Here is a 131168-nt window from a genome sequence, read left to right as displayed (position 1 = left end):
CAGTTATCGTTCCCAGGTGGCGCTTTGTAACTGGATTAGGTACAAAATAATACTGCTTGGGGGGGGGGGGGCTGTCACATATGCAGCTACATGGGCCCCCTCATAATATCAGCTACATGGGCCCCGTTAAATGGGTAGCTACACGGGCCCCGTCATAATATCAACTACATGGGCCCATCACATAGATAGCTAGGTCTCGCTGTATGAGGGAGCTACTAGGGCCCCGCTATAAAGTTCACTACATGGGCCCCGTCACATGGGTAGCTACATGGGCCCCGCCACATGGGTAGCTACATGGGCCCCGCCACATGGGTAGCTACATGGGCCCCGCCACATGGGTAGCTACATGGGCCCCGCCACATGGGTAGCTACATGGGCCCCGCCACATGGGTAGCTACATGGGCCCCGCCACATGGGTAGCTACAGGGGCCCCGTCACATGGGTAGCTACATGGGCCCCGCCACATGGGTAGCTACATGGGCCCCGTCATAATATCAGCTACATGGGCCCCGGCATAATATCAGCTACATGGGCCCCGTCAGAAAACATGCTACTGAGGCTCATCTATTCTATCATCTCTGTATACCAGCTGACTGTTTATTTCAGTCACGTGCTCTCATATTCCACGCGCCTCTGGGACCGGAAGTATTGTTTCTGACAGCGCACACCGGATGTTTACATCTGTCTGGATAGCCCTACCAAAGGCTTGCGCCGATAAAACACGAGACTTGAGCGTGGTCTCGCGAGATTTGGTTTGGTAAACCAACACAATCACAACACGCTTATATCCAAATGTAACTTGTAAGCACAACCAACTTACATCCACAACCAACAATCACTAAATCAACATTTATCAACTACAACCATCACGTATAAACTTACTGCGTTATTTACGTAACTTGCTCATTAGTCTTGCAGTCATTAATTAGCGGCACTCATTACTTAGACTCCACTCGACCGGCAATCCACAGCGTGGAAGAGTGGAACAAAGCAAGCACTTGCTGCCCTCTTGGGTGTATGGGTTTGTCCCCGTGTGACCTGTGTGTACTACGTACACGGTCTGTGTGGCACACAATGTGATGACGTCAGAAATCATCTTCTGTGACGAATGTCGTGGGAACAATGATCGTAAGAAAAAACTGGCCGTCCATTAATATTTTATTACAAATGTAGGGAGGTGGCCGTCCACCGATTTTTATAGCAGATGGAATGAATTGGCCGTCCACTTTAGCATATGGAATGAATTGGCCGTCCACTTATATTATAGCACATGAAATGAATTGGCCGTCCACCGATATTTATAGCATATGGAATGAATTGGCCGTCCACTTATATTTATAGCATATGGAATGAATTGGCCGTTGACAGATATTTATAGCAAAACGAAGGAAGGGGCCGTCCACCGATAAAAACAAGTATATTAATGTTAAACTTCTAGCATATAAAAGGTTTAACTTTAGCATATCTAGTGTAAAACTACCAGCAAATCTAAGGTTTAAACTACCAACAAATCTAAGGTTTAAACTACCAACAAATCTAAGGTTTAAACTACCAACAAATCTAAGGTTTAAACTACCAACAAATCTAAGGTTTAAACGACCAACAAAACTAAGGTTGAAACTACCAACAAATCTAAGGTTTAAACTACCAACAAATCTAAGGTTTAAACTACCAACAAATCTAAGGTTCAAACTACCAACAAATCTAAGGTTTAAACTACCAACAAACAAATCTAAGGTTTAAACTACCAACAAAACTAAGGTTTAAACTACCAACAAATCTAAGGTTTAAACTACCAACGAATCTAAGGTTTAAACTACCAACAAATCTAAGGTTTAAACTACCAACAAAACTAAGATTTAAACTACCAACATATCTAAGGTTAGAACTACCAACAAATCTAAGGTTTAAACTACCAACATATCTAAGGTTAGAACTACCAACAAATCTAAGGTTTACACTACCAGCGTATCTTATGCTTTAACAACCAGCATATCTCAGGTCAAGCTGACCTACAACAATGGTGCTATTTTTGTAATGACGACCAGACCATATTAGTTTACAGACTGCTGACGTCATGAGCAGAGATCCAGTTACTTCCAGCTCGACATTTGCTTTGATTATAATTAAGAACGCACTAATTGACCTGCACATTGGTTTATATTTACCCTTTCTGGTTGGCGTGGTAGTAATTAAATTACAAACAAAATGCATCGTGCTAAGTTTTGGTTCTGTTGCTACGGGTGTAGGATGTCGTATGTTTGAATACAAGTGGTCATTTAACGTTAAGGTACGGGTGAGGGGGGGGGGGCATGCATCATTGCAGGTGTCATAATTAGTACGGGTTGGGGAGGGGGGCATGCATCATTGCAGGTGTCATAATTAGTGGGGGGGGGGGCATGCATCATTGCAGGTGTCATAATTAGTGCAGCACACCTGTGGCGTGTGTTTACGTGCTCCACCGGTGTGAGTACACAAATGTTTAATTAGTGGCTCGTGAGTCCGCTAATTACACGCTCGATTTAGATAATCCACTGCCAAATGCTCACCTATTATCTGCCCAATGCCCACATGTTATCTGCCCATTTCCTAGTGTCAAATGTCCAATGGCAGTTTGTCTGCTGCCCAGTCGAGCACTGGGCATCAGCCACCTACGTCATCAGCTATTGATTTAACACCTTCCGTGTCCTAATGAGGAATGCTCTAATTACGTGGTGTACAAAAGATAATGAGTGACATTTAGACTTTGTAGCTGGCGTCTCCATGGCAACCACATTTGTTCGGTGTGTTGGCAGTTTAAGCGAACATGCTCTACACACGACCAAGTGAGTCACTGTGTGCTGGGTGTGTACCTGCTGATGTGTATGCTAAGTGTGTACCTGCTGATGTGTGTACTAAGTGTGTACCTGCTGACGTCTGTACTAAGTGTGTACCTGCTGATGTGTGTGCTAAGTGTGTAGTTGCTGATGTGTGTGCTAAGTGTGTACCTGCTGATGTGTGTGCTAAGTGTGTACATGCTGATGTGTGTACTGGGTGTGTACCTGCTGATGTGTGTGTTAAGTGTGTACCTGCTGATGTGTGTGCTAAGTGTGTACCTGCTGATGTGTGTACTAAGTGTGTACCTGCTGACGTCTGTACTAAGTGTGTACCTGCTGATGTGTGTGCTAAGTGTGTACCTGCTGATGTGTGTGCTAAGTGTGTACCTGCTGATGTGTGTACTGGGTGTGTACCTGCTGATGTGTGTGCTAAGTGTGTACCTGCTGATGTGTGTGCTCGGTGTGTATCACTAACGTGTGTGCTAGGTGTGTACCCATTGACGTATGTGCTAGTGTGTAGCTGCTGATGTTTGTGCTAAGTGTGTAGGTATTGATGTGTGTGCTAAGTGTGTACCTGCTGATGTGTGTGCTTGGTGTGTACCTGTTGATGTGTGTGCTAAGTGTGTAGCTGTTGATGTGTGTGCTAAGTGTGTAGCTGCTGATGTGTGTACTAAAAGTGTACCTGCTGATGTGTGTACTAAGTGTGTACCTGCTGATGTGTGTGCTAGTGTGTAGTTGCTGAAGTCTGTGCTAAGTGTGTAGCTATTGATGTGTGTGTTGAAAGTGTTCCTACCAAAGACGTTTACCTGCACATTTAATGGCACAGTTTATTGATTGTGTATAGACTGTGTATTGACTGTGTATTGACTGTGTATTGATTGTTTTGCTATTGGTGTAGCTGAAAATATTTATATTTAGCGTCAAGAGATCAGCATTGAAGTGGTGTAATATGTGTGGGGCAGTGTCCAGGGTGTGGGCCCAGTGTGTGGGGAGTGTACAGTGTGGGGGCAGTGTGTGGGCAGTGTGTGGGACAGTGTCCAGGGTGTGGGTCCAGTTTGAGGGGCAGTGTGTGGGGCAGTGTCCAGTGTGTGGGGAAGTGTGTGGGGCAGTGTCCAGTGTGTGGGGCAGTATGTGGGATAGTGTCCAGTGTGAGGGGTAAGTATGACCTCTGACACACGACACCTGTACCTAGTCCCCCACCTGTGCACTCAAGATGTTTACTTGTCACAAAATTCACAAAACGAAGTCGATGGTGTTGACTTTGTCTATTGGCTGGTGAATCAGTTGGGCCATTGGCTATGTACAACAGGCGTCATACTGGGGGCCCATGTGTTTAACTGGGGTCAAATGAGATATACAGGGGTCCAATTCATTAGAGTGGGGTCCTTTGTTTTAAACTGGGGCCCCGTGGGTTGGACGTGGGTGCTGGTAGTTGCCAGGTAAATGTGAATGGTTCACCATGACGTCATCAGGCCGATATGCCAGCCTGCACATGTGAATGAGTACCTTTACCTGCAACTCTTCCCCCTTTGACGTCAGCGGCCAGATAAAAATTCCCCCTAACGATCAAGAGCAGGTAATTCTGATCACTCCAAGCAGCTAAATCGGCCCGGGTTCTCGTCCTTGATTCCAAAACCAGTTGTTTTTCTGGAACCGTGGGAAAATGATATGGTCTTTTACCTGCGTTCTACCTGTGTGGAGGTGGGTTGTTGCATGCACGTGAACAGGTGTGTTCAGACAGGTAGGTGGGGATGATGTGTCAGTCAGGGGCGACACCCAGGGTACCCATCGTTTGTTGAGACACGACACCCAGGGTACCTGTCGTTTGTTGAGACACGACACCCAGGGTACCTGTCGTTTGTTGAGACACCCAGGGTACCTGTCGTTTGTTGAGACACCCAGGGTACCTGTCGTTTGATGAGACACGACACCCAGGGTACCTGTCGTTTGTTGAGACACCCAGGGTACCTGTCGTTTGTTGAGACACCCAGGGTACCTGTCGTTTGATGAGACACGACACCCAGGGTACCTGTCGTTTGTTGAGACACCCAGGGTACCTGTCGTTTGTTGAGACACCCAGGGTACCTGTCGTTTGTTGAGACACCCAGGGTACCTGTCGTTTGATGAGACACGACACCCAGGGTACCTGTCGTTTGTTGAGACACCCAGGGTACCTGTCGTTTGTTGAGACACGACACCCAGGGTACCTGTCGTTTGTTGAGACACGACACCCAGGGTACCTGTCGTTTGATGAGACACGACACCCAGGGTACCTGTCGTTTGTTGAGACACCCAGGGTACCTGTCGTTTGTTGAGACACCCAGGGTACCTGTCGTTTGATGAGACACGACACCCAGGGTACCTGTCGTTTGATGAGACACGACACCCAGGGTACCTGTCGTTTGTTGAGACACCCAGGGTACCTGTCGTTTGTTGAGACACGACACCCAGGGTACCTGTCGTTTGATGAGACACGACACCCAGGGTACCTGTCGTTTGATGAGACACGACACCCAGGGTACCTGTCGTTTGTTGAGACACCCAGGGTACCTGTCGTTTGATGAGACACGACACCCAGGGTACCTGTCGTTTGTTGAGACACCCAGGGTACCTGTCGTTTGTTGAGACACGACACCCTGGGTACCTGTCGTTTGATGAGACACGACACCCAGGGTACCTGTCGTTTGATGAGACACGACACCCAGGGTACCTGTCGTTTGATGAGACACGACACCCAGGGTACCTGTCGTTTGTTGAGACACCCAGGGTACCTGTCGTTTGTTGAGACACGACACCCAGGGTACCTGTCGTTTGATGAGACACGACACCCAGGGTACCTGTCGTTTGATGAGACACGACACCCAGGGTACCTGTCGTTTGTTGAGACACGACACCCAGGGTACCTGTCGTTTGTTGAGACACCCAGGGTACCTGTCGTTTGTTGAGACACGACACCCAGGGTACCCATCGTTTGTTGAGACACGACACCCGGGGTACCCATTGTTTGTTGAGACACCCAGGGTACCTGTCGTTTGATGAGACACGACACCCAGGGTACCTGTCGTTTGTTGAGACACCCAGGGTACCTGTCGTTTGTTGAGACACGACACCCGGGGTACCCATCGTTTGTTGAGACACCCAGGGTACCTGTCGTTTGTTGAGACACGACACCCGGGGTACCCATCGTTTGATGAGACACCCAGGGTACCCATAGTTTGTTGAGACACGACACCCAGGGTACCCATTGTTTGTCGAGACACCCAGGGTGCCCAACATTTATAATATTGGTGTAAACATAATGCTAGCTTTACAAACAACAAAAGTAAATATGAATGTGAATTAAGGAAATTACCTTGCAGTAAACATAACGGAGACATAATGGCCTCGGCCTAAAAAGGCCTCTACCCTAACACTTTACAGCCGGTACAAGAGACGGGAGAACTTAAACAAAATTTACATAAACAAAAACTCACACATACAATAAAATATATGTGTTTACATTTATAGTGTTTAATAAATAAGTTGTTAAAATATAATTAAAATATAATAATATATTATATCTTAGCATGAGTTTTAACATTGAAATGTGAATATTAAATTGCTATTGTTACCTCCCATTTAAAGGATTATTTATCAACTACGTTTGAGTGTATTCAAACAGCACAAGTATAGAAGGACTGCACTTAGTCTACCTACACACCTGTACGCCTACACACACCTCTACACAAACAAAGCACCTGCACTTAAACACAGAACATGTACACACATGTGCATAAACAAAGCACCAATAAACCCAATACATGTATATACACCAGCACTTAAGCACCACACATACACAAGCGCTGCACCTTTGCGGTGCGTACCTCGCAGTTTCTCATCTTTGATAAATGATAAGTTTTATTTTCATCTTTTGATAACTGACAAGTTTATTTTCAAATTTTGATAACTGACAAGTTTATTTTCATCTTTTGATAACTGACAAGTTTATTTTCAAATTTTGATAACTGACAAGTTTATTTTCAAATTTTGATAACTCACAAGTTTATTTTCAAATTTTGATAACTGACAAGTTTAGTTTCATCTTTTGATAACTGGCAAGTTTATTTTCAAATTTTGATAACTGACAAGTTTATTTTCAAATTTTGATAACTCACAAGTTTATTTTCAAATTTTGATAACTGACAAGTTTATTTTCATCTTTTGATAACTGACAAGTTTAGTTTCATCTTTTGATAACTGGCAAGTTTATTTTGCTCGAGGTTTGAGCTGCTCTTGTCTAATGCAAAGAAAAAACTTTTTCACTTTGGCACCTCATTAAATTTACATCGTGCTTACAAAAATGTAATATTACACATACCTTACAAGTACGCCTACAATTTAGATCATCAACCAACTTAATACACCTCCCGTCTTGATAAACGCCCTCCCACACATATTTGACACACCTCTCATCTTGACACACCTCTCATCTTGACACACCTCTCATCTTGACACACCTCCCATCTTGACACACCTCTCATCTTGACACACCTCCCATCTTGACACACCTCTCATCTTGACACACCTCCCATCTTGACACACCTCTCATCTTGACACACCTCTCATCTTGACACACCTCCCATCTTGACACACCTCTCATCTTGACACACCTCCCATCTTGACACACCTCTCATCTTGACACACCTCTCATCTTGACACACCTCTCATCTTGACACACCTCCCATCTTGACACACCTCTCATCTTGACACACCTCCCATCTTGACACACCTCTCATCTTGACACACCTCCCATCTTGACACACCTCCCATCTTGACACACCTCCCATCTGACACACCTCCCATCTTGACACACCTCTCATCTTGACACACCTCTCATCTTGACACACCTCCCATCTTGACACACCTCTCATCTTGACACACCTCCCATCTTGACACGCCTCCCATCTTGACACACCTCCCATCTTGACACACCTCCCATCTGACACACCTCCCATCTTGACACACCTCCCATCTTGACACACCTCTCATCTTGACACACCTCCCATCTTGACACACCTCCCATCTTGACACACCTCCCATCTTGACACACCTCCCATCTGACACACTTCCCATCTTGACACACCTCCCATCTTGACACACCTCCCATCTTGACACACCTCCCATCTTGACACACCTCCCATCTTGACACACCTCTCATCACAGCCCATCTGTCTGTGATAGGAAGGAAATCTCTCAAGCATCAACTATCAAATCAACTCCACCAGATATCAACATCTACAGATTGCGTGTGTATCAACTCCACCACATATCAACATCTACAGATTGCGTGTGTATCAACTCCACCAGATATCAACATCTACAGATTGCGTGTGTATCAACTCCACCAGATATCAACATCTACTGATTGCGTGTGTATCGACTCCACCAGATATCAACATCTACTGATTGCGTGTGTATCAACTCCACAACATCTACAGATTGCGTGTGTATCAACTCCACCAGATATCAACATCTACAGATTGCGTGTGTATCAACTCCAAGGATATCAACATCTACTGATTGCGTGTGTATCAACTCCAAGGATATCAACATCTACTGATTGCGTGTGTATCAACTCCAAGGATATCAACATCTACTGATTGCGTGTGTATCAACTCTAATAGATATCAACATCTACTGATTGCGTGTGTATCAACCACACCAGATATCAACATCTACTGATTGCGTGTGTATCGACTCCACCAGATATCAACATCTACTGTTTGCGTGTGTATCAACTCCACAATATATCAACACCTACAGATTGCGTGTGTATCAACTCCACAATATATCAACATCTACAGATTGCGTGTGTATCAACTCCACCAGATATCAACATCTACTGTTTGCGTGTGTATCAACTCCACAACATCTACTGATTGCCTGTGTATCAACTCCACCAGATATCAACATCTACTGATTGCGTGTGTATCAACCCAAACAGATATCAACATCTACTGATTGCGTGTGTATCAACTCCACAATATATCAACATCTACTGATTGCGTGTGTATCAACTCCACCAGATATCAACATCTACTGATTGCGTGTGTATCAACTCTACCAGATATCAACATCTACTGATTGCGTGTGTATCAACTCTACCAGATATCAACATCTACTGATTGCGTGTGTATCAACTCTACCAGATATCAACATCTACTGATTGCGTGTGTATCAACTCCACAATATATCAACATCTACTGATTGCGTGTGTATCAACTCCACCAGATATCAACATCTACTGATTGCGTGTGTATCAACTCTACCAGATATCAACATCTACTGATTGCGTGTGTATCAACTCTACCAGATATCAACATCTACTGATTGCGTGTGTATCAACTCCACAATATATCAACATCTACTGATTGCGTGTGTATCAACTCCACCAGATATCAACATCTACTGATTGCGTGTGTATCAACTCTACCAGATATCAACATCTACTGATTGCGTGTGTATCAACTCCACCAGATATCAACATCTACTGATTGCGTGTGTATCAACTCTACCAGATATCAACATCTACTGATTGCGTGTGTATCAACTCTACCAGATATCAACATCTACTGATTGCGTGTGTATCAACTCTACCAGATATCAACATCTACTGATTGCGTGTGTATCAACTCCACAACATCTACTGATTGCGTGTGTATCAACTCCACCACATATCAACACCTACAGATTGCGTGTACCACTTGCATGCCACACAACAACACCGGCAGTATATTGACCGTGCCTCTGACATAACCCCTCTTCTAAAAGTACTTTAGCCTAGTCATTAAACTGTGCATAGGTCTTGGTGCTTAACTATTGATCAAATGTCTGGAAATTGAAGCAGGCTATCCTTCAGGTAGAGACTTAAAGACCAAGGTCACAGATCGCGTCAAGGTCACAGATCCCGTCTTACAGGTGGAACTCTGCACGTGCATCGGGCTGTTCCAGAAACACGTGACGTCATTAGCCACCTGTGGTAAAGGTGGACTTCAGTTTTAGTGACACACCTTTAGTGTGTAGCCAGTGACACACGTTTTTTTAATTAAACACTAGCGAATACATATTTATATATGGCATACAACATACAACTCCCGTGAATAAAAGGACAGAAAGTGTCTAGGTAAACAAGAGACGCCACTGACTCCATCACAGACGCCACTGACGCAAGTGAAAGCGTCATCAATGGATGCCATCGCTAACGGAGAAGTTTTGTTCAGTCCGTAGAAAACCTGCTGGAACACTTTGGTCACTTTTGTACAGCCAGAACACTCCCCACCACCCTCACACAATACCCTTTCATTAACCCACCCCACAATCCCTTTCATTAACCCATCCCATAATCTCTTTCATTAACCCATCCCACAATCCCTTTCATTAACCCACCCCACAATCCCTTTCATTAACCCATCCCACAATCCCTTTCATTAACCCATACCACAATCTCTTTCATTAACCCATCACAAATCCCTTTCATTAATCCATTCCACAATCCCTTTCATTAACCCATCCCACAATCCCTTTCATTAACCCATCCCACAATCCCTTTCATTAACCCATACCACAATCTCTTTCATTAACCCATCCCACAATCCCTTTCATTAACCCACCCCCAAAATCCCTTTCATTAACCTATCCCACAATCACTTTCATTAACCCACCCCACAATCCCTTTCATTAACCCATCCCACAATCCCTTTCATTAACCCATCCCACAATCCCTTTCCTTAACCCATCAAACAATCCCTTTTATTAACCCATAACAAAATCCCCTTTATTAAGACCTGCTCCCTAGCCTTGCATTAATTAAGACCAGCCCCATAAACACCTACCCCCCCCCCCTCCACCAAGATGAGGGCAACCCATGTCTTGACACCTCCCAAGAGGATTGACGGAAAATCCCGTTCCTATTGTTAGCCTGGCACAAACGGGTTTCCCCGATCTTTTGTGCGCCTTGGTTTGCTGGCTATTGATTGTTTGGGTACAAGTCCTGCTTGTTCTCATACAATAGTCTTTTATAGGACGTGATCTTAGTCATATATATGACGTGATCTTAGTCATCTCTAGGACGTGATCTTAGTCATCTATAGGACGGGATCTTAGTCATCTATAGGACGTGATCTTAGTCATCTATAGGACGAGATCTTAGTCATCTATAGGACGTGATCTTAGTCATCTATAGGACGTGATCTTAGTCATCTATAGGACGTGATCTTAGTCATCTATAGGACGTGATCTTAGTCATCTATAGGACGTGATCTTAGTCATCTATAGGACGTGATCTTAGTCATCTGTAGGACGTGATCTTAGTCATCTGTAGGACGTGATCTTAGTCATCTATAGGACGTGATCTTAGTCATCTATAGGACGTGATCTTAGTCATCTATAGGACGTGATCTTAGTCATCTATAGGACGTGATCTTAGTCATCTATAGTATGTGATCTTAGTCATCTATAGGACGTGATCTTAGTCATCTATAGGACGTGATCTTAGTCATCTATAGGTCGTGCTCTTAGTCATCTATAGGTCGTGTTCTTAGTCAGCTATAGGACGTGATCTTAGTTATCTATAGGACGTGATCTTAGTCAGCTATAGGACGTGATCATAGTTATCTATAGCACGTGATCTTAGTCAGCTATAGGACGTGATCTTAGTCATCTGCAGGACGTGATCTTAGTCATCTATAGGACGTGATCTTAGTCATCTATAGGACGTGATCTTAGTCAGCTATAGGACGTGATCTTAGTCATCTATAGGACGTGATCTTAGTCATCTATAGGACGTGATCTTAGTCATCTATATGACGTGATCTTAGTCATCTATAGGACGTGATCTTAGTCATCTATAGGACGTGATCTTAGTCATCTATAGGACGTGATCTTATTCATCTATAGGAGGTGATCTTAGTCATCTATAGGAAGTGTTCTTGGTTATTTATGCGACGTCCCACAATCCTTCCCCCCCCCCCCAAACCTGATGTGTGCCTAGATCCCTGACCTCCAGGCTAAAGTGTGCCTAGATCCATGACCCCCAGACCGGAAATGTGCCTAAATCCCTGACCCCCAGACCTGAAGTGTGCCTAGATCCCTGACCCCAGTACTGAAATGTGCCTAAATCCCTGACCTCGCTAACTGACCCGGCACTTCACGGTAGACTGACGAATCAATACCCCGACCCTCCAGCCTTGGGCCTCCCTGGGGACAGGTTTAGAACTCACGGATCGATGGATGGGGGGGGGGTATTGTTCTCAGCTGATTTATGGTCCGTGACGGATTTATTGACGTTCAGAACTAGACAGGATTCGTTTTCCTCAAGGACAGACACGTATCAACATAGTATCAACACAACGTCCAGAAAGTATCAACATAATGTCCAGAAAGTATCAACATATAGTATAGTCCAGAAAGTATCAACATAACGTCCAGAAAGTATCAACATAACGTCCAGAAAGTATCAACATAACGTCCAGAAAGTATCAACATAACACCTGACCAATGACCAATGTCAATATAAGCTTGGGAACAACGTTGGAGGGTGGTGATCGGGCGCTGCCCATCGAAGGGTGTCAAACAGGATAATAAGAAAATTATAAGCACACTCTGAGCTGCATTACTGAATAATACACGGTCGGAATGGGTTACTACGCCTCTGAACTCTGACAAGTATCAACATTCGCGACAAGCATCAAAATTCCTGACAAGTATCAACATTCTTCACATATATCAACATATCTTACAAGTAACAATCCTGACAATTATCAACATTCTTAACACATATCAACATTCCTGACATATTAAAATTCCTGATATATCAACATTCCTGACAAGTAATAACACAGCTGTAACATTCAGACCACCAACAACACAATTTCGTAAAACGTGTAATTTTATTTCTGAGGATTTTGTAATCACCGTGTCATGAATTAACGTAGTTATATTGTAGAAATCTACCCTGTGTGTCGTAGTTGTGTAATGAAATCCTACACGCCCTCTGAAATCATTGACGCAAAGCCCATTAAAACGAAACAAAAAGTATATCCTTGTTAATTTGAACACGCTATCGGGAAAACCCACCGTGACGACGGGAATTCCCACACAGCTAACACTGACTCAGATGTTACAAATCTTTGTCTTGTGACTTAGAGGATCCCTGTGATGGCCTGTCCACCCGGGGTTGTCCACCTTACCCTAACCTCGGTACGATCGCCCACCCCAACACAAACTGGTTTCCATCGGCCTATGTTTCACACGGCCCTGATTTCATCAACATGATTTACCTACATTGCTTTTACTTCATGATTTTATTGTCATGCCCAACGAAACAGCTGCTTATATTACAAAATCGAACACTGAAGGCCATTGATCCAAGGAGTCTCACGTTCCCCCCCCCCCCCCCCCCCCCACCCCTCCTCTACCCTTCTACCTGATGCTAGTTAAGCTAGTTGAGCTCATTTAGCTAATAACTTAAAGAAACACTTTGGTCTAATCCTTGTGACTATAGCCAACAGCTTGAACATTTTATGGACGCTTTTGTTTACATTTTGCATATATTTTCGATAGAAAACTTGACGACCAGTTTTATACCGTCGTGTAGGGATGGAGGTCGACGGCTGTTAAAACGCTGTAGGGAAACACAACAAGACGGCTATACTAAATCAGTGAATCAGTGCCAGGCTCTACTATAGGGTGGGTGGGGTGGGGTGGGGGTGGAGTGGAGTGGAGTGGAGGTGGAGGGGGGCGGGGGCCTCCCTGTGGAGTCTGGCAGAATGGAAGCAGCTGAGAGCATTTAGCCTGACTCGTATTGATTGATTAATTATCAGCTTTTGATGAGTTGGCAGGCGCGGGGACGGAACCACGCTCCACCATGGGGGGGGGGGGGGGGGGGGGGAACCACGCTCCACCATGGGGGGGGGAGGGGAACCACGCTCCACGGAGTAGCACCACGGAGTAGGGGATTGATTTCTGGGGTGGGGATTAAGGCAAAAGTGACGACACAATACTGCCGTCCACACTACTGCCGTCCACACTACTGCCGTCCACACTACTGCCGTCCACACTACTGCCGTCCACACTACTGCCGTCCACACTACTGCCGTCCACACTACTGCCGTCCACCACACTACTGCCGTCCACACTACTGCCGTCCACCACACTACTGCCGTCCACCACACTACTGCCGTCCACACTACTGCCGTCCACACTACTGCCGTCCACCACACTACTGCCGTCCACCACACTACTGCCGTCCACCACACTACTGCCGTCCACACTACTGCCGTCCACCACACTACTGCCGTCCACCACACTACTGCCGTCCACACTACTGCCGTCCACACTACTGCCGTCCACACTACTGCCGTCCACACTACTGCCGTCCACACTACTGCCGTCCACCACACTACTGCCGTCCACACTACTGCCGTCCACCACACTACTGCCGTCCACCACACTACTGCCGTCCACACTACTGCCGTCCACACTACTGCCGTCCACCACACTACTGCCGTCCACCACACTACTGCCGTCCACACTACTGCCGTCCACTACTGCCGTCCACCACACTACTGCCGTCCACACTACTGCCGTCCACACTACTGCCGTCCACCACACTACTGCCGTCCACCACACTACTGCCGTCCACCACACTACTGCCGTCCACACTACTGCCGTCCACACTACTGCCGTCCACACTACTGCCGTCCACACTACTGCCGTCCACACTACTGCCGTCCACCACACTACTGCCGTCCACCACACTACTGCCGTCCACACTACTGCCGTCCACTACTGCCGTCCACCACACTACTGCCGTCCACACTACTGCCGTCCACACTACTGCCGTCCACCACACTACTGCCGTCCACCACACTACTGCCGTCCACCACACTACTGCCGTCCACACTACTGCCGTCCACACTACTGCCGTCCACCACACTACTGCCGTCCACACTACTGCCGTCCACACTACTGCCGTCCACCACACTACTGCCGTCCACCACACTACTGCCGTCCACACTACTGCCGTCCACACTACTGCCGTCCACACTACTGCCGTCCACACTACTGCCGTCCACACTACTGCCGTCCACCACACTACTGCCGTCCACACTACTGCCGTCCACCACACTACTGCCGTCCACCACACTACTGCCGTCCACACTACTGCCGTCCACACTACTGCCGTCCACCACACTACTGCCGTCCACCACACTACTGCCGTCCACACTACTGCCGTCCACCACACTACTGCCGTCCACCACACTACTGCCGTCCACACTACTGCCGTCCACACTACTGCCGTCCACCACACTACTGCCGTCCACCACACTACTGCCGTCCACACTACTGCCGTCCACACTACTGCCGTCCACCACACTACTGCCGTCCACACTACTGCCGTCCACACTACTGCCGTCCACCACACTACTGCCGTCCACCACACTACTGCCGTCCACCACACTATTGCCGTCCACACTACTGCCGTCCATACTATTGCCGTCCACACTATTGCCGTCCACAATATTGCCGTCCACAATATTGACTACTGCCGTCCACACTACTGCCGTCCACACTACTGCCGTCCACCACACTACTGCCGTCCACCACACTACTGCCGTCCACACTACTGCCGTCCACAATACTGCCGTCCACAATATTGACTATTGCCGTCCACACTACTGCCGTCCACAATATTGCCGTCCACAATATTGCCGTCCACAATATTGCCGTCCACAATATTGCCGTCCACAATATTGCCGTCCACAATATTGACTATTGCCGTCCACACTACTGCCGTCCACAATATTGCCGTCCACAATATTGCCGTCCACAATATTGCCGTCCACAATATTGCCGTCCACAATATTGACTATTGCCGTCCACACTACTGCCGTCCACAATATTGCCGTCCACAATATTGCCGTCCACAATATTGCCGTCCACAATATTGCCGTCCACAATATTGCCGTCCACAATATTGACTATTGCCGTCCACACTACTGCTGTCCACAACACTCAGCTCATGTTAAGACACACGTGACCATCGTGTTTTAGATCATGGAGGAGGGGAGGGGGAGGGTGTTCAGTAGCTAAATTAAATTTGGAAGGTTCGTTTAGGGAGGGTTCATCAATTGTGTTGATAATAATGTTCGCTCGTCTCTGCTAATGTACCACTGTTTGGTTGACTCCAACGCGAGTAGCTAAAATCACAAAAGTGTGTTCACACAGACATGTACATATATAAATATAAAACTGTGATTTAAATAGGCTTTTTGTATCCGTATTGTCTACTGTATTGCTCATCCACAACAGCATAGAAACGAATGGTGATACGTGCTAAATGGTGACACACGCTAAGTGGTGATACACGCTAAATGTTGACATACGCTAAGTGGTGAAACACGCTAAATGGTGACTTGTGAAGTACGCAGAAACCAGTGATTCATATCATGACCTACATGACATGACATTGTCATAAAAGTTGACCTCAGGACCTACATGTCATCAGGACCTACATGTCATGGCAGTGTCATTACAGTTGACATCATGACCTACATGTCATCAGGACCTACATGTCATTACAGTGTATTACAGTTGACCTTTTCTTTGACGAGCAGTTTCTATTTATAGTAACCACAACCAGCCTCCCCTGGGAATTAATGACATCGTGTTTCTCAGCTCCACCGTTACACTGCCGGTGTGCGATTAAAGAGCTGACGCTTTTTGCGCGCGTTACAACTTATCGCGGGCGCGAGGAGCCGGTGCTACAGTTGACATTTACGGAGTTTTAAAAAGATCACAGAGCTAAAAACATCCAGTGCTAAAAGACATTGAGTACTTAAACACATGCTAATTCTAAAAGTCAACCTAATGCCAAAAGTCATCTTAATGCTAAAATATATAGGCCTAATTCTAAATGACATCGTAATCCTAAAAGTCATCTTTAAGCCAAAAACATATGCTAAATATGCTAAATATATAATAATAAATGACAGTATGGTCCTAAATGACATCAAATGCCATTGCAGCATAATTGTACTGGCACCTTCCATGGGGGTGCTACATACATTTGGGGTGCTACATACATTAGAGGTGCTACATACATTTGGGGTGCTACATACATTTGGGGTGCTACATACATTTGGGGTGCTACATACATTTGGGGTGCTACATACATTTGAAGTGTTACATACATTTGGGGTGCTACATACATTTGGGGTGCTACATACATTTGGGGTGCTACATACATTTGGGGTGCTACATACATTTGGGGTGCTACATAAATTTGGGGTGCTATATACATTAGAGGTGCTACATACATTTGGAGTGCTACATACATTTGGGGTGCTACATACATTTGGGGTGCTACATACATTTGGGGTGCTACATACATTTGGGGTGCTACATACATTTGGGGTGCTATATACATTAGAGGTGCTACATACATTTGGGGTGCTACATATATTTGGGGTGCTACATACATTTGGGGTGCTACATACATTTGGGGTGCTACATATATTTGGGGTGCTACATACATTTGGGGTGCTACATACATTTGGGGTGCTACATACATTTGGGGTGCTACATACATTTGGGGTGCTACATACATTTGGGGTGCTACATACATTTGGGGTGCTACATACATTTGGGGTGCTACATATATTTGGGGTGCTACATACATTTGGGGTGCTACATACATTTGGGGTGCTACATACATTTGGGGTGCTACATACATTTGGAGTGCTACATACATTTGGGGTGCTACATACATTTGGAGTGCTACATACATTTGGGGTGCTACATACATTTGGGGTGCTACATACATTAGGCTTCTAACTGTGAATGAAAATTTACGTTTGAATTTGTCCAAATCACTCCCGTACCAACTTTAATCAGCACGCATGAGTGAGGGCAATTAGGAGCATTGCAAAACTCGGAATACGTTGCGCAACTTCACCAAGGTGAAGGTGACACGGCTGGTGGCCGCTATTTATAGCTTTTCTTAGAATCCGGGCCATCGTACTTGAAACGACAGTGAGAAACTGTAGGATACCTGGGGCATTCACAAGTCCGGGTTCTAGAGGTCGGGTTTTAAAAAGTCCGGATTTGAGACGTCCGGATCCAGAAATCAAAGACCGGTTGTAAAAAAAAATTAACCATTTATCAGAGCGACGAGGATCTGCTGGTGAGTGAAGTTGATCAGTGAGGTTCATCTGTTAGGCTCATTAGTGAGGTTCATCAACACCGGCATGTATAGAGAGTAGCAAAACTGGCCAGAAGTAGGGTGGGTGTCTATATGAAGACCCCCAACCCCCACCAAGTGGGTCTATATGAAGACGCCCCCACCCCCGCCAACTGGGCCTATATGAAGACCCCCCCCACCCCCGCCAACTGGGTCTATATGAAGACACCCCCACCCCCGCCAAGTGGGTCTATATGAAGACCTCCCCACCTCCAACCCTACCTGACGATGCCTGTAAAATGTCATATCTGTTTTGAAATTGTTGTTTTAATTGATCGCGTGAGCTGCTGTGGTGGGGTGTGGTGGTGCGGGGGATGGAGATGGTAATGATGGTGGTGGTGGTGGTGGTGGAGTCTACAGCCCCTGGACCAACGCGAGAAATTAAAAATCGTTATTTACTTCAGCCTCAAACAAAAGCCAATGGCAACAGGGACTAGCTTGTAGCTGCAGGATCTAGCAGGTAGCTGTAGGGTCTAGCAGGTAGCTGCAGTGTCTAGCAGGTAGCTGCAGGGCCTAGCAGGTAGCTGTAGGGTCTAGCAGGTAGCTGCAGGGTCTAGCAGGTAGCTGCAGGGTCTAGCAGGTAGCTGCAGGGTCTAGCAGGTAGCTGCAGGGTCTAGCAGGTAGCTGCAGGGTCTAGCAGGTAGCTGCAGGGTCTAGCAGGTAACTGTAGGGTCTAGCAGGTAGCTGCAGGGTCTAGCAGGTAGCTGCAGGGTCTAGTAGGTAGCTGCAGGGTCTAGCAGGTAGCTGCAGGGTCTAGCAGGTAGCTGTAGGGTCTAGCAGGTAGCTGCAGGGTCTAGTAGGTAGCTGTAGGGTCTAGCAGGTAGCTGCAGGGTCTAGCAGGTAGCTGCAGGGTCTAGCAGGTAGCTGCAGGATCTAGCAGGTAGCTGCAGGGTCTAGCAGGTAGCTGCAGGGTCTAGCAGGTAGCTGCAGGGTCTAGCAGGTAGCTGCAGGGTCTAGCAGATAGCTGCAGGGTCTAGCAGGTAGCTGCAGGGTCTAGCAGGTAGCTGAAGGGTCTGGTGCCAACGTCATAGGTTATATAAAAACCTGTCGTAAATTATATTTTTTTAAAAAGCTTTTTAAAGTCGCTGATGATTATTAAGAAAGCTATCAGTGTTATTGATTATATAACTTCGTAGGTTCTATAAAAAAAAACACATCTAGTTATACGCTCCCCATTTGACATTTCGCACAATTTGTATTTCTTCACGTACAAAAGCCAAGTGCTCTCTTCCCCTCCCTCTCTCTCTCTCTCATAATTGCTATGGTATCTGATTTTACCTCACACAAATCTTGTATGCTATTTGCTGTTACCTCAGTTGTCTCAGTTTAGCCTTAAGGCTAACCACATTGAACTATGTTACTTACATTTGCTAGTTCTGTCACATTGTGACAATACGTCCCATTGTTAATTCCGTGCTACGTGACAATTGTTCACGTAGATTAATCCCCTAGACCAACCGAAACTTTCCTGTCCTACCCCATATTCCTGGCTTCTAAACAAAGTCTTTGATATTTATTCCAATCAAAGTTCGCCTTGTTGGATAATAACAATACGCTCGAGCAAATCTTGTCGTAAAATGGTTTAAAAATTTAAGTCGAGCAACCAGTGAACAAGTTTTCAAGTGTGGTCTAGCTGACTGGGTACACCCCGGCTTTCCTCGACAATAAATCTTTCAGCTACACACAATTCTTCTTTCAAGGGGGGATATTTTGTTCGGGGAGATCTGATCAGTCCGTGGTAATTAGTGTATAGCTCGCAGGTTTATGGGTGTGGGGGGGGGGGGGGGGGGAGAGAAACTTTGAACTGACAGTGGGTGGTACTGTTTATGTGTGTTTGTGTGTGACACATTGTGTGTATTGGTGTGTGTCGCGATATGTGTGTGTCACGGTATGTGTGTATTGGTTTGTGTTCGTGTGTTACTTAAAGATTTTACAAGCATTCACTACACACATAATTCATTGATTAGAATGTGAGGCTGTTTGATCACATAATTCATTGATTAGAATGTGAGGCTGTTTGATCACATAATCCATTGATTAGAATGTGAGGCTGTTCGATCACATAATTCATTGATTAGAATGTGAGGCTGTTTGATCACATAATTCACTGATTAGAATGTGAGGCTGTTTGATCACATAATCCATTGATTAGAATGTGAGGCTGTTCGATCACATAATTCATTGATTAGAATGTGAGGCTGTTTGATCACATAATTCATTGATTAGAATGTGAGGCTGTTCGATCACATAATTCATTGATTAGAATGTGAGGCTGTTCGTTCACATAATCCATTGATTAGAATGTGAGGCTGTTCGATCACATAATTCATTGATTAGAATGTGAGGCTGTTTGATCACATAATTCATTGATTAGAATGTGGGGCTGTTCGATCACATAATCCATTGATTAGAATGTTAGGCTGTTTGATCACATAATTCATTGATTAGAATGTGAGGCTGTTCGATCACATAATTCATTGATTAGTATGTGGGGCTGTTCGATCACATAATTCATTGATTAGAATGTGAGGCTGTTCCTTCATATAATTCATTGATTAGAATGTGGGGCTGTTCGATCACATAATCCATTGATTAGAATGTGAGGCTGTTCGATAACATAATTCATTGATTAGAATGTGAGGCTGTTTGATCACATAATCCATTGATTAGAATGTGAGGCTGTTCGATCACATAATCCATTGATTAGAATGTGAGGCTGTTCGATCACATAATCCATTGATTAGAATGTGAGGCTGTTCGATCACATAATTCATTGATTAGAATGTGAGGCTGTTTGATCACATAATTCATTGATTAGAATGTGAGGCTGTTTGATCACATAATTCATTGATTAGAATGTGAGGCTGTTTGATCACATAATCCATTGATTAGAATGTGAGGCTGTTCGATCACATAATTCATTGATTAGAATGTGAGGCTGTTTGATCACATAATTCATTGATTAGAATGTGGGGCTGTTCGATCACATAATCCATTGATTAGAATGTGAGGCTGTTTGATCACATAATTCATTGATTAGAATGTGAGGCTGTTTGATCACATAATTCATTGATTAGAATGTGGGGCTGTTCGATCACATAATCCATTGATTAGAATGTGAGACTGTTTGATCACATAATTCATTGATTAGAATGTGAGGCTGTTGGATCACATAATTCATTGATAAGAATGTGGGGCTGTTCGATCACATAATTCATTGATTAGAATGTGGGGCTGTTCGATCACATAATTCATTGATTAGAATGTGGGGTTGTTCGATCACATAATTCATTGATTAGAATGTGAGGCTGTTCGATCACATAATTCATTGATTAGAATGTGGGGCTGTTCGATCACATAATTCATTGATTAGAATGTGGGGCTGTTTGATCACATAATTCATTGATTAGAATGTGAGGCTGTTTGATCACATAATTCATTGATTAGAATGTGAGGCTGTTTGATCACATAATTCATTGATTAGAATGTGGGGCTGTTCGATCACATAATTCATTGATTAGAATGTGGGGCTGTTTGATCACATAATTCATTGATTAGAATGTGAGGCTGTTTGATCACATAATTCATTGATTAGAATGTGAGGCTGTTTGATCACATAATTCATTGATTAGAATGTGAGGCTGTTTGATCACATAATGCATTGATTAGAATGTGGGGTTGTTCGATCACATAATTCATTGATTAGAATGTGGGGCTGTTCGATCACATAATTCATTGATTAGAATGTGGGGCTGTTTGATCACATAATTCATTGATTAGAATGTGAGGCTGTTTGATCACATAATTCATTGATTAGAATGTGAGGCTGTTTGATCACATAATTCATTGATTAGAATGTGAGGCTGTTTGATCACATAATGCATTGATTAGAATGTGGGGTTGTTCGATCACATAATTCATTGATAAGAATGTGGGGCTGTTCGATCACATAATTCATTGATTAGAATGTGGGGTTGTTCGATCACATAATTCATTGATTAGAATGTGAGGCTGTTCGATCACATAATTCATTGATTAGAATGTGGGGCTGTTCGATCACATAATTCATTGATTAGAATGTGGGGCTGTTTGATCACATAATTCATTGATTAGAATGTGAGGCTGTTTGATCACATAATTCATTGATTAGAATGTGAGGCTGTTTGATCACATAATTCATTGATTAGAATGTGGGGCTGTTCGATCACATAATTCATTGATTAGAATGTGGGGCTGTTTGATCACATAATTCATTGATTAGAATGTGAGGCTGTTTGATCACATAATTCATTGATTAGAATGTGAGGCTGTTTGATCACATAATTCATTGATTAGAATGTGAGGCTGTTTGATCACATAATTCATTGATTAGAATGTGAGGCTGTTTGATCACATAATGCATTGATTAGAATGTGAGGCTGTTCGATCACATAATTCATTGATTAGAATGTGGGGATGTTCGATTACATAATTCATTGATTAGAATGTGGGGCTGTTCGATCACACAATTCATTGATTAGTATGTGGGGCTTTTCGATCACATAATTAATTGATTAGAATGTGAGGCTGTTCGATCACATAATTAATTGATTAGAATGTGAGGCTGTTCGATTTTCATTTCAAAATTGATGAGGTGATTGGCTAATCGATAATCAAGTTCATCGATGTGTAGCTAGGAAGGGAGACAGGGAGACAGGTAGGGAAGAGGGAGGGAGAAGGGAATGGGGTAAGTAGGGAGGCATGTAGGGAGAAGTAGGGAAAGTGGGTAGGGGTGAGACGGGTAAAGAAAAGTGTAGGGATTTTTACAGAGGACCTTAAGATATGATTGGTGTCTAAGACAATCGTGTGATTGGTATCTGACAATCATGTGATTGGTGTCTGACAATCATGTGATTGGTGCACATGCCACCTGCTAAAACAAAGAGCTAAAACATGACCGAGGCGGAGTTAAACCTGACTTGACCACCCAGTAGATCACGTGCTCCAGCCACGTGACATTAAACAGACTATAAAGTCACAAGGACAAACCCAGAACAAACTAGAACTTTCTTTAGCACCAGGGTGTTGTATGGTGTCCTGTGGGTGGGGTGGGTTAAATCCTGGGGTCGGAGAACCGTTGGGCAATATCGTCACGCTCTGATTGACTTGGTTAAGTCACGTGCCCTCCAGCGGTCGCGCGGCCGTTTGGAGCAAACTAGGTCAACTTCAAAGGTCAAAGGTCAGCGGTGTAGTTTTTAGGTCACATTTAAGAGAAGAATCAGGGCAACATTTACACAGTCTGACTTATGGGCTGTCTGACACAAGTAGATGACAATAGTAATACATTTTTTTTTTCGGCCAGTGAGTTATTGGGTGCCCAGTTAGTAATTTACTATAAACTAAATACAGTTCGAATTGTTTACATTTCCTGACCTAAGTGGACATGTACGGCTTCCACAATTAATCTGAATCTCAATGAGGAACGAAAATACTGGCTAAATATAGAAACCTGACAAATAGTTGTCCAGTGAACTGGTGAAAGCTCTACGAAGACACGAGCGTGTGACGAAATAGGCGGATCTTAACGCCACAAACAATGTTAGTATGACAGACCAAAGCTATGCTGTCTCCATGACAACCAAAAGCTATGCTGTCTCCATGGCAACCAAAAGATGTGTTGTCTCCATGACAACCAAGAGTGTATGTATTTGTCTCCATGACAACCAAAAGTTATATTGTCTCCATGACAACCAAAATATGTATTTGTCTCCATGACAACCAAAAGTTATGTTTTCTCCATGGCAACCAAGAGTGTATGTATTTGTCTCCATGACAACATCGTGTGTGTGTGTGTTGCTATCTCTAAATCCAACACGTCTTTCTGTCAACAGCACAAGTCAACTCTACAGCTGCGGATATTCGTGACAATCACTGGATGATCTATGGACTATCTCTAGTCGATATCCACGGCAATATCCACTTCATATGTCCAGGCCAATATCCACGTCAATATCCATGACAGACCACAGGCGCCGAATATCTGCACATCATCTATTATGATCCATTGTCTGCACATACGTCTGTTTAAATAGTTTTGAATCTCTATACAACTAAAGCCTCTCTGTATCACGTGATAGTTCACCAAAACCTTCCACTTCTTACAAAACCTGCTCAAAGTCTCACTACGTGCCTGGTTAATGTGGCTCACATCTCACTAACTAGTCTCACTATAAACCTGGTTAATGCAGGCACATACCTCACTAGCTAGTCTTACTAACTGGTCTCAATAACTGGTCTCAATAACTGGTCTCAATAACTTCACTCTAACTAGTCTCTCTAACCAGTCTCACTAACTGTGTCTCACTAACTAGTCTCACTATAAAGCTGGTTAATGCAGGCTCACATCTCACTAGCTAGTCTCACTAACTAGTCTCACTAACTGATCTCAATAACTGGTCTCACTAACTAGTCTCACTATAAACCTGTTTAATGCAAGCACATACCTCACTAACGAGTCTCACTAACAGAGAACTCACGCCGTATGCTAATGTGTGGTAAATCGCCGTTAAACCGACTACGCTGTTGGATCGATTACTCTGATTTAATGAAGGGCGATCAATTATCGATCTCATGACGTCACTGATACGACTTAACCTTATGGATTTAGATCGTCTGATTAGAGATTTTCTTTTCTTTGTAATTGTAATTAATTAATTAATGTCGTGGTGTTTTGTTTAACACTGTCAACAACAGCTGATGTCATGTCACCGACGCATCACACTGTCTTGTCACATGACTGTCGCATGTCACCAAGTCACATCACTGCGTCACGTTATCCCATCACTCATGTCACGTGATGACAACACTGTATGTTATTTTGTACATCTGCTACATGTCGTTGCTACCACATCATTGACGACACAGCCAGTCTGTCGTATTACCTAGACCCCATGCATAGACCCTATCCCCACCACACGCATAGCCCTCTCTCCAAATTTGGGCTACAAATAAACATAGCTGACACATTATATAGCAGTATAACACATGTATAGAGTATACACTATACAGAGGTCAGCTGTATCGGATGACATTTACACATGTCTCAGGTGACATCTAACTAAAGGTCTATGACACCTGACTAATTAGTCACTGGCGAGACTGGACAAGTAATTAACATAATGATATCTATCTGATGTTCGAGTGACCGACATCATGGGGCTGTTGTTTAACGCCGCTGTGTTCTATAAACCCACTTCAAATGGCCGATTATAAAACGTTTATAAAACGATTACGTTTAGGTCTTTCATCGAGTCTACTGCACTGTCATTCAACTATCCAACTCTAGCCTTTGGTCACTTAACTATCCTAGTTTAGCCTTTGATCACTGAACTATCCAACTCTAGCCTTTAGTTACTCAATTATCCGACTAACAAAAGACAATTCCTAAACAGCCCGCAGTAATCCTTCACCCCCCCCCACCACCACCACCACCACCCCCACCACCACCCCCACCACCACCCCCCACCCCCACCCCCACCACCACCCCCACCCCCACCCCCACCACCACCCCCACCCCCACCCCCACCACCACCCCCACCCCCACCACCACCAATCTTGAACTAAACGTGTAACCCAACCAATCTTGAGCTCAACATAGATCACGTGCCATTTTCGCGTGCTGTCATGTAGTGTCAGCATGAAGCTCGTGACAGACATTGAACTGTCATGACATTTGAGATTGATATCAGTCAATCGATTTCAAGCTGCTAGCAACTGCTGCACATGAGTCATAATTTGGTCATAAATTTGTTATAATTTAGTTATAATTTAGTTATAATTTAGTTATAATTTAGTCATAATTTAGTCATAATTAAGTCTACGTGTCTTGTTTTTTTTATTAGGGCGGAAACGTCAAGGTTTTATGACAAGGCATATGGTGTGACAAGTGGCCAGTTAGTTTTTGACAAGTTGGCCATTTAATTATTTGGCCATTCACTGTTGTGGCCATTAACGAGTTGGCCATTCGCTACTGTGACAAGTTGGCCATTCATCAATTTGGCCACCAACTGTGTTAGAAATATGTCGAGCCACTACTGTGACAAGTTGGGCATCGCTGTTAAAAGAATTGGACTGGGCCATCAACCAATGTGAACAGCTGGCCAACGACTGATTGGTTGGCCATCTCCGTGTCAAAGATTGGGCCACCATCTACTGACGACAAGAATCGTGTCGTAAAGAGCTGCCGCGCTAAATTTACCTGGAATTTCACCTGGAGTTGCCATCGATTTTTCCTCCAAGATGAGTCGCTCGCGTGAAGGTCAGATTAACTTTGACGACCTTGACCTGTGTCACATGTGTAAACCAGGGATTGAATCTGCAAAAATGACGTGTTTGTTTAGACAACACCTTGTATTATATGACTTAAGGGGGCGTACTGTATGAAAGGGCTGTATCAGTCTAGCACATGACTTGGGGTATATCAGTATAACATATGACTTGGGCTATATTAGTCTAACATACGACTTGATGTGTATCAGTCTAGGATATAAAACGTTGAGCTATCTCGAATCAATCAGATTTTATCTCTTTTGATTCGAATAGCAAAAACTCCAATTTCTAACAAAGATAAGGACGAGATATTTATAGTAGCCGCTAAATATTAACTAGTGATTTAAATTAACCGCTAAACCAGTTTAACTAACCAGTTTAGGTTTTTAACAAAAACAACCTTTAACCTTTACCCGTTGAACTTGAGCTCAGCAAGGCCGGTCACCTTGACCTTTGTTATCGCATCACGTCATCATTTAACTACACGACAAGATAATAACGATGGCAGATACTAGACGTCCATGTATGTTTTTTTATCTCATTTTGTTTGCTTTGTTTTTATTCACCACAAAAACACGTGTCATTCTGTAGTTGTCATGGCAACAGTGATGTCCCATTTCGTAATATGCAATGTTGCATATTTTTTTTAAATATCGATAGTAAACATACAAAGTAGGTCAAACCGTTAAACAAGGTTAAACATGGACACAGGTGATGGTTTAATTTGGGTGACAGACAGCTAAGGGGATCAGCTGTTACCGAGTTCATTCAAGCGTGGCCACTTTTATTAACATCACGTGACTGACGCATCACGTCAGTGAAATTGGCTTGTTTACGTTCACGTTTGACCCAGTTATCATTTTAGTTCGTGGATGTATCCGGCCATACACCCCAACCCCCACCCCCCCCCCCACACACACACACACACCGCACATCGTTAACATCGCTCACTCACAAAGCTGTTTGTAAACAAACTCAACCCTCTTCATCACGTGGCAGCACACGAGAGTTCGGGGAAGTAAATTAAAATCTCGAACCAACCAAACGAAACATTTCAGCATCAGGGTGTGTTGTGTGTCGATACTCAAACATGGCGGTATCGATAATATCCGAGCACGCATAGATTAAACTATTTATAGATGTACTTTAATAAATTATGTGGTTGTAGGAAATATTGCAAACATCAGCGTTTTTTATTACTTTCTCGTATATACGTAGTATAGAGAAAGTATTGTAATCGTGCAAAAAAAAAAAAAATCGAGATTTTTACAAATCTCAACGTTTTACACCTCACTGATACGGAAAAACATAATTTTGCAATCTTGTCCTTATGTCTGTGTGTGTGTGTCTGTGTGTCTGTGTGTGTGTTCGTGTTTAAACACGATAACTTTAGTACCGTTACAGCTAGGTTGATGAAATTTCATATATAAGTATTATATCAAAATCGTAGATCCGTATCAACTTTTGAGCGATTTCCGACAACCGGAAGTGGTACTTTTTCTACTTTGAATTTTTTAAAAGCCTATAACTTGAGTACTATTTCAGATAGATAAATGAAATTTCACAAGTAAGTAAAAGATCTAATTCTCTACCTTCTGTTAAATTTTGAGTAATTTCCGTTGACCGGAAGTAGTAATTTACGCTACTTCCGATTTCTCAAAAAACTAATGTAAATTTTAAAAGTACTAATAATATTGCGCACTATTATGCGCTTTTTTATTTCGCGTTCACTTGGTGTGCAATTAATTTGTCTACGAGATTTTATTCTATTTTTAAAACTTTAAGTATTTAAAATGGATTAAAAATCATGTCTATAGCCCGAGTTCCCATCCCCTGTTATTTTATATAAAAATATTCGAGAAAGTTTAGGGGAGATCACTCCCGGTTTATTTATACACTTATAGTCCACAACAACAACAGATAGCCAGTCTTAAAGCTATTGAGGCTTGGTATTAATAATTTTAAATGTAAATTAACGTACATACGAATGAATACTAAATAACAATTAAAATAATGAATACGCATCGGATCTCTAATCTGAAGGGCTCTTGACTGCCGCTCTGCAGGCTGCTAATACCCGCACTACTTGTATCAATCACATCATAATCGATACTACCTCAACATTGATCTCTGGAAGGAATCGATACTCCGCGGTATCGGCTAAGGCGTAACCAGTATAGACAGTATCGTACAAGACCCTGGTACGACTGTAACACGTCATCCGCACGTGACGACATCAGTAGTGACGTTTACTGTTGTCGTAGGCCGTTGATCCATGGACCAACAACCTGCCCCCACCCCAAATCTCCCCCACCCCCACCCAGTGGATGGTGTGGTGACAGCTCCAAGAACGACCTTGCACGGTTCTAGTCCATGACCTTGCCCAGACAAGGTAGTTTAAAATAAATGTGTTTAATAGATTGTATCATGTGTTGTTACCAAAAATAGAATGTGTGTTTTGGTTTTACGATCAGATATACAGAACTGGAGGAAAATTATTGCTTGTTGTGTTTGATCTGTAGTAAATTGTATGTTAAGTAAAGTATGTGCCTAGAATTATTCTACTTTTCTATTGTTTCATATTTTGTATGTACAAGTTTCTAACAAAACAGACAATTATTAGATTAATAACGAAAGATCAAATATCAAAGAGTTCACCGACAATTAGATAATCAAAGGTGAAAGTCATGTGGTTCTAATGACAAGAATGAAAACTAAGTGATAATGCCAAATGCCATGCTATCTAAATGACAGACTAATGACAAATGTCACGCACCATCAAAAAGTCATAGTGGCGAGGCACATTTTGGCAGAATTTGTTGGAAAGTTGGCCAGGCTTTGTCTTCCTGTTGGACCGGCAGAAAATGCCTGGCCGGCAGAAAATAATGCCTGACCGGCAGAAAATGTCTGACCGACAGAAAATGTCTGACCGACAGAAAATACCTGACCGACAGAAAAAAGTGTCTGGCCGGCAAAAAATGGTGTGTGACCACTCTTCTGAGTGCTTTACCGGATGTCATTTAAACATAATGGAGGAGATCACGTGACTTAATGCTCTCGCTGGAACAGGCTGACATTGTGTCCTGCTGTCACAGATCGATGTGACTTCTGGAATTAGCAGACATGAAGTTCTGTCCTAGCAGACATGAAGTTCTGTCCTAGCAGACATGAAGTTCTGTCCTAGCAGACGTGAAGTTCTGTCCTAGCAGACATGAAGTTCTGTCCTAGCAGACGAGAAGTTCTGTCCTAGCAGACATGAAGTTCTGTCCTAGCCTAGCAGGCATGAAGTTCTGTTCTAGCAGACGTGAAGTTCTGTCCTAGCAGACGTGAAGTTCTGTCCTAGCAGACGTGAAGTTCTGTCCTAGCAGACATGAAGTTCTGTCCTAGCAGACGAGAAGTTCTGTCCTAGCAGACATGAAGTTCTGTCCTAGCCTAGCAGGCATGAAGTTCTGTTCTAGCAGACGTGAAGTTCTGTCCTAGCAGACGTGAAGTTCTGTCCTAGCAGACGTGAAGTTCTGCTCTAGCAGACGTGAAGTTCTGTCCTAGCAGACGTGAAGTTCTGTCCTAGCAGACGTGAAGTTCTGTCCTAGCAGACGTGAAGTTCTGTCCTAGCAGACGTGAAGTTCTGTCCTAGCAGACGTGAAGTTCTGTCCTAGCAGACGTGAAGTTCTGTTCTAGCAGACGTGAAGTTCTGTCCTAGCAGACGTGAAGTTCTGTCCTAGCAGACGTGAAGTTCTGTCCTAGCAGACGTGAAGTTCTGTCCTAGCAGACGTGAAGTTCTGTCCTAGCAGACGTGAAGTTCTGTCCTAGCAGACGTGAAGTTCTGTCCTAGCAGACGTGAAGTTCTGTCCTAGCCTAGCAGACGTGAAGTTCTGTCCTAGCAGACGTGAAGTTCTGTCCTAGCAGACGTGAAGTTCTGTCCTAGCAGACGTGAGTGTCCGTGTTTCTGGGTCTGATTAAATCTATGTCTGCGACTGATCGGTAGCCATGTTGTCCTTCTAGTTATTGGGTCCTTGTCCTTCTAGTTATTGGGTCCTTGTCCTTCTAGTTATTGGGTTATTGAGTCCTTGTCCTTCTAGTTGTTGGGTCCTTGACCTCCTTGCCTGGTCCTACGATCTCGTGAGTACTTACAGCCGCCTCAACAATCAGAAAGTCCTTGGTAGGATGAGTACAAGACCAGGAGTTGGTTAGCAAATATTAGATCTCACCCCCCCCCCCCCTCCACTGGCCTGGTTAATGAATGGTCATGTTTGACCACTGACCACTCAATGTTTGTGGCCTACTTCTGCTAGTCTATCCACCACACGGTCATGTGACCCGCTCACGTGACACCCATAAAGTTACATCTATTTTTAGAACAAGACTAATGATTCTGTTTTGTCAAATCCAGATTTTTTTTTTTTTGCTTGGCTTTTAAAATAGCAAACAAAACAAAATTGCCAAGCTGGCAAATCTGTCGGACGTGCTGACGTCCAAAGGGGCGGTGACTCTGTCTTTGAAACAATGGCCAGTCATGAACTTGGTGTCAGGGGCGGTAACACAGCTGGGCAAACAATGCGATTCTCCCCCTTTACAATCGGCTTGCTCGTGATTTGTCTTCGAGCAAGATTTTAATATCCTTTAATATCTTCTTTCTAAACAAATTTTTTTTAAACTTGTAACACGAACTTGTATAAGTCTTCACAAACCGATGCTGAGAACTAGTGCACTAAAGCGAGGTGGGGGGGGGGGGGGGGCAGCTAAAACATGTATTTGTACACAATAACATGTCTGTGTACAAAATAACACGCATGTGTACACACAAATGAACAGTGTTAAGATATGAGTGAAACAATTTACCACTAACTCATGATTTGACACTACCTTACTGCTAACAGAGTGTGATGATGTGGATTGCTAACGCACTAACTCATGATTTTGACACTACCTTACTGCTAACAGAGTGTGATGATGTGGATTGCTAACGACTAATTAATCATGTACAGATAATTAATCAAGAACTGATAATTAATCGCTAAGACATGCATCGTTACTGTGTCGTATGAACAAGGTTAATGCCAGGTGACGAGCGATGAATTAGTTTGCTAAATGTCCTGGATACAAGGTTTGGCTTTTAACACGTGTGACGAGTGCTGGCTTGTTGGATTAGTGCTGACAATCGAATGGTCTCACAGTAACATCACACAGTAGCAAATGGTCTCACAGTAACATCTCACAGTAACAATAACAAATGGTCTCACAGTAACATGAGACAGTAACAAATAGTCTCACAGTAAGATCACACAGCAACTAATGGTCCCACAAATGTTAATATTTCATTCAACTCAAATATTCGATTACAAATGTTAATATTTCATTCAACTCAAATATTCGATTACAAATGTTAATATTTCATTCAACTCAAATATTCGATTACAAATGTTAATATTTCATTCAACTCAAATATTCGATTACAAATGTTAATATTTCATTCAACTCAAATATTCGATTACAAATGTTAATATTTCATTCAACTCAAATATTCGATTACAAATGTTAATATTTCATTCAACTCAAATATTCGATTACAAATGTTAATATTTCATTCAACTCAAATATTCGATTACAAATGTTAATATTTCATTCAACTCAAATATTCGATTACAAATGTTAATATTTCATTCAACTCAAATATTCGATTACAAATGTTAATATTTCATTCAACTCAAATATTCGATTACAAATGTTAATATTTCATTCAACTCAAATATTCGATTACAAATGTTAATATTTCATTCAACTCAAATATTCGATTACAAATGTTAATATTTCATTCAACTCAAAAGTCCCCTAACATATGTGACCCAGTGCTATAAACGACAGATCAAAAAAAAAATATTTGAATCCTGATGTTATTAAGTCCACTACCAAAACATCGTTCTATTTTTAAACGTTTCAATATTGTTTTCAATTCAAACAACACTCTCATGACCTTAATTTTTCCGGTATGGTTTCAAATGTCACAAGATGACATGCGATGTCAAGGTCATCCGGTTAATTTGGTTGGGCGCTGGTGTCACGTGACTGGGGTGGCAGTTGGTGAGTACATCAACATTTTATCTTGTTGACATTCAGCCCAGCCTAGCTCCCATGACGTCACATAGAGTACCTGTACCTACAGGATTTACCGCATCGGATATCAGGGGGGGGGGGGGTGAGATTTCTTCTTGACTAGAACAAGATGCTCAACATAGTGCTACATACAATGTAGTGGTGGGGGGAGGGGTGGGAGGGGTATTTCAGTCAAAGACTTTTGTTACATTAACAGATTCGTATATATGTGTGCCTAGATCACGTGTAAAAAGCTAAAAGAATGGACCAAATGTGTTGGCCAGATATTGGAAGCTATCTCTTCATCTTCCCCTCTTACATGGCCTAGGTGGGTCATGGCTGCGGCTCTACTATCGTTCTTTTCTGTCTCCTCTCGACGCCATCCCCAGTGTCTCTCCCAGTGTCTCTCCCAGTGTCTCTCCCAGTGCCTCTCCCAGTGCCTGTCCCAGCGCCTCTCCCAGCGCCTCTCCCAGTGCCTGTCCTAGCGCCTCTCCCAGCGCCTCTCCCAGTGCCTCTCCCAGTGCCTCTCCCAGTGTCTCTCCCAGTGCCTCTCCCAGTGCCTGTCCCAGCGCCTCTCCCAGCGCCTCTCCCAGTGCCTGTCCTAGCGCCTCTCCCAGCGCCTCTCCCAGCGCCTCTCCCAGTGTCTCTCCCAGTGCCTCTCCCAGTTCCTCTCCCAGTGCCTCTCCCAGTGCCTCTCCCAGTGTCTCTCCCACTAGCTCTGTGACCATCTTGTGACACGTCTGTGTATGTATTCTATGTAGAAGTGCATTCTGTTTTGTTTTAGCATCGTCTAAGCCTTGTAAGTCCGCTACGGTCTTCACAAAACATCCGGAAGATCAGGATCTTTTACCCGAGAGAATTCCGGCCGGAATTTATTTCAAGTTTTCCCCAATGTTTATTTCCTGTTTCAGCTGTTGATGTCAAACGTGAGACCGATGCCATTGTCAGTCATCTAGAGAGTTTTTTTCACAAAGATGTGCATGTCATTTGTAGATGACATCTAGTCGTATTTTACCGGGCTCGCGAGATTTTTCCGTTCCACCCAAAACATCTGCATCATCACCAAAACGCAAGTTTGTGAAAACCATGTCTATATTAGCAACTCTCTAATTTAGGAGTTTTGGAATGCTCTAAAAATAAAGGTTGAATGTTTTGAAATCTGGCCAAGTATTATGAAATATGAAAATAAAAGTTTGCCTCTTTTTTTTCTATTGCCACAGATTCAACATAGTTGTTTGTTGTTACTATGTCCCATCAATAAACGAAATTTAAAAATAATGCTAAATGAGTCAGGTTTTTCATTTTTAATTGATAGAGGCTTTCTGAAAAACAAAATCCTTCAACATATTTTTAATATTCCATGCATGGCCAAGTGTTGGCCTCTCAAGGGTTAAGTTGCTCTAAGCTGATTGGTCCAAGCAATCACGTGACCCAAGTGATCATCAAACAATAGCAGGCGAGTGTTCAATACCACGTGACCCGGTCATTAGTTGCACGTGGGTTGGTGCTAAGTGGTCAAAAAACTAACGTGGGTCGGGGTTTGAGTGGGGCTAACAGAACACAACAGGCAATATCGTGAGCGCTAATCATCTCACCAGGAGAGATTCAATCATTAATATCAGCTAATTAGTTTTGTTTATCTGTAGATGCACCTGTTCAATGTAACCAACGCACACGTCAACAAGACGGCCGTGTGGTCTGTCTGTCTGTAGGCTAGAGCTTTCTATGTCTGTCTGTAGGCTAGAGGTTTCTACGTGTTAAAAATAGGACGTAGATGTACACTGTTATGGGATAAATAAAATATTTATTTTGCAGACGTTTTGTGTTGAAAAAAAAGAAATAGAAAATACAATCTTTCTGGGTCTGTAAAGAGTCGTGGGGTCTGTATACAGGGTCAGTCTGAGGGGGGGGGGTTGCATACAGGGTCAGTCTGAGGGGGGGGGGTTGCATACAGGGTCAGTCTGAGGGGGGGGGTTGCATACAGGGTCAGTTTGAGATTGGGGGGGGGGTTGCATACAGGGTCAGTCTGAGGGGGGGGGTTGCATACAGGGTCAGTCTGAGGGGGGGTTGCATACAGGGTCAGTCTGAGGGGGGGGGGTTGCATACAGGGTCAGTTTGAGATTGGGGGGGTTGCATACAGGGTCAGTCTGAGGGGGGGGGGGGTTGCAAACAGGGTCAGTCTGAGATGGGGGGGGGGGGTCTGTATACAGGGTCAGTCTGAGATTGATGGGGGGGGGGGGGTCTGTATACAGGGTCAGTCTGAGATTGGGGGGGGGGGGTTGCATACAGGGTCAGTCTGAGATTGGGGGGGGGTTGCATACAGGGTCAGTCTGAGATTGGGGGGGGGGGGTCTGTATACAGGGTCAGTCTGAGCTTGATGTCCGCCTAGAAAACATGACTTGCCAAAAAAAAAATGTAAACATGAACGCTTGCTCAGTGAGGTTTGGCTCGGGTCAGTGAGGTTTGGTTGGGGTCAGTGAGGTTTGGTTGGGGTCAGTGAAGTTTGGCTGGGGTCAGTGAGGTTTGGTTGGGGTCAGTGAGGTTTGGATGGGGTCAGTGAGGTTTGGTTGGGGTCAGTGAGGTTTGGATGGGGTCAGTGAGGTTTGGATGGGGTCAGTGAGGTTTGGATGGGGTCAGTGAGGTTTGGTTGGGGTCAGTGAGGTTTGGTTGGGGTCAGTGAGGTTTGGTTGGGGTCAGTGAGGTTTGGTTGGGGTCAGTGAGGTTTGGATGGGGTCAGTGAGGTTTGGGTCAGTGAGGTTTGGTTGGGGTCAGTGAGGTTTGGATGGGGTCAGTGAGGTTTGGGTCAGTGAGGTTTGGCTCGGGTCTGTGAGGTTTGGCTCGGGTCAGTGAGGTTTGGATGGGGTCAGTGAGGTTTGGCTCGGGTCAGTGAGGTTTGGTTGGGGTCAGTGAGGTTTGGATGGGGTCAGTGAGGTTTGGATGGGGTCAGTGAGGTTTGGCTGGGGTCAGTGAGGTTTGGTTGGGGTCAGTGAGGTTTGGTTGGGGTCAGTGAGGTTTGGATGGGGTCAGTGAGGTTTGGATGGGGTCAGTGAGGATTGGCTGGGGTCAGTGAGGTTTGGTTGGGGTCAGTGAGGTTTGGTTGGGGTCAGTGAGGTTTGGATGGGGTCAGTGAGGTTTGGATGGGGTCAGTGAGGTTTGGTTGGGGTCAGTGAGGTTTGGATGGGGTCAGTGAGGTTTGGATGGGGTCAGTGAGGTTTGGATGGGGTCAGTGAGGTTTGGCTGGGGTCAGTGAGGTTTGGATGGGGTCAGTGAGGTTTGGGTCAGTGAGGTTTGGCTCGGGTCTGTGAGGTTTGGCTCGGGTCAGTGAGGTTTGGATGGGGTCAGTGAGGTTTGGTTGGGGTCAGTGAGGTTTGGATGGGGTCAGTGAGGTTTGGATGGGGTCAGTGAGGTTTGGCTGGGGTCAGTGAGGTTTGGTTGGGGTCAGTGAGGTTTGGTTGGGGTCAGTGAGGTTTGGATGGGGTCAGTGAGGTTTGGATGGGGTCAGTGAGGATTGGCTGGGGTCAGTGAGGTTTGGTTGGGGTCAGTGAGGTTTGGTTGGGGTCAGTGAGGTTTGGATGGGGTCAGTGAGGTTTGGATGGGGTCAGTGAGGTTTGGTTGGGGTCAGTGAGGTTTGGATGGGGTCAGTGAGGTTAGGATGGGGTCAGTGAGGTTTGGATGGGGTCAGTGAGGTTTGGCTCGGGTCAGTGAGGTTTGGATGGGGTCAGTGAGGTTTGGTTGGGGTCAGTGAGGTTTGGTTGGGGTCAGTGAGGTTTGGTTGGGGTCAGTGAGGTTTGGTTGGGGTCAGTGAGGTTTGGTTGGGGTCAGTGAGGTTTGGTTGGGGTCAGTGAGGTTTGGTTGGGGTCAGTGAGGTTTGGTTGGGGTCAGTGAGGTTTGGATGGGGTCAGTGAGGTTTGGATGGGGTCAGTGAGGTTTGGTTGGGGTCAGTGAGGTTTGGATGGGGTCAGTGAGGTTTGGATGGGGTCAGTGAGGTTTGGATGGGGTCAGTGAGGTTTGGTTGGGGTCAGTGAGGTTTGGTTGGGGTCAGTGAGGTTTGGTTGGGGTCAGTGAGGTTTGGTTGGGGTCAGTGAGGTTTGGATGGGGTCAGTGAGGTTTGGGTCAGTGAGGTTTGGTTGGGGTCAGTGAGGTTTGGATGGGGTCAGTGAGGTTTGGGTCAGTGAGGTTTGGCTCGGGTCTGTGAGGTTTGGCTCGGGTCAGTGAGGTTTGGATGGGGTCAGTGAGGTTTGGCTCGGGTCAGTGAGGTTTGGTTGGGGTCAGTGAGGTTTGGATGGGGTCAGTGAGGTTTGGATGGGGTCAGTGAGGTTTGGCTGGGGTCAGTGAGGTTTGGTTGGGGTCAGTGAGGTTTGGTTGGGGTCAGTGAGGTTTGGATGGGGTCAGTGAGGTTTGGATGGGGTCAGTGAGGATTGGCTGGGGTCAGTGAGGTTTGGTTGGGGTCAGTGAGGTTTGGTTGGGGTCAGTGAGGTTTGGATGGGGTCAGTGAGGTTTGGATGGGGTCAGTGAGGTTTGGTTGGGGTCAGTGAGGTTTGGATGGGGTCAGTGAGGTTTGGATGGGGTCAGTGAGGTTTGGATGGGGTCAGTGAGGTTTGGCTGGGGTCAGTGAGGTTTGGATGGGGTCAGTGAGGTTTGGGTCAGTGAGGTTTGGCTCGGGTCTGTGAGGTTTGGCTCGGGTCAGTGAGGTTGGATGGGGTCAGTGAGGTTTGGTTGGGGTCAGTGAGGTTTGGATGGGGTCAGTGAGGTTTGGATGGGGTCAGTGAGGTTTGGCTGGGGTCAGTGAGGTTTGGTTGGGGTCAGTGAGGTTTGGTTGGGGTCAGTGAGGTTTGGATGGGGTCAGTGAGGTTTGGATGGGGTCAGTGAGGATTGGCTGGGGTCAGTGAGGTTTGGTTGGGGTCAGTGAGGTTTGGTTGGGGTCAGTGAGGTTTGGATGGGGTCAGTGAGGTTTGGATGGGGTCAGTGAGGTTTGGTTGGGGTCAGTGAGGTTTGGATGGGGTCAGTGAGGTTTGGATGGGGTCAGTGAGGTTTGGATGGGGTCAGTGAGGTTTGGCTCGGGTCAGTGAGGTTTGGATGGGGTCAGTGAGGTTTGGTTGGGGTCAGTGAGGTTCGGTTGGGGTCAGTGAGGTTTGGTTGGGGTCAGTGAGGTTTGGTTGGGGTCAGTGAGGTTTGGTTGGGGTCAGTGAGGTTTGGTTGGGGTCAGTGAGGTTTGGATGGGGTCAGTGAGGTTTGGATGGGGTCAGTGAGGTTTGGTTGGGGTCAGTGAGGTTTGGTTGGGGTCAGTGAGGTTTGGCTGGGGTCAGTGAGGTTTGGTTGGGGTCAGTGAGGTTTGGTTGGGGTCAGTGAGGTTTGGTTGGGGTCAGTGAGGTTTGGTTTGGGTCAGTGAGGTTTGGATGGGGTCAGTGAGGTTTGGATGGGGTCAGTGAGGTTTGGTTAGGGTCAGTGAGGTTTGGTTGGGGTCAGTGAGGTTTGGATGGGGTCAGTGAGGTTTGGATGGGGTCAGTGAGGTTTGGTTGGGGTCAGTGAGGTTTGGTTGGGGTCAGTGAGGTTTGGATGGGGTCAGTGAGGTTTGGATGGGGTCAGTGAGGTTTGGATGGGGTCAGTGAGGTTTGGTTGGGGTCAGTGAGGTTTGGTTGGGGTCAGTGAGGTTTGGTTGGGGTCAGTGAGGTTTGGATGGGGTCAGTGAGGTTTGGTTGGGGTCAGTGAGGTTTGGTTGGGGTCAGTGAGGTTTGGCTGGGGTCAGTGAGGTTTGGTTGGGGTCAGTGAGGTTTGGTTGGGGTCAGTGAGGTTTGGTTGGGGTCAGTGAGGTTTGGTTGGGGTCAGTGAGGTTTTGTTGGGGTCAGTGAGGTTTGGTTGGGGTCAGTGAGGTTTGGATGGGGTCAGTGAGGTTTGGTTGGGGTCAGTGAGGTTTGGTTGGGGTCAGTGAGGTTTGGTTGGGGTCAGAGAGGTTTGGATGGGGTCAGTGAGGTTTGGTTGGGGTCAGTGAGGTTTGGTTGGGGTCAGTGAGGTTTGGATGGGGTCAGTGAGGTTTGGTTGGGGTCAGTGAGGTTTGGATGGGGTCAGTGAGGTTTGGATGGGGTCAGTGAGGTTTGGATGGGGTCAGTGAGGTTTGGTTGGGGTCAGTGAGGTTTGGATGGGGTCAGTGAGGTTTGGATGGGGTCAGTGAGGTTTGGATGGGGTCAGTGAGGTTTGGTTGGGGTCAGTGAGGTTTGGTTGGGGTCAGTGAGGTTTGGTTGGGGTCAGTGAGGTTTGGCTGGGGTCAGTGAGGTTTGTCCCATGTGATGACCTTTATGAAAAGTGTCATAGTGATCTCCCGTGTAAGCGTATATAAACTATAAATTGTTTAAAGTTCAAGCTGACATGCTTCATGTATGTGTGATGTCAGACATACATAAAACACTTCACTTTCATTGTACACACTGACGACACACTGACGACACACTGACGACACACTGACGATACACTGACGACACACTGACGATACACTGACGACACACTGACGATACACTAGATCACCGTGTAGACTGTGGTCACACACACACACATACACACACACCAAGTAAAACTGAAATCACAGATCAGGGGCGGGGCTGTATGGGCAGTGGACAAGCTATCGTCGTGTACGGGGGGGGAGGGGGGGCAGGTAGAATCTACCGTAGATAGGGGCTGAGACGGTTTGTTTGTATTATATGCGTGGCTGTTTCACGTGCCGGCTAACTAGCGCTTCACATGCCGGCTAACTAGAGCTTCATATGCCTGCTAACTAAAGCTTCACGTGCCGGCTAACTAAAGCTTCTGCCGGCTAACTTTACTTTAAAGCCGGTGTTCCAACAGGTGTGAGCAGACGACTGGCAGTGGACTAGGGGTGGGGCTGACCGGGGTTGGGGCGGACTGGGAGTGGGGTGGACTGGGGGTGGGGCGGACCGGATGACTAGACCGAGGGACGGTGCCGTACTGAGGGGATAATGACTTCTACTTCAGGACTATCATTCTACGAGCGTGAGTTACAAGGTGGAGGGGGCGGTGTGGGTGGGGGTAGCGACGTCTTCATTTGTACTCTGTCGGTACTAGACTCTATAGTACTCTAATGGTACTTTATTGTGTGGGTATTCTAAGTGTACTTAAATGTGTGGGCACTCAAATGGTACTTTAAATGGTAAAATACTCTGTCAATATTCAGACACTGCTAAACCATAAGTAATGACGTGGATGTCATGACGTCATATGTGCCTTAAAGACGACTATGGAGGGGGGGTGACCTTTGACCTTCTCTAAACTGACCTGAATGTAGTGCTGCCAGATTTGGACGTGACCTACTTTATTTAAAGGATGACACTGACACTCTGGTTCATTGTAGGTCACGTGATGTCACAGGATGACATTTGTCACATGACGTTTGTCACAGCCTTGATATAATACATTAAATACTTGCAGTCATACTTTCAATACTCGCTGTCATACTTTCCATACTTGCTGTCATACTTTCAATACTTGCGGTCATACTTTCAATGCTTGCTGTCATACTTTCCATACTTACTGTTATACTTTCGATACTTGCTGTTATACTTTCCATACTTGCCATCATACTTTCAATACTTGCTGTCATACTTTCCATACTTTCTTGCATACTTTAAATACTTGCAGTCATACTTTCAATACTTGCTGTCATACTTTCAATACTTGCTGTCATACTTTCAATACTTGCTGTCATACTTTCAATACTTGCTATCATACTTTCAATACTTGCCGTCATACTTTCAATACTTGCTTGCATACTTTCAATACTTGCCGTCATACTTTCCATACTTTCTTGCATACTTTCAATACTTGCCGTCATACTTTCAATACTTGCTTGCATACTTTCAATACTTGCCATCATACTTTAAATACTTGCTATCAATACTAGCAACACCAGCTGTTGATCGTTAAATTTATTTCCTCGACTTTTCTGAACATAAAAAGTGAAATAATTTTAGCCCCTCGCCGAGGTATTGATTAGACTAATGAACAACGAACAATCAACCAATACTGTGTGGTGGGGGGGGGGGGGGGGCACATAAAATACCACCTCAAATTTGAGTTCTAAAAATAGACCTGCTACCTGTCACAGCCGTGTTCAAGAAATCAAACGAATTTTTTTGTTATTTAATGGGAGGGGAGGATTTGGGTGGGGGGTATTTAGAGGTGGTAGGAATGGAAGGAGAAATTGTTTATTGTTCAGGGGGAGGGAATTCGATGTTTCAGGATATTAAAAAAAAACTTTAAAATTTCTTTTGGCTTAAAAACTTGTCATTAAATTCTAGCAGCCGACTTGCACATCTCATTTTCTAGTATCTAATAAACTAGCCCCTCCCATTTTCCAGTATCTAATATACAAGCACCTCCGATTCTTAAGTATTTAATATACCATCACCCCCTTATCCTCCAGTATCTCACCCACAAAAATAATGTGTACAACGCCGAATGTTCTGGATCTGACGCCAGTCTCTGTGATGTGTACTAAATCCCCCATCAAATCGGTGTTGACCCAGCACCACAACCAAACAGCCCCACCATCAAACAGTTGTTTTCTCGTACGTCCGCCCGTCATCAACCACAACAATCTCCACCAGTCGTGGTAGTCTGAATCACAACACAAAAGATGGCGGCTTATCAACACCTTTGTGTCTACTTCATCAAAGTTTCCCCGCGATCAAAGCAGGTTAAGTGCTTATTTTTAGTCTAAGCTTCTTTGTAGTGTACTAGGCTGTGTATTATGTATGCTGTCGTATGCTGGCGTATGCTGGCGGATGTTGTCGTTAAACTCAGTTAAATATCAACGTATGTCGATCGCGTTTTGTGGGTTGTGGATATGTGTACTGTAGTATCCACATTGAACGTTTGGGGCATGATGGAGAAATTGGGATGGTGTTCTATATGGGGCATGACGGGGAGGGGAAAGTGGGATGGTGTTCTATATGGGGCATGATGGGGAAAGTGGGATGGTGTTCTATATGGGGCATGATGGGGATAGTGGGATGGTGTTCTATATGGGGTATGATGGGGAAAGTGGGATGTTGTTCTATATGGGGCATGATGGGGAAAGTGGGATGGTGTTCTATATGGGGTATGATGGGGAAATTGGGATGGTGTTCTATATGGGGCATGATGGGGATAGTGGGATGGTGTTCTATATGGGGCATGATGGGGAAAGTGGGATGGTGTTCTATATGGGACATGATGGGGAAAGTGGGATGGTGTTCTATATGGGGCATGACGGGGAGGGGAATTGGGATGGTGTTCTATATGGGGCATGATGGGGAAAGTGGGATGGTGTTCTATATGGGGCATGATGGGGAAAGTGGGATGGTGTTCTATATGGGGCATGATGGGGAAATTGGGATGGTGTTCTATATGGGGCATGATGGGGAAAGTGGGATGGTGTTCTATATGGGGCATGATGGGGAAATTGGGATGGTGTTCTATATGGGGCATGATGGGGAGGGGAAAGTGGGATGGTGTTCTATATGGGGCATGATGGGGAAAGTGGGATGGTGTTCTATATGGGGCATGGTGGGGAAATTGGGATGGTGTTCTATATGGGGCATGATGGGGATAGTGGGATGGTGTTCTATATGGGGCATGACGGGGAAAGTGGGATGGTGTTCTATATGGGGCATGATGGGGAGGGGAAAGTGGGATGGTGTTCTATATGGGGCATGATGGGGAAAGTGGGATGGTGTTCTATATGGGGCATGATGGGGAGGGGAAAGTGGGATGGTGTTCTATATGGGGCATGATGGGGAGGGGAAAGTGGGATGGTGTTCTATATGGGGCATGATGGGGAAAGTGGGATGGTGTTCTATATGGGGCATGATGGGGAGGGGAAAGTGGGATGGTGTTCTATATGGGGCATGATGGGGAAAGTGGGATGGTGTTCTATATGGGGCATGGTGGGGAAATTGGGATGGTGTTCTATATGGGGCATGATGGGGATAGTGGGATGGTGTTCTATATGGGGCATGACGGGGAAAGTGGGATGGTGTTCTATATGGGGCATGATGGGGAGGGGAAGTGGGATGGTGTTCTATATGGGGCATGATGGGGAGGGGAAAGTGGGATGGTGTTCTATATGGGGCATGATGGGGAAAGTGGGATGGTGTTCTATATGGGGCATGATGGGGAAAGTGGGATGGTGTTCTATATGGGGCATGATGGGGATAGTGGGATGGTGTTCTATATGGGGCATGATGGGGAAAGTGGGATGGTGTTCTATATGGGGCATGATGGGGATAGTGGGATGGTGTTCTATATGGGGCATGATGGGGAAAGTGGGATGGTGTTCTATATGGGGCATGATGGGGAGCGGAAAGTGGGATGGTGTTCTGTATGGGACATGATGGGGATAGTGGGATGGTGTTCTGTATGGGACATGATGGGGAAAGTAGGACGACTATAATTAGAACATCGTGACGTGGATAACGGTCATGTTGTCGAGCGGGTAAACTGCCCGTGCTCCCCCCGCCCCACCAAGGGATCAGCCAAAGCTTTGTTATCGCAGCTAAATCCTCCCACAAAGGCTGTTGGGATTAGTAGAGTGGGATTATTGCCACTAATCTGACGTATCCAATGGCCAGGTAATCCACAAGCCCAACACCAAGCAAACAGAGCCTGCTACCACTGGGTAGAGGAGTGTTAGAAGAGTGGATGTTTCAATAGGCGTTTAGCGGATGGTGGTTTTTTTTTATTTCAAATAAATCGTCACATTTGCAGGTTACTTTGTTACAGAAGTGTCAAGGTCTAGGTCACTGACGGACAAAAGTTGAATGGAATCAAAGGTGAGCAGACGATGGTGACGTCATTGTTGCCGTCGGTGTTCGCAGCGGCAACACATCTTGCCGATTAGATGTTGGCAAACAGAGGCTCATGAGCCACACCTGTTCTTAGAGCCGCTTCTAAAACTGTAGTCGCTATGAGGACAAAAACATGAATAATGACTGAAGTTTGTATAGTTGACATGAACAATGTACATGTTTGACTGATGTTTGTATAGTTTCAAGTAACAAGACTCTAGAACCGCAATAAGAAATAAAATTTTAGCTACAATCTCGCCATAGTTTGGATCTAGCTTTAGCTGAAACTTTATACACAAGTTGTCTATCTGAAAGCACACACTACAGATGAGCAATCTTGTAACCATTTCATTCCCAGGTACGTTACGGGAGGTGGCTGAATGTATTTAGATTACGTCTACAAATAATTTCTCTTTTACGCTCAAGGTTTTTCTAGAAACTTTCGAGAAACGGAAGTTTGATGTCAGGAGCGACATTGGCGGCTTTCTTGGAGAACAAAAGCTGCCGGCGCTTGAGTCAAGTCAGATTTGGGTTTGCAAACAGCGGCCATGTTTCACTGAAATACGTTAGTGCTGCCTGCAAGATTTGAACTTCCGGTTTGTTGGCTGACGTCATCACGCCGTACACGTTTAGATAACGAACGATCCGGCGGTAAATCAGGTCAGATTAAAATATCGATCATGTACGAGGAGAAATCAGGTCATGATTGATTATCGATCTATTATGCGAAAAGAAAAATAGCTAAAATTGAATGCTTGCTACTGTAGACTTCAGTGCTGATCCAAGAACTTTCATTGGCTGGGCACTCCCACGTGACTAAAGATATACAAGTTTCACACTGGATCTTCTTAAAGTTCAAAAAACAGTTTGATATTTTAACGCGTTCAGATGACCCTTCCCCAACCGCCCCACCCCTCTTTAAATCAGATCCTTATCCCATCCAATCCTTCACTCTGCACCTTGTCCCCCCCCCCCCCCTGTGTACACCCCCACCCACCAAGCAATATTTCAACCCATGCAGGCGACGATTGGGTCGGGTAATTTGAGCGCCCCCCCCCCTCCCCCACATGACCCACAGCTCTGATAGAATAGCCTGGGGTTGTGCTGGAATTTGGGGGAGTTGTTGCCCTTAATACAAGGGGGTTTTAATTACTGCATTCCCTCATCGCTTCTTGTCCCAATTGTCCCTAGTGGCTAGTGGATGTTGTTGCTGTTGTCTCTAGTGGTTGGTGAATGTTTCTGCTGTTGTCTCCAGTGTCTGGTGGATGTTGTTCTGTTGTCTCTAGTGGCTGGTGGATGTTGCTGCTGTTGTCTCTAGTGGCTGGTGGATGTTGCTGCTGTTGTCTCTAGTGGCTGGTGAAATTTGCTGCTGTTGTCTCTAGTGGCTGGTGGATGTTGCTGCTGTTGTCCCTAGTGGCTGGTGGGTGTTGCTGCTGTTGTCCTTAGAGCCGTCTGCCACCTACTACTGTCTGCACGTGCTGGTACTGTTTCACCTGTCTCACTGTCTCACATGTCTCACTTGTCTCACCTGTCTCACATGTCTATACCGCACGTCCGCAGGTGACCTGGTCTCTCATGACGAAAACAGGTCATATGACGTCTTCGAGGTCAGTTAATCAGATCGTTACGTCATACGGTCACGTGTTTGTTTATCAGTGGATCAATTGGTGGCTGAAGGTAATCACATAACGTACTGAGTTTCATTGGGTTGGTTGGTTAGTCTGCTGATTGGGTTGGTTGGTTGATTGGGTTGGTTGATTGGGTTGGGCTGCTGATTAAGCAGGTGGTTGGAGGCGTGAGTGGATGGATGGATGGGCTAGTCAACTCAGTGTATTGAACCACTTGATATAGTTGGATAATCCCCAGAAATCCCAAGAAATCCAACCACACCAGCAGTGCCAGCTATCTAATGGCATAACATTAATGTTTCCAGTCAAGGCTTGCAATTGCCACTTTGTAATCAACTTAGTGAAGCAATGTATGACATCATATCCCTGCCGATTATGACGTCACAGCCCAGTTTAGATAATGACGTCAGAACTGTGCAGATCGTGACATTATTACCTGAATTACTGTGACGTCATGCTGGTTGTGACGTCACGGTCGTGCTGATTGTGACGTCACACTCAGACAGATCAAGGTATTATTGAAGGCCAGATGTTTGACCTTGAACTGCAGGAAATAAAAATTCCTGGCCTGTGTATAAGTCTGTGACGTGGTGTTGGTTGCCTTGGCAACCATTCCTACAGGTAGTTGTTTGAAGGAAAAGTAATTGAATTATTTGGTTGACCAGCTGTGTCGTCTCGTGCTTCAGTTAAACAAATCCTGGACAAACAAGACTTATCTTTACATCAATAGACACGACTTATCTTTACATCAATGATAGACTAGACACGACTAATCTTTACATCATTCTTATGATAGACTAGACAAGACTTATCTTTACATCAATGATAGACTAGACACGACTAATCTTTACATCATTCTTATGATAGACTAGACAAGACTTATCTTTACATCAATGACAGACTAGACACGACTTATCTTTACATCAATCGTATGATAGACTAGACAAGACTTATCTTTACATCAATCGTATGATAGACTAGACAAGACTTATCTTTACATCAATCGTATGATAGACTAGACACGACTTATCTTTACATCAATCGTATGATAGACTAGACACGACTTATCTTTACATCAATCTTATGATAGTTAGACATGACTTATCTTTATATCAATTTTATGACAGACTAGACAAGACTTATCTTTACATTAATTTTATGGTAGACTAGACTAGACTTATCTTTACATCAATGATAGACTAGACAAGACTTATCTTTACATGATAGACTAGACAAGACTTATCTTTACATCAATAGACACGACTTATCTTTACATCAATAATAGACTAGGCACGACTTATCTTTACATGAATGATAGACTAGACACGACTAATCTTTACATCAATCTTATGATAGACTAGACAAGACTTATCTTTACATTAATCTTATGGTAGACTAGACAAGTTTCAACCCTAGATAAATCCTATGATAAACTAGACAAGATTTATCCCTAAATATATCCTATGAAAAACTAGAATAAGATTTATCCTAAATAGGCCCTATATCCTATGCCAGATTCAAAAAGATAAAATGGATGGCTTCACCATCAAATAAACGACGTTGAAAAAATTGCCCACTCATATAGATAATCTTTACTGGTGTTAGATAATAGATAACAATCGTTGATCTGTGTAGATAGCAGATAACAGATAGTTGATGGGCGATACCGTAGACTAAAAGCTAACGGGAAAAAATTATCTGTTGGTTTCTGTCTTATACGAGTTTTGTTGATGTCACTTGAGTTCAGATGTGTTGAGTTTGGTTCAGTTGAGTTCAGATGTGTTGAGTTTGGTTCAGTTGAGTTCAGATGTGTTGAATTTGGATCAGTTATGTTCAGATGTGTTAAGTTTGGTTCAGTTGAGTTCAGATGTGTTGAGTTTGGTTCAGTTGAATTCAGATGTGTTGAGTTTGGTTCAGTTGAGTTCAGATGTGTTGAGTTTGGTTCAGTTGAGTTCAGATGTGTTGAGCTTAGTTCAGTTGAGTTCAGATGTGTTGAGCTTAGTTTAGTTATGTTGTGCTTCATATTACTTGTATTGTTATATATCTGTTTAATATATCTATCCCTAGTAAGATTTAATATACTTGACAAATCTGTTTCTTTCTTACATCAAGCGCGACATTACAAAATCTATCTGTTATTCCCCGACAAACATGTCGACGTTGGTTGAATCCATCTATATTTGTCCAACAAATATGTCGACGTTGGTTGAATCCATCTATATTTGTCCAACAAATATGTCGACGTTGGTTGAATCCATCTATATTTGTCCAACAAAAATGTCGACGTTGGTTGAATCCATCTATATTTGTCGGACCGACTCAACAGAACCTCTGCCTGCTGTACCGGCGCCGCTTTGATGCTGCTGTATTATCTTATCGCTGGCTGGCGGTGAAGTAGAGTGCCGGTGGAGGCACCCAAACCTCTTGTAGCAGCGCGAGATTTCATGGTCGGTGGATCAGTGGCGGCACTATTGAAAAAAGACTCCCGCGCAGAAAAAAAATTAAAATTGGGCCCCTCATATATATATATATATATATATATATATATATATATATATATATATATATATATATATATATATATATACATTAGTAGCCTGCTTAAATAAATTTTAAATAATCTATTTCCTAAGTAATTCAAACTACTTCCCTGCAATGTATAGCTTAAGACAGGGGTCGGCAACCGCGGCTCGTGAGCCGCATGCGGCTCTTTTGATTTTGAGATGCGGCTCTTCAGCTCCATGCACAAATATTAATAACGAGCCGACCCGCGGCGTATCATACGTCGCTATTTAGTTGTTTTATTTTCTACTTTTCAGTAATTCATAATTTGTGAATTCGACAGTACCAATGCTGCCACTGAAAATATTTGCTTTAAAACACTAACACCCCCCCCCCCCCTTTCCCCTAACCCCGACCCTACACCCCCCCCCCCCCGTGAAAGCAGCCTCCTCTTAGTTACCTCCTGTAAGTTAAAAATCGTTTCAAACTAAATTATCTGCCCCTAATAGCCGTCACTAAACGCGGCTCTACGATTTGTAAACATTTAGCGAGACCACAGCTCACCAGACCATGTTGGGGTGGGGTAGGGGTGGTTGTGATAGTGATAGTGATAGAGAGAAAGAGAGGGGACTGCAAGGAGGCGCTTGCAGCTTGTTTTCTAACGTCTCCCAGAAAAATATTAATGCCCTCCCCCCCCCCCCTCCCCCCGTAGAAAAAACTCAGGAAGAAACACTGGTTACTAAGAACAATCACTGCTATAGTAGACCTGTTTGATTTTTACAAAACGTCTATCAGGGTGCACGAAAAAAAACCAACATTACTTATGAAAAGAAAATGTATTGTTTTTTTAGTCGGAATTGGGCCCCCTAAACGTCCTGTCCCCCCCCCCCCCCCCTCCCAAATTGCGGGGTCAGGCGTCATGGTAGTTCCGCCCCTGCGGTGGATATCTTTTAAGAACTGTTCTAGGTCAAGCCAAAACTGTTGAATGTCTAGTAGGAGCTGTTATAGGTCAAGCCAAAACTGTTGAATGTCTAGTAGGAGCTGTTATAGGTCAAGCCAAAACTGTTGAATGTCTAGTAGGAGCTGTTATAGGTCAAGCCAAAACTGTTGAATGTCTAGTAGGAGCTGTTATAGGTCAAGCCAAAACTGTTGAATGTCTAGTAGGAGCTGTTATAGGTCAAGCCAAAACTGTTGAATGTCTAGTAGGAGCTGTTTGAGGTCAAGCCAAAACTGTTGAATGTCTAGTAGGAGCTGTTTGAGGTCAAGCCAAAACTGTTGAATGTCTAGTAGGAGCTGTTTGAGGTCAAGCCAAAACTGTTGAATGTCTAGTAGGAGCTGTTTGAGGTCAAGCCAAAACTGTTGAATGTCTAGTAGGAGCTGCTATAGGTCAAGCCAAAACTGTTGAATGTCTAGTAGGAGCTGTTGGAGGTCAAGGCCAACAACGTAACTGTGCTCACCTTTTGATGATAAGAAGTTTAAAGTTGGCAACAGTGCAGAGGTGAGGGGTGTGAGGGTGTGGGGGCGCTGAAAGATGGGGGTAGGGAGGTGTGAGGGCCCTGATAGATGGGGGTAGGGGAGGTGTGAGGGCCCTGATAGATGGTGGTAGGGGAGGTGTGGGTGGTGTTATTAATGATAAAAAAATGTGTTTATACCAGGGGTTCGTGGTATATGAGTGTGTTGGTTGATTATGAATGCGTTGGTGGTGTTTGAGTGGTTAGTGATATTTGAGTGGTTAGTGGTATTTGAGTGGTTAGTGGTATTTGAGTGGTTAGTGGTATTTGAGTGGTTAGTGGTATTTGAGTGGTTAATGGTATTTGAGTGGTTAGTGGTATTTGAGTGGTTAGTGGTATTTGAGTGGTTAGTGGTATTTGAGTGGTTAGTGGTATTTGAGTGGTTAGTGGTATTTGAGTGGTTAGTGGTATTTGAGTGTTTAGTGGTATTCTGTTCTCACTGAGCTGAGAGAGGTAGGATGTCTGAGAGTACAAGTGTACTTTTGGTCTTAGAGCTCTATCACCATTATCAGAGCACACGAGGAACGTCGTTAGACCAATTAACCCTCTAATTAACCCTCAACCTCTACCAGCTAATAATTAACCCTGTACCATCTACTTGTAATTCTCCTCGAAGTTTACTGCTAACGATCATCGTTAATAACTAACCTCTAACTTCGCTAGCACTATCTTAGCCTGGAAAGCTTGACAACTCAAAGCTTTGACTAACTAATTATTTTGTTAATTACGGTAGACTAGAACAAGTCGGTCATTAAAATAATTAACATTGCTGTTTTAAAAAATTGTGTATACGATCGCCTCTTTTAGAAATCCGCCCCTCCCCCTTCCCTATTCAACCCCATCCCCAGGCTAAATACTCACGAAGCTCTTCTCCACCCCCACCCCCTACCCCCCTCCTCATCGCCCCATAACTCTCCTCCCGTCCCCCACCCCTCCATCCCCTATTTGACCTTATAAAATATAATGAATTTGACCTCATTTCGAATCCAGCATACAAAACTAGGTCATGCTCGCTGTTAAGTTTTGATGTTTCAAATCTGATGAGGTGCACTCAGCGTTACACTCCACACCCCGGCTGTCACTCACTCCACGCTACACTCTACACCCCACTCACAGATAGCCCACAAGCCTCCCCTGTGGCTGACGTTACTACCAGCAACAGTTTGAAAAAAATGAATGCAACATTTTTTTGTTTTAAATAAAGCCAGGGCCTTGAATGAAAGCGGGATATCTCTGGGTCGATACTCGCTGTAAGGTGGGGGAGGTTGACAGGGGTGGGGATTTGTGAGAACAATCTGGAAAATAATTAATTTTTAATTAAAATCAGGCAGATTCCAGAGCAGGAGGAAGATGCTGGGTCATCCTAGGGTAAGACATTGTCAGGTTTCTATCCCAGTCCTATCCCAATACAATGTCAGGTTTCTATCCCAGTCCTATCCCAATACAATGTCAGGCTTCTATCCCAGTCCTATCCCAATACAATGTCAGGCTTCTATCCCAGTCCTATCCCAATACAATGTCAGGCTTCTATCCCAGTCCTATCCCAATACATTGTCAGGTTTCTATCCCAGTCCTATCCCAATACAATGTCAGGTTTCTATCCCAGTCCTATCCCAATACAATGTCAGGTTTCTATCCCAGTCCTATCCCAATACAATGTCAGGTTTCTATCCGAGTCCTATCCCAATACAATGTCAGGTTTCTATCCCAGTCCTATCCCAATACAATGTCAGGTTTCTATCCCAGTCCTATCCCAATACAATGTCAGGTTTCTATCCCAGTCCTATCCCAATACAATGTCAGGTTTCTATCCCAGTCCTATCCCAATACAATGTCAGGCTACTATCCCAGTCCTATCCCAATACAATGTCAGGTTTCTATCCCAGTCCTATCTCAATATAATGTCAGGTTTCTATCCCAGTCCTATCCCAATACAATGTCAGGTTTCTATCCCAGTCCTATCCCAATATAATGTCAGGTTTCTATCCCAGTCCTATCCCAATACAATGTCAGGTTTCTATCCCAGTCCTATCCCAATACAATGTCAGGTTTCTATCCCAGTCCTATCCCAATACAATGTCAGGTTTCTATCCCAGTCCTATCCCAATACAATGTCAGGTTTCTATCCCAGTCCTATCCCAATACAATGTCAGGTTTCTATCCCATTCCTATCCCAATACAATGTCAGGTTTCTATCCCAGTCCTACCCAGTTACAGTCCATGTGTTGCCTCACTTGTCAGTGTGTGTGTGTGTGTGTTTGTGTGCGTGCGTGTGTGTGTGTTCACGTGCGTGAGTATATGTGTAAGGAAATGAGTATAATGTGAGCGAGAAGGAAGTAAATGTGACCATGGTGGAAAGTCTTGGAACAACTGGAAACACAACTAACCTGATGCTAACCCTGGCCCTAGTCCTGACACTAACCCTAACCCTAACACCCCTAACCTGATGCTAACCCTGACCCTAATCCTGACCCTAGTCCTGACTCTAACCCTGGCCCTACCCCTGACTCTAACACAACCCCTAACCTGACCCTAAACCTAACCCTAACACCCCTAACCTGATGCTAACCCTGACCCTAATCCTGACCATAACACAACCCCTAACCTGAGTTTAACCCTATCCCTTACCCAAAACCAACAATACAGTCTGTGTAAGTTGATCAGCATTAAATATTAAAGTTTGTCAATATTTTATTGTGAACTTCGATTTTTCAAAGTAATCAATAAAATCATTTGCATTTTTTTTTCTCGTAAGGGAATTGAGCAACAGGCCAAAATGGCAACCGTCCAGCTTTCGTTGGCCAGCTAGTAGATTCTACTTGATTCACATATGAACACACCGAATGCTGAGTTAAATTGAAATTCTCTGAAAGTCTTTTGTAAAAAAAAACGGGGTAAATGAAAAAATATATCTTTTTCATAAAGAGACATTCACGTTTTCACATTAATGTCCTGTGACGTCACAAAGCTTTTGTTTAGAAGACTTAACAAGATGCCAGTCCTGTTGTCCTGTTGTCCTGTTGTCCTGTTGTCCTGTTGCCCCAGTCATGTTGACCTGTTGTCCTGTTGTCCCAGTCCTGTTGTCCCAGTCCTGTTGCCTTGTTGTCCCAGTCCTGTTGTCCCAGTCCTGTTGTCCTGTTGTCCCAGTCCTACTGTCCTGTTGTCCCAGTCCTGTTGTCCTGTTGTCCCAGTCATGTTGTCCCAGTCCTGTTGTCCCAGTCCTGTTGTCCCAGTCCTGTTGTCCTGTTGTCCCAGTCCTGTTGTCCTGTTGTCCCAGTCCTGTTGTCTTGTTGTCCCAGTCATGTTATCCCAGTCCTGTTGTCCTGTTGTCCCAGTCCTACTGTCCTGTTGTCCCAGTCCTGTTGTCCTGTTGTCCCAGTCCTGTTGCCCCAGTCCTGTCGTCCTGTTGCCCCAGTCCTGTTGTCCCAGTCCTGTTGTCCCAGTCCTGTTGCCCCAGTCCTGTTGTCCCAGTCCTGTTGTCCCAGTCCTGTTGCCCCAGTCCTGTTGCCCCAGTCCTATTGTCCCAGTCCTGTTGTACCAGTCCTGTTGTCCTGTTGTCCTGTTGTCCCAGTCCTGTTGTCCCAGTCCTGTTGTCCTGTTGTCCCAGTCCTGTTGTCCTGTTGTCCCAGTCCTGTTGTCCCAGCCCTGTTGTCCCAGTCATGTTGTCCTGTTGTCCCAGCCCTGTTGTCCCAGTCATGTTGTCCCAGTCCTGTTGTCCTGTTGTCCCAGTCCTGTTGTCCTGTTGTTCTGTTGTCCTGTTGTCCCAGTCCTGTTGTCCCAGTCCTGTTGTCCCAGTCCTGTTGTCCTGTTGTCCCAGTCCTGTTGTCCTGTTGTCCTGTTGTCCTGTTGTCCCAGTCCTGTTGTCCCAGTCCTGTTGTCATGTTGTCCCAGTCCTGTTGTCCTGTTGTCCCAGTCCTGTTGTCCCAGTCCTGTTGTCCCAGTCATGTTGTCCTAGTCATGTTGTCCCAGTTCTGTTGTCCTGTTGTCCCAGTCCTGTTGTCCTGTTGTCCCAGTCCTGTTTTCCCAGTCCTGTTGTCCTGTTGTCCCAGTCCTGTTGTCCCAGTCCTGTTGTCCCAGTCCTGTTGTCCCAGTCCTGTTGCCCCAGTCCTGTTTTCCCAGTCCTGTTGTCCTGTTGTCCCAGTCCTGTTGTCCTGTTGCCCCAGTCCTGTTGTCCCAGTCCTGTTGTCCCAGTCCTGTTGTCCCAGTCCTGTTGTCCTGTTGCCCCAGTCCTGTTGTCCCAGTCCTGTTGTCCTGTTGTCCCAGTCCTGTTGTCCCAGTCCTGTTGTCCCAGTCCTGTTGTCCCAGTCCTGTTGCCCCAGTCCTGTTTTCCCAGTCCTGTTGTCCTGTTTTCCCAGTCCTGTTGTCCTGTTGTCCCAGTCCTGTTGTCCCAGTCCTGTTGTCCCAGTCCTGTTGTCCCAGTCCTGTTGCCCCAGTCCTGTTGCCCCAGTCCTGTTGTCCTGTTATCCTGTTGCCCCAGTCCTGTTGTCCCAGTCCTGTTGTCCCAGTCCTGTTGCCCCAGTCCTGTTGTCCCAGTCCTGTTGTCCCAGTCCTGTTGTCATGTTGTCCCAGTCCTGTTGTCCTGTTGCCCCAGTCCTGTTGCCCCAGTCCTGTTGTCCCAGTCCTGTTGTCCTGTTGTCCCAGTCCTGTTGTCCTGTTGCCCCAGTCCTGTTGTCCTGTTGTCCCAGTCCTGTTGTCCCAGTCCTGTTGTCCCAGTCCTGTTGTCCCAGTCCTGTTGTCCTGTTGTCCCAGTCCTGTTGTCCCAGTCCTGTTGTCCTGTTGCCCCAGTCCTGTTGTCCCAGTCCTGTTGTCCTGTTGCCCCAGTCCTGTTGCCCCAGTCCTGTTGCCCCAGTCCTGTTGTCCTGTTGTCCCAGTCCTGTTGTCCCAGTCCTGTTGTCCCAGTCCTGTTGTCCTGTTGCCCCAGTCCTGTTGTCCCAGTCCTGTTGTCCTGTTGTCCCAGTCCTGTTGCCCCAGTCCTGTTGCCCCAGTCCTGTTGTCCTGTTGTCCCAGTCCTGTTGTCCCAGTCCTGTTGTCCCAGTCCTGTTGCCCCAGTCCTGTTGCCCCAGTCCTGTTGTCCTGTTGTCCCAGTCCTGTTGTCCCAGTCCTGTTGTCCCAGTCCTGTTGCCCCAGTCCTGTTGTCTCAGTCCTGTTGTCCCAGTCCTGTTGTCCTGTTGTCCCAGTCCTGTTGTCCCAGTCCTGTTGTCCCAGTCCTGTTGTCCCAGTCCTGTTGTCCTGTTGTCCCAGTTCTGCTGTCCTGTTATCCCAGTCCTGTTGTCCCAGTCCTGTTGTCCTGTTGTCATGTTGTCCCAGTCCTGTTGTCCTGTTGTCCTGTTGCCCCAGTCCTGTTGTCCTGTTGTCCCAGTCCTGTTGTCCTGTTGTCCTGTTGTCCCAGTCCTGTTGTCCCAGTCCTGTTGTCCCAGTCCTGTTGTCCTGTTGTCCTGTTGTCCCAGTCCTGTTGTCCTGTTGTCCCAGTCCTGTTGTCCCAGTCTTGTTGTCCCAGTCCTGTTGTCCCAGTCCTGTTGTCCCAGTCCTGTTGTCCTGTTGTCCTGTTGTCCTGTTGTCCTGTTTTCCCAGTCCTGTTGTCCTGTTGTCCCAGTCCTGTTGTCCCAGTCCTGTTGTCCCAGTTCTGTTGACCTGTTGTCCCAGTCCTGTTGCCCCAGTCCTGTTGTCCCAGTCCTGTTGTCCTGTTGTCCCAGTCCTGTTGTCCTGTTGCCCCAGTCCTGTTGTCCCAGTCCTGTTGTCCTGTTGCCCCAGTCCTGTTGTCCCAGTCCTGTTGTCCCAGTCCTGTTGTCCCAGTCCTGTTGTCCTGTTGCCCCAGTCCTGTTGTCCCAGTCCTGTTGTCCTGTTGTCCCAGTCCTACTGTCCTGTTGTCCCAGTCCTGTTGTCCTGTTGTCCCAGTCATGTTGCCCCAGTCCTGTTGTCCTGTTATCCCAGTCCTGTTGCCCCAGTCCTGTTGTCCCAGTCCTGTTGTCCCAGTCCTGTTGTCCCAGTCCTGTTGTCCTGTTGTCCCAGTCCTGTTGTCCCAGTCCTGTTGTCCTGTTGTCCCAGTCCTGTTGTCCTGTTGTCCCAGTCCTGTTGTCTTGTTGTCCCAGTCATGTTATCCCAGTCCTGTTGTCCTGTTGTCCCAGTCCTACTGTCCTGTTGTCCCAGTCCTGTTGTCCTGTTGTCCCAGTCCTGTTGCCCCAGTCCTGTCGTCCTGTTGCCCCAGTCCTGTTGTCCCAGTCCTGTTGTCCCAGTCCTGTTGCCCCAGTCCTGTTGTCCCAGTCCTGTTGTCCCAGTCCTGTTGTACCAGTCCTGTTGTCCTGTTGTCCTGTTGTCCCAGTCCTGTTGTCCCAGTCCTGTTGTCCTGTTGTCCCAGTCCTGTTGTCCTGTTGTCCCAGTCCTGTTGTCCCAGCCCTGTTGTCCCAGTCATGTTGTCCTGTTGTCCCAGCCCTGTTGTCCCAGTCATGTTGTCCCAGTCCTGTTGTCCTGTTGTCCCAGTCCTGTTGTCCTGTTGTTCTGTTGTCCTGTTGTCCCAGTCCTGTTGTCCCAGTCCTGTTGTCCCAGTCCTGTTGTCCTGTTGTCCCAGTCCTGTTGTCCTGTTGTCCTGTTGTCCCAGTCCTGTTGTCCCAGTCCGGTTGTCATGTTGTCCCAGTCCTGTTGTCCTGTTGTCCCAGTCCTGTTGTCCCAGTCCTGTTGTCCCAGTCCTGTTGTCCTAGTCATGTTGTCCCAGTTCTGTTGTCCTGTTGTCCCAGTCCTGTTGTCCTGTTGTCCCAGTCCTGTTTTCCCAGTCCTGTTGTCCTGTTGTCCCAGTCCTGTTGTCCCAGTCCTGTTGTCCCAGTCCTGTTGTCCCAGTCCTGTTGCCCCAGTCCTGTTGTCCCAGTCCTGTTGTCCTGTTGTCCCAGTCCTGTTGTCCTGTTGCCCCAGTCCTGTTGTCCCAGTCCTGTTGTCCCAGTCCTGTTGTCCCAGTCCTGTTGTCCTGTTGCCCCAGTCCTGTTGTCCCAGTCCTGTTGTCCTGTTGTCCCAGTCCTGTTGCCCCAGTCCTGTTGCCCCAGTCCTGTTGCCCTGTTGTCCCAGTCCTGTTGTCCCAGTCCTGTTGTCCCAGTCCTGTTGCCCCAGTCCTGTTGCCCCAGTCCTGTTGTCCTGTTGTCCCAGTCCTGTTGTCCCAGTCCTGTTGTCCCAGTCCTGTTGTCCTGTTGCCCCAGTCCTGTTGTCCCAGTCCTGTTGTCCTGTTGCCCCAGTCCTGTTGCCCCAGTCCTGTTGTCCCAGTCCTGTTGTCCTGTTGTCCCAGTCCTGTTGCCCCAGTCCTGTTGCCCCAGTCCTGTTGCCCTGTTGTCCCAGTCCTGTTGTCCCAGTCCTGTTGTCCTGTTGTCCCAGTCCTGTTGTCCCAGTCCTGTTGCCCCAGTCCTGTTGTCCCAGTCCTATTGTCCCAGTCCTGTTGTACCAGTCCTGTTGTCCTGTTGTCCCAGTCCTGTTGTCCCAGTCCTGTTGCCCCAGTCCTGTTGCCCCAGTCCTGTTGTCCTGTTGTCCCAGTCCTGTTGTCCCAGTCCTGTTGTCCCAGTCCTGTTGCCCCAGTCCTGTTGTCTCAGTCCTGTTGTCCCAGTCCTGTTGTCCTGTTGTCCCAGTCCTGTTGTCCCAGTCCTGTTGTCCCAGTCCTGTTGTCCCAGTCCTGTTGTCCTGTTGTCCCAGTTCTGCTGTCCTGTTATCCCAGTCCTGTTGTCCCAGTCCTGTTGTCCTGTTGTCATGTTGTCCCAGTCCTGTTGTCCTGTTGTCCTGTTGCCCCAGTCCTGTTGTCCTGTTGTCCCAGTCCTGTTGTCCTGTTGTCCCAGTCCTGTTGTCCCAGTCCTGTTGTCCCAGTCCTGTTGTCCCAGTCCTGTTGTCCTGTTGTCCTGTTGTCCCAGTCCTGTTGTCCTGTTGTCCCAGTCCTGTTGTCCCAGTCTTGTTGTCCCAGTCCTGTTGTCCCAGTCCTGTTGTCCCAGTCCTGTTGTCCTGTTGTCCTGTTGTCCTGTTGTCCTGTTTTCCCAGTCCTGTTGTCCTGTTGTCCCAGTCCTGTTGTCCCAGTCCTGTTGTCCCAGTTCTGTTGACCTGTTGTCCCAGTCCTGTTGCCCCAGTCCTGTTGTCCCAGTCCTGTTGTCCTGTTGTCCCAGTCCTGTTGTCCTGTTGCCCCAGTCCTGTTGTCCCAGTCCTGTTGTCCCAGTCCTGTTGTCCCAGTCCTGTTGTCCTGTTGCCCCAGTCCTGTTGTCCCAGTCCTGTTGTCCTGTTGTCCCAGTCCTGTTGCCCCAGTCCTGTTGTCCTGTTGTCCTGTTGTCCTGTTTTCCCAGTCCTGTTGTCCTGTTGTCCCAGTCCTGTTGCCCCAGTCCTGTTGTCCCAGTCCTGTTGTCCTGTTGTCCCAGTCCTGTTGTCCTGTTGCCCCAGTCCTGTTGTCCCAGTCCTGTTGTCCTGTTGTCCCAGTCCTGTTGTCCTGTTGCCCCAGTCCTGTTGTCCTGTTGCCCCAGTCCTGTTGTCCCAGTCCTGTTGCCCCAGTCCTGTTGTCCCAGTCCTGTTGTCCTGTTGTCCCAGTCCTGTTGCCCCAGTCCTGTTGCCCCAGTCCTGTTGTCCTGTTGTCCCAGTCCTGTTGTCCCAGTCCTGTTGTCCTGTTGTCCCAGTCCTGTTGTCCCAGTCCTGTTGTCCCAGTCCTGTTGCCCCAGTCCTGTTGTCTCAGTCCTGTTGTCCCAGTCCTGTTGTCCTGTTGTCCCAGTCCTGTTGTCCCAGTCCTGTTGCCCCAGTCCTGTTGTCCCAGTCCTGTTGTCCCAGTCCTGTTGTCCTGTTGTCCCAGTTCTGCTGTCCTGTTATCCCAGTCCTGTTGTCCCAGTCCTGTTGTCCTGTTGTCATGTTGTCCCAGTCCTGTTGTCCTGTTGTCCTGTTGCCCCAGTCCTGTTGTCCTGTTGTCCCAGTCCTGTTGTCCTGTTGTCCTGTTGTCCCAGTCCTGTTGTCCCAGTCCTGTTGTCCTGTTGTCCTGTTGTCCCAGTCCTGTTGTCCCAGTCCTGTTGTCCTGTTGTCCCAGTCCTGTTGTCCTGTTGTCCTGTTGTCCTGTTGTCCTGTTGTCCCAGTCCTGTTGTCCTGTTGTCCTGTTGTCCCAGTCCTGTTGTCCCAGTCCTGTTGTCCCAGTCCTGTTGTCCTGTTGTCCCAGTCCTGTTGTCCCAGTCTTGTTGTCCCAGTCCTGTTGTCCCAGTCCTGTTGTCCCAGTCCTGTTGTCCCAGTCCTGTTGTCCTGTTGTCCTGTTGTCCCAGTCCTGTTGTCCCAGTCCTGTTGTCCCAGTCCTGTTGTCCTGTTGTCCTGTTGTCCTGTTGTCCCAGTCCTGTTGTCCTGTTGTCCTGTTGTCCCAGTCCTGTTGTCCTGTTGTCCCAGTCCTGTTGTCCTGTTGTCCTATTGTCCTGTTGTCCTGTTGTCCTGTTGTCCTGTTGTCCCAGTCCTGTTGTCTTGTTGTCCCAGTCCTGTTGTCCTGTTGTCCCAGTCCTGTTGTCCTGTTGTCCCAGTCCTGTTGTCCTGTTGTCCCAGTCCTGTTGTCCTGTTGTCCCAGTCCTGTTGTCCTGTTGTCCCAGTCATGTTGTCCTGTTGTCCTATTGTCCTGTTGTCCTGTTGTCCTGTTGTCCTGTTGTTCCAGTACTGTTGTCCTGTTGTCCCAGTCCTGTTGTCCTGTTGTCCTAGTCCTGTTGTCCCAGTCCTGTAGTTATAGCCGTAGTTTCCACCTCAAATGTCCTCTGCCAGGACTCCCCCCTCCCCCCCCCCCCTGCTTTTCTCATTTCCTGAAACATTGGTGGCCTCCCTTGTCGACTTCCGGTGCCAATCAATGACGTCAGACCCGCTGGAGCCGGTGGGGGAGGGGAGGGAAAATACAATTCATAAGTGGAGGTGTAATGTGCAGGTGCTGGTGCTTTAGTTTTATGTGGGGGTAGCGACCCCCCCCCCCGAAAGAAAGTCTACCGCACCCGCCCCCCCCCCCCCCCGAACAAGATGGAATTTATATAGAAAACATATACCTTTTACCAGTGTTCGCCCCCCCCCCCTACTCCCCAAAAATGTAGACTGTGGTTAAGTAACCATCATGTAGCATCCTGAAGTAGCCATCATGTAGCATCCTGAAGTAGCCATCCTTAGCATCCTGAAGTAGCCATCATGTAGCATCCTGAAGTAGACATCATGTAGCATCCTGAAGTAGCCATCATGTAGCATCCTGAAGTAGCCATCATGTAGCCACGATGTAGCATGCAATGGCAGCCTTGCCACAAGTGCTGAATGCAAATTGATCTGACACTAGGCATGACTTTATTGCACAATTCAATTTGACCCCGGAGGGTGAGGGGGATGGGAGGGGTATTGTATGGATACAACACAGTCAATGAGAGATCATTTAACTCCACCCCCTCCCCCCACCCCCTCGGGCCTAGGTGAGATGGCAGTTACCACTTGTCTGATAGTCTCTGGTGCCCCGATCTAAGGTGAATATTTGTCCGTCTGCCAATCAGAAATGTGTAAGTATGTGTGTCGTGTGTACGTCTTGATGTGCATCATGCGTGCTGTAGTTTTTCAACTGCTTATACTGTCTATAACATGTATTATGTACTCACAGGCAGTACACAACATATTGTGTGATTATAATACATATATATATATATATATATATATATATATATATATATATATATATATATATATATATATATATATATATATAGCTTTTAAAATCGATTGCAGTCCAGTGTATATAAAAAAAATTCACGCCGAGTCAAAAACGTGTCGCCCTCCACCACCCCAACCCCACCCCTTCCCAATTGTGACATCAAACATATCTGATAACCCTCTGTGTTATCTCCATCGCACTGTAAACATTTTAAAAATTGATCGCGTCATTCTTCAACCTTTTTTTTTTATTAGCTGAAAAATATTCCTGACAACTTAATCGCGATTTATATGGGGATAAAGGGAAGTAAAAAGCTGTAATCAAGGGGAGTTAAACGTGGCTTCTTTCTTTTTGTCATAGTTTGTCAAGAAAGTTGGAATAATAGAGGAAAAGGGGAGGCAGGGTGGAACTTCTTTGTTGTTTTTTTAGCAGCAACGCAGAAAATCAACGGTCGACGGGAAAAATAAAAATGTTGCGTTGTTTGATTAGATAGTGGCACAGCGATTATTTCGTGTTTTGTAATTTGTTTTTTGTGTGATTATAATACACAGCGTTTTTTTTTGTAACTTATTTTTGTGTGATTATAATACACAGCATGTTGTGTAGCATGTGTGAGTGACGTTAAAATACATAGCGAGTTGAGTTTATAATACAAAGGAGTTTTTTTAACTTTTGTGGCTGAAGAGGTCTTTTATAATTGGTTTTGTGAGTTTATAATACATAGATGTGTATTGTAACTGGTGAGATTATAATACATAGATGTGTATTGTTTGTGTGTGATTATAATACATAGATGTGTATTGTCTTTGTGTGATTCTAATACATAGATGTGTATTGTAACTAGTGACATAATAATACATAGATGTGTATTGTTTTTGTGTGATTATTATACATAGATGTGTATTGTTTTTGTGTGATTATAATACATAGATGTGTATTTTGTAATGATGATGGGGAGAGGGTAACCAAAGCGTTAGATCAAAGCCAGCCCGTGATTGATCTTTGTAAGATCGATATTTGGGCCTGACAGCGTCGTAAATTTGCCAGAGTTTGGGGAGGGGGGGGGGGGAACAGATCGCCAGCGCTGGGGTTTATTACAGCAACGTGCGTTAGTCAGAGTATATTTGGTGGGACTAGCCAGAGTTTGCTTTTCGGAGTGAAGGGGCTAATCATAGGCTACTAGATATTGTGGAGTTGGTCTAATCAGAGATAACTTGGTGATGTGAAGCTGTGCTAATCAGAGGCAACTTGAAGATGTGGAGTTGAGGGGCTAATCAGAGTCAACTTAGTTATGTGGAACAGAAGCTAGTCAGAGACAACTTGGTGGTATGTAGCTAGTCAGAGTCAACTTGATGATGTGGAGTTGAGCTAATCAGAGACAACCTTGTGGTGTGGAACTCAGACGCTAGTCGGAGACTGTATGATGTTGTGGAACTGGGAAGCTAGTCGGAGACTGTATGATGGTGTAGAACTCAGATGCTAGGCAGAGACTGTATGATGGCGCTGAGTTTAATAAGGCTTTTATTGAGTATTGATTGTCCCCGGTAGAGCGGGGGTGGATGGCAGCACGCTGATGACACATGACATCCACTACACGCTGATGACACATGACATCCACCAGCGAATCACGACCGAAACAAATGCGTTTTATGTGTAGTTGTTCCAATGACATCCAGCAACAAACGTTGAATGACATGAGTTGACATGGGTTGACATGGGTTGACATGGGTTGACATGAATTGTGGCTGGAAGATATAACAGATGAATTGTGTAACCACATATTTGGACTGGCTATATTTTCATGTGCGTGTTATTCTCTTATGCCGTGTTCAGATGTCATGTGATGGTGATGTGTTCGGATATGCCGTATATAGCTTGTATGTATAAATGTTATTTGATGGTACTCTCTACATATGTCATCGAGTCAAATGTCATTTAGTGGTGTCAAATATTATCTAGTGGTATTATCTAACAATGTCATCAAGTGGTACCATGTCAAGTGTCATCTAATGGTACCATGTACACATTTAATATAGTGGTACAGTAAAATGTACTGTGTACATACGGCATCTAGTGGTGTACGGTAGTGTAGTGCGGTGTTGTGTACTGACGTGTACACAAGCTATGTACAAGCTCACACCAGCCGCTGATGCTGAACAAAATCAAACATGTCTTATCTCTAAGTGATTTTTTTTTCATGTTCGCCAGCCCCCCCCCCCCCCCCATATTCCCCCCACCCCCACGTTTATGAACGTACTTTATAGTGCTGGAAGGTAAACTTGGAGCGGAGGTTGTGTTTTTATTAAAGTTTGAGGAATTTGGTGGAGGCTGCGGAGGCCTTAGATAAGCAGCGCTGGTACCTGGAGAGTTCTTATGTCAGATGGCCAGGTGTTCTTATCTACTGGGTCGGATGGCCAAATACTTTAGTTGATGAGTGAAATGGCCAGATAGTGTAGTTATGTATGAGATGCCTAAAGATATATGTGTATAATGGCCCAATACTTTAGTTGATGAGTGAATTGCCAGATAATGTAGTTATGGTTGAGATCTGTGTTGGATGGCCAAATACTTTAGTTGATGAGTGAAATGGCCAGATAGTGTAGTTATGTATGAGATGCCTAAAACTATATGTGTATAATGACCCAATACTTTAGTTGATATTGTTTGGCATTTATTCTTTTCAGTGCGTTAAGTGGGCTGGGTGCTATATCTCAGCTGGGTGCTAAAGACCAAATAGGCTGGGTGCTATATGTCAGGTGGGCTGGGTGCTATACAGCTGGGTGCTAAAGACCAAATAGGCTGGGTGCTAGAGGTTAGGTGGGCTGGGTGCTGGAGAATAAGCACTCAAGAATTAGCCGACCATCAGAACGGCGTGGCACACGTAAAAGTAGCGGCGCCAAGCGATACAGTACCTGGGGCGCCGGGAGGGGGCGGTGAGGCAGTACATGTACCTGTGGTCAGGGATAAAAGGTTTTGATAGGGTCTGTAGTTGGTTGCGGTCTGGTACCTGGTGAGAGTTGTGGTGGTGTGAAGTGGTGCAAAATGTGATCTAGGTTGTGGTCTGTGTTGTGGTCTATGTTGTGGTCTATGTTGTGGTCTATGTTGTGGTCTGGGTTGTGGTCTGTGTTGTGGTCTATGTTGTGGTCTGGGTTGTGGTCTGTGTTGTGGTCTGGGTTGAGTTTTGGGTGGTGGCCTGTGTTGTGGTCTGTGCTGTGGTTTGGGTGGTGGTCTGTGTTGTGGTCTGTGTTGTGGTCTGTGTTGTGGTCTGTGGTCTGTGTTGTGGACTGTGTTGTGGTCTAGGTTGTGGTCTGTGTTGTGGTCTGTGTTGTGGTCTGTGTTGTGGTCTGTGTTGTGGTCTGGGCTGTGGTTTGGGTTGAGGTCTGTGGTCTGTGTTGTGGTCTGTGTTGTGGTCTAGGTTGTGGTCTGTGTTGTGGTCTGTGTTGTGGTCTGTGTTGTGGTCTAGGTTGTGGTCTGTGTTGTGGTCTGTGTTGTGGTCTGTGTTGTGGTCTGTGTTGTGGTCTGTGGTCTGTGTTGTGGTCTGTGTTGTGGTCTAGGTTGTGGTCTGTGTTGTGGTCTGTGTTGTGGTCTGTGTTGTGGTCTGTGTTGTGGTCTGGGCTGTGGTTTGGGTTGAGGTCTATGTTGTGGTTTGGGTGGTGGTCTGTGTTGTGGTTTGGGTGGTGGTCTGTGTTGTGGTTTGGGTGGTGGTCTGTGTTGTGGTCTGTGTTGTGGTTTGTGTTGTGGTCTGTGCTGTGGTCTGTGTTGTGGTTTGGGTGGTGGTCTGTGTTGTGGTTTGGGTGGTGGTCTGTGTTGTGGTCTGTGTTGTGGTTTGTGTTGTGGTCTGTGCTGTGGTTTGGGTGGTGGTCTGTGTTGTGGTCTGTGTTGTGGTTTGGGTGGTGGTCTGTGTTGTGGTCTGTGTTGTGGTTTGTGTTGTGGTCTGGGCTGTGGTTTGGGTTGAGGTCTATGTTGTGGTTTGGGTGGTGGTCTGTGTTGTGGTTTGGGTGGTGGTCTGTGTTGTGGTTTGGGTGGTGGTCTGTGTTGTGGTCTGTGTTGTGGTTTGTGTTGTGGTCTGTGCTGTGGTTTGGGTGGTGGTCTGTGTTGTGGTTTGGGTGGTGGTCTGTGTTGTGGTCTGTGTTGTGGTCTGTGTTGTGGTCTGTGGTCTGTGTTGTGGTCTGTGTTGTGGTCTAGGTTGTGGTCTGTGTTGTGGTCTGTGGTCTGTGTTGTGGTCTGTGTTGTGGTCTAGGTTGTGGTCTGTGTTGTGGTCTGTGTTGTGGTCTGGGCTGTGGTTTGGGTGGTGGTCTGTGTTGTGGTTTGGGTGGTGGTCTGTGTTGTGGTCTATGTTGTGGTCTGGGTTGTGGTCTGTGTTGTGGTCTGTGTTGTGGTCTATGTTGTGGTCTGGGTTGTGGTCTGTGTTGTGGTCTGGGCTGTGGTTTGGGTTGAGGTCTATGTTGGTCTGTGTTGTGGTTTGGGTGGTGGTCTGTGTTGTGGTCTGTGTTGTGGTTTGGGTGGTGGTCTGTGTTGTGGTCTGTGTTGTGGTCTGTGTTGTGGTCTGTGTTGTGAGCAGCATTTCACGTGTGTCATGTCTACATTGTATTCCTTACAATTCCCACACGTGTACCCTAAAAGCCTGATCCCCATCCTATACAAAACCCCTCACACCTAGACTGAGCGCAGGCCAATGCTGTAGTTAAGGCCATGTGCAGGTGACGTTCTAGGTCAAGAGCCTTGACTTGTCAGATTCAAAGTTGATTTTAATTTTTCATCACCTGAGCAACGGCCAGGTGCGCGCAGATCTGCTGACATGGAAGAAAATTCGCCTGTTTTTTGTGTCTTTGTGTTTTCTGGCGCGGGTGGTTGCGGCCCTTCTAGGCGCCGCGGTAGTTACGGCCCTTTATTGGTAGCTCTCCGTCTCTTTCATTCAGACGAGAATTTTTTTCACAAGGGACGCTACTCGTGGCTGTAAACAACTGTTCTAATTTTAGAACATCCGCCCCTCCCCCTCGCTTATCTATTAGGGAAGGCGCGAGCAAGGCACGCGACACGCATTTTTAAATGTAAACCAGAGCGCACGGCGCTAAAATAGGACCAGCTGCTAAAGCGACAATGCAAAGGCGACACCGTTTGGAAAAACTCTTTCATGCAAATAAACGGAAGACGCCTTTGTTTTGGCGCCATGAAAATGTATGTCCCTGAGTTCTCTCCCTTTACCGAACTAGAATGAATTTCCGCTCAAATATTTCCAATGGTTATTTCTTTATGCTGGTGAAAGAAGGGCGGATAACTCTCCGTGTAAACTAGTTAATGCCCTTTACATGTACGCGTCGCTAACGACGTGAGCGGTGAGTTAGCAAGGGAGGCAATTGAGAATTCTTGAGGGGGACAATTAAAAACTATAAAAAGATGAAAGATGAATCGTTGTGGTCGTGGATTAGTTTAGGGGCGAACCAGCCCACCCCCTCCCTCACACAAGTGACATTCTAAAGACAGGCAAGTACATTTGTGTTAACTTGCTACAGCAGCAATATTTAATTCTGAATACTGGGGACTTCTGCTGTAGTGGTCGTCAGCACATCACAAAGGCTCCAGGTGGGGTAGAGTTCATGTACACAGACAACTAAACGTTGCCAACAGAAGTCCAAAGAACTAGTATTAAATCGTGTATTAGGAATGCAAGCAGCACATAAAGGCTCACATTGTAAAATGGATTGTCAGAGCTGTGGGCAGGGGGGGGGGTCTCCTCAGCCACCTGGTCACGTGATTATTCGGTGCTGAAGTGGCACAGGAAAGAGTATTGGCCTGTACCTACATTTCAAGTGGATACATCCCCCCCCCCTTCTATACACCAGTCCACATTGAGATTGTTCTTCCTGAGTCGGTCTTTAAATATTACACATGGGGTTATGGGCCCTCTAGCTACACTTCATATCTCGATATGGACCCCTGCCTACACTTCATGTATTCGTTATGGGCCCCCTGTCTACACTTCATGTGCCATTATGTGCCCCCTGTCTACGTCATATGTCGTTATGGGCCCTGCCCACGCCATATGTCGTTATGGGCCCCTGCCTACACTTTATGTGCCATTATGGGCCCCCTGTCTACGTCATATGTCGTTATGGGCCCTGCCCACGTCATATGTCGTTATGGGCCCCCTGCCTACACTTCATGTGTCGTATGGTCCACCTGCCTAGTGTAAGCGTAACCGTATGGAGTGTCTACGCTACTTATTTTTTGATATGTGAAACTAATTAAAAATTTGATAGGTCGTCGTTTGCGTTTTGTTCTCGAACTGCATAAATTAACATAAATAATGCGATTGTCTCCGATCAGGCACACAGCGAACGGCCAGCTGCTCAATAACTAGATCGATCGGCCGGGATCATGCTGGGTCCAATCGCTGATATCGATCTCCCTCCTCCGTTATTTAACAGTGCCAAGTATGGCCTCTGAGTATTGAATTCTCACTGATCAAATGTTTGTCTAAAAATAACAGGAGCTGAAGGCTAGGAAATAACAACTGTTGTTTCAGGAAGAACAGGCATGGGAAAAACAAAAGGCTGGGATTAAATTTTGTAATTAAAAATGTTTTTATAACTCTACTCTCAGTCCGCACAGGGGACACTAAACCTACACCAGGAGTCACACTACTACAGCTACCGTCAGGTAAAGAGTCAGCACATCAGCTGAGTTAAAGAGTCAGTACATAAGCTGAGTTAAAGAGTCAGTACATAAGCTGAGTTAAAGATTCAGTACATAAGCTGAGTTAAAGAGTCAGTACATAAGCTGAGTTAAAGAGTCAGTACATAAGCTGAGTTAAAGAGTCAGTACATAAGCTGAGTTAAAGAGTCAGTACATAAGCTGAGTTAAAGAGTCAGTACATAAGCTGAGTTAAAGATTCAGTACATAAGCTGAGTTAAAGAGTCAGTACATAAGCTGAGTTAAAGAGTCAGTACATAAGCTGAGTTAAAGAGTCAGTACATAAGCTGAGTTAAAGAGTCAGTACATAAGCTGAGTTAAAGAGTCAGTACATAAGCTGAGTTAAAGAGTCAGTACATAAGCTGAGTTAAAGAGTCAGTACATAAGCTGAGTTAAAGAGTCAGTACATAAGCTGAGTTAAAGAGTCAGTACATAAGCTGAGTTAAAGAGTCAGTACATGAGCTGAGTTAAAGAGTCAGTACATAAGCTGAGTTAAAGAGTCAGTACATAAGCTGAGTTAAAGAGTCAGTACATAAGCTATGTTGAGATAACGAGTCACCACATCAGTCACAGGGTAGAAATAATTAACATTTTGAGCTGTATTACACAGTCATGGTTAAGAAAAGTTCAATGGCTCTACGGACTTATATCAACTGTTTTCCACATCAATTTTTGACACCAAAATAAACACTATTACATGGACAGTGACGAATAAAAGCGTTACCGACCACTCCAAATTGTGTGTGTATGGGTGGGGGGGGGGGGGCTTTTACGTATTGATAGTTAGCCCCGGGCGCCGGAATGGATCACTACGGCTCTGCAGGTTTGTTGAGTAACAGAATCAGTACCTCAGGTAGGTAGGGTTGGTCGGCATCGAAAAAAGTATTAGGTCTAACTCTTACGTTCAACATGTTGAATCCAGTACAATACAACTGACTCTTCATATCAGTACAGTACCGGTACTTCAACTGCCTCCTGATAAAAGTGGAACCCACAACACCGCCCATGATTGTATTCTATTAGCTAAACGTTATTTGAAGAGTATTTCTTTCTTACGTCTATGTATTATATAAGCTTTGGTCTTGCTTAGGTCTGACTATCTAGTGGCGGGGAAGGGATGAGGTGTTGGGGGGGGGGCACCCAACTCCCCCGGGCACAGATGTGAACGCCATTGAATTATCAACTTCCCCCGTCGTTAGCGCTAACACTATCAAGTTTATCAGTAGGGGCAACGAGAAAAATTCTATCACAATATGCAAATGTGATACCAACCACGCCATCTCACACCCCCCACCCCCACACCCTAGGGAAATACGCCGCTACATATGCAGATAACCCGCCGTGGAGAATGTGGATAAAATTGTAAGTGTATTTGTACATTGATTGCTTGGTTCATAACGACGTTATGCATCTTCTTGAGAGGGCCTGTGATTGGTGGCATTTTGCTGAGCTAGTTTAGCTTGTAAACATTGTTTGGGTGATGGATGGATGGATGGATCACTAGCATCAGACGTAAGGGTACATCACAGACTGTATATCAATCATCCCAGACTTAACATCAAACATCCCAGACTTAACATCAATCATCCCAGACTTAACATCAAACAACTCAAACATCCCAGCTTTAACATCAAACATCCCAGCTTTAACATCAAACATCCCAGACTTAACATCAAACATCCCAGACTTAACATCAAACATCCCAGACTTAACATCAAACATCCCAGCTTTAACATCAAACATCCCAGACTTAACATCAAACATCCCAGACTTAATATCAAACATCCCAGACTTAACATCAAACATCCCAGCTTTAACATCAAACATCCCAGACTTTACATCAAACATCCCAGACTTAATATCAAACATCACAGACTTGACATCAAACATCCCAAACTTGATATCAAACATCCCAGACTTTACATCAAACATCCCAGACTTAACATCAAACATAACAGACTTAACATCAAACATCCCAGACTTAACATCAAACATCCCAGACTTAACATCAAACATAACAGACTTAACATCAAACATCCCAGACTTAACATCAAACATCCCAGACTTAAAATCAAACATTTCAAACATCCCAGACTTAACATCAAGCATCCAAGACTTAACATCAAACATCCCAGACTTAACATCAAACATAACAGACTTAACATCAAACATCCCAGACTTAACATCAAACATAACAGACTTAACATCAAACATCCCAGACTTAATATCAAACAACTCAAACATCCCAGACTTAACATCAAACATCCCAGACTTAACATCAAACATCCCAGACTTAACATCAAACATCCCAGACTTAACATCCCAGACTTAACATCAAACATCCCAGACAACATCAAACATCCCAGACTTAACATCAAACATCCCAGACTTAACATCAAACATCCCAGACTTAAGATCAAACATCCCAGACTTAACATCAAACATGACAGACTTAATATCAAACAGAACAGACTGAACATCAAACATCTCAGACTTAACATCAAACATCCCAGACAACATCAAACATCCCAGACTTAACATCAAACATCCCAGACTTAACATCAAACATCCCAGACTTAACATCAAACATCCCAGACTTAACATCAAACATCCCAGACTTAACATCAAACAACTCAAACACCCCAGACTTAACATCAAACATAACAGACTTAACATCAAACATCCCAGACTTAACATCAAACAACTCAAACACCCCAGACTTAACATCAAACATAACAGACTTAACATCAAACATCCCAGACTTAACATCAAACATCACAGACTTAACATCAAACATCCCAGACTTAACATCAAACAACTCAAACACCCCAGACTTAACATCAAACATAACAGACTTAACATCAAACATCCCAGACTTAACATCAAACAACTCAAACACCCCAGACTTAACATCAAACATAACAGACTTAACATCAAACATCCCAGACTTAACATCAAACATCACAGACTTAACATCAAACATCCCAGACTTAACATCAAACAACTCAAACACCCCAGACTTAACATCAAACATAACAGACTTAACATCAAACATCCCAGACTTAACATCAAACAACTCAAACACCCCAGACTTAACATCAAACATAACAGACTTAACATCAAACATAACAGACTTAACATCAAACATCCCAGACTTAACATCAAACATCCCAGACTTAACATCAAACAACTCAAACACCCCAGACTTAACATCAAACATAACAGACTTAACATCAAACATAACAGACTTAACATCAAACATCCCAGACTTAACATCAAACATCCCAGACTTAACATCAAACAACTCAAACACCCCAGACTTAACATCAAACATAACAGACTTAACATCAAACATAACAGACTTAACATCAAACATCCCAGACTTAACATCAAACATCCCAGACTTAACATCAAACATAACAGACTTAACATCAAACATCCCAGACTTAACATCAAACATCACAGACTTAACATCAAACATCCCAGACTTAACATCAAACAACTCAAACACCCCAGACTTAACATCAAACATAACAGACTTAACATCAAACATCCCAGACTTAACATCAAACATCACAGACTTAACATCAAACATCCCAGACTTAACATCAAACATAACAGACTTAACATCAAACATCCCAGACTTAACATCAAACATCCCAGACTTAACATCAAACATCCCAGACTTAACATCAAACATCCCAGACTTAACATCAAACATCCCAGACTTAACATCAAACATCCCAGACTTAACATCAAACATCCCAGACTTAACATCAAACATCCCAGACTTAACATCAAACATCCCAGACTTAACATCAAACATCCCAGACTTAACATCAAACATCCCAGACTTAACATCAAACATCCCAGACTTAACATCAAACATCCCAGACTTAACATCAAACATCCCAGACTTAACATCAATCATCCCAGACTTAACATCAAACATCCCAGACATCAACATAAGAGACTTAACATCAAACATCCCAGACTTAACATCAAACATCCCAGACTTAACATCAAACATCCCAGACTTAACATCAAACATCCCAGACTTAACATCAAACATCCCAGACTTAACATCAAACATCCCAGACTTAACATCAAACATCCCAGACTTAACATCAAACATCCCAGACTTAACATCAAACATCCCAGACTTAACATCAAACATCCCAGACTTAACATCAAACATCCCAGACTTAACATCAAACATCCCAGACTTAACATCAAACATCCCAGACTTAACATCAAACATCCCAGACTTAACGTCAAACATCCCAGACTTAACGTCAAACATCCCAGACTTAACATCAAACAACTCAAACACCCCAGACCTGCAACGCCATACAATCACTACGAATAAGTTTGACAGGTTTTTGCCCTAACTTACCCAACCATCAACAACAACTAAATCAAACTGGTTCTATAATTGCATCTAATTTTGCAGTAGGTAGACTACTTTGGGCGCTTTTCCTGAAAACTTTATTTTTTTTAAAAAAAGAGAACATTAATCTGTTTATTATGAAAATTAGTTTAGAAAGCATAGAGTATTGGGTTACGGGATGCTTCAAAACAAGTTGGTCTACAGCAGACCTGCATTACGTTTGACATAGGTGATTATAGGCGAAACCTTGCAGCTGTTGGAGCCGCTAGGAGCTGTAGAAACCGCTTGCAGCTGTACAGCGCACGTGTAGCAGTAATATACGGAGCTGTGGGAGCTGGTTAAAGCTATAACAGGAGTTACTGCATAGAGCCACTACATTGTAAAACTGCTACATTTAAAGCCATTACATTGTGACCTACAGTAAAATGTTAGGTTTAAAGCCAAAGCTACAAGAATAATGCTAATTTGTTAAGGTCTGTAAGACTAATTAAACCCACAAATCGTCAAACGAACATTTTATTATATAATACACACCCAAAAATAAATAGTAAATTCAGCATTTCTGCTAGAATGTTTTAGAAAACTATGGTGCCGTTACTCTGTGTGGCCCTTCACATTTTATTTTTGAAGATTCCCCAAAATCCTCACCACCCCCCCCCCCCCCCACCCCCGGGCCAGGATGTCTAACCCTCAAGTGGAACACCTTTGGTCAGAACCTCCCGGTTCCCACGCTAAAAACTCAGGTGCTCATTTAAAAAAACGATAATTACCCCAAACTTCAGCCATGTTTTCCTACCCTAATGCTCTACCTGCAGAACGTCTTTGAGCGCGTGCAGCTAATAGCCGGCATAGAAATAGTAGGGCACGCCACCTAGATGTGAGCGCTCTCTAAACATACTTCACGTGTAATCTACGTGCTTTTTACCACGCCAAATTTGCTTGTCTACACCCCACTGGTATAATCTACAAACATTTGAACACTGCAGCTAAGCTTCCCTTATTTCCCATTATTATAATGTACGTACATTAAAACATTCCATGTTTTCGCTACACCCCACTACCACAATCTACCAACAAATGTTTAGGCTGGCTACATCCAGTACCTGTGTTAGAAGATCTTGACCATGCACACGAAACATGCATCGATCCAGGTAAAATACCTGCAGAGTTTAGCCTAGGACGATGGGGAGATGAAATCAATATTTTAAAACGTAATGGAACTTATAAATTATTCGTTCCGGTGTGTTGGTTGTGTATGCATCCAGTGAAATATTCCCCCTGTGAAATATTGTAAAGTACGTTATCTTAATCAGTCCTACCTAACTGTGGAACCTGGAGCTGGGCCTTGGCAAGACTTTAAAAATGTGCTTCCTGTTAGACTTAATTCAATTCAAACGTCCATATTCAGGTGTAGCCTAGAAAAACATTCTAATATTTTTATGAATCAGATCACGAGAACTAAAATCACGTTTCCTGGTAACGAAATGATTTGGCCAGGTGTGTTGTTGGTTCAGGGGAGGCCCTGGTCGCAACAAATATTGGCCCAGGTTCAGTGTGGTGCTGGCCATCACAAGAGTTGGCCCAGGTTCAGTGTGGTGCTGGCCATCACAAGAGTTGGCCCAGGTTCAATGTGGCGCTGGCCATCCCAAGAGTTGGCCCAGGTTCAGGCGCGGCCAGGGCCATTACAGTGAAGCTTGTATCGCCATATGAACTAGCCTGTACAGGAGACGCTTCCAACGGTTTGGAAGACAACACATTCTTTAAAAATTGTTACTGTCGAGAAAATTGATGTGAAATACAAGAGCGATTACTATTGCTATCATAACTTTTCCCTACAAACATCAAGAGCGATTTCTTTTGCTATCCTAATCTTTCCCTACAAACATCGAAACGCCCATTTTACAAGTTATTTTAAAACTCACGTCACATGCCATAGTCGTTCCGTGAATTTATTTCCTGAGTGGGTGTTGTAAGTCTAGTGAGTTAACAACTGTTGGGGTAGTTGTAGTGAGTAGGTTGACATGGGATGGTGTGGACTGGAGTGTGTCAACAAGTTAGCACTCAGACAACTTGGAAAAACGGGATAGGTTATGGGATTTTTGGACGGCTGGTGAACTGGGGGTAAAGGTCACAGACACCAAAATTGGAACTCCCGTGACAAAAATAAAACAGTGACGCCGAGCCTTGTACGGGCTACATGCTGTACTGCAGCAGTGGTGGCGGCCGGGGTAAATAGTACAGCCTACACCCACAATCTAAACATATCCCTGCCACACCAATAATCCACTAACCAATCCCCACCCCACCCACAATCCACCAACCAATCCCCACCCCACCCACAATCCACCAACCAATCCCCCACCCCACCCTCAATCCACCAACCAATCCCCCACCCCACCCACAATCCACCAACCAATCCCCACCCCACCAACAATCCATCAACCAATCCCCCACCCCACCCACAATCCACCAACCAATCCCCCCACCCACACCCCACCAACCAATTCCCCATCACACCAACAATCCACTAACCAATCCCCCACCCCACCCACACTCCACTAGCCAATCCCCCACCCCATCAACAATCCACCAACCAATCCCCCACACCACCCACAATCCACCAACCAATCCCCACCCCACCCACAATCCACCAACCAATCACCTACCCCACCCAAACTCCACTAACCAATCCCCAACCCCACCAACAATCCACCAACATAACCCACAATCCACCAATCCCCCACCAAACCCACAATCCACCAACACATCCCCACTCGACTCACAATTGGGAGTCACAATCAACCAACCACTCCCACACCCCACAAAAAATCCACCAACCAATCCCCCACCCTACCAACAATCCACCAACCAATCCCCCATCACACCCACAATCCACCATAAAATACCACCCCATCCCCACCCTCCAGCTAGATTTATACCGCTGTTTAAAAACCAACAACTTTTCCAACTAAACCAAATTTTATTCTATATTTCCTTACAGTTGATGTGACAGATTGCAACTGACCATTGTCCCTTGACAACTGACCATTAAGGTGACACATACCAACTAATAAGTGACCAATAGACATGTTTAGATCCTGACACTACCCAGGTGTAATTCAACCTCTTAATTAAATTAACGGCACGAGTGATTTGTATCGATTTGCACCTGTATCACTATGAGATATGGATCGAAATCTCCAAAGTCTGCCAAAGTGCACGTACGCGTCGTCATTAAACCAACATAGGAAATGATGGATATCTTATCGTGTCATCGTGTTTGAACACTCGTTTTAAAAACTCACATTTTTTACCAATCAAAAACAAACAACATGTATTGAAAGAAAGTAAACAACACACTTCTCTCCCTTGAAGGTGACTCATTGGGATGTCGTCTGGATGGTGATGTAACTTCCGGGTCACCTGACCCCTGTTATGTGCTGAGAGTCAGCGATAAAATTTCCGTCTTTCTCTTCCACAAAAGAAATGACAGCAGGATAGGAAGCCATCTTGTTTCATCGTCTGCGATAATGACAGACAATAGATTATATGTCTTCTTCTAACTACGCTCTGGATCAATCGAAACTTTGCCGCACATACACTAAAACTATTGATTTTTTAAAAACATAACCTCAGTTATTTTTCTACGGGAGGAAATTTAAAAATGTCTCCTTCAAGGCTGAAGAGCTGGTTTAAATGTCACCTTGTACTGCAGTTTGCTTTGTATTGAATATCAATTGTGGTTGGCGTCTTTGCTTTCTTACCGATCCACGGTGGCGTAGGCAAGAAGGTGGGGTGTTTAGCCCCCCCCCCCCCCCCGCACACTCACAATGACGGTAACCTCACGTTGTTGCAATTATTGGCGATAGTTTGTTAGTTTGGCTTTCAATGTTTTCTGTGTCAAATCAAAATGTTAATTGTCACAACACCCCAATTTTGCATTTAAATTGTTATGAAATATTTCATGTGAAGAGTCATATATATATATATATATATATATATATATATATATATATATATATATATATATATATATATATATATATATATATATATATATATAGGCCTATATATATATATATAGGCCTATATATATATATATATATATATATATATATATATATATATATATATATATATATATATATATATATATATATATATATATATAAACGATATGTAAAAGGATATGTAAGGATGTGTATGGTTTTGTAGAACGTGTTTATCGGTACACACCAAACTTCCGTGAGTAAAGTACTGACGTAAGGCACTCACACCCCTGCCAAGATCACACAGTGCAAGACTTTAATTCTCCGCGCGCAGAAATTATAATTTCCCAACCATCACTAAACCGACTACCTTATGTCAAGTTTTATTTTTAAATCCGTAGGTTATTCCCGGTACAGTTTTTATGTTTACGCCGAGCGGGTTGCTACAGATGAAAATACAACACGTGTGAAGACCTTTTAAGTTCAGCTTTTATGCGAGAAGTCTCTTTCACGCATAACACAGCTGAGATATTTAAATATCAGTCTTCTATTCAAACTTGGTTATTTAACTCTTTGACACGTCATAAGTCTACAGTTACCTCCCTTTGAAGTGTTTACCACCCCCCTCCTCCTTTCCCTATAAATTATAAATAACGTAGTAAGTTTTATTTTGAAAACGGCATGTGAATTCTCCACGTCTGCAAACATAGCCTACGCTGTGTCCCAATCCACGTCTGCTGACATACATGGCCGTGGCCACGACCGACAGTTAGCCAAGCGGGAAGGGAGTTGTTCAAATTCTGAACTTGTTGCAACAAGCAACGTGACAAACCAGTGTCAGCCCCAAAAATAGACGTCTAAAAATAGCCGTGTATACAAACAGTTAACCGTTTTTATTGTGCTTTAAAATGACGGACGAGAGTGCGAGTTGGTGCGATCTTTTATGTGGAGGTATGGTCTCTAATTAATAGCCCTGCTAAGGCCTCGGGTAGACATACAGCACGTCAAACTAATTAGGCTCGTTTATATTGGTAGGGGTTTAGAACCTGTTTCATAGTCAAAGTAATACAGTCTGTTTCTGGTCAGTTGGGGGTCATCTGTTGGTCAGTAATAAAAAGAATACAGGCCATTTAAGTGGATACCATATGGTTGGTCATCAAGTAATAGATGTATGTACTGTCAATACGACATTTAATGCTGTCCGGAGTTTCTTTCAGGGATCTCTCCGGGGGTGGGGGGGGCTGTCCACAACAGATATATTTTTGAAACTTTGCGTCTAAAAATCTGGCAAGAGTAATTATAATTTGCAAAAATGTAATTTGGTATCGATACGTATGTCCCTGATCAATAATGTCACCCGTGGGGGAGGGCTAATCAATACAAGTGATTGATTTCATGTGTGAAATATGTGGTCGTTTCTTTTTCATGTTTTCGATAAATATAGTCATACATTGTAAGTAGTGGGTTGGTGGTAGTGGCTACACTGGCTGTTGTGATGGGGACTGGTGACACATGTATGTAATGGTGATACAGGAGTGCAGTGGTGATTGGTGACACTGGCCTTTGAAACGATGACTGGTGACATGTGTATGTAATGGTGATACATGTAGTAGTGCGTGGTGAAACACGTGTAGTGGTGGTGACAGTCGTGAAGGGATAACTGGTGAACTGGGCCATTAAAGGTGACACTACCCTATGGGTAGCTGGTGACAGGAACCATTAATTAATGGTGACAATGTTGTCTACGGCATAACCAATCACTGTAAGTTAACTAAACCATCAATAAAAGTTTTCGCTGGATTTAATCACCTCTAAGAGTCTTATTTAACATATAACACAATATAACACAATATAACTAAATGATAAACCCGTTATTTGTGATATAGAATGTGACAACACCCTTTTAACCTAAGGACAAATATACAAATGTATAATAAAACATTCAATAAAATTGCGAGGGAACTTAAGGACGAAAATAAAGACTAACAAAGGTTTACCAAGTTACTAAAATAGTGAGCTAGCAAGAAGACGAACAAACAAACAAACAGACTAAATCACCACTAAACCCAAGGACGAGCCAACACATAGATAAAGCTTGGTATTTTACTAGACAATTATTTATCTCGAGAAACACGCCATGCAGATAGGCCTACACGGTGGTGTCGGAATCAGCACCAGATTTAAACATGGCCTCGAGCCTAAATCAATCAATACCATATCTCTTGATCGATGATCCTCAATCTGTACTGCACTAGCAACAACACAAGACCTAGTGTTCTGCTGCCAAAGTTCAGCGTCAGCACCAGAACCCCTGTCAGCTCAACGTGAGAACACCGCTTCAATCCATCATCGCCAAATTTAGCACACATAGACTCGAGACTTGCTTACGTTAGCCGGATGGCCAGAGAGGTGACCTCCTACCTGTGGCTCTTTTGTTCTCGATCATTCCAGAGCCGGCTGAGAGAGAGGCCTGTTTTAAATGTCAAGGAGAAATTAAAGCATTATCATGTAACCTTTACACAACAAATAATCACTGCTAGAATTGGTCCAAGAAACTAGTGTGTTGCGTGTATGTGTTGTGTCTCCTACCGTGTATACATACTTACACACACACACATACACACGTATATATATATATACACTATATATATATATATATATATATATATATATATATATATATATATATATATATATATATATATATATATATACATCTATATAAACCTATCGTTTAAATACGTTTTAATCCTATACTCATGTATAAATGTACATGTGCTTTTGCGTCTTTGGAGTGCGTTACTGCTTGCATCCCAATGAAATATCTTCAAGTACTCAACATAGATCTAATACCTACTAAGGCCGATGGTCAGTCCAATGTCTTATCACGTTTCTCCCTCTGATAATGCCGCCTCGGGTCAGCGGTAACGGTACAGCCAGGGGGAGGGGGGGGGGCAGGTAGATTGCGCGATAGCCAAGACAGGCATGACTAATTTAACGAGCTGGGGTCACTGCCCTGAACAGCTGACCAAAAGGTCACTAGACACGGGTCAAGTGGCCGGCCGTTCGGGGCAAGCAACAAGAATGCGGTCAGTCTGACTGGATGGAATGACCTGCTGAGGACAGTTAGGTTAACGGGCAGCCTTATCTACCGGACTTACTAACCAGGAGCCAGGCTTTGTCACGTGACTGGGCGTTTACAAGTGAACCAGAGAACATGCTCACTGAACCATGACCAATATTTTAATACACGAACTAGACAACTCACTCACTGAACCATGACAAATATTTCATGGCGTCGCTCCAGTTTTTTTTTTCTCTCCAGAAACCCGAATGTAAACGTTGAGTAAAAGCTGAACACTTGACCCCACGTCTCACCCACCCCCCTCCCGCCGCAAGACAAAGCAAGAAGCGGGGCAGGCGGGAGAGTTTCAAACATTCAAGGCGCGTTCCTTGTGAGCCACTACACTTTAATTAACGGTCTCAGCTCACACTTGCTTCAATGTCGTACGTTTACAACTCAAAATATCGGAATCACAAGATGAAACAGAAAATGTTTGCCAATTATATTGCCGTAATAGACCAATGTTTATTTACACTGGAGAAAAATAATATAAGCTAATGAGAAATACAACAATACCATGCAATATTCACAGCATATATAAATAAACTGTGTTGATACTCGTAGGGTTGTAAACATTACATCTGTGAATGTCTGTGATATAGAAGTCACTAGCTTTATTAACGCGGTGCTCTGTGTTCTTGCAAACACAAAGCTGTATTCATCACGAATGGTAATGGGAGCCGTTATCAGCAGTGAACAGCTCCCAGCGTTGTCTTTATGATCCCATGGAAGGGGGAGGGCCCAGCTCCCATAGGCCGATACATACAACGTCACTGATGTGTGTTTGTCACTCTAATGGCCTCGTTATGGATGGCCAGCTATAATTAGATGTGCTTTCATTTAGGTCAATCCAGTTGCTTCACTCGTTCAGTTACCGAGCACAGCTCAACACAATCATCGCTCTATATTTGCTTAAACTCTAAACAGCCCTAAACAATCACCGCTTATAATCCTTACTTCATTCCTTTTAAAAATCATTACTCAATCCTTCAAAACATCATTGCTTCATTCAGTTAAACTATGGTATACAACACAAGAATAAACATTGCTATTTTAAAAACTTGAATCCCTCATCTCTCCATAGGCTATGTCACGTCAGGTCACGTTTTAGTACATCAGATACTGAGGTAGGTGTGTCGATAGTACGCCATCAGTCTGGTGGGTGGGGGGGGGGGGGGGGGGTACAACTAATGTTACAACCAGACAAATGATGCTCTAGTAAAGTGTAGTGTCGCATTTCTGACACACCAGTGTGTCGCGCCACATGACAGACACACCAGTGTAACTCCACATGACTGACACGTGAAGAAATTCACTTATGTGTCGTTGCGACACCGAATAGAAACGAACAACCGTGTTTATAGGGCAAGTCCAACTTGAGTGTGTGTGTCATTGTGTGCGTGTGTGTGTCTCGCTTATGTGGCAGGCCTGAAGGGCCAACACCTAGTCATGTGTACATTTATTCCCACATACAGGCACACACACACTATATGTATGTATGTATGTCTGTGTGTCGAAGCAGAAGTAAGACTCGTATGAAGGGGGAAGGGAAAGGGCTGGCTCTGTTATCCATATCTAGCGCACAGCACAAGCTACGTAATGTTTACATTGGCAGGACGCAATGCAGATTGTATGCCTACTGTTACAGAATGCAGCCAACGTTAGGCCTAGCCACCCTGTGGCTAGTTAAAGTGCAGGCTTTAGATCGTTGCTTGTTGTTTTTTGTTTTTTTTTCAGAACTCGCTCCCTATACGTAGGCCTGCAGATATTTTGGTTAAATAAAGGACGCAGGTTTAGGCTTTTAATAAAATAAGTAAAAAGTAGTTCTATTACTTTCTATAATCTAAGCATTTAGCTAACGTCTAGCATTAGTAAACAACTCATTGGTGTTAATTCAGTAGATGAATACTGTGTCAAGTAATTGTATGTGTACACATCACTCATGTCAATCGATATCCGCCATGTCAGCAACTAAAAAATCCGCAAGCATTGATTTGCCCATCGTCACGATCTGTTTACGTATGAAAAAGATGGTTGCTGTTTGTAAACAAATCCTCTTGTCCTAAAAAATAAGTTACTTGGGTTGTTAGTTTCAAAATTACTATAGTAAATGTTGTTGTGAATGTTAAAACACACCATCATTGTGTTGTTTCGTGTCTTTTAACGAGAAGTGCATTTTGTTGCGTGTTCGTGTTACCTGCTGCAAACCACCACAGCAACTCGCCATTCAGCTCGTGCGAAGTAGCGAAGACTACGTCACCTCCCTCTCCCGCATTCTACTACCCGCATCAATTTCTGATTCTTTCCCTTGCGAGATAAAACGAGCTCAGCCATTGGCTGTTCCCGTTCCAGAAAACCAATCAAATGCTTCTGAGCTTGTAAACATTTGCAGCCTGGTTGTTTCCTTTTCATTTAGCCTACCTCAACATAACGTGAGTTAGTAGGGTTCAAGTCTGATAAGGAGAGAGGATACCACTTTCTAAAGAGTTGTGAGATTCTCAACGCGAATAACTTTTACTTAATTAAAATCAATCATGCACAGTATTGAGCAACTTCTACAGGCAGCAGAATTTATTGAAAGAAGAGATAGAGGTACAGTACGGGCAACTAGATTCCTAGATCTACTTTTTCTGATTGCAATTTTTTTGCCAGTGTTTACATTTTAACTTCCAACTATTTTTAGTACGTGTGAAATAGAATAGACCTTTGTGTGTTGTAAAGTTATGTGTTATTACCTAAGTCTTGATCGCGAGGAAGTTTTTCAATATTTAACTCCTTAGATATAATTTAAAATGAGCTCTTTCTGTGGATTCAGTCGAGTTGATTATAGATCTAGATCTAGATTAGGTGTCTTTGTGTTCGTTGAATCATACTCTCTGTAGTGAAGTGACTGAGTGTAGATCTAGATCTAGATTTCTAGAATAGATTCTAGATCTTGTAGGGCGTAGGTTGAAAATCTAGAATCAAGAACTTTTTGCGACACTGCCTTCTAAATGTAATCAATTAAATGTAGAGTCTAGGTGAAACTTGTCTTCTTGCGTCTGTTGGTTAAAGTTTAACACAATGACGTCAAAATGGCCTTTTATAAAGCAGGAAGAATCGTACCAAAATATAGATTCGATCTAGATTCTAGTAAACTTGTTTATCCCAGGGCCTGGCTAGGCTAAGCCTAATTTATTTCACTCTGTAAAATTACAGAAGCCGAGCATGGCTATGCTTCAACGCTACCTATGCCAGATGAATTTAGTTACAATCCTTCAAAAAGGAGATCGAAATCCAAAAAGACACAGGGCAACAGGTAGGGAACTTGTACAGAACACACGAACTAGATCTACGTGTCATTTGACATTTGTCATTTAGGATTAATCTGGACCCAATTCTTTTTAGCAAAAATGACATTGATAAACTTTAAAATAAAACCATTTGTTTGACTAATATTGACATCATATTTCTATGTATATTTCACAGATCTACACATAACGAATTGGAAAAAAACAGGTAAGTTATATTATATCCTGTAACATGTAGCCTAATCATAGATCTACCTAATGTTAACAATTTTAAGCTGGTTTGGTAGTATTATTGTTGCTTGGAGATGCTACATTCACATATTTCATAAGGATTTATTTGGATATGTGTGTGGTGTAGGCTTATGATAACTTTTGTGAATGTGACTTATGAATTCATAATAATTTTCTTTAATGTAGCTAGAATTTAGTATTGTTTTTGTTTATAATAATCATTATCAGCAAGCTACCAGCTTATTTATAACGATTTTAAAATCTTTGGGGGGAAAATCTGGTTGCTCATTAAATACAAGTATTAAATTTAATAATAATCTAGATCTATACGCGTTAGGAAAAAACGCTAACGGTTACAAATCAGCTAGACCTAGCTTTAAAAATCCTACGCCCTATGTTGTTAGCCTAACACTAACAATCGGAATCGTACCAACAGGCCCACACCCCTCAAAGTAGTATACTCAGGCTATTTTTATAACCGTGTAAACAAAACTTTGTTTAACCTTTATACCTATTGCTTCATTAAAGTAAGTGAAAACTGCTTTTTTATATATATTTCGGGGTAAGGAATAAGGTGGGAGTTTCGTTTTTATAGGAATGTTGATGTTCTATTTTTAGCTCTTAACAACAACGAGTATTGGGCATGCGCAGAGAAATACGCTAGGCCCATCCTGACAAGGCCTAGCGACTATCTTTCAATGTATTTCTGTAAAAAAATAAACACTGCGCTTATAGCCTAAGAAGAAAATATATCAACAGTATTCATTTAAATCTATATAGATTCTACTCTCGACACAATCGATAAAAAAGCAATTCCGTGGGTTTAGAATAATTGTCCTGAAAAGATTTGGCCTAAATGGCTAAGAAAACTATTTCGAATATGCTATTATAATCCGACCCGCAGTCACTAATCGAAACGCCTTATGTAAATCAAATGCTTTACTCATTGTAGAATTTTTGAACATAAATGACGAGAGGTCAATTTAAAGTGTTCAAAGAATTTAAAGTGTAATAATTCATTATTTTAATACTAGCTTTTTTTATACATGTTCAATCTCATTGTATTTTTAAAACGGGTCGTACTACTAGAGTAACAAGACGCTAATGCACAAAGTTAAATAACTTAGCAGCCACCGATGGTTGTTGATGTTAATATAGTATTTAAAAAGCTGGCGGTGGCTACAAAGTAATGTGCTGGTTTATTAGGTAGCAGCTTGCTGGGATAACTGGCAGCAGGTCGTTGCGGGGCGAGGTTTGTTGTTGAGGTTGAATAGCCGCAACCTTGACCTACATGCCAACTGCAGGCCTCGTCCCAACTGTTTGGTATTGCAGAGGTGGGGAGGGGGGAGTTGTGAACACTCGTTAATGATTTTAAGCAATTTTTTAGTTAACCAAAAATCATAATTAGAGTTAAATTTTTACTGCTAATTCTTCTTGGAGCTATCAATCAAGGGGAGGAAACTGTTTACATTAAATCTGTATTGTTTGATTTAAACATAGGTCATATAAGGCCAGAGGCAAGCCTTGGTTGCCCTTAAGTGACCTTTTTTTTTTAAAAAAAAAAACCCGCTCGTTTTTTTTTTAAATGTCACTGGACTTATATCTAATAAAAACCCGTAGCTCTATAGCAACTATCATCATTGTAGGAAAAAAATTGGACTTTATAAAGATGCCTCGCCTTGTTGTAGGCACTGTAATAATTAGTTGTTCTTCAAATGTTTATTGAACATAACTTTATAGGTTGATTTTATTTTAAATGGATTGATTTTTGTTCTTACAGGAGAGCTCACCTAAGACATTGCTTGGAGAGGTTAAAGGACCTTGTGCCACTTGGTGTGGATTCTTCTCGCCACACCACACTAGGTCTCTTAACAAAAGCTAGGTCTTTCATAAAGGTCAGTCCACTGCATTTTATACTGCTAAGTCTGTTAACATTGATTTGGAAATAAAGCTTATATTTGTTGTAATGCTTTGCTAAATAAAATCCTGCATTATATTATTAGAATTTTTAAATTAATTAAATAGGTATTTTTATTTGTTGAATTAGAATTTTTGTTTTGAAAACATGTGGTACTTATCTTCAACAAAGTTCCATTGTTAGGGTTAGATAATTACCACAAATAAAGAACATGCAGTTATTTTTGTTTCATTGTTCTCCTACAACTTGTTCCTAGTTGTTTTTTCTTTGCATATTCAGAAATTTGTAATTATTTTTATTCAGTTTTAAATTTTGAGGGTTTAAATCACGAGTGTTTTACTTGTAGTGGGCGTGGCCAACTTATTAGTCTGTACTAACAAGAGATGTGTTGGGTTGAAGAATAACTGAATCGCAATATGGAATTGTGTTAGTTGTTGGAGAACATGAATATCACAATGTTACTGCTACAGTTCTGTTCACTACCCAAAAGTTTTATCAGTTTTGTTTTTGTTTTTTCAGAATTTAGAAGAAAAAGAGAGGAAGGCGTTGCTTATGAGAGATCAGTTAGAACGAGAAAATCGACTTCTTCGTAGAAGATTAGATCATTTGCATCAAGTAAATAACCACAGCTTATATCGTGTTCGCCAGGAGCGAAGCATAAGTGAATGTAGTACATCAACTAATTCATCGTCATCATCCTTGTCATCTACCTCGTCTATAAAATCTGAAGAGTCTGGTAAGAGACTGCTAAATTTTCCTTTGGTTATATTTAGTGGTTAAAAACTACACCATCACTACACTGGGGGGGGGGGGGGGGGGTCTGTCCTGGGCATATAGTTGGGGCCTCAATTATCAACATTATGTAAATGAACTTATTTTCGACTAATAGTTAAGTGTGAAATACAAAAACATGTAACTTAATTATTATCCAATGAAACTATTTCAATTTTTATTTTTTGAGTTTCTCATTTAATAGTTCTAAATTGATTTCGCTGTTAAACTATAAAAGTAATGGTTGATATTAAAATTTTAACTGCATGCATGCAAGTGTGGGGTTCAATTATTATTGTCTTGTATGTTTGCAACTAATTCAAACAATTTTCTTACTGTATTTTTTATTTTCTTAACCCTCAGATGAGATTGACATTATCGGCGGCTTCCAAAGCGACAGTGACGATCGCTGCAGCGTGGAGAGTCTGGGTAGCGATGGCAGCGGGGACTGCCGTCGCTATAGTAACAACTTTTCTGATGACTCTGGTGTGTCCAGCGGCCTGTCAACAAATCTTTGATCTTGACCTATTCAACTTTGACCTATTCAACTGGCTGAGTTTGCTTGCAGCAGCTGCCAGCGCAGGATGTATGTGTTGTTTACAGTTTTCTCTCTTTGTTGCTATTTTCATGATAGTGACTCCATGTTTTCGGGCCTTGATGCTGAGGCTGGATTGGATTACTTTCACTGTTGTGTAGGATTAATATCTCCTTTGATTGCTCATCCACTTGTACTGAGAACGGGCCCACAATGTGCTGCTATTTGGAATAATTATGGGTAGTTAATAGTGAAGCTGAATTGAATACTACCTTAACTATGTTTACTTTTTATGTTTGTTATGTATCTTATAGTAATAATCTACACTTGTTCAATTTTTAAGGAAATATTTTTGTAAAATGTCCTCGGAGTGAATGTTATTGTGAATAAGAATGTTATTGAACCTATTAGAAATGGCATAAGGAAGGTTCCAGTGAAGATCCCACTGGAAGCGAGCCACTCATTGAGATTCCAGTGTAGTTATTTTGGATATGCTTTAACTAGAAATTTTCTGACTTGGAGCTTATCATCAGTCTGGCAAAGCATAATGGATCTTGTTAAAATAGTGTAATGGGTCTTGTTAAAATAGTAAATATACACAAACTGGGTACCTCTTAATTACTGATTTCCACAGTAGTGATAGAATTCAGAGCCTAGTTGTAAGCTCATAATAAGGCTACAATATTCATAGTAATGATATTCCCAAGTTAGAATATACACATTTGTATATCAGCAAAAATCTTAAATGACAGTGGTGTATTTTAAAAAAGATATTTCAACAAGCTGTGATTTTCATTTTTTTCAATTGGCTGCGAGTTCCCCCACCTCCCATCATTCAGCGTTGCAGTTAGTTAAACGCAGCAATGACGTAGGCAGCAAAAGGTGGCGTGAACACGTTAGGCCTCTAGGATAAGTGTGGTGCTGAGATTCATACATCGCAACTTTCTGCAGCAGTAAAAAAAAATTTCTTTATTGGGTTGAATGAAGCCACTGATGAAAAATTGAGTCACTTAGTTTTTCTTTGCTACTTACTGGATTATTACAGCCGGAGTCCAACAAGGCAAGATTTCATCTGCGGTATAACTGTATGTTGGGGTATGAATGGCATGTCCTGTTACAACACCTCATGTATGACTTAATGTATGCTGCGGTATGAATGGCATGATGGTGAAAACTTTAAAATTTCTCATTCCATTGTATGACCAGAGCTTCACACTGTATATTGGATTACGTCCCTTTCAAAATTTAAAAAAACAAAATGGCTAACTGTTTGAATAGACCAAAGCATTTGCAGGCTTCACTTTGGTGTTAGGCTGTAGCAGGCTTCACTTTGGTGTTAGGCTGTATTGCACAGGGAACTTGTTCACTTTTTAAAATTTGTATTTAATTTATTTACATTTTGTTTATAATTAATGTTATAATGGAAATGTTTGAATAGGTTTGGTGTCCTGTCTATAATATCCAAGGACAGATAACTTTATGGTTTAGTATTAACATCTAGAGCTGGCTTAAAACGAGCCAATGTAACAGTTGTATTATTCTTGTATCAGGAAGCAATACTTAGCTCGTCTTTTACAATCAAGGTTTTAATGTGTCTGTGTTAGTGATTATATATAGCAGAAATCAATGTTTACAGTCCATGTATTTTTTTTTATTTTGATTTTACAGGTTTTAAATATTGCAACAATGTAATGATCAATTTTTGAGAGGGTGGAAGAAACTGTGGTGTTTATATTACAAATATCTGTGATACATACTAGTTTGGGGAGCTTAGGCTACTTCCATGCTGCATTCTGATTGGCTAGGTATTCAGTCCTGATGGCTAGGGATAAGATTCTGGTTAATATTAATTAATGAGATGGGGTTAGGATATACATAATTGATGAACTACTGCAGTGTGCCTTGTCAATAGCCTATGGCTTTCTCATGCGTTTGATTTGATTTTAGAAGCTCTAACCTTGAATTCTGTTATCCATGTCTTTCTTCATGTCTTACCTCTGAACTGAGCATACTTTGGCATGACTGGAAGGAAAATAGTTACAAACAGTTGGACGTGGTCTACTGCAATAATACGATATTGTTTTCATTTGTCAGTGGATGAGGCATCAGGTGCTCTAAAGGGCAAGGTCACTTTGATATTATGTGTATTCAGTTTTTTTTAATGGTAATCATGCTTTACAAATATCAGGATTAAGAAAAAAGAAAAAGGGCAGGTTTTTAAAAGTTGAGGTCCTTTTGAATAGAAATTTGTCTAAAATTAATTATTTAGAGGTAAAAAAAAAAAAAGTTTAAATTACATCCCAATGATTAAAAATATCAGCATTAAAAAACTAGACATTGAGTATTAATATGGCGCTAGAATAAACTAAACTGTCTGAATGGATATTATTCTAATAGAATTTTTTTTTATTAATACTGCATTGAGCTGCAATCTTTAAAATATATTTTCTTTCAAATAATGCTGTTTTGTTTCTGTTAAAAGTCATGAAAAATCCAATGCAGTGTTTAAAATTTAGAAATGAGTTTAGTCACAACATAACCAGTTAATTTTGTTATTATTGTACTTAAAGTTTTATGTTAAAAGAAGACAAAACGTTGGTCTTTCTTCATTTTGTTTTTGTCAAAGAATAAAATATCTGAAATTTTTTTTAATGATGCTTATGGTGGGTTGAAAAAGAATGGCTGAAACTATTTTGTAAATTTCAAATGCCAATTTAACATTTTTATCAATATTATCTGCACTCAAGTAAGCAATGAAATTATTAAATATGAAATAATTGAACAAAAATTTGTGGCTGTAACCTTCCAACTAGGTACAATCGCTACCAAGATCTGATGTGTAATACATCTTTTAATGTCTTGTTGTCTAGTATGCAAATTTGGCTGTGCTCGATAGACTATTTAATTTTTTTCTAATTTGCTAAAGTATTAGTTTTTTTTTTTACCCATGACATGCAATTAATAAAATGAATAAATTTCTCATCTGCCATATGTCCCATGCATTCAGGTTTGTCCTAGTATTAAAAGTTTGTTTAAGGTTTACTTTACTGTCTGCAAACTTAAAGTGTTAGCTATAGAGTACATTTTTAGATGTACTGCATATGCACTGTACAGGTGAAGTACTTGGTCATCTGAATATTGGCTCCCACTGTCTTCACTAGCCTCCCCTGAATTTACAGTTCTAATTTGTTTGTCAGTGTCATAGAATGGTTTTAGGTGAAGTAAAAGTGTCAGATTCTTTTGGTTAAGGCTTAGGATGGCATAGGTGAAGTAAAAGTGTCAGATTCTTTTGGTTAAGGCTTAGGATGGCATAGGTGAAGTAAAAGTGTCAGATTCTTTTGGTTAAGGCTTAGAATGGCATAGGTGAAGTAAAAGCCAGTCCAAATTTGGTTCCTATTGATCTCATCTCTGTACATATTTTTTTTTCCTTTAAAACAAATTTTTTCCCCAATGATCAAAATGTAACAGTGTAAAAACAAAGTCCTGGATGCTCCAAGTTTAAGTTTTTAGCTAGCTTTAAACATGCCTTCCATCTAACCCGTTTGAATTAAAAGTTAGAATTGTTGATTAAAGAATTGTACGGGTGTATTTTTGTCAGATTTCCTTCTAGGGGTTTGTAAAAACAAGTCCACCATCTGCGGTTAACAAGTTGTTTTGTGTGTGAGCAATCTGTTGCAGTCTTACCATTAAACATTTTGTTATTTTCATAAATACTGAATATGCTAATTTTTTTTTCATTGATTAAAATGGCTAAATTGTAGCATTAAATGAAATGTGGGCTTATGTTGCAGTTTAGACATTGATATTCATGTCTTTTATGCACTGGAGATTTGAATTTTGCTTTTAAATGTGGTTCGTTCACTCGTCATGCACTAAATATTTTTATCATTTATTTTTATTTATTCTCATATCATGTTTGTTACACATAGCCACCCCATCAGTGCAGATTCTGGTCAGCTGGTTAGGGTGGTGTTTTTATTCTCATTAACTTGGCAGTGTGTCTGTCTGTGTAGTGGATCTGTGCCTGCCTGACTCTGTGAATGTCTTTTGATTCTTGCTATGTAATGTACGTGAAGAAATAGATTTTAATTATTACAATTGTGTAAATATCTATAATACATTTTATCAGTCCTGAACATTTGTCAAATAAATGATTTTGGGACTCAGCTATTCTTTTTGTATTGTTTTTTTTTTTTTTTGCTGGTTTTGTGTCATATTGTAGGAAACGGTGCAACAACCAACAACCTTTATTGGAGTAATTACAAGTCATTTTTTGCTACAGCAGTTTGGAGCAAAATAAAGGTCAAATTGGCCAGGTGTATTAGAGTAACTCATCTAGACCAGGTGTACTGGAGTAACTGTATGGGCCATCTGCACCAGGTATACTGGACTGGAGTAACTAACTCATTTGGACCAGGTGTATAAGAGTAAATCAGACCAGGTGTATTAGAGTAACTCATCTAGACCAGGTGTACTGGAGTAACTGGGCCATCTGGACCAGGTATACTGGACTGGAGTAACTAAGTCATATGGACCAGGTGTACTGGAGTAATTATGGATCATCTGGAGTAACTATGTGTCATTGGACCAGATGTACTGGTGGAACTATGGGTCATTGGATCAGGTGTACTGGAGTAACTATGGGTCATCTGGAGTAACTATGGGTCATCTGGACCAGGTGTACTGGAGTAACTATGGGTCATCTGGAGTAACTATGTGTCATTGGACCAGATGTACTAAAGTAACTATGGGTCATCTGGACCAGGTGTACTGGAGTAACTATGGGTCATCTGGACCAGGTGTACTGGAGTAACTATGGGTCATCTGGACCAGGTGTACTGGAGTAACTATGGGTCATCTGGACCAGGTGTACTGGAGTAACTATGGGTCATCTGGACCAGGTGTACTGGAGTAACTATGGGTCATCTGGAGTAACTATGTGTCATTGGACCAGATGTACTAAAGTAACTATGGGTCATCTGGACCAGGTGTACTGGAGTAACTATGGGTCATCTGGACCAGGTGTACTGGAGTAACTATGGGTCATCTGGACCAGGTGTACTGGAGTAACTATGGGTCATCTGGACCAGGTGTACTGGAGTAACTATGTGTCATTGGACCAGATGTACTAAAGTAACTATGGGTCATCTGGACCAGGTGTACTGGAGTAACTATGGGTCATCTGGACCAGGTGTACTGGAGTAACTATGGGTCATCTGGACCAGGTGTACTGGAGTAACTATGGGTCATCTGGACCAGGTGTACTGGAGTAACTATGGGTCATCTGGACCAGGTGTACTAGAGTAACTATGGGTCATCTGGAGTAACTATGGGTCATCTAGACCAGGTGTACTAGAGTAACTATGGGTCATCTGGAGTAACTATGGGTCATTTGGACTAGGTGTACTGGAGTAACTATGGGTCATCAGGACCAGGTGTACTGAAGTAACTATGGGTCATCTGGAGTAACTTTGGGTCATCTGTACCAGTTGTACTGAAGTAACTATGGGTCATCTGGAGTAACTATGGGTCATCTGGACCAGTTGTACTGGAGTAGCTATGGGTCATCTGGAGTAATTATGGGTCATCTGGACCAGGTGTACTGGAGTAACTGGGTCATCTGGACCAGGTATACTGTGGTAACTGAGGGTCATTGGACCAGGTGTACTGGAGTAACTATGGGTCATCTGGAGTAACTATGGGTCATCTGGACCAGTTGTACTAGAGTAACTATGGGTCATCTGGAGTAACTATGGGTCATCTGGACCAGGTGTACTGAGTAACTATGGGTCATCTGGAGTAACTATGGGTCATCTGGAGTTACTATGGGTCATTTGTACTAGGTGTACTGGAGTAACTATGAGTCATCTGGACCAGGTGTACTGGAGTAACTATGGGTCATCTGGACCAGGTGTACTGGAGTAACTATGGGTCATCTGGACCAGGTGTACTGGAGTAACTATGGGTCATCTGGACCAGGTGTACTGGAGTAACTATGGGTCATCTGGACCAGGTGTACTGGAGTAACTATGGGTCATCTGGACCAGGTGTACTGGAGTAACTATGGGTCATCTGGACCAGGTGTACTAGAGTAACTATGGGTCATCTGGAGTAACTATGGGTCATCTAGACCAGGTGTACTAGAGTAACTATGGGTCATCTGGAGTAACTATGGGTCATTTGGACTAGGTGTACTGGAGTAACTATGGGTCATCAGGACCAGGTGTACTGAAGTAACTATGGGTCATCTGGAGTAACTATGGGTCATCTGTACCAGTTGTACTGAAGTAACTATGGGTCATCTGGAGTAACTATGGGTCATCTGGACCAGTTGTACTGGAGTAGCTATGGGTCATCTGGAGTAACTATGGGTCATCTGGACCAGGTGTACTGGAGTAACTGGGTCATCTGGACCAGGTATACTGTGGTAACTGAGGGTCATTGGACCAGGTGTACTGGAGTAACTATGGGTCATCTGGAGTAACTATGGGTCATCTGGACCAGTTGTACTAGAGTAACTATGGGTCATCTGGAGTAACTATGGGTCATCTGGACCAGGTGTACTGGAGTAACTATGGGTCATCTGGAGTAACTATGGGTCATCTGGAGTTACTATGGGTCATTTGTACTAGGTGTACTGGAGTAACTATGAGTCATCTGGACCAGGTGTACTGAAGTAACTATAGGTCAGCTGGAGTAACTATGGGTCATCTGGACCAGTTGTACTGAAGTAACTATGGGTCATCTGGAGTAACTATGGGTCATCTGGACCAGTTGTACTGAAGTAACTATGGGTCATCTGGAGTAACTGGGCCATCTGGACCAGGTGTACTGTGGTAACTGAGGGTCATTGGACCAGGTGTACTGGAGTAACTATGGGTCATCTGGACCAGTTGTACTAGAGTAACTATGGGTCATCTGGAGTAACTATGGGTCATCTGGACCAGGTGTACCGGAGTAACTATGGGTCATCTGGACCAGGTGTACTGGAGTAACTATGGGTCATCTGGAGTAACTATTGGTCATCTGGAGTAACTATGGGTCATCTGGACCAGGTGTACCGGAGTAACTATGGGTCATCTGGACCAGGTGTACTAGAGTAACTATGGGTCATCTGGACCAGGTGTACTGGAGTAACTATGGGTCATCTGGAGTAACTATTGGTCATCTGGAGTAATTATGGGTCATCTGGACCAGGTGTGCTCGAGTAACTGGGGGTCTTCTGGAGTAATTATGGGATATCTAGACCAGTACTATGGCCAAGTGTCAAGTTATGCCAGATTAATCCCCTAAAAATGCTTCGCGATACGATGGTTTAAAGTCGTAGCCATATGCAAGTCCAAAATCGGCTTCTGTCGTGCTATGCATTTTAAAGAATTTTCAATCGATTAACTTTATCAGATCTAACGTAAAGTAACTGTTTATGTTAGCTCAAAGCTTAAGTTAAAAACTAAATTTACTTAAGCTTTGAACTTACATAAATAAAGCTGGTACCGGTGATCGATTAAAAATTATATTTTTACTTCGGGTATCAAAGAATACAAAGTTCAAAGGTCATGATGATTTTGTTTTCTAACTTCTTTCACTTTCACCGCAGTTTCAGTTCAGTTGGCGTACAAAAATGCTGCTATCACGCTAACAACGGCAGCCAAGGTTATAATTTTTTTAGGCTGTGGATATGTTTGTGGATTGTGTTTTTACCATTACCCACATGCATACGGCATGTGCACAGTTCTAGCAGTCGTCAAAGATTAAATTTGAAATTTGCATTTTACTACATAGTTAGCCCAGTAACGATATGTGGAAGGATCAAATATTTTCTCTTTTTAAATATAATTATTATTTTAGAATTATTGTTATTTTAAGAGAGGGGGGAGCAATGTTATTAATTGTTATTTAAAGCTATTAAAGGGTGTGAGTGTGGTCTAAAGATGAAATGCATCTATACTTGAATATGTTGCTTGGCTACCTACCAGCAGTATAGGACACCAGATTAACACATAAAACCCAGTAGTGGGTACGGGGTATTGACCGGATGCCCATTGTTTCCTCCAGACTTTTTTCTCCGGGGGGGGGGGGGGGCGGACTAATATTTCCGAGGGGGGGGGGGGCGAAGTCATCCCCCTTCCCCCCGAAGATATGTCTGGAAGAAACACTGCGGATGCCGGGGTGACACCAATGTAAAATGAAGGTAATATTAAGAGATTAAGTTAACTTAATGGTTTATTAAAGCTATATACCCCCCCCCCATTGGGTACAGGGTTGGTGTGACACATTGCTAAAAGTTTAAATACATCATTATAAATAGTAGTTGTTGAAGGGAGTGGGAGACATCTTGGATTATAAGACCAGGTGTCACGCAACTGGTGAGAACTTCAGTGCCCCGAAAATTTCAAGTGCAAACCCGAAGAAAAAGGTCTGGAAGAAACACTATTCTAAATCTTTTTTTTTTTTTTTTTTTTTTTTTTTTTTATTCTAAATCTAGTAGTAAAATCGAGCTCAGCACCCTTTTTGCATTAAAATAAAATTGCAGAAAGTTGTTTATCTTAATAAATTTGGTTTTCATAAACATTCTTCATGGTTAAACACATAAGCTCTATCATAAAAATTTATTTTATTTTAATATATATATTAAATAATACATAGCAAACAGCTAATTATAAACATTTATTTGACATTTTAAATCGTAATATCTAATTTATGTAATAAAATTTGAAAGACATATTTAAATATGTATACAGAATTGTATTAAACAGAGTCGTTACCTCCCCTGGCTTTTTTTCCCCGCTCCCTTTAAAAATATTTTTAAATAGGCCTAATTAACTTTTAATTAATGTTAAATTTTCTTTTACAAGGTTACAAATCCCGTTTTGATGTGTTTATTTTGTAGTATTGTTTTGTGTTTTGTATTTTGTTTTATATTCTGTTTTGTTCTTCAAAAAGAATGTAATAAATTATTACATTGTTTGTAGCCAAAGGCGGTTATAGTTATGCATATATATATATATATATATATATATATATATATATATAAATGCATGACGCCCTTTTTGTTTTTGTACTTGCCGCTCCCCTAATATCTAAAACCCTTCATACGCCCCTGATTCAAGTGACCATCTAAACACAGCCGCATTCTGAACACACAATCACTAACACACTAACTGTAAGTAACTGCCAGGCTTATTGGCTGTTGTTTTGGTTTTCTGAACGTGCTGGCTTTTATTAGCGCTAAACATAGCCGAACTAGCAACTAAATCGTTTCATAAAAGGTCTAGCTCCTACATTGTTGTGAGAGTTAAACGTAAAGCATGCCAACTCCATAAGTCGTCCTCAGTTTACATTGACAGAACTCTCCAGTGAAGGAAAGTGGTCACTGGTGGTGAGTCCAGTCAACTACTGATGTGACCACGGACAAAGGCTGTGTACTATTAAAGGCTGAGTGAATGAGTCATGCAGCTACGTGTCGTCTGTCACGCCGCATGCTTGCCCCTTCAATAAAACCCTGGAGTGGGTTGACACGCGCTAGTCAAGGCTCTGTGTCTCGTTTACAACTCATATTTGCCACAAAATGTCATCAATGTACTCACTTAGAATACCTCATACGCTGAACAAATAATTCGCAGCCTCACATACTGACCACACCACCACATATCCTAATCACACTGACCACATACCCTAAATACACTAACAACAGCTACTTATATCCTAAATTCGCTTCCCCCCCCCCCCCCCCCCATCCCCTGCTCCATGTTCTATATTCTCTAGTTCCCATACTTCAGCTTGATCTAAAATCTTTTAGAACCCAAAATGTTCCTGTAAAAACTGCTTCGACTTTCTTTTCTAGTCGTGTGTGGAAGAAAAGGCGGTCTAAAGCTAACGTGCGTAACCACTTAATCAAAACAGTCGTTAAAGTAGGTCATGTTGAACGTCATTCGCGAGCGTTTGCGTCTTTAAAGTGCAGCAGTGGGGGAAAAATAACAGATCTATACAGGCTTATATATTTCATCATCTTTTGAATTTTTATGAGGAAAATATTTCATCATCTCTTTACCACAACAACAGAAAAGTTTAGTATTCATTAATTATGTGGAGATCTTTTTCATTAGACCTGATAGCAACTTATGTATTAAACGCTAACCAAAAAGCTCGATAGAAAATAAACTACTGTAATGTAGCCCTACTGACCATAATGCAACTACACGACAAAATGCAGTGGGGCAATATATTTTCGCGTTTTGACTAGATTGTTTCCCTTAGAACAAATACTGCCAAAAGGTTGTTGGTGTTGGCTTACAAATGTAATCTTTGATTCCATTTTATAAGTTGTGCTTCTATTAACAATTATTAGATCTAGATCTATATGGAATTTATATTATAGACTATTCAGGGCGCGGTTTTTTCCTTTAAACCACTTGTTTACCTATCCAGCTGATTGACCTTTTGTAGTAAAGGTCACAATCTATTCTCGTAACCTAGTTCCTGGCCAATCATGTGCGTTGTTATTTAGAGCGTATACAGTAAAAAAAAAAAAAAAACAGGGGAGAGCAGCGTTGTTGCAGCACGTAGCATCAAAATTAAACCTAACTGCAGCCTACTGCTTTAAACGAAACGCAATTACATCTGCACGATACATTGAGTATAATCTAGTGGGTTTTTTAAAGTTCAAATGTAAAAACAAAATACCATCTTCATATTTTTTCAAAGAACATTGATAAATCCATGAACACATCATTTTCCCCAGTATTGTTGTAGACATATACTTCTCACTTTTAATATCACCAAATGCAACTGGCCACACATCCTAGCATTTAAATTAATTCATGCCATCTCAAGTTACCACTTAAATGTGTTTCTTTAAGCCAAAATACAGTCAGTGAATCACTACAAACTTTTAAAATAGCATTCAGATATTACATAAGATGGGTTGGGGACATCCACTTGGGTAAGTGTTTAGAAAGTACTTACATTCACTGGGAGGGTTTAGAAAGTACAAACAGTCACTGGGAGGATTTACAAAGTTCAAACATTCACTTGAAGGGTTATGAAAATACAAACATTCACTTGAAGGGTTTTGAAAATACAAACATTCACTTGGAGAAGGGTTTAGAAAGTACAAACCACTTGAAGATAGGTTGATGATATAAGAACACCTAGCTGGAAGGTTAAAAATGAAGTCAAAGTGGTAAAACAGATATGTGCTGACAATTTTATGTAGGAAGCAAAATCAGCACCAAAAAAAATTTGACAAGAGAACAAAGAAATTTTTACAGAAAATATTTTAATTGACAAACATTTAAAAAAATTACCAAAAGCAATTTATTTTAATTTTTTGTGTAATAGCAAATGAAAACAATGACAACCAACTTCTTCATGTTGTGGTCAAAAAGAATTTTGCAGTTGAATATATTAAATACGTTACAATATGAAAGTACCAATAAAATATGTGTTGCCAAATAAATGTTTAGTTACCAAGAAAAACAGAGCAACAACAAGTCTGTCTGACAGGGCCCATCCAACATCACCAGTCTGACCAACAGGGCCCATCCAACATCACCAGTCTGTCCGACAGGGCCCATCCAACATCACCAGTCTGACAGGGCCCATCCAACATCACCAGTCTGACCAACAGGGCCCATCCAAAATCACCAGTCTGACCAACAGGGCCCATCCAACAAGACCAGTCTGATAAACAGGGCCCATCCAACATCACCAGTCTGACCAACAGGGCCCATCCAACAAGACCAGTCTGATAAACAGGGCCCATCCAACATCACCAGTCTGACCAACAGGGCCCATCCAACATCACCAGTCTGACCAACAGGGCCCATCCAACATCACCAGTCTGACAGGGCCCATCCAACATCACCAGTCTGACCAACAGGGCCCATCCAACAAGACCAGTCTGACCAACAGGGCCCATCCAACAAGACCAGTCTGACCAACAGGGCCCATCCAACAAGACCAGTCTGACCGACAGGGCCCATCAAACATAAATCTAAATGATTTCACTTTAAATTTGAACACAAGCTACACAAAACAAATAACATTACAAAAAACAGATATGTAATAAATCTTTGAAGCCATTTACATACAATACATAAGTCTTAGTTCAAAATAAAATTTAGTAAGGAAATCACTTACAAATTTTTCTTCCCTTTTTCTGTTAACATTTTTAATTATAATATTACAAGGGACATAACTTGTGCAAGCACTACAGTGTTTTTAAAATAAATATTCAACATACTACTATAGTAAATATAAAGTGCAAATCTAACTGTCATTCCTTAGTACAAAGATATTTTTTTACAAATAAAACAATTGAATTGGGACAACATTTACCAAGGTATGTATTATATTTCAGATATAATAACTGCAGATGGCAAGCTTAGAATGATAATGCAACAATCTGCTGCAATGAGAGGCACTTGCAACATGCTTCAATGGCCTGCCTGCAATTATCTGGCTCTGATACTTCAGATCTCTGGCATTTAACTAAAAAAATATTACAGTACCAACAGATTCAGTGGTGTTTTTTTACTGTACTCTAATGAGAAGAAATTTTCAACTTTACCAAAAATTATGACCCATAAACTATTAAATGATTTTGATGATTTTTTTTACAAATGTGTCAAATAAAAAACAATGGCTAAACAAATATCTAAGCATTTAGTACTTACATAAAATATATACAATTACACCATTGGCATGAAATTTAGGCTACAATAACCCATTCATGACAACAGTCCCATCTTTTCTTATCCAATCTACAAATTATTCTGGCTTTTCCTCAGGAAATATTAAATCCTCACAGATATTGGGTCTATTAATAAAAACAGTTTAATAAATGCTTTCACTGAACAAAAACCATTTACTCAACAATGTTTTGATAGCAAAAATGTATATTCTTATAAACAATCTCTATGTTTTTTTACAACTGCTAGTTAATCTGTGCAATGTATACATGGTGTTTCTAATCAAACATTTAAAAACATCAAGTTGACAAAACTTTAACGAGGAATATCAGTTATATGTTTCTTTAAATACTTCATCATTGCAAACAGCTTTATTCTCTTTGACCCTGAAATAGAAGGAATGTGTGTTAGGTTTTCTGCCAACAAATTCATTCATCCAACAGAGAAATATTACAACAAGCTACCATAAACAGCATAGCTACCAGTCTGGTGATGATGAATTATTTTAATTTTGACAGATTAGCACAATTTAATAATGTACTTACCAAACAGATTTTCCATCTGTTCGTCACACAACATAAATTGCTTGTTACTAGGATCCTGAAAGGGAAAAAATACAAGTTTACGTCTTGTTTATAGATATAATTGCTGAAGCCCATCTTAATTTTTTCACAAGCGCATATAATACTGACAACTTATGCATACCTGAAGATTCCTCTCCTTCACTATAGACCACAAAGTCTTCACAACGTCCGGCCTTGGCATCTAAGATTAAAACAGAAATATATCTATGTCATGTTACATATTTTAAACGAGAGAAAAGGGCTTTGAATTCAACAGAACAATGAAATTACAACAAGTTTTATAAATTGCTTTTAATTTTGTCCCTGGGTGTTTAAAAGGTTAATGATTTAGCTGCAGCAGTGTGAATGACAAATGAAAAGACAGCATTAGCTCAAAGGTGACCAGATTTGACAAAAGCTCAATGACAACAAATCAAACAGTGAATGATGACCAATACATTGTGACAGAACTTGATCAAAACCATGTTTTCATTCACTAATGTTAAAAAGAACATCAGATGGATTTTAATGTAGCTGATTATATAACATATGCACATTGCTGTTTTACAGTTACATCATTTCTATACGTGAATTGAAGGATACAAAATTTATTTATGATCAAGTAAGTCTTGCTTGTCAAATGTTTACTAATTTTGAAATTACATATTAAACATTCTCTGTCCATTAAAACTGACACTCAATGAGAAGGTACATACACTGAAAACAAGCAAAACAGTACAAGCATTTTAATGGAAATGCTGACACAATTATAAATTATTTGGTGGGTGTTTGTATTCCTATTGTTACTGTTAGTTTGAATATTATCAATGGTGAGTGATCTTAATTTATAATTAAAGTCAACTGTTATCACATGTGGTAAGCAAACAGTAGACAAAACTTCTTCAAGAAGAATCAAACAAATGCTGTAACACAGATGTCCACTTCATTCAATCTGGTATATATAAAAAGCTTTTAACATCTTCAAGGAGAAAGACATTGGGTTGAGTGTCTGGTGTGTCAAGCATGAAATCAGAAACACTCTAACAAACCTCATTTTTTCCCACAACAGCAGCTAACTGATCAGACAAATGGCATGGGCGACTGTAGAGCGATGCTGATTAGAGAAACAAAAAACATAAATGTGAAACAAGCTATCACATTATGGCTAGCCTCAAACAATTAAATTATGATCAACATCACAAAGGTTGGTATATACTACAAAGATTGGTGCAAGATTTAAAGCAACATACTCAAGTGGTTGAGGGCGGTCTAACAATAAGTATAATAATCGAATTGCTCAATTAAGTAAACTTGATAAATATTTTGAGGTGGAATAAAAATTAATTTTGCTCAACCATTATTGCAACAGTGGCTTATTACTTAAAGGCGTTTTTTTTTTGTTAAATCTCAAGTCATCTTCATTAACATTATGCTTTTTCAACTTTTTGTATTATTTGTATTAATGACTAGACAAATGTTAACATGAAAACTTTGGATAAATATAAACTGGGAATGTGCTATAAAGCATAAATGTATTTGTTAGAAAGTTGTACAAAAAGTACTACTCTTATAAATGACATCTGTGACACTTAGGCTAAAGATAACTTCTACAGTGAAATTTGAATTCCATAACTGCAATTACTAAATTCAAGTATTCTGAAAATAAGGAATAATCTATACAAAGAACATACATTTTTTGTTGGTCATCATTCACCATACAAAAATAAGCAAGAAAAATTATAAACATGCACTTAATTCTAAAGCTTTTTACAATAAAAAATATATATAGTTTCCAAAAGCTCCCATGAGTGACTAGAAACACCATTTGATCACGTAAAGCTTGTCTAGACCATCATAAGCAGCAAGTACATACAGATTCAGACCTAATTCACTAAGACTGCAGCCAACTAAATATGCTTTGTTTTATTTATTGAAATATAATTTAATTCAAAAGTAGTCTGCCTAACATAATTTACTATTAAAACTTTTGAAATCTTTATTGCTCAAGGCTGCAGTTTTGAATGGTAAATATTTTTTAAATTAATTATGGCTCTATAAAAAGACGATATACATTTTTAAGGCTTTACAATTTTAGATGAAACTGTATTGATACAATAAAATGCTTAATAAATAATATCAGAGATAAAATAAAACTAACATGATTTATAGATCTCCTTACCAGTAATTAGATGTATCAACTTATAAAACAAAAATTTTAAGTTTTGTTAAAGAAAGAAATTAAAATAAAATGAAGGCTACTACAGGTAAAGAGATGTTAGTATAGCAAGACAAACATTTTAGGAATGCAATAGTTGGTACATACGTTTCTTCTTCTTGTCTGGGTCTTTTTCCCTCTCTTTTCTTGGTTTTGGCTGCAGAGATATAAGAGAATAAGAAACTGGTTCAAACTGGTTGCAATGTTTGTTTAAAGCTCTAGAAAAGAAATTTAACCCTTTACAGTCCTATGCGCCACCTGATACCGAGAGTTTGTATGTGTAGTACAGTCTGGTGCGCCTGCGGTTGCCCGAACTATGGATAGTATGTTTATTTAAGCATAGTAAATGAAGTCTTGTTGGTAACGAGATTTTGAAGGCATTTACGGAAGCTGGAAATAATTATTTTTTAAGTTGTTTTCTTGTTGTACTATCAAAAGTGGTTCATTTTCTATGATTTTTTCTAAAATAAAGATTTTTTTCCCCGAAACTTTGGACAATATAATTAGTGAACTAATTAAAATGCCTCTGCCATTAAATTGGGCTTTATTTATTAGGTAACTGACACAGTGACTCCAGTAGCTCCAGTGACTATGTTGAGTTTTTTTTTAAAGTATTTAAATCATATTTCTTATAGAAATAACATTTAGAAGTAGCGTTTTGTTTACGTTTTTCTGTAATCTATGTAAATATTAGTAAACTATTATGATATTTCACCTCATACATAATAAAAATCAGACCAATTATGTGTATAATGCTCTTTATTTAATTTAATTATTTAGGTGGTTAATTTTAAATAATTTTTGTTTAAAAAGGTAGTGGTTAAAAATGTGTCATCTTTTGCCTGGCCATTGGGAAGTAAAATAGTTTTGATGCCCTGTAAAGGGTTAAGCACGTAATACAGACTGCATACCATAATTGTATTGGGTTAGCACAAATCTAGCTTATTTGAACAGCAATGAGATCTAGCTAAACCAACAAGCAGAAACTTGGACTAGTGTATAGTGTATTATTATAAGAAATCCTGTCATGACAAGAGATCATGTGAACTGTCACTAAAGACTTACAGCTGCAGCTCTCCTTCTTCTCAGGCCTGTTTCTTCTTCTTGAAGTTTTTTGGCAAGATCTTCATCGTCCATCTATTTTTAAATACATAATTTTTGTTTCTGACAGATAAACTTACAGTATTGTGATTGTAAAACAATAACAGAAGTAAAAAAATGTTAAGTAAAGAAAAGTTGCTCCCACTATAATTTTACTTATGTTAAATCAAGGAAATGTTGCTACTATGCCAACAACCCACTATATTTAACAATTGAAACCTGCACAGTTCTGATTGATGCAGACAAGTACTCTAAACCTGAGAAACATATTTGAGTACACAATATGTTTAATTAAATTATCAGTAAGGCATTTTTTAGTTTTTTGAGTGCATTACTTCAGCCTATTTGGCAATGGCTTTTATTAAATAGAAAGATTGCGTTACTTCCAGCCTATCTGCAATGAAAGCTTATCACTTGAAACAAGTTTACCTGGTAAAATTGGCCTTATCTATTCCCAGATAAACTTGCTATTTTTCATTTTAAGACAATAATGTTTTGGCACATTCCTTGATTAGTTAACCAACCTAATTTTTAAATTAGCAGTGGAATTTTTAAAAATTACTGCTGTTTCAAAATTTACAATTTCAGCAAAATCAATAGAAACTGAGAAAAAATGTATATGCAAATAAATACATATTTCTATAAATAAACAAACAATACAAATAAAATTGTTTAAATCTCACTGGTATTTTAACTATATTAATAATGCAAAAATAACTCACTTCAAATACACTATTCTTATAGTTATTTTCTTTTGATTCCCATATCATCATCTTTGTATTTTTAAAGACAATAAATGCAGTTTAAAGCTACCTGTTTAATACTTGACATAACTGGGTCCTCACTGTCATCTGCCTTTGTTGCTGATTTCCTTTTCTGTTGAAAAATTATAAATCACAAGATAAAATGTATTAACAGTTTAGGTAAGTAGGAATGACACAAATTCTGTTTTTTTTCACCAGACATTGTGTAAACAAAACAATTCACTGTTTAACCATTAATGTCCCGTAACGCCCGCTGCCGCCCGACACCGTTAATGTCCCGTAACGCCCGCTGCCGCCCGCTTACATTACGCATAGAAAAATTAAATTTGTTTCATTAAAATTTGGCCTACAAATCCTAATTTTTAACTAAACAGGAAGTCGGATACTTGCAGCATCCTTTTCCGGTCTTGTAATTTCAATGGCGCTTTTGAAAGATAAAAAATAATAGTTTCTTTCCATCTCGAAATTTTAGATTCATCTGTCCTATTTTTAGTAGATTTAATATTAAAAATAAAACAAAATAATGCCTCTAAACGTATCTAGGCATGTATTTTATGAATTATATATCTTAAACGTAACCAAATTGATATTTAACTGTTAAATTCGATGCATAGTTGTTTAGACAAAAATAAATAAAGTTGGCTACCAAAAATGACCTGTTTTGAATTTTCTCCGACATTTTTTATTTTTATACTGTACTTTTACCGAATATAATATATTCTATTTAATACTGTTGGAAAGCCAGGTTTATTCCCAACACTAAGCAGTACTTTTTATCTTAATTTTCAATTTCATTTAGACAAAAACAAATATTTTGTGAAACTATTCACTTGATCATACAGAGTTATGCTCCTTACATTGGGCCGTCATGGGTGGAGTTTTGGTAGAATGAATGGGACATTAATGGTTAAATACTTTTAAAAGATGTATCTAAAGCAGCTCAGTTACAGAAGTGTTTTATGACCATACCTTTTGTTTGGCACTGGATGTGGTGGGTGCTGACTTCTTGGCTTTCTTTTTTGGAACCTACATGATGATATTAGAGAAAAATATAATTTTACCATATTACTGTTTTGGTAAGATTCATTCAGAAAAACAAAAAATTCCAACTTTAAAAAATGTAACATAACTACTGTAACTAGTGTAAGAGCAAAAACAATAGATTTACATAATATATGATATATTTAGAATTTTTTGTACATTTTTTTACTTTTTCAAATATTAATCAAGCAATAATGTATGCAAATATTAAAAACAACAGTTACATTTAATTTGATCTACTTATTCAAACAGTTTTAAAATCACAATAAAACTTACTTCATCTTCTGAGTTGGCATCACTTTCAACCCCATTTTCATCATCATCTTCATCATCTGAATTTTTTTTCTTTGGTTCATCCTTTTCATCTTCTTCATTATCATCTTCTTCTATCATTTTCATTACTAATTTATCTATCTCTTTTTTTCTGAGAAAGTATAAATAATTTTTTTATTTTTACTATTTATGCAGATATGTAACTAGGTTTGTGGTAAAAATCAAATATTACATAAAATATTTATGTGAAAAAAGTTTAATACCTGCTTGAGAAATCTGTTTCAAACTCTTCCTCTAAAGATTTTCTGACCTTTTTAGCAGACAGACTATCCAAGTCTGCTCCGCTAAGGATGCCTAAAATAGAAGAACAGATTAACTCATATCTACAATGCCCTACCAAAAGATGATTTTATACTAACATTCAACTTGCCACAATGCTATTCAACAGTAACAAGCTATCACTTAAAAAACAAACATTGACATTAAAAAAAAAACATAGTTCATTACTTTCTAGAAATGCATTAAATCCCAAGGCTTTATTTAACATTTTGTAACTTTATTAAGTATATAAAAATGGTAAATTTTTTTTATTATTTATTTAACTTTCTAAACTTGCAGTGATTTACTAAACCAAAAAGTTTATTTTACACTTTGTAACTTTATATGATACATAAAAATTAATGGTGCCAGGTAATGTAAAAATTATACTTTTGATCTTTTACCATTTTTTAAATAATTAGTTTGCACTGTGTCTTTTTACATCTACTCTAATGTGAGTAGAATTCCAATGAAAAGACACCCAAAAAAAATGAAGTTGCTGCAAATTAAATGAATTTACAATGGCTGCTTTTTTCTTTTCCAAGCCTTCAAGGGCATTTTGAATAAATTTTGCTCAACAAGCCTCCCCTCCATGCTGAGCACTAGTCATTAGTGAGTTAATGCTGGCCATTTCCCATCAAACTAATTTTTTTAATTCAGAATTCCACTGTGTACAATATCTTGGGGAGTGCATCCTCCCCTGCTAACCCCATTTCTATTTATTGGTAATCCAAGTGTTCCAGAGACTGAATACATATAATTAGACAACAACTACTTTTTAATTAACTTGATTAATAATATGTCAAATTAGTAGAACAGTATTCTCCAGTACATCTGGGTGAAATCAATGATTAAAATCTGATACTATAATTACTTTACCAACATAAAATATTATTGAGTGAATCATTTTGCTTCTGTATAATAATTCAAAGCATATTTATTATCAAAAAAGAAACAGTAGAAAGAAATTGGCCTATAGGCTTAGAATAGAATTATAATAGAAGATTACACATTGATTAAACATTTTTAATAAATTGTTAAATTGTTGTCTCTTAAAAAAAAAACAATAAAAGTTTTGTTTAGCCTTATTAGTATTTATTTGAAGCTAACTAAAGAAGAGCATATGTGATTTTTAAAATTATATGGTAATTTTTAGCAAAGGGTGGGATTACAGGATTACATAACCTGAGATAAGATAGTTATGTAACAATGAAGGACTATTTTAAATACAATCCTTAGCTGCAGAATATTTTATCATATAGCTAAAAGGTGTTGAAAATTATAGAAAAAATAAATTTATCACATGAATTATCAGTTATCAAATGCTCTAAAAATTTAGGGGAAAGGGATAACATCACCTATGAGATTAGCTGATTATGTAATCATGAGGTACTTTAAACATAGCACCACTGGATTCTACATAAAATCCCAAACAGCTTAAAATTATGTTAATTAGATCAATTTCACTAAACTGATATTAAAATATATGCTTTGAAATAAGAACCTACAATTTTTATTCCCTATAAAAGTTGATGGAAATCTGCATTTTCATTTCAATGACGCCAAAGTATCATTATTGCATGCTGCTCTTTTCATATGAAAGTTAAAAAAACAAATATAAAAAACCCTTATGCATGGAAAATAAAAAAATAAAACTAATCTGCTTTCTTTCATAAAAGCTTTAGTTGCTAAAATATGTGAATGATATAATGCACAAAAAAGGGGCATTAAATTTCGATGTTAGTAAAATTTCTAAACAGTCTACAAAATTTCAGGAGAAAATTTTAAATTCCAGGAATTTTTTTTAAAAGAGCAGGACGTCCTAAAATTTCAGACTGCGTCTATCATTTAAATTTATTTGTGGACCATGAGTTCTAGTTATACATTCTGTTCATTACCAATTCTAATAAGGTTTTATTAGGCTTAATGTTCTTTAACTTAACACCTGGTTTACCTAGTCTATTTAAATAATGTTATTCAATAAATGTTACAAAATACTTTAAAGTTACAATAAGCCATATAATGCTACATCTATAGTAAAAACTGGTTTATAGACATATTTTACTAATAGGCTTAATGTTTTCTATATATATAGGCCTAACTGTTACATTTTTTGGATCCAGAGTGTTTCTAAAAGTAAAAGCCTAAATTTTGAACATGAAGGGAATTCTGGAACTGAATGTCTGTCGGGTTTTTTTCAAGAATAATTATCGAAAAAAGCTATTAACTAGCATATTCTGTTAAGTTTAACATACCTATAAATAAGTTTATGCTTTTGTGACACCTCTGTGCAATTATGTTGTTGATATAGTACATTTTGAGGATTTTTAGACTACACAGCATTTGAGATGTGTTTAACATACATTTTCAATGTTTTGTAAATGTCTGGTGCTATTATAATTAATTTTTAGCTTGTTTAATTCCTCTATTGTTGACAACAAAGGATACTAGAGGATAGATGTCCAAAAATACTCTTCCAAAAAAAGAAGTCTTATGTAGTTAGTAGTATTGTAATGTTGACTGTTTATTGTTGTAAATTAGAGTTAGGCATATATGGTAGGACTATGGTTTGGGTTAGCATTGTCATTAGCGAACCATATGAGTAGTTTAGTCAACTAGCACTACCACTACCAGTAAACTAACTTAGTAGTAGATATTCTCACTGAATCTAAGATTTAATCAATTTTCAATTGAATAATAGGCATCCATATTTAATCCATTAGGCACTAATTTAGTGGTTTTTAGCTAGTTGTAAACTAAATATTTAATTTAATATTTTTGTCACTCACAGACAATGACATGGCACGACACACCTTTCTATTACATCTATGACTTGTTATATCACTCCTATGTTTGAAGCCATGGCAAGCCATGAATCGTTTCGATTTTCTAACTGACTATGCACCAGAGTTTCTTACTAGTGATCAACAAAATGGGGGTCATGTGGTTTTTAAAAAAATTAAAAAATTTTGGTTGTGATTTGAGCGCCAGTTTCATAGACTGATAAATCTAATAATGCTTCACCTATTAGCTCATTTTTGTACCTACTCCGTTGATATTTTAAAAGTTCTATTGATTTTAATGAAAACAACTTTTTAATTTAGCCTTCATTCTCCAAACCAAATTTTAAAATGGTTTTCTGGCAAATAGATCTAGATATACCCCTCCTGCCATAGCCTCTATAAGTTTGTTTTTATAACACAAAAATCCGCCATTTTGCATATGGAAAACATTTTTAAAGTAACTCTATGCAGCGAAGGTCACTGGAACTAAGACGAAAAAATTGTCTTAAGTCTAAGACAGTCTAAGTCATCAGTCATGCGTCCGCATCTGGTGTGGATACCAGGTTAGCGAGCAATACTAAAAATAGTAAAGAAGTCTGCCTTTTGGGAACTGGATGTTTCCTGTCAAATTAAAATACTGTGAAATAATACGGAAACAACAATGAAAAAAGTAAAAGCCATCTTTTTGATGTTTTAAAATTAAAAATTCTTTTGTAATCAAGATCTACCAGATCTAGAATTTAGATCTAGAGTCTAGATCTATCACACAGAGATAATACATCTAGAATCTAGATCTAGTCGACATTTTCACACAAGTCACTTCTCAAACACACACATCAACAACTTGAACACACACACACACACACCAAGCACTGCACTCAGTCACCAGCAGTGCTCTGCAAGCAGCAATGTTGTAGATCTAGAATCTAGACTAGATTTGACCGTGATCCATCCTACAAAACTTTGCATTCGTAGGTTCATTTTGTTCTTATTCTTTGGAAAAGATAGTTATTCAAAATTACATAGGATTATAAGTAAAAGAAAAGGCTTCATACGTTTTATTGCTTTCTTTAATTCTTCCACGCTCGGTTCAGCCATTTTGGTTTTGAAACAAGCAAATGCTATCAAGGGAAGCTATTAGATCTACTGTGGGGGTAAATGTCAGTCTGTCGATAGTTGTTATCTACCCTGGTAAAAATCAAATAAGAACTTCAAATTATTTTATTAAGTATTTATACTATACCTATTCTGAAAGTCTTATAATCAATGCAATGTAAATATTTTTCAAAAGCCGAATTAACACTAGAGCTAGATATTATCAGTTTGTGATTGTTAAAAAACCAGATGAAACTTCGTTTTAGTTTTAGAGTAGGCCTAAATAATTATGCTCATGATTTTAAATATTTTTCTGACTGACAGTAGGCTAGTCATTACTTTAAAGTGATTAGCTTGTCAAAAGAGTTTTTCTTTCAATCATACACTAACAATAATACTCTACAATTAGAAAAAAAAAACAGCAATGATTTAGTTAACATTTTTATTTTTAGGTTGTAAAGCAATTCAAAGGCGCATTTTTAAAATAGAGCAATTCACACATTGTCAAAAAGATTCTATACACCATTTTCAAGTTGGAAATAAAATAGATAGGTTTAGAATTTGTTAACATTGTATGTCACTCTCATAGAAAAATAAATATAAAATACTGACACAGTAAATAAATATTTAAAAAAAAATGAAAATCAGAAAAGTTCGATAATGATATAAATATATTCAAACAATATCACAGGAGTAAATCTAAACAAATAACATTTTAAAAACTAACATCATTTCCATTATAAAAATTATCTACAAATGCCATTGAATCTCCTTTATGACTTTCTAAAAGATGCTTTTCTTTGAGACAGATGGTAATAGTTAGAAACTGGATCAATAAATAAATATTTTTTACAAAATAAAATAACTAATTGTTATGACATAGTAAATGAACAGTTTAAGATTAATCTCAGATGTCAGGTAAATAATTTTTTTAAGGATTTTATAAATGAACTGTACCCTGGTTAAAGATTTGAATAACAATCTCAATTTTTTCAAACTGTGGAATGACATGAAATCAATTGACTGGACGGATTTAAAATGGATACCAACTAAACATGACACCATATTTTAAATAGGAATAATGTAACCAAATCTTATTAGTTAACATTTAAAACTAATGAAAAAGATTTTTCATGGTTTCTAAAGTACTATAGTTTTTTAAAAAATGCATGAAATTCAAATTGGAGTACTAAGATTCTGAAACCTTGTATACTTTAAACATTTTCAGCTACATATAGATACCTTACAATAATAATAGTTATACTAAAACTTTTTAGCTTACTATAAGTAAATATATGTAAGCTGCAAATTCATTTATGCACTGATCATTTGTTATTATATACACTATTAGTATATTTAGTTGTAAAACTATTAAATAATTTAAAATAAAACAGTCATTTAAATGTACATACTAATCAAAATAAACATCGTGTAGTAGAGGAATAGATTGAATGGCATTTTTTTAAAAAGCAAGACACCAAATTTGGTGGCAGTATAATAAATCAAGAAAAAACATGCAATTGTAAAAGTCATGTAAAATATCACAGTTTAAAGTCAAAACATTTTATTTTAATAAATGATAGAAAAGCTTTTAATAATTCTTACAGGATGGTCTTTTACTTAAATATTGTGGTGTCTGAAATAAATACTGGTATTAAGGCGAGTGTAGTATACTTTTAAACAATGGCATTAGATTGTAAACACAGTTTGTGAAGCATCCAAAGTAATTTTTCATTTGAATGATTCTTTGAGATGATTAAACAAAAATCAGTAAAAAAGAAAGTCTCAAATTTCTGAAACATTGTCAGTCTCTGTTAGCAGATCATGTTCACTGCTGGCATTTTTGTTCTTGCTGCCACTTCTGGGCTGTCTAGGAGACCTACTTGATGACCTTGACGACCTTCTGACCTTTGCCTGGAGAAAAAATTTACCAACACTTGATAAATGTTTATCTAAAGTTTTTCACTTTTAAAACTTCAATATGATAAACGACATTGAGCTATTTGACCTGATTTTTACTGATATCTTCAATTGTCACATAAAGCCATAAACACACAACTTCCTAAATAAAAGTTAGTCTAACCCACACTCCAAATAAAAACTCCTACCCTAAATCTAACATATTTAATAATTTTCATCTTAAAAACTACAAAATAGTCACATTTCTTGAAACCCCTCCATCCCCATTATCACAAAAGTCTGAACTCCCTTGTGATATATGAATGACGCGGTAAAAAAAATAGCTCATTGTTTAGCTGTTCCAACCTTCACAACACTTGTCTGAGAAGAGATTTGGGGCAATAGGTTGCTGTTGTTTCTGGTCCTAGCTGGGGCCGACACAGCCCGACTCTCACTATCTGGACTTGGTTGTTTCATCACTTGACCAGTTTGTGGCCGTTCTGGAAAAATACAGCATTAAAATATTTACGTTTGCATTGCTAAGGAATAAAACAGCTTTTTCTTCAAAAAAATTATTTTTAGGCTATCACCTACATAGTGAACATTAAACAAGTTTTAAAACACAAATGTTAGGAGGCAACAGTCAGTAAAATCTACAAGATATTTTAAAGTTGATCACAAATGCAAGTGTAGATAGGTGATAATCCCAGATGTCATCACATAACATAGATACTTAATCTGCTTTTTTTTCTAGGCACTGCCACGACTTACTGTTTTTTCTTGTTGGCACTGGAGGTCCTCCGTGAATTTCCAAACTGAAAAAGAAATTATGTTTTGTTTATAAAGAAGTTACTGTAATACATTTTTTAAAGAAAGTCAGTACAGTATTGGAGGTACAATAAAAATAAACAGTGTCATCTTACTCTTAAATAAAAAATTATTATTTTAAAGTTTTAAAAAAACCTATTTTAATAAACAGACAATTTATGTATAAAAGGTATAAAAGGTATATATTGAAGATAAACTTTGTCATCTTACCATTGTGTTGGCAGACCAATCAATGTTGCTCTCTTAAAGTCATTGATGAACATTTCACTTATCCTCGGTTCTTCACCAATGTTCTTCATAATTTTGTCAAACAATCCTGGCACATTGCGACATAAGGAGAAGAGCAGCCGGTACGCAGTTTGATTAAAGGTCAGATAACCCAAGGCAACAGCTGCTCCGTTTCTCACCTACAACATCACAGAAACAGGTGGAGTGTTAAAAAAGTGTATTCAAAGACCATGGTGCTTAGTGAAGATATTTTGTCAACAATTTAATCAACTTATTATGTCATTAGGAGAATCTAAATGCTGCACCAGCAAATCTAAAGCGCCACACGTGATCATGGCATCAGTGAGACCAGCTCTATTCAACTTACTATGTCATTAGGAGAATCTAAATGCTGCACCAGCAAATCTAAAGCCCCACAAGTGATCATGGCGTCAGTGAGACCAGCTCTATTCAACTTACTATGTCATTAGGAGAATCTAAATGCTGCACCAGCAAATCTAAAGCGCCACACGTGATCATGGCATCAGTGAGACCAGCTCGTGTGTGGGACAAGGCTGCCAGTAAGCTGCAGGACAAGACGACAACTTTTTCCTCTGGAGATTTTAACTTGGACACCAAGAGCATGATACCCTGGGCAGTCAGGCTCACCTGGTCCTTGTCTGTTATCACACGAGCTAAAACAACCACCTATCAGGAATGTTAAAATACACAAGGTTTTTTAACAAGGTCTTCTTTTTTTAATGATTTTTTTAAATGCCTAATTTTAATATAGGCATATAGTTGATCCTAGTTTATATAATAGCTGTATAGTGAAGCAACAAGTTACATGTGGTAAAAACACTGGCAGTACCTGAAATGATGCATAACACTGATAAAATTCATCGTTGGTTTGAATAAACTTTTCAAAGACCTTGAACTTGATCCCCCCAGCCTCACGCATAGAGAACTGTTGTGGTGTGTTGTTAAAGGCAAAATTTGTCAAGGCCATACCTGCTCTTAAACGAATCTCCTGAAATATGGAAACAATTACAAGACATTAAATCAGTTATTTATTAAGTCTCACGATATTTCTTTAAAAAGTGGGAACAATTACAAGACATTAAATTAGTTATTTGTTAAGTTTCACAATTTTTCTTTTAAAAGTGGGAACAAATTACAAGACATGAAATCAGTTGTTAGCTAAGTCTCACAATTGTTCTTTAAAAAGTGGGAACAATTACAAGACATGAAATCAGTTGTTAGCTAAGTCTCACAATTGTTCTTTAAAAAGTGGGAACAATTACAAGACATGAAATCAGTTGTTAGCTAAGTCTCACAATTGTTCTTTAAAAAGTGGGAACAATTACAACAGGCTATTAAATCAGATGTACCTCATCTTTAGCCCTCAGCAGGTTTAAAAGTGTGTCAAACTTGAAATTGGGTTCCTCTGCCAATTTCTCCTGGTTTTCTTTATTGCTTAGGATGACATAACCAAGTGTTATGGCCACCTCGACCTGAATCTCATCATTTGGCGGCTTGGCTAGAAGGTTGACCAGCACATGGATCCCTCCCTCCTCTGCTATCTTATTCTGAGTAACTTTGTTGTTTCGATAAGCAACACCTCAAATTTTAGAAAAATAAAAGTTTATGTAATGTATTGGTGAAATATAAAAATGATGTAATTATTAGAAAAAAGAACAAAAGTACATTGCAAGATCTGGATAACTCTGTTTTAATCTAATCAGAACTTTAGTGTGAGAACAGTTACAAATAGAACACATGATAAAAAGATTTTAAACTTATTAACAAACATGAAGATGAAGCTTACCAACACACAAAATCCCCAAGACTTTGATGACCATGTGAAGGACCTTCTGGGATGTCTTTGGTGACCGCAGTAACCTTACTAGCTGGGAGAAGGCATCAGCAGCAGCCAGCTTGTTTTGGTTGGCCATGTTTTCTGAGCCTAGCGCTATTGCTGTCATACAACCTGTGGGCAGCAACACAACATGTGCTCAATTACAGCCAGCCTCCTGAGTAATGTCTGGCCAAGAGGGAATTATTATAATTAAATATGCAGGTATTTTACTGTTTTATGTCTAGGTGATTTTACATATGAAAAATCTTCTCAAATTAAGAGGATAATATGACAAGCTTACAATAATAGACAGTGTAAAGGACAGCATGACAGTACAAGCTTACAATAATAAAAACATTCTAGAGGACAGCATGACAGTCCAAGCTTACAATAATAAAAACAGTCTAGAGGAGAGCATGACAGTCCAAGCTTACAATAATAAAGACAGTCTAGATTATAGCATGACAGTACAAGCTTACAATAACAAAAACAGTCTAGAGGAGAGCATGACAGTCCAAGCTTACAATAATAAAGACAGTCTAGATTATAGCATGACAGTCCAAGCTTACCAACATAGAGAAGTTTCTCTGTGGGCTCCAGTAACATCTGAATGATGTGGGTTATGGTGATCCTTTCTGCGATGTATTTTTGTTGGGTTTTGGTGTTGCCTGCTAGTGCCCAAAGTGCACAAGCACCTTGCTCACGAACTTCAACATAAACATTCTGAAACATATTGATCATATACCTAACATACAAGTTCTAGTATAGATGAAACATGTTGATCATATGTCTAGCATCCTAGTTTGCGTTTTTCTTAAAAACAAGAATTTTTCTTTTATGTAATCATTTCCTTATGACTCTAGTTTCTTAAATTTTTTGTTCAGTAAAAGTAAAATGAAATCTTTATTTAGTGAATTTGTTTTTATATTGTATACTTGTCCAAACAAATCTGACTATCTGCTTACCTTTAAAAGACGTATTAGAGCTTTGGGTGCATCAAGTTGTAGAAACTGTTTTTGACAGTAGGGATTTAGACTTGCCAAAGCCTCAAGAGCACTTGCAGCTTTGACTTGCACGGTCGTGGACCGGCTGTTTTTGATCAGTTCTACCAGTGGTCTACAATCAAAACATTGCAAAGGTTCTTTAATGGAAAACTACAGTAATAAAATTTTTGCAACCACACAAATTTCATGCTTACTTCAATACAATACAATAACTGTGACTAACAAAATGGTAGTTTTACAGTAGCAACATTACTAGATGCACATTTTTTTTTTCATTGTCTTTTTTAAACAACTGATGACACCCTGGGTTGTGGATATTATTTTAATCAACCATGGGTGGATGTCACCTTTTTATCAACTATGGGTGGATGTCACCTTTTTATCAACTATGGGTGGATGTCAACTTTTAATCAACTATGGGTGGATGTCAACTTTTTATCAACTACATCTAAAAGTTAAAAACTTGACAACATACTTATGAGCCTCCCCTTTGATGATAGCGTTTTGGTTTTCTGTGTTCTTTGATGAGACTGCAGCCAAAGCAGCTGCTGATCCTGCTTGCAGGTCATCTAAACAAAGTTTTGGTGTCAAGGTTAAAGGTCATCTAAACTAAGTTTTGGTGACAAGGTTAAAGGTCATCTAAACACACTTTTAGAGATAAATTTATGAGTCATCTAATCAAAGTATTGGTGATAAAATTGGGGGGTCACTTAAAGTTTTGTCGATAAAGTTAAGGGTCATCTAAATCAAAAGTTTTGGTGATAAAAAATTAGGTGTCATTTACATTCAAAACTGTTGTTTTAAAACAAGGCCCATCTAAATGGCTTTTTAATACAAATACTAAGGTTATTTGAATTAAAAACTTTTGTGATAAACTTAAGTGGTCATCTAAATAACTTATTGTGATACCATTTTTAGTCTTATATATAAAATGTATTGTAATACAAATTGTTATTGTATTGTAAGTCAAGTTAGGTTTGATCTATATAATACTAGTTAGGAATTATCTTTTAAAAATGCATCCTATCAGAATTAAGCATTTAGGCTATATATTTTATGATTCAGTTTGAGTGTAATACAGACCTGAGGGAACATCTAAAATGTATGATTTAGAGTCTACATCAGACCTGAAGGAATATCTAAATTTTATGATTCAGTTTGCTTCTACAACAGACCAAAGGAAACATCTAAATTTTATGATTCAGTTTGAGTCTACAACTGACCCAAGGAAATATCTAAATTTTATGATTCAGTTTGAGTCTACAACAGACCTGATTTTATGATTTAGTTTGCTTCTACAACAGACCAAAGGAAACATCTAAATTTTATGATTCAGTTTGCTTCTACAACAGACCAAAGGAAACATCTAAATTTTATGATTCAGTTTGCTTCTACAACAGACCAAAGGAAACATCTAAATTTTATGATTTAGTTTGCTTCTACAACAGACCAAAGGAAACATCTAAATTTTATGATTCAGTTTGCTTCTACAACAGACCAAAGGAAACATCTAAATTTTATGATTCAGTTTGAGTCTACAACTGACCCAAGGAAATATCTAAATTTTATGATTCAGTTTGAGTCTACAACAGACCTGATTTTATGATTTAGTTTGCTTCTACAACAGACCAAAGGAAACATCTAAATTTTATGATTCAGTTTGCTTCTACAACAGACCAAAGGAAACATCTAAATTTTATGATTTAGCTTGAGTCTACAACAGACCTGAGGGAACATCTAAAAAATCCACCAGAGGTTGCAAGCCTCCGTAGTGAGCCACTGCATCTTGATTAGCACGATTCCCTATACACAACACCCGCAGACAATTGACAGCATTGACCAGGACATCCTCCAGATCAGAGCTCAGCAGCTCCACCAGAGGAGGAATCCCACCATTTTCAGCTATCAGGGTCTGAAAGAAATCAATTGATATAGTAACTGGAATCCCACCATTTTCAGCTATCAGGGTCTGAAAGAAATCAATTGAAATCTATAGAAATAGAAAATGGAACCCCATCATTTTCAGCTATCAAGGTCTTTTACAAAGTGAAAGAGGTATAGTTATAAATATTTGTAAAGATGGTCGAAAGGTAAAGAGAAATAAACAAAAAAAAAACAATAATAGTAGCCACACAGGAGAGATCAATAACAGTGGCCACACAGGAGAAGTCAGTCACACAGGATAGGTCAGCCAGGAGAGGTCAAAGAACAACCAATAACAGTGGCCACACATGAGAGGTCAGCCACACAGGAGTGGTCAGCCACACAGGAGTGGTCAGCCACACAGGAGAGGTCAGCCACACAGGAGAGGTCAGCCACACAGGAGAGGTCAGCCACACAGGAGAGGTCAGCCGCACAGGAGAGGTCAGCCACACAGGAGTGGTCAGCCACACAGGAGAGGTCAGCCACACAGGAGAGGTCAGCCACACAGGAGAGGTCAGCCGCACAGGAGAGGTCAGCTGCACAGGAGAGGTCAGCCGCACAGGAGAGGTCAGCCGCACAGGAGAGGTCAGCCACACAGGAGAGATCAATAACAGTGGCCACACAGGAGAAGTCAGTCACACAGGATAGGTCAGCCAGGAGAGGTCAAAGAACAACCAATAACAGTGGCCACACATGAGAGGTCAGCCACACAGGAGTGGTCAGCCACACAGGAGTGGTCAGCCACACAGGAGTGGTCAGCCACACAGGAGAGGTCAGCCACACAGGAGAGGTCAGCCACACAGGAGAGGTCAGCCACACAGGAGAGGTCAGCCACACAGGAGAGGTCAGCCACACAGGAGAGGTCAGCCGCACAGGAGAGGTCAGCTGCACAGGAGAGGTCAGCCGCACAGGAGAGGTCAGCCGCACAGGAGAGGTCAGCCACACAGGAGAGGTCAGCCACACAGGAGAGGTCAGCCACACAGCAGAGGTCAGCCACACAGGAGAGGTCAGCCACACAGGAGAGGCCAGCCACACAGGAGAGGTCAGCCGCACAGGAGAGGTCAGCCGCACAGGAGAGGTCAGCCGCACAGGAGAGGTCAGCCACACAGGAGAGGTCAGCCGCACAGGAGAGGTCAGCCGCACAGGAGAGGTCAGCCACACAGGAGAGGTCAGCCACACAGCAGAGGTCAGCCACACAGGAGAGGTCAGCCACACAGGAGAGGCCAGCCACACAGGAGAGGTCAGCCGCACAGGAGAGGTCAGCCACACAGGAGAGGTCAGCCACACAGGAGAGGTCAGCCACACAGGAGAGGTCAGCCACACAGGAGAGGTCAGCCGAACAGGAGAGGTCAGCCACACAAGAGAGGCCAGCCACACAGGAGAGGTCAGCCAAACAGGAGAGGTCAGCCACACAGGAGAGGCCAGCCACACAGGAGAGGTCAGCCACACAGGATAGGTCAGCCACACAGGATAGGTCAGCCAGGAGAGGTCAACCAACAACCAATAACAGTGGCCACACATGAGAGGTCAGCCACACAGGAGAGGTCAGCCACACAAGAGAGGTCAGCCACACAGGAGAGGTCAGCCACACAGGAGAGGTCAGCCACACAGGAGAGGTCAGCCGCACAGGAGAGGTCAGCCACACAGGAGAGGTCAGCCACACAGGAGAGGTCAGCAGAACAGGAGAGGTCAGCCGCACAGGACACTAACAGTAGAGTACCTGGTTCTGGTCCACACAGGACAGGTCAGCCAAAATAATGGCTGCCCTAGATTGAATGTCATCAACATGTGACCTCAACAGTTTGATTAAGATGGGGGAGGCATTAGCAGCAGATAAGGCTTGTCTAACTGTCTCATTCTCTGACGTGTTGCAGATGACAGAGGCAGCCACAGACTGGAGCTCATCATTCTCAATGTTAAGTAGCCGCACCAATGCTGGAATCCCATCTGGTAAGACAAACACAATGGCATCCATCTTAAGTTCTATGGTTAAAAAAACTATTTGTTTTATGATGTTTAACAATGGGAGTGTTAGAATTATGAAAAACATTTCAGAATATTTGATTGAAGTACAAACCAACTTAACATAAAGCTTTAGCTCAGAAAGTCTTTTACAAAATGATGTGACATTTAAGTTAAATATAACTCAATTATTACCAGCATCCAATATACATTTCCAATGGTGAGGTTTGGATGTTGATAGAACTTCAAGACATTTCACAGCACTGTCTTTCTTTACCATACCACTGTCATTCAGCATTTCTACACAGCAAATGCATACATTAAAATACATTCATATATATATATATATATATATATATATATATATAGGCCTATATAGTTTGTATAAAATATAAATCATTGGTATAAGTATATATTTATGTAATTATTGGAGAGTAAAATCTAAATACTTTGGCTTACTATCAAGAAACGAAGAGAGTGTGAGTAGCGGGTGACTAATGAAGCCATTGAGACTTGGATTAGAGAAACTGACCAACAAAGTATGAGTAGACCAACTATCTAAAATATGAGAAGACAATTAATTAACCAATTAATATCTGAAGAGACTAACCCACTAAAATAGTCCATACAGGGGCATCTGGATGGTTTAATTCAATGAGATATTCCAAGACAAATGTGTGGAACCTCAGCGCCGCAAGTATCACCACATTATTTCCCTCAACATCTTTCGCGCTGATGTCAGCCCCAGAATTAATCAAACATTTGACCACCGACAGGGCGCCAGAGCTGGCAGCCAACAGGAGAGGAGTGGACAGCAGTCTGGAATATGGACACATATATCAGTTCTACCTGCACAAGTACTAAACACATTTTTTTATTTTACATCCATAAGATGAACAGTTTTATGAAAATTTTGTAGTTAGACAACATAAGTGTACAAACTCGTTAGTGGTCGTTAGTTCCAGCAAGTCTCCACATTTGCGCAGCATCAGCCGGACAATGATGGAGTGATCAAAGAATGCAGCATGGTGGATTGGTGCCCAGCCATCTTGGTCGTATGCCATTAGGTTTGCATGGTTAGCCAACAGACAACTCACAGCATCAACAGACCCACACCGGGCTGCCATGTGCAGAGCAGTGGGTCCTGAGAGAAGATGGAGTTTTAGCTGCTATTAGTCTTGGCTTGGTAATCATATTGAAATAATATAAATTATATATATGCTTATATATGCTTATGAAATATGTTTATTGAAAAATAACCACATTTTAAATATTTTTAACACCCTTTAAAGCAGTATGCACATCTATTGGTAAATAAAGAGCAGAAATGAGTAAAAAAGAATTAATTAAATATTATTTCAAAAGAACCTTAATATTTTAATAGTAATATACTCAAATTAACTGAAAAATTAAACTCAAAATAATTTTCAATAAAATTTCAAAATTATCAAGCATTCAAGCTTAGTGTATGCTAAATTCAGAGGCGTAGCGACCCTTCCCTGTGCCCGGGGACAAAAGATTTCGATTTACACCCCCCCCCCCTCAAACTTTCTATATGCACCCCTCTCAACCTTTCAATTTATTTTTCCAACCCATTTTGGCACCCCCTAAGGTCGGCGCCCGGGGACATATGTCCCCCCCACCCCCCTCGCTACGCTACTGGCTCAATTTCATCAAAATGAAAAAATTCTTATCAAACCAATAAAATTCAACAGGAATCAGATGAAACAAAAGAAAATACCATCATTTTTATCAAATTTTTTGACTTCACTTCTTACAAATAAAAGTTCTATGCTACTTCTCGGCTCTTTTATGTCTTGAGTTGCTTTTGTATAAGCTAAATGCAGATATGAACAAATAATTGATTTTATAAACAGTTGTTAAAAATACATTTTTTTAACAGATAGTAGCCTTTCTAATAGTCAATATAAACGTGTCCATTGATCTGATCATATAGTGAGAGGAAGAAATTTCAAATTCAAAGTTTTTAGACCACAATTCCAATATGAGAATAAGATAACTTTACACCACTGGTCAAGACATTAGGTCATTGGTTTGAAAAGCTTAGCATAGTACCAGCACTCATCATAGTGTAGAACTAGCACACATAAAAAAATAACTAGCAAAAGCACCCATTAAAAAAAAAAGATTGTACTAGCACCCATCAAGGTGTTGTACTTGCACCCATTAAACAAAGCTGTGTAGCACCCATCAAACAAAGATAGATAGACCCCATCAAACAAAGATGTATAGACCCCATCAAACAAAGATTTATAGACCCCATCAAACAAAGATGTATAGACCCCATCAAACAAAGATATATAGACCCATCAAACAAAGATGTATAGACCCATCAAACAAAGCTATGTAGCACCAATCAAACAAAGATGTATAGACCCCATCAAACAAAGATGTATAGACCCCATCAAACAAAGATGTATATACCCCATTAAACAAAGCTGTGTAGCACCCATCAAAGATGTATAGACCCCATCAAACAAAGATGTATAGACCCCATCAAACAAAGATGTATAGACCCATCAAACAAAGATGTATAGACCCCATCACAGTGTACCTGATGACATGATGTTATTCCTCCTGACATTGACATCTGTTAACAGCATGAGCAGAAGGGTAATGACCTGTGGTCTATTGTGAATGGCTGCATGATGTAATAGAGACAAGCCTTGTTCATCTTGCTTGCCAATGCGGGACCCAGATATTTTGCGGGTTAATGTATTGAACATGGCTATCAGACCTCTTTGAGCGCAGACTCTGATTCCTACCACAGGCGTCTATCAAATTAAAAGGATAAATATTTAAAGTCTCAAGTTCTGTTAATGATAATGGGAATTTTTTTTTCCTTAACTCTATCACAATTGGCATTTTTTCTTGTTTATTCCATGAGTTTTTACATTTTACTTTCGTAAAGAAATTTTTTTTTTTAAATCTGCTCTATTTTGATGTATCCATCCTATATCATTTCTCTCACGTTATTGTAAAAAAATCTGATCTACGCTGATGTTTCTATTTCATAATCTTACTCACATATTATGGTAAGAAATCTGGACTAAGTTGATAATTCTATTGCATAATCTTTATCTCATTTATCTATACAACATCAGTTAACTAGACAAACAATTAAAATAAATTGTTTCTAGCAATTAAACATAGTCATCTAATTAGTAGTGTAAATATCTCAATTTTTTATGGAGGACAGCAGTAATCTAAATAAAACATGCATACAATCTGATTAGAGAGGGATTATTCTTCTACTCACCTTATATTTTATAGCTTTTTTGTTTCCAAAATTTTTCTTAAATTGCTCATGGATGTGTATATCTGTCAATGGTAATCTCTTAGGCTTCAACTTATCCATTTCATCATAGTAAGCACGAACCCACAAAGGTTTTTGGGGAGAAGCTCCATAAAATGTTTCAAATTCAATCACAAATGCATAATACCTATGAAGAGAAATGCGATTTTATAAATAAAAAAAACTTACATTAATTTTTTTTCTTAATACTGTAACAGAGTGAAGATTAGTGTACCTTACAACACTAAAAATAAAAATCTTTTCAAATTATCAAATTGTTAATAATTGCTATACGTAAAGCAAGTAGATTAACAAGAAGTTTTGATAAATAAACTTGTTTTTTCACTTTTAAATATAAAATGTTTGATATAAATAAGTTTAAAAATTAAAATAACTATATAAGAAAAGAGAACTTTGTTTCTAGTTATTTTACACACTATACAATCACATTGAATAATTGATTTACATAGTAATTTAATAAATATCTATAAACAGTGTAACTTACGGCTTTCCTTCAACTTTAATGATGGGTATGTTGTAGTGATCTCTGACTCTTTGTTGTTCTGGATTTAAATGTTGGTTAAACTCTTTCATAGCTGCCTCAAAGATGTTGGGATATTCGTTGACAAACTCTTCAGAGGCAGGTTTCATATCATCTGTTTCAAGGTCAAGGTTGATACCTAACAAAAATGTACAGTACAGTGTGATCATTTAAAATGTTAATACCTAAAAAAAATAATTGTAAAATACAATAAAATTATAGAAAAATAAATATTACACTCATTTCATATGAGTTAGTTCACGTTGGAGACTATTAAAAATAACCAGTACAGAGTAATGGTAGATTGAAGCAATGATGTTAACTTATTTTAAACACCAGATTAAAGTAATTACCTCCATGTAGATGGAAATATGTGCTGTTTGCTAAGAAATTTTTACATTTGTAGTCAGGGCCAACCATTAAGGGAGGTAACTCTCTTTCTGTTCTACATTCATCACCTGAAAAATGGATCCAGTTGAGTTTAAACAATCAATTCAAGCAACATTCTAACAGTACTGAAAACCAAGCCTCTTAGACAAATGCTGGGTTCAAAAAAAGAATGTTCCATGCTTACTGCTAGACAAATGTTGGATTCAGAAAAAGAATGTTCAATGCTTACTAGAGTAAGGATTCATGAGTCTGTTGAAGTCAGGGATTCTCATCCTCTTGCGCATGCCTAGCAAGAAAGGAACAAGGTAACTGATAAGCTTCAGTAATTCCAGCTGCCTTCTTGTTTCTTGCTTGGCACTTATGTATTTCTGTCAGATCAGTGAAATATTGTTAAAACAATGAAACGGCTTTTAAAAGTGGTACAGCATGGCCTAGCGGTAGAGCACTAGACTGATAACCAAAAAGTCTCAAGTTTGAATCCACGTTCAAGTCAGTGGGACTTCCCTGAGTCCACCCAGCACTGATGGGTACCTAACTCTTTAGTTAGGGAAAGTAAAGGTTGCTGGGCATAGTCCTGACCACATTATCCATTCATAAAACTTCACATGTTAAGAAAAAAAAACACATGAACTCAACATCATCTGCAAAGAATCTTTTTTTTTTTGCAGCTTTTAAAAACTGATATAATCAGGTTCAGAATTAAAAATTTGCATATGGCCACCTGATCAAAGAAAAATATTTTTGTAAAACAAATAGTAATGAAAACAATAATATGCTACAAATCAATTTGTATTTACTAAAACAAGATTGTGTGAAACAAAAATAAGAACCTGGATAATATCTTCCTGCATTTGAAGTTTTGTTTTTAGCCGTTCATAGCCTGTGTGATCAATCTGATTGTCCATTAATCGCACTATACTTGAAACTTTGTAATCAGCACTGGGAGAGATAACACAAAAACTGATTTATAATTTACTCAGTTATAAGTTTTTTTTAGTAAGTAACAGTAGTTTAATTTTATACTGTTATTTAATGAAAATGCTGTGAAGTTTTAGTACTTTTAAACAGAATCTGTTTTTTCAATCAACTTTACCAGAAGGAATATAAAAATAGTTTCATCTTTCAAATAGTATGTTGTACAGAAACTATCATAGAATTGAGTTTCTCATCTAATTTTGACATGAACTAAAGTTTAATAGTCACAACATATCATCTTGTTTGTGCTATTTTAGTTTGCCTTTGATGGCAAAGTAACAGTTTATAAATCACATTATCAAAGAGTGAAAAAGGACTGACTCTATAATGTACATGTTTTGATGGAATTCCACATCTTTTTGGGTTAAGACCATTCTCATGCTCATGTTCTCAACATGACTCATGAAAAATTCTGTCTCTTCCAGCATCTCTGTATCCCCTGGCAGTTCTGCTGGCAGGCTATCATAAGCACGGGCAAAGTCTGGATCCTTGGTCAGATCCATTAGTCCTGGGAAAACATACATTTCATGGATAAAGCAATAGAAAGTTTAGTTTAATACATTATAAATCTGAAAGTCTTGTAAGAAGTAGTTATTTGTACCTGCACTAACAAACTCTGTTAATAATGGTTTCTTAGTTTCAGCCTTTCCCAAACTGTTCACATCAAGATTTGTACGCCACCTCTCTCCAAACTTTGAGCGTTTTTCTTTAGGAAAGTATGCTCCATGCCAGATAGCTTTGATCATGTAGTCCACACTAATCAAAATTTGGCCAACACGCGTGTTGAAATATGCTGGGGGAATCTGACACAGTGTGGCTTGATCAAAGTTGGCTTCCAGAGAAATGACAGGTGTTTGATGCATGACATAGATACCAAAGGTTAGCTCTCGTACAATGTTATGGACCTCCCTGAAACAAAAATTTTTATACCATTATCATTATATATGTGTAGTTAAAAATAAAAACTATGAGTGAATTAAATGATTTTCATAAATGGTAACTGAAGATTTGTTATTTTATTTTAACATGTAGATGTCCACATGGACCCAAATACAATGCTCCCACCCACCTCACAGCAGGCTCACACGCTGTTGGATCTTTTTTACCCCACCCTGCCCGAAATAGAAGAGTGACAAACATGTAACAAATTATCAGTTAACTAACCTGTAACACAATTGTGGCACTGTTTCATCTACTGGAAATAGCATAATACAAGTATTGTCTTTAGGATTCATTTGAGCAATGATGCCTTGAAGCTGTTCTGTTGGCATTCTAAACACATCATTAGATAGCATCCAATGAGCCATGCTGCATGACAATAATTCCTGGCTGTCATAGCGATCCAATTTGTCCAAATATACTGATGCAGTCCTGGACAAATTCTGCAAAGCAGTGATGTCTTCCTCCTGACTAACCATTCTTCAATTAATGTTTAAACTGCAATTTAGATGTTCAAAATAAAAGTTTAATCATGCAAAAAGTAGCAAAAAGCTTAATTTTAATTTAAAGGAGATATTATTAATTTCAGATGATAACAATCATTAAAATACACATTCCATAAAATGATAATATAAGCCATAAACAAATTGTTACATATATCTACTTAAATAATAAATATTTTAAATTTACAACTGAAAATACCAAATAATTTATTAATTTTATTTAATTAATAATTAGTTTATTAATTTAGGCGCCTAGCGCCCTAGGCGGGCCTAGGCCTAGCCTAATAATAATATAGATTCTATTTAAAATACTGACATACCTACATTTAGAAATCTAATTAGTTCGCTGTTTACTACTTTTGTGTTTAAACGATTTATTTTAGAGTCAGACCGTGTTTTTAAATTATGTTTTGTTTATTTCTTCAGCATTTTTCTTACCATTCATCTGTTGTTTACACATCTCTACGCACGGTGTCCGCCATAACGGTTTATAAACAAATCAAAATCTCGCGAGATACCGCGTGTGGTGATTAGATTTTTAAAATTAGAACTACGTCGTGGATGGAACAAATAACAGTCATTTAACCAGACTGGACTCAAATATGTAGGCCTACTTGGGCAGAAATTAGAAGCCTATAACTATAACACGCAAAGTTTCATATTACAAAAATAATATTGCTGACACAAAAGAACACATGAACTGTAGCCAAGGGCCTAGGGGTCGTCCTTAAACCTTAAAGGATGTCACACTTGTAAGGGGGAAGGGTCCGATATTTGTGACGACGATGTATTAAATAAACCGGTAGTGTTCTCCCCTAAACTTTCTCGAATATTCTTATATAACTTGGAATATAGACATGATTTTTACAAGCTTTTATTTAACTCACTTCCTCGTCAGTCGCCAGTCTGTCTGTCGTCAGTCTAGATCGAAACGCAGGAGTGAAAATTCGGAAACTTCTACTTGACCGATACGATTCACATTTGACACGTGGGTCAAGACATGAAGACAATGCAATCTGAAACTAAATTTGACTTAATTGGATGCCTAATTAATTTTTTATGAATTAATAAAAATTTGGACCGAATTAGTAGGCATGCCTAGCCAACCACACCACACGCGTCATCACCTTCAATAGCTGCGCCATCACGTAATGGCTGCGTTCAAAAACCATTGCGCGCCTACTGAACGTGATGTTCAGTAGGCGCGCAATGGTTTTTAGTCATGTAACTCTATTGTAAATAAAACATGTAAAGTACTGAAAAAAAAATTCATAAAAAACGTTTTAATAACAAGCTTTTATGTAATGATGCACTAAAAAGTAGAAAATAAATTATAGACTACTATTTAAATAACTATAAAGAAAAGCGTGGGTGTCTTCCTTAACATTAGTAAAGGTATCCAATAGATACTAAAGTGACCCACGCTTTTCTTTATAGTTATTTAAATAGTAGTCTATAATTTATTTTCTACTTTTTAGTGCATCATTACATAAAAGCTTGTTATTAAAACGTTTTTTATGAATTTTTTTTAATTACTTAAACTTTTAAAAATAGAATAGAATCTCATAGAAAAAAGAATTGCGCACCAAGCGAACGCCAAAACAAAATGTGCATATTGGTGCGCAATATTATTAGTACTTTATAAATTTACATGCGGTTTTTTTTTTGAGAAATCGGAAATAGCGTAAATTAGTGCTTCCGGTCAACGTAAATTACTCAAAATTTGACAGAAGGTAGAGAATTAGATCTTTTACTTACATGTGAAATTTCATTTATCTATCTGAAATAGTACTCAAATTATAGGATTTTGAAAAATTCAACGTACAAAAAGTACCACTTCCGGTTATCGGAAATCACTCAAAAGTTGATACGGATCTACGATTTTGATAAAATACTTATATATGAAATTTCATCAACCTAGCTGTAACGGTACTCAAGTTATCGTGTTTACACACAGACAGACAGACAGACACACACACACACAGACATACGGACAAGATTGCAAAATTATGTTTTTCCATATCAGTGAGGTGTAAAACGTCGAGATTTGTAAAAATCTCGATTTTTTTTTTTTGCACGATTACAAGACTTTCTCTATACTTCTTATATACGAGAAAGTAAAAAGGGGGGGGGGGGGACCTGACGGGTAGTTTCTGTGACTAAATGACATACTTGTGCGTGGTCCCAGACGGGAAGTGTGGTGACTAAATGACATTTGTGTATGGTCCCAGACGGGAAGTGTGGTGACTAAATGACATTTTTGTATGGTCCCTTACGTGTAGTGTGGTGACTAAATGTCATTTGTGTATGGTCCCTGACCGGGTAATTTTGTGACTAAATGACATTTGTATGGGCCCTGAGGGTAGTGTGATGACTAAAGGACATTTGTGTTATGTATGTGGTGACTCGAGTTAAGTTCCTTGGCTCGAGTCTGTATGACGTCCTTTAAGTCACGTGAGGGAAAGTTATGGCGGCTGTGAATAGTGCTGACCAAACTTTTTTTTAAAACGCTGAGTTCACAGAAACAGGTGAACTCTACTTTATCTGTCCTTGGTCTGTCACGTTCGGAAGAGTAGATTTACTACATTGCTAGTGCGGGGGGGGGGGGGGGGCAATATGTTTTGTAATGTAATTTATAGAGCCATTCAGCTCGCTAGAGCACACTTATATAACAATTCAAAGAATATACGGCATGGAGCTCTGGTTGTCAGAGAGCACATGTGTAGGTTCAAGTGGTGTGTTGTTAACCTCTACACATCTCGACTTGACAACGTTGCTCGACATTGTATTTCACGAAAACCACCCCCTGTTCGAGACACAATAAAACACTTGTCAACAGGAGGGGTGTGGAGTCGAATCTATTTGCTAAATATATCGATACCATAATCTCAAACACCAACAGGACCAGGTTTTTATAGACCTTTGTCTCCGATTGGGCATTTTAAATTTTATTGCTTGAAGTAGACTATATATTTTGTTTTTAAACAATATATATTTCTATTGCAACATTAATCCGAGTGGGAGGTGGTGAGTGGTAGATGTGCTCCGGGAGGGGGGAGGGGCAGTTCCCTCACCCGTAGATATAACGGAAAGAAACTCTGACCAAACCATCATCGTCATTGTCATTCCATATCGAACCCTTGTGGAGCATACAGACACAACCATACCTCTTCATCGTACTCGGTCCTGGGCGATTCCTCCAAGTTGGGCCCACGACATTCAGACTGCTTCTGCTTCACTGACAACTGATCTTTTCCAAGTTTGTTTTGGTCTACCTACTTTCCTCTTTTCTTAGTGATTTCAATTTAATGCTTGTATGGTGATGTTGCTAGTTCAATTACGTAAGGTTTATCAAATCCATCCACATTTGCGCTTTTGTATTTCTTAGCCCTTATGATTTAGCCCAGTTTTTCTCCATAATTCCCAACTGTGGTCCTAGTCTTATCCTTGTAAAATAAACCATACCAGTGCTGTAAAAAAAAAAAAACTCAATACGATTCTATTTAGTCCTGTTGGCGTATTCAAGCGAGTCAAACCACAGAACAAAAGGTCTGGAATCAAACCAGCGTGACCGTTCAATGATATCACGTGCACGGGGCGCCATTAGTATCGATGAGAACAACAATGGGTGATTTCCCGAGGCCTAAGGTTCAAACCAGTTGAATGTGGTACACAATTAGGTCGGGTGTGTGACGGGAGTTGTGGGGCGGGTGTGTGACGGGAATTGTGGGCCGGGTGTGTGACGGGAATTGTGGGGCGGGTGTCACTGTGTGGGATTTGAGTGATGAGTGTAATGTGTGCTATATAAGCGGATAATAAATTTTTCGTGAGGAATTTATTGTACATGAATGATCGTGGTCTTGATCGTGTTAGCATGAATTAATAAGTATGTATATTGTATCTGGTAAGTAGTGAGTGTATTTGGTTGATTGCGGATTGTGGAACTAGTTGTATGGTGTGTATATTATAGACTGTGAACTATAAATTATAGAGCGGGTTGGGCTGTAGCCTACAAATTACAGCACGCAATGTTTATGCTAATAAAGCGTTGTATCAGAAACAAAAACATGTCAGGATTAAGACACAGACCAAACTACACGTGTCATACACAAGTGTGTAGCAAACAAGCCCTATTGTGTCACAAGCCTTATCTAAATGCCAGGACAGACCAGCATTGCGACCCAGGAGACCTACACTAAAGCTCCTGGATTATAATCAAACGTGACGGCGGGGTTTCGCTGCATATTTAAAGAAGCTCTGATTTTTTTTTCTCACAGACCCAAGACACAAAGGTTCAATAGAAAACTTCGGTCCCGACATTTTTAATGAGATCCCGTTACGCAGGGGGCTTGCGTGCAATTAGCTGCTTATTCCCCTTTAATCGACGTTTATCTTTGCTTGGCTTACGTACCGTTGATACGAATGGTATACGTTTGTGTAGCGACCAGCTTCGTTAAGGACTCTTGTGTTTATTTCATGGAGGTTTATTTCTAGATTTCTGAGTACCTAATTCGCTTTTTTATTTAGATGTTTTAGACGTTGGAATACTTCACAATTTGCCATGACTAAAGGAAGAAACTTCGCACCTTCTTCAGCCAATGACGGCTCTTGGGTGAGCTACTGTGTGTTTTTGTTGTCATTTGATAATAGGCTGTTTACATTAAAGTAAGCGTATATGTATACTGCCGTAACATACGCCGATTTAAAAAATCTGGCTTCTGGTAAGCTCAATGTTAAACTGATTACAAAATCGTTCGCTTTTTTTTTCCTGTCAACAGTTTTTATCATATCCAGAGTTTTGAAATTATCGTGTTGACTTTTTCCTGCATCAAAGTAACGTCTAGCTTTCAGTACGCTATTTATAAATATACTAGGCATGCTGCCCAGCTTCGCTTAGGCTTTCGAAAACATTGAGAATGTGAATGCTTAATTAATTCGCCCATATAAGGCGCCGGTCAGTCGAGGTCAGTTTTGACCCCCTCATCGTAGATTTTTTTGGCCAACCGGCCCCCGTGTTCTGTCGCCCCAAGGCAAGATCCTGCCAAATTTGAAGCGCCTGCGGCGCCGGGAAGTGCCCTATCGGGCACCCGACAACTTAGCTTTGTAGATCATCTAGATCTAGATCTAGATGATCTAGAATATCTAGATCGAGATCAATATCTAGATCTAGAATCTCTAGATCTAGAATCCAAATAGATAAAATAAATTTTTTAAGTTTAGGCCGAGAAAATCGTATTGTATACATTTCATAGTGTATACAATATTTACATAGCTCTAAATCATATTTGAATGAAATAGTTCATTTCTTTTTATTCTAAACTCGGAAGATGACGTCATCAGTTTCGTGCTCCTTTTTTTAGTGTAAACAATAAGCGACGTCATTGTTAAATGCGTTCTTGTCCCAAGTTTATACACTTTTCCGGTTGCATAAATAATACTGTTTCTCTACATTCGAATACGCCTTTATTTTTTATTTTTCTTCTTTAAATAAAATTATGGTTATACATTTAAAACATCTAACATATTTTTTTCAACAAAAGTCCGTATAAAGGTATCCATATATCGCTGCCGATTCTGACGTGATGTCCGGCGAAAATATTTTGCGGACAGAGAGAGAGAAGTGCGCACATGGGGAATTATATATTAGGATATTACTGAACTGTAGTTGTTATACGTATACATAAATAATTATACTATTAAGGGCACCTTTATTTAGTGTTTTGGGGCCTACGTGCATGTATATCATTTTATATTAAACTACTTTTATCAGTATACCATTATTTAGTCAATCAAACTAGCAAAACCTTTTGGAATGTTAAGAATAGACACGTAATGACAATTATAGTCACCATCAAGTACCAGACTACTGAAGACAGTGTCAGTAATTGAGTAATGTCTGCATAGGGTTAATTAATGTCAGGTATGTTATTGTGTAATGGGGGTTAACTCATCACTAGGGGACATAACTGGGGAGAAAGTTTTCAAATATTGGCAGCGATTTTCAGAAATTACAAAAAAAAATTTTTAAATATGGTCAAACTCATTTGAATGCAAATATACATTTAAATTATTGTTGTTACTTTGTTAATTTAATCTCAAAATCTTTTTTTTTTTACGATTTAGATTTGTTTTTATAGCTAACAAAACTGGTAGAGTTTTTAATTTTATTACCAAGTGTAAACACATCGATAAGGGCAATGTTGACTTTGTTTGTTTGTAAATCAATAGCGAGATCACTCGAGCATAAACAATTTATAGCCTACACCTCAATTACTTGGCGGTTGTTGGTTAAATAGTCACGCTTGCGCCTATTTAAATTGTTAAGAAAAATGTTCAGTGCTTAACTTTACGATCAACAATTTTCTGAACGAAACCAACTAATGCAACAACCGTGCTTCAGCTTTAAGATCTATACCTCGACCCGATAGCCTTTTCCTTGTTAGCAAAATAATTTTGGCTTACGTTCATGGGTTCCGAATTGGTATCGATAGATCGATATTTCAGATCGTTAATTTGTATTGAAATATAGTTGAATAAGAAATACCAGTGTACGTAAGTGGCCCTCGAAATCAATATCGATTTATCATAGAGTGATTTAATCGGCCGTGTTGATTTTTTTGTCTTCTTATGCATATTTGCATGTGTTTCATATCGTTGGTTTAAAAAATCATACAGCTAGTTTTTAAATAAGCCAGAAGGGGAAGTAAGCTGGGATCTTTTTCAGCAAAGCGGCGCTTTTTTAAAAAAAAAAGTTTGTCTAGCTAATTAAAGAAAGAAAAATAACTAACAGAAAATTTGCTTAAATTCTCGTGGTGGCTTACAGCTTTTTCTAAATTTCTAAACATTTTTGTTAATTAAAAAATGCATGAGTAAAGCATGTGCACCTGTGTATGCACTCACAACAACACATGACTGAAAATTTGACAGTGTCCAAAGTTGACGCGTGTGGTAAGGGGAAGGTGGGTGTCTAAAATGTGTTTTTGTCGGCGTCATGGACAGATAACCCTAGAGCCATGTCTCTTTTCTAGTTTCAGCACACAAGAGAACCTAATATGCCACAACGTCGAGTGCTCACGAGTACAAGAGAGATGCTTGACGCCCCATTCTCGGCGCCCGTCAGGCCTGCCAACCCACCCCCTCAATACAGAGAGAAAGAAGAGGTCAGTTGGTGCGGTCACGTGACTTGGTTTGTAGACTAGTGTTGTATGTCTATAGTGGAAACGGTTTCGGTTAAGTACAATTTTTTTTCCCAAGAAGTTAATGTCGGGGCCTTAATATTTAAGGGGGGGGGGTAATTTTGCCTGGTCAAGAAATACTTGAACTTAGATATGCTTCAAAACAAAGACGTATAAATAATCTAACAAGTCTTTGGTGATAATGTGAGGAGTGTGAAACTTACCCTGCGAAGTCAAATTTCGATGGTTACATTAAA

General features: G+C 41.0%; 4 protein-coding genes across 5 annotated transcripts; 2 read left to right on the top strand and 2 right to left on the bottom strand.

Moving 5' to 3' along the window:
• The first annotated feature begins 80198 nt into the window (after positions 1-80198).
• On the top strand, positions 80199-88714 carry LOC131954550 (max dimerization protein 4). Its single transcript, XM_059318315.1, has 6 exons — positions 80199-80393; positions 81000-81099; positions 81270-81299; positions 83103-83217; positions 83760-83976; positions 84375-88714. The coding sequence occupies exons 1-6, from the start codon at positions 80336-80338 to the stop codon at positions 84527-84529; spliced, it is 675 nt and encodes a 224-aa protein (XP_059174298.1). The 5' UTR covers positions 80199-80335; the 3' UTR covers positions 84530-88714.
• Positions 88715-95805: 7091 nt separating this feature from the next.
• LOC131954554 (uncharacterized) lies at positions 95806-107420 on the bottom strand. The gene is made up of 11 exons (XM_059318319.1): positions 107352-107420; positions 103459-103549; positions 103199-103346; positions 102851-102907; positions 101931-101993; positions 101082-101153; positions 100125-100173; positions 98851-98915; positions 97944-98003; positions 97784-97838; positions 95806-97624 (listed from the first exon to the last, which is right to left on the bottom strand). Exons 1-11 carry the CDS (start codon positions 107392-107394, stop codon positions 97554-97556), a joined length of 774 nt encoding a protein of 257 aa, XP_059174302.1. The 5' UTR covers positions 107395-107420; the 3' UTR covers positions 95806-97553.
• Positions 107421-107833: 413 nt separating this feature from the next.
• Positions 107834-124219, bottom strand: LOC131954556 (ankyrin and armadillo repeat-containing protein). Its single transcript, XM_059318320.1, has 26 exons — positions 124061-124219; positions 123459-123731; positions 122896-123203; positions 122616-122802; positions 122150-122258; positions 121549-121687; positions 121283-121387; positions 120894-121068; positions 120353-120536; positions 119648-119867; positions 118015-118216; positions 117683-117891; positions 117268-117372; positions 116831-117057; positions 114913-115099; positions 113663-113756; positions 113149-113299; positions 112753-112906; positions 112154-112315; positions 111717-111946; positions 111197-111355; positions 110806-111033; positions 110329-110525; positions 110062-110105; positions 109657-109790; positions 107834-109305 (listed from the first exon to the last, which is right to left on the bottom strand). The coding sequence occupies exons 2-26, from the start codon at positions 123710-123712 to the stop codon at positions 109177-109179; spliced, it is 4293 nt and encodes a 1430-aa protein (XP_059174303.1). The 5' UTR covers positions 123713-123731; positions 124061-124219; the 3' UTR covers positions 107834-109176.
• Positions 124220-127577: 3358 nt separating this feature from the next.
• LOC131954558 (testis-expressed protein 36) lies at positions 127578-130896 on the top strand (the record flags this gene model as incomplete). Of its 2 annotated transcripts, none has more annotated exon segments than XM_059318324.1 (3): positions 127578-127640; positions 128264-128348; positions 130765-130896. In XM_059318324.1, coding segments are annotated over 2 exon segments (183 nt in total), but the record flags the coding sequence as incomplete, so codon positions are not given.
• Positions 130897-131168: the final 272 nt, after the last annotated feature.

The sequence above is a fragment of the Physella acuta genome, unplaced genomic scaffold, assembly GCF_028476545.2.
Source record: "Physella acuta isolate Inbredline_101_S28 unplaced genomic scaffold, ASM2847654v3 ptg001011l, whole genome shotgun sequence".
Taxonomy (NCBI): Eukaryota; Metazoa; Mollusca; class Gastropoda; family Physidae; genus Physella; species Physella acuta.
Note: the sequence above shows the minus strand (reverse complement) of the source record. Positions and strands in the feature narration are given on the sequence as shown.

Bases quoted from the DNA above. Each gene is read 5' to 3' on its own strand.
- LOC131954550 (XM_059318315.1), top strand. From the start codon at position 80,336: ATGCACAGTATTGAGCAACTTCTACAGGCAGCAGAATTTATTGAAAGA. The intron at 81,100-81,269 runs GTAGGGAACTTG...TATATTTCACAG, and splicing joins AAAAAGACACAGGGCAACAG to ATCTACACATAACGAATTGG. The intron at 81,300-83,102 runs GTAAGTTATATT...TTGTTCTTACAG, and splicing joins AACGAATTGGAAAAAAACAG to GAGAGCTCACCTAAGACATT.
- LOC131954554 (XM_059318319.1), bottom strand. From the start codon at position 107,394: ATGGCTGAACCGAGCGTGGAAGAATTAAAGAAAGCAATAAAAC. The intron at 102,908-103,198 runs GTAAGTTTTATT...ATCATCATGTAG, and splicing joins ATGCCAACTCAGAAGATGAA to GTTCCAAAAAAGAAAGCCAA. The intron at 101,154-101,930 runs GTAGCTTTAAAC...ATTTAAAAATAG, and splicing joins TTATGTCAAGTATTAAACAG to ATGGACGATGAAGATCTTGC.
- LOC131954556 (XM_059318320.1), bottom strand. From the start codon at position 123,712: ATGGTTAGTCAGGAGGAAGACATCACTGCTTTGCAGAATTTGTCCAGG. The intron at 122,259-122,615 runs GTCAGTCCTTTT...TATCTCTCCCAG, and splicing joins CAAAACATGTACATTATAGA to TGCTGATTACAAAGTTTCAA. The intron at 110,106-110,328 runs GTAAGATGACAA...TTTCTTTTTCAG, and splicing joins ATTGGTCTGCCAACACAATG to TTTGGAAATTCACGGAGGAC.